This window comes from Toxotes jaculatrix, chromosome 17, assembly GCF_017976425.1.
Source record: "Toxotes jaculatrix isolate fToxJac2 chromosome 17, fToxJac2.pri, whole genome shotgun sequence".
NCBI lineage: Eukaryota > Metazoa > Chordata > Actinopteri > Toxotidae > Toxotes > Toxotes jaculatrix.
Genome location: NC_054410.1, coordinates 10711787 through 10835406, shown reverse-complemented (window position 1 = coordinate 10835406; position 123620 = coordinate 10711787). Strand labels below are relative to the sequence as shown.

The window sequence follows — 123620 nt, the reverse complement described above, 5'->3', positions numbered from 1 at the left end:
TACATTTACATAAACTATAACTATTTAAAAAATGTAACAGGATAGTAAAATATTACCAAGACAAATAAATGTATTTTGAAAAAGTGAATAAAACAAATAGTTTCACACTTCGGCTCTACAGGTGGAATTCATAATAATGTCTATTCTGAATTTATGGGACAAACAAGAAGTTTACTACTCATGCCACTAAGTACTCCTCAGGGAACATACCTCAAACAGGCAAATATTCTTCTGCAAGAAATATGTTTGAAAAAGTAAATACTTTTGCATTCAGCTCTAAAACTAATAGACAGCACGTGCCAAGACTGTAAAAGAGGTCTTCTGCAGGTTTTTGGTTGTTAGCCAAAACTCTGTCTGCAAAATTTGTGCTAGAGCTATAAAAGAGACCTTGTTTTGCCATAAAAAGTCAAATGAAGGTCCAGTTTCTGAAATCAGCATTATTTTCATGGTGGTACAGATAAAAACAACAGAAAAATGGATGGGATGACAATAGCACTGTTCATTGTTCCAAGAGGCTCATGCCAAAAACCTTATATCAAGGGATAATGATTACCAAGACCCCCAAAGTAAAAAAAAAAGCTCTTAATAAAAGGTATGTTTACTTATAATGAGTAGTTAGGTTTCCATGTCAGTTAAGTTTATGCTTATGATGTACACTCTTATAGCTCTTTTTCACCAAATGACCCCAATGCACTGCATGCTCTTATGACCTGTCACAATGTATGATTGGGTAAAAACTTTTTTAAAACTAAATGAGGAAAAAACTTCTCAAAGATTATTTTAATAAAACCCAAAGGAGAAAGAGAAAAAAAAATTGCACTCAGTGTTTGGTTGTCCTAGGAAACACACACCATAATCTTGGGTGCGACGTTGTTAAAACATCCTTTTTTCATCTCAGGAATATTGCCAAAGTCAGACCTCTTTTAGCTCAGGAAGATGCTGAAATTCTCATTCACAGTTTTATTACTAGCTGTATTGAAATTGCCCTTTTACTGGTTTACCTCAAGAAAGCTACAGCCAGTCCAGAATGCTGTGGCCAGAATCATAAGACAAAGTGGGGTAATCACTTTACCCCACTGCTTAAAACACTGCACTGGCTTCCTGTATCTTTTTGAACTGATTTCAGAGTTCTTGTTTATAAAGCTTTAAATGGCCTTATTTCTCTCTACATCAGGGATCTTCTTTCATTTTATGTTCCAGCCAGATCACTAAGGTCCTCAACAGCTTGTCTTTTAAATATTTTGTATGCGTTCTATAAAAGTACCGATGAGGCTGCCTTCTGTTTTTATGCCCTTAAACTGTGGAACATTTTGCCTCTGGATATAAGGGAAAAAGGCAAATTCAATTTGTATTTTTTTAAAGGAAACTAAAGACCTACCTTTCAAACCTGGCTTTTAATTTGGATTAATGTCACAGCCTTAGTCTTTTAATTTAACCATTGGTTGTCACATTTATTTTTATCCCTTGAGTTTATTTTCTTGTGCTTTTACTTGTTTTTAGTTGAGTTGAGTTTATTTACATCAAATTATCTTTAACTCATACTACATGTGCTATTCCATACCAGATTGATATAGTGGTAGATTTTTAGTGTTTGTTTTTTGTTATTTCTTTAATTTGACTATCTTAGATATGCATATTTACACAAACATCAGTGCTTTATGTTTGTGTATCTCTCACCATAACTGCTTTGTTGCTCGTGTTATATCTGTAGTACAAGAGCCTCGAATGACCATCAGATCCACTATTTTGTGGCTCCAGCACGAACTCTTGAAGGCCATAATTATTTCTATATTACAGATCTCTCATGCCACCATGTGGACAGAATGTCTCTGTGTGTTCTTCCACCCCCCAAGAGGATAAGTGTGTGTGCCTGTGTGCACAATGTGAAATTACATATATAGCTAAAGTGTTAGATTACATATCCCATCAAATTGATGCTTTCTTTTAAGGAAAAAAAAAAGAAATCTTTTTGAACAATGTGAGCAAAAAATCTTTGCATAGATGGAGCAAAAACGATTGACAGTGGAAGAAGAAGACAGTTGAAGAACATAAATAAAGGATCCAGACGTTTGACAACCACATTTGGCCATGATCAGCTGTGGTCCTTTTATTTTGTTTGTTTATGCTATATTGGGTTTGGGTTCCTTTAATACAGAAAACTAGTATAACTGATACTACAATAAACTGGTGAAGCACTGAATTGTTACACTGGGCTGAAGTGAGACATTTTAAAATTTGGGAGGCAAGTACACATAGCTTCTGGTTAGTTTATTGCGAAATATGCATTTTCTCTCATTTTTACCAGCAATGAGGAAAACCAGCCTTGTGATGTGACTTCCATGTGTTGCTTTGTCTCAGCCAGTTGAAATTTTTTCATCTAATGGACATCTTCAGCCAGCCTCTCAGTTCTGCTGTATTGAGTTGGGAATGAGTCACATTCTCAAATATGTCTGGACTTGATGTGGTTCATACTCATTTTCATCATCATTGTTTTCACTGCTTCAATAAATGCAGGAGACATTAGCCTCATGACGGAGAAAATTATAGACTGTCACTGGCTTGTTGGCAGCCTTCCTATGTGATGCCACACAGATCACCTTGGCTTTGAACTGTGCAGAGCCTTGCTGAGTATAGACATGACCTGCTAACCTCACTATCTCTCATCTGCTCTATCCCCTGCAGCAAAAGTGACTGAATTGACGACAGAGCCCCTGAGAATATATCGGACTAGTGTTTTATCAAGCATGACCACGACAGCATGTGCTCTACACCTGGGGCTTTACATCCCTGTGGTGCTCATCCTCATCCTGCCAGATCAATACAAGCAGAGAGCTCAGAAAACAAGCAACATCAAGAGAATAAATCTCAGGTCTGCTTCCACTAATCATGAATCTGAACATCTGGCAATGCTGCTGTACCTGCAGAACTTAAGACACACAGCAGCAAGCTTTGCTTTATAAATGCTCGAGAGGCTGTGAAGCAGGTCAGTGAGAAAGAGGAAAGCTGCACATGTCCTTGAACTAATCTTTGGTGCCTCCATTCTCAGCTGGTTTACTTTTTTTTAATTAACTGCTGTGACTTTAATGCACAACAGCTCTCCACTCAGGTCTCCTAGCAGTTATCTTAAACATCTTATAACATCTCCAATCTCTTAAACTTACTCATGTGGCTCAGATACACCATTTCACTCATCAGTAAACTCCATGATGATTTCAAGCAGTTATTTTAGACACTAGCCAAGTCTGATGTTATATAAGAAACCCAGGCAAATAAGCACAAAAAGATAAAAAAAAAAAAAAAAAAAAAGCTGTCAGATCTTGAGAGATGTGACCGTAGCTTATTTTCATCAGTTGATGTTTGAGATTATGATTTCAAGCTTAAAAGTGTATTTTTAAGTAAGAATGAAAATGCATATGTACGCAAATAATGCTGCTGGTGTGACCATTACATCTGATTGACAAGAAATTTTGTTTAAAGTAAATAGAATTATGTGTGGTGTACAGCCAAAGCAATAGCAAACCATGCAACAATCATCAGTCTTATCAACAGGAATGAAATTTCTAAGTCAATGTTATAATTTTGGGAAGTGGTACAAATGCTATGACATAAGCCAGAAAAAAAAACAGCCTTAACGTCTCTGTGATTTAACATCTCGTCTTCCACACTTGTTGAATTACAAGTCTTAGGCCAAGGATTTATCACCAGCACAACCAAGGACACAGGACATGGGTACTTAAGTAAACACACAGATGAAATACAAAATAAATTCATATTCATCCTTGACATTTCAGAGGTTGGAGGCGGACAGATGGATACTCCTTCACAGCTATTAAATATCCTTCCATTTATTCAGAACTTCTTCCATTCATCTGTCCTCCAGCTTTTAAGGTGGTGCTGCACTGAAACAATGAATTGCACTGGTAGATAGATTTATTATTGATGTTTTTTAAAATAAACTATATTATTTCTAAAGCTAAGAAGACATGGTCAGCATTTCAGTTTTCCAGTAGACTAAAGAGTTCAAAATAGCTGATCTGACACTGGGAACCAATATGCATTTTACAAAACAGTAATTGCATTAATATATGTACAGAGCCCCACATTAAACTGCACACTGATGTAAAACTGCACATGGTGATTATTTAGATTAGAATGATTTAGATATCATAGAATTATTCTTATCAATTAATTGTTTAGTTCAAAACACATCAAAAACTAAAAATCCCATCACAGCTTTCCAGAACAAGCATGTGACATCTTCAAATGTCTTTTTTTTTTTTTGACAGAGACTGGTAGTCTGATGACATTGCATTAAAAAGTGATATTTCTGTTTCATCCTGCTTAAATTTTGATGCTTTTCATAATTCAGAAACATAATTAAAACGCTTTTGGGCCAGTCCAAATGGTCCAACAGCAGTTAACCAAAATGACCAAGAAAATCCTAAACTAATGACCTTCCCTTTGCTTTGACATGACATATAACAACAACCCTCAGTTACCAAGTAACAAAGTCCCAGAGATTACATGCATAGTCAAGATGGAACAATGATGGAAGTATGTTTTGACTCTCTGTGGTTTGTTCCTATCAGTTTGTGCCATAAAGGGCTTATGAGGAAGGTAGCAAAGTGGTCAGTGAGTCAGTAAGATCGTTGATAAGGTTGGTAGGTTTCACCTAATCCACAAAGTTGCCAGGAGCACTGGTATAAAATGAGATGGACTGAAGCACAAGTCCTAAATACAAAGGCGTCCTGTGCAGAGGCACAATGAAGGGGAAACTTTCTATCAACGTGGTAATACTCTAACAATCTCTGTGTATGACTTAGTCATTGATAAGGCTTTGATTCAACAGATTTTCAACTGTTAACTCTTTTGTCTCCAGGTTACTGCTGCAACCACAATGGGCTCAGTGAAATCAGCTGTACTGTCTTTTCTTCTGTTGTCGTTTTTTCTTTACATAGCTGATTCTTACCCCAACATCGACTTATCAAACAGTACGTTTTTTTTTTTATATTTGATTTTAAATCAAATGTAAATGTAAAAAAAACAAAGACTCACAGTATTCCAGTAATTTAGCACAATCTGCCTGTAATGATCTCTTTGTGATTTTAATGTACGATCTCAACTGTTGCTGAATATTGCAAACTGCCCATGATTCATAGTTTTTGATTCCACTTGTGAAACCACTATTGTCTTTCTCTAGTGGGCTGTGAGGAATGCACACTGAGGAAGAACAGTGTTTTCTCGAGGGATCGTCCAGTCTACCAGTGCATGGGCTGCTGCTTTTCCAGAGCGTACCCGACACCTCTCAAGGCCATGAAGACAATGACAATCCCAAAGAACATCACCTCGGAGGCAACATGCTGTGTTGCAAAACACAGCTACGAGGTACAAATGCAGACAAAGAAAAAGTCATGTCAGACATACTTTGCTTTAAACTTTTTAAACATTACAGAGATAAACTGTAGACTGAAATGAGTCTTGGTCACCAAAAGCTGCACTCCATGTAACCGTGTAACTCCGTAACATCCCTGGTTTAAATCTGGTTGGTCACTCTTGTGGCATGTCATTCTCTTTTTAAAGCTACTTCAAACTTTTACTCCACCAAAATTCAGAGGAAATATTGTGTTTTTATTTCTCTGCATTAACGTGACAGCTGTAGTTAGTTTACTTTTCAAATTAAGATTTTATATTTTTAAATATCTATATGATCAGCTTCTAAAATACAGTATGTTGCTGAAGATTAAACCAGTGGTTCCCCATCTTGGCTTGTGATTCTTGTCTCTTCTGTCTTCTCAAACTCAGATGGTTTCATTTAAGTAACTGTTCATGATTCATGTTGTAGATTTTTTTCCTCTCCATTAACCATTAATTAATATAATATTTGATAATACATCAGTCATAAGGGCCAATTAACAGCAGAATGAACACTTTACTTTTGATACTTGTAGTACATTGTGCTGACAACACAGTACTTTTATGCAGGATGTTTACTTCTATGTGAGTAGAAGTACTTTCTGGTAACTTCCTCCACCACTGTAGGTCCGGACTGTAGATACTCACTACTATTTGGTTTTAATTCGGTTTGCGGTTTGTATCAATTCTGGTTTCCATTCAAAGATGTTAAGAAGTGCATAAAATGCAGATGCTTTGACCCCTGGCACTGCTAAAAACAAGCATTTGACAGTACACATCCATTTACTTGCAGCTGTCAATTGATGTGACTCTTTTAATATTCACTTCTCCCTCCTCATCTGTTCCTCTTTCAGACAGAGGTGGCCGGCATAAGGGTGAGAAACCACACAGACTGCCACTGCAGCACCTGCTATTTTCATAAGATCTGACCGATGACATCTGGAGACCTTTCTGCACCTCTTAGCTTGGCAACAAAATTCTGGACACTTCTTTTAATATGAACGAGCTCTTCTCTGTTTTAAAATGTATGTTCTTGAGTTGCTAGATAATATTTTTGTAGCTACTGTGTGTCTGTGATGTGTAATTAGCCAACAGTTTTGCATGGATAGATGTATGTGGTCAACTGTAGACTGAAAAGCAATTAAAATATGATACCCAGATGTTGCAATTTCATTTTTAAATTTAAATCCATGTATTATGCTGTGAGTGTGTGTGTTGAGAGCAGTTTTTGGAGTGTGTGAATCATTGTGAGTCGCTTTGGATAAAAGCATCTGCTAAACAAATGAAATTTAAAGAATAGTAACACAGTTAGCAACAGGAAGATGAAAATAGATGCCAAAACAGATGTGAATTAGACAGTTAATAGATTTAAAAATTTCTAAAGTATTCACAAAAAATGGAAATATGAACTTCTAAAATTTTATGAGAACCGAGCAAGGATTTTGTGTTATGATAAAAAGCTCCAGAACAGCTCCAGAAATTCACATTATTCTGAAATGAAATTCTTAGTAAAATGTCCATTTCTAGCTCATGTTTGTGATGTTCAGAGACGCAGTGAGGGGTAAACCCACTTGTTAGTTTGTGGGAATTAATTTAGCCACAATCTGAGACTAAAATTAAGCTTACAAGTCATCATTTACTGTCACACATGTTATGCAGTAACCAAACTACACGCTCTACATATTTCACAAGCATAATCCTATAGAGAAACATGCTGTTATGTGTTGCCTATTAGGTCAGGCCAAGGGTTTCTCAGCTGACTGACCTCTGTTTGTGAACATCTGCCCTGGTGAAGTGTCAGTGAGCAAGTCAGGGCTGTAGTGAAGATGGCCCCTGCACTCTGACCACCTTGGAGGGACAAGAAAGACATGTTAACATTTGTGGTTTGATAAAAAAAAAAAAAACAAAAAAAAAAAAAAAAAAAAAAACAATAGTTTGGTGCATGCTGAGGCAGTTTGTGTGACCATGCACACTGCCTGGAGGTCATAGCTTACCCTGCAGTATCTTTACATGGACTGTATAGCATGGGGTGTTCAGGGAACTTCAGAAATCAAGTTATCCTGAGATCATATGGCGAATACCTGTATCGCGTCCAGCTCGTGTGCAGAGTGTGGTTTTGAGTCACTGTAAGGTCACGGATGCTTTGTTGACATCGGAAGGGGGGTATGTGTATGTGGAGCACACCGTGTGCTCCCCCCGGCACCCCACCCCCACCCCACCCCCTGCGTGCGCGTGCGTGTGCGAGTCTGGCAGCGTAACATCTGTGCGTACGCGGTCGTGATTGTTGTGAAGATGGCGGAGGGGGAGACAGAGAAGGAATATGACACACGGAAAGCTATCGAGGAGCTCCGAGAGCGGTTCCAGGGTCTGACCACAGCTTTGAAAGAGAGTTCGCATTCTCCGCTGGAAGCCTCATTGCATTTCTGCCAGGAGTTTTGCCAGGTTAGCCCCGTTCTCCTGCTGCTCATCCCGGGCAGGCTGCAGCCCCTCTGGCTTCCTGGCCGAGGATGCGCGTCTACGTTTGCTACAACAATGTAGCTAAGGAGCTAGCTGCATAGCTAGCTGCCTGGCATTTCGAGATGGGGGAAAAAAACTGCTCCATGGTTTTCAGTTGCTCTCTCTATGATGTTTGCTTGTGGCATGTACTTATTTGCAGAGTCTAACTATCCGTTAGACGAGAAGTCACACCAGTGTGTGCGCACTGTGCATGTATTACTCGTATTTTCCAGGCCAGATAGCTAACAGCAGATGAATGTTGCTAGCTGGTATGCAGGGTCCCCCTGTCCTGTGCAGTGGTCATGCTGTGCAAAAAATGGGTAGCTACGTTAGCGAGATTTTACTGGGCGATTGCATTGATATGCACTGAATTATAAGACTGTATTCGCTGTGGGAAATATCATCCAAACGCAACAACGCTGCATATCCATGTTTGTTTAGGTTTTAGCTTGGTGTAAAAATGGGTTACTTTTGTGAAGCTGCTTTATTGTACCGAAAGATCAATGATTTTTTCAAGGTGCTAGCCCGGGCCTTTTGCACTAATTAATCCAGCTAACCACACCAGGGGAGGTGTTCATTATAGCCATGTAACAAGCACCAGAAAAGAGGAAAAAAGAAAGATGTGAAATTGATGTCAGCGTTATAGCAACCGATCTGCCTGCAGCTGGCTGAGACAGTGATTTAAAAGGGAAAGTGTGGCAGTGGTCACTGACTCCATTACACAGCCTCCTCATTAATTTGCCCTGACCACGTAAATATCATGCGAGGTCTCCATTTACCTGCGATACAGCACAGATTACTGTCATTGCGCCAAATTAGTGTGAGATTATATTTTTTGTTTCGGCTCAACATTTAGCGGCAGCGAGGAATTCATTCAGCTTTAAAGTTATTTGGGGGGAAAAAAGGGGGGGGCACGAGTCTCGGACTGGAGGCAGTAGTTGTGTGCAGTTCAGTCATGATGGAGATTTATGTCAAAGGAGGACAACAGTTGCAGGAATAACAGACATTCAGGGGTGAAATGGATCTTTAGGATTTTTGTGTGTGGAAGAAATGGAGGGACTTTTCTTTGATGCAGGTTTGGCATTACTTTGGCTGAGTGATGGAAAAAAAGGGGGTGGCCAAAAAAAAAAAGATATTTCTGCAGAAGCTCACATAACTTTGGTGCTTTGTTGTCTTAAAAGCTTTACATCTTATATCATTAATGTATAATAACATAGTAAATATTCATCATAATTTATATTTTTGGATAGTTTGTGACAGTATGGCTGTTTTTTTTCTTCATCCAAAAGTTAGCCACAGCTTTTTCAAATAAAAGATATCCACTTATCCAGAAGGCTTACACTCATCCTAAATTGCCATTTCACATTTGTCTTCCTTTGTAGTAAAGAGGAGTTAAATCCTTTTTTTTTTTTGAGTTTTGCACTGTCAGCTTGATTATGAAGCCTGCGTTTTGTCTTTTACCAATGAAGCCAGATTTTTTTTTTAACCTATTTTATTGATAAACCCTGAACTGTGGAAGAGGATAAAAAACAATTACAATTAAGCACAACAGTGATTTAAATAACTGCTATTTTCACCGTTGATTAATCTGCAGGTTAGTTTGTTTTTTTCCCAGATTCATTTATTATTTTAGTCTATCAACTGTCAGAAAACTATTTGTGAAAAATGCTGATCGCAGTTGCTCAGGGCCAAAGGTGACATCAGTTGGTTGTCTGATCCAGCCCCGTCACCCAAGAACCCAAAGAAATGCAATTTACAATTATAGAGAACAGAAAGAAACAGGAAATCCTTGTTCAGTATATGTTGATAATCCAAATTGTCAAAGCAAAATCATTTATGATTTAGACACAGTGTTTTTACAAACTTAGATTTTTGTTCTTGCATAGCAGTTTAATAATTCTAAAATGTGCAGAATCAGCATTTCCTATTGTAATGTTTAAATGTCTTTCCAGGTCCTTGTGGAACATGCCGGCCGTTGGAAAACTGATGAGGATCCACTGCCTTTGCTGGAGGTCTACACTGTGGCCATCCTCAGCTTTGCTAAGGCTGCCTCCTGTCTCTCCTCCGAATGTGAAAACGTGCCACTCCTACTTGAAAAGTTAGCGCTGTGAGTAGAAACTTTGACGTAGTTGTCACCGGAAATAAGAGTTCTTAACTCCTCTATTATTTTTCTTATTCTTTCAAACAGCACCTTTTTGTGAACTTCCCTGTAATATGTGTATGTATTAATTACATAAACATAATGCTCAGATTGTAGGTTGGAAAAAATATCTGCCACAAGCTGTAGCATTCAGTTCCGTATTTAATGTGACACAGAATGGGTTACAGGTTTTGATGTTCATGTAACATTAGACATAACATTTTGTTTGCTTTGCAGTTTCATGGGTGTAGTTTTGTGTTTGAGCAGAGACTTCCCAAAGACAGACAGTTATTTATTTAGATATTGACTTAAAGATGCACAATATCTGACAGTAAGAATAAAACAAGACACACACAAATCCCAAAGGAAATTTGGATAGAAGAAGTTTGTAAACAGTCTACAGGAACTATTCAGCTATTTGCACAATTTGCTCTGATCGATGCAAAGACCCTGAGGCTGTAAAACAAAATGTAGGTTGCATCTTGGGGAGATTCAACATATATGAGTTGAGTTGCAGAGGGATGTAAGTTAATTATCAGTTATAAATGTTGATTTTCCTCATTCTGAGCACTATTGTTGTTTTTCATATCTGCCAACATTACTAACAACAGCGACTATTTAATAACACACTCACTGCTGCTGCTGATTTATTACCCCCGGTTTTCCTGTTCCTGTCACCTCTGTTATGTTTCCAAAATTGGCACACTGACTTTACAGTGCCTCACTTTCTGAACAGTTATTCTTGTATGGTTACCCTTAATTTGTGAAGTGTGTGCACATCCTTGACCTAAATTTGGCTTTAACAAACGACTGTGTTGGATTCACAGGAGCTGTGCAGAGCTGCTGCTCTTACTGCCCCACCATGTCCCTGGTGCCTTATGGGAGGAGTTTCAGTCCTCCATGAAGGTCAGTACCCCCAGGGCTGTTAGTACACTTTTTCTGAGGCTTATCTTTGCAGTGATAAGCACTGAAATGTTGTTTGGTAATTAGAATGCATTTAGTTTATCTCAGTATTGAAGTATTAAAAGCATATGGGTTGAAATGTAAGGGTCTGTGGGTTCTCTTTACAAGAATGACTTTCTTAAAAACTACTTTGATGCTGATGTAAATTCACTTCAGTAACACTGCTGTAACAGTTATTTCAGACTCTTGACTGGGCAGCGTTTTAAGTGTGACCACCAGGATGTTTTAGTAATTTAGTTACTACATATTTATTTGTCTTCTGTTACAGTTGGCACACAGCCTTTTGCAAGAAAGTGGGAGCACACAGCTTTGCCTGCTCGCAGTTCTGGCGCAGCAGGATGGCGTCTGGTCCAACACCACACTAAGCAGCATCCTGTCCAATGAAATCCCTCAGACTGAGCAAGGTTAGTTCTCACTTGCTTAGACGTACATTGGTGTGAAGACGCTCCAGACTAACTTGCACTGTAGTAACTGCATGAACCATGAATTGTTAAGCGTGTGTATTGTTGTTTGAGCTGCTTCTCATGGAGTTTCTCACATTTTGTCTCTGTCTTCTCCTTTTTTTTTAACTATTTGTCTCTTAGTTCACGAGTATCTGGAGTTGGAAGGCCCCACGCTTCTGAACATGCGAATAAAGCACTTAATCAAAGTGGACAGTATTGATAAGGCAGCTGTCCTTGCAAAGATGTGCTCAGAGTACCCGGGATATGAAGGAAAAGGGAACTTCAAACAAATCTACTTGCTTTGTATCTGCATGACAAAAAGTCAGGACCAGCTAATGGAGGAGGTTAAGAAATGGCACACAGCAACACAGTTCCTTGCACACACAGTCATGAAATTTAACTGCTGAAAAAGCTGATCGATCAACAAAAATTAGGCTATTTATAAGTTGTAATAAGTTTGAATGTATTTTGTGAGACATGATTGTCATTACAAGGTAGTTTTAAGTTAAATGATTTGCTAAAACAACATTGACTGAAGTACATTAGAAGAAATGGACTGAAAATAGACTGTTATTTTCCCAAACTGAAGTGATAGTGAATCTCACAACAAAAACCCCCTAATCACTCAGTACTCTCAGATATTTATTAATGAAATGTCCCAATAGTGTTGTTAAATGTGGCATCTATTCATTTTCATTTATATTGACTGTTTTTGTTCCCAATAGATTGCGTCAATAGACTGCAAAGATGCTCTTGAAATGATCTGCAACTTGGAGTCAGAGGGAGATGAGAAAGGAGCTCTCTGCTTATGTTCTGCCTTTCTCAAGCGACAGCTCCTTCAAGGAGATGTTTACTGTGCCTGGTAAGTGTTTGTTTCAGATAAGTACTCATAGAAGGCTTACAAAATTACTCTTAGGAATACATTTGTCTTGGAACACATTTATTATGCAATTGACTTTTATCCAAACTGAAGCAATCTCTATGATAAACACATGTACAAAGATTTCCTGCAGTACTGGAGATGCTGACTGTGTTTTTGAAGGTCTGTGTCTCTTAAGAGCTAATACTTGAGGGGATACAGGCAAAGTCTGAATGAATTAATTAGTAATAATATAAATGACTTACAATCAAAGACTGCTTTGCATCATCAACAGTCTAGTTAAAACCAGTGTGCAGAAGTACATCTATAGACTCGTGGTTATTTTAAACCAGAGTACATGTACTTATTAATGTGAAATAGAGCTGCAACAATTAGTCGATCAACAGAGTGTTTTGATAAGTGATTAATTGTTTAGGCCTTTTTTTCAAGAAACAATACCAAACATTTGATGGTTCCAGGTTCTTAGGTGTGAGAATTTGCTGATTTTTGTAGTCTTGCATCTCAGTAAACGTTACAGTAAGGTTTTCAGGCAGTTGATCAGACAAAACATGACATGGGGAATTGGGAAGAAATTGCGATGGTAAATTTCATTGCTTTCTGTGTTTTTGTAGAACAAATAATTGCAAAATAATCTGAAGATGAATTTGTTTGTGACGTTTTCCAGGGAACTCACACTGTTCTGGAGTAAGCTACTCATGCGTTTAGAGTCATCTGCTGATGCTTTTCTTGGGCAAAGCAAAGAAATGGCTCTTCTCTGCAGAAGTGTCTGCCACATTCTGTTTCTCATCAAAGTAATCCAAAATGAGGTAAGAAAACATAGTCTACACACTTGAAGCTGACTGCAGAACAATCACTCATATATGCCTCATCTGTTAACATGTCCTCAAAATTTAATCAGATGCATTTATGTTATTTTTCCCGTAGGTTGGAGAGGTGGGGCTTCCAGTGTGTGTGGAAATGTGCATTCAAGCTCTGAAAATGACCTCCAGTGACCATAAGGACAGCAAGTCTACCATCTGCAAGACTATTTCCTGCCTCTTGCCAACAGATCTAGAGGTTAAGCGTGCATGCCAGCTGACTGAGTTCCTCCTCCAGCCTACCGTTGACTCGTATTATGCTGTGGAGTCACTATACAACGAACCCGACCAAAAGCCTGAGGAGGATGGGAGTCTACCAGTGCCCAATTCTTTACGCTGCGAGTTACTGCTGGCCTTGAAGACACAGTGGCCTTTTGATCCAGAGTTCTGGGACTGGAAAACACTGAAACGCAACTGCTTGGCACTGATGGGCGAGGAGGCAGCTATTGTGTCATCTATTGACACACTCAATGACACAGATGAACAAGAGGTGGAAAGTGCACTTGGCAAGCTCCCTGAATACAGAGACCTGGAGGATTTTCTGTTAACCACTACAAATGAACTCAATGAAATCACAGATGAAAGAGAAAAAAACAGAGAGGCTAAAAAACTTCGGGAGCAGGGTTTTGTGTCTGCTCGGTTCAGAAATTGGCGAGCCTACATGCAGTATTGTGTTTTGTGTGACAAGGAGTTCTTGGGTCACAGAATTGTTCGTCACGCTCAGAAGCATTTCAAAGATGGAGTGTATCTTTGTCCAATTTGTGCTGACAGTTTTGAAAGTAGGGAAGTTTTAGAGCCACATGTAGCATCACATGTAAAGCAATCTTGCAAAGAGAGACTAGCTGCGATGAAAGCTGCGAGGAAGGTATCCAAACCACCTCAGTCCCCTAAAAGTCCATCAAAAAATTTGAAGGTTGCTGCCAAGACAAATATGAGCCCTGTTAAAATAGAATCTCAAACTGGGGACCAATTGGCATCTCCTATTAAGGTAGAACAAACCACATCTGACCCTCAGATAAGTCAAGACTGTTTCTGTCCTGTTAAAAACTGTTCCAAGGCTTTCAAGTTTTTCCGTAACCTCATGGCTCACGTCAGATCTCACAAGGATGACGAAGAGGCCATGAGATTTTTAGAGATACAAAAACAGAAAGTGGTGTGCCAGTACTGCAGACGGCAGTTTGTTAATGTAAGACACCTTAATGATCACTTGCAGATGCACTGTGGCAGCAAACCATACATCTGCATACAGTTGGACTGCAAGGCCAACTTTAACTCTAATTCTGAGCTTCTCATGCATAGAAAAACACACCCAGAATTTAAGGCCCAGTGCATGTTCCCCAACTGTGGCAAAGTTTTCAGTGAGGCCTACTTGTTGTATGATCACGAGGCTCAGCATTACCTTACCTACACCTGCCAAACGGATAACTGTGGCAAAATATTCTACTCACAGTCTCAGTTCTTGTCTCACCAAGAGAATCATTGTACAAATGACACAGTAAACACTATACCCATCACAAATCAGAACCCTCCTGTCACTCCAAAAGTCGGACCACAGCTCAAGGACAAAGAAGACGACACGTGCTCTGCTGTGGTTTCCCTTGAAAGGATTAATACAAATGTTTTCATGAAGGACGCATCAAAGGCAAACACATCACCATGCAAATCACCAGAGGTTGCTAACGAACCTGTTCCTGTGAGAGTGAAACACTCGATTGAAAGCATGCTGAATCCAGCGTCAGATCTTGAAATGAAAGAACCAGAGAAATGCTACACTCCGCTCACAAACCCCACTGCAGCACCAGCTGTTGTGAAATTACCACCGGCGACTCCACATGTACACCATAATGTGACTGGGCAAGGTGAGATTCCTCCTGGATATCCTGTCCCCAGTGCAACAAACCCTGTGGCAAGTCAGCAGGGAGTGGGGCATAACGATAATAATAATAATGATGGACAAGGTAATGAAATTCCAAAAGTGATACCACAGATCATTTCTCCAAGTCAAATCAAGACAGAAATTCCTTGCTCTGTACAAGGATATCCTTCCAGCACGGTTGCTGTTAGTGCTGGCAGTGAAGAGAACCTGCATTGCTGCCCGTATAATGACTGTACAAGGGCATACAGTACAAACAAAAGTCTCTCTAGGCATGTGAAGAAGCAACACCCTGAAATATTCGAAGACTGGAAATTAGCAAAGAAATATAACAAAGTGGCCAAAATTACAGCAAAAAAGGCAACAAGTGGACCAGCATCACCAAATCAGTCTCAGAACCTGGGGAACAGGCCGTCAAATCAGCCAGGAGTACTATGCAACAAGCCTGGGATGCAGCAAATGGATTATCCAGTGGGATGTTCGACCTCACCTGCCCAGTGTTATCCTGGATCAATGGAGCCTGTGCCTATCACTCCAATGGTGAACCCCACACTGTACCCGTCGTGGGGAAACCCAAACAATTCCAGCGGAATGATGCAGTCAGACATGTCCCAGTCATGGTCTTCACCTCCCATGAATAACTGCTATCCAGATGCCTTCAACATGAATGACTACCCCTCCCGCAGCTATCCTCAATGGCAGGCAGACCCTTATCAAACCACAGCGTCTCTCCCATCTGATAGAGACCATTCAATGGCAGCTATACACGGTCCCGCTATGTCACAGGCTCCTTCAGATTCCAGTCTCATGTCTCAGTATGTGTCTAGTTCCCTGATGCTTGATAATGGAGGGCAAATGCATAACGGAGGGCATCAGTATGGACTTATACATGCTGAGGGCAGTGGAGACGGTGTAGATGTGAGAAAAAACAGCGCAAGTATGACAGGACAGATGGATAATGGAAACAGTATGTCAACAATTGACAGCCTCCCTGAAGGAAGTTACCACACTCCGTACGCTCACAGTGAAAACTCATGTCTTACACAAGGCTCGTCTGTTGATATTCCCATGAAATGTCTGAGCCCAGAGGCCCAAGTTGCATTAAAAGCCACAACTGAAATCATTAAAACAGAGAATATGTCAACTCCTGGCTATGACCAGATGGACAACTCTGGGGATGGCATGCTCAGTCCACATAGTGTCATCCACACAGATTTCCCTTACGATGAGGACTGTCCTAATGCTGAATGTGACACTAACCCCCCAGATGAAAAGGGTGGCGACCCCGAGACGCAGAAAGGAAAACGCAGCAGGCTGAGCAAGCGAACCAAATGGCCAGCTATCATTAAGGATGGCAAAGTAATTTGCAGGAGGTGCTTCAGAGAGTTCACTAGCACCAAATCTCTCGGAGGTCACCTATCAAAACGCTCACAGTGCAGACCTTTAGATGAAATCGACCTGACGGCTGATCTGCCGACATCATTTCTTGATTTCCTCAACGACCCGCATGTTCCTGACACTAATGGAGCAATATATAACATGTCAAATGGTGATTTCTCACAGGAATCTTGTAGCTTGACCACTTTGACTTCACCTATGGCGTTGAAACAGGAGCCCCAAAATACAAACATAATGGACTATTCTAACTCCTTCACGGTTTCCCCTGAAAACCAGCAAGAGAAGGCAGTAGAGATGGCTAATCCAGGCGTCTCTGGACCTTATCAAGAAGATCACCTGATGGAAATTTCGCATGCCTTTCAAAGGTTGGACTTGATTGAGGCTGCTCAAGAGAAAATGCGGAGTGCGCTGTCCTTAGAGCAAAATGTCAGTCATTGTGATACAGCCCCTGACAGAGAAAAAAGTAAGATCCTGAGTAAAAGTGACGACAAGCCCTCTGAAAAGGTACCTAAACCTTTTAAATGTGACCAGGATGATTGTGAGTATTCATTCATGACAAAGGAGGCTTTATTCAAACACTTGAGTAAAATGCATGATTATTCTAATGAAATGATAGAGGAATTAAAAAGAACACCATCCAAACTATCTCCATATCCTTGTCAGATTTGCCCCAAAACATTCACCAGAACGACAGGGTTGAGAATTCACTATGAAAAAGTCCATAGATTGTCAAAGGCAGAAATGCAGAAGCTAAGGATCAGCGCTCGTAACAGGCGTGCATTTAGACTAAACAAAGAGGACTCGCTTAATAGCCGCGCAAACACTGATGCCAATGCCAGTCGCACGACACGATGTGCAGTTGTAATACCTCCTATAAAACAAGAACCACTTGACATTGCAATTGCACCTCAAACAGGCAATGAAAACAATACAGAAGTTCATCAAATCACTTCACCTGGAGATGCAGTAAAAGAGGGCTTCACACCTGAGGTATCAACTGTTACAAGATTACCGTCACCTCAAAACTATTTGAATGATGGGGCGTTCGGTGAGGTGGCACAAGTTCTTGAACAAACCCCTGAGCAACCTAAAGTGACTGCCGTAAACCAGAGTCCAGATGTGAAACAGATACCTGATTTAACAGAGAAACTGAGTCCGGGCTGCAAAGCAAAGGAGCAGCGAAAATCTGATGCATCACCAAGCAAAGTAAAAGAGTCAAAGTCCAGCCTTCCTACTGCATCTGCTTCATCCTCCCCAGAGAAACCCAGCAGCTCCAAAAACACACCAACAAAGGATGAATCCCAGAGGAAAGAGAAATTTCAGAAAAGGCTGAGCCTGAAAATGTGTGATACAGACAACGCCTACAGTCCATATAGACCATATCGCTGTGTTCATGAAGGATGCACTGCTGCATTCACCATCCAGCACAATTTGATCCTCCACTACAGGGCCATGCATCAGGCAGCCCTGCCCGCCAACAAAAGTGAACCTGAAGTTGAAAAGACTTGTGTTAAAAACGGAGAGGAGAGCAGTCCGAGCATAGAAAAAGATAATGAAGTCAGGTGTCAAGTGAAAAACTGTTCACGGGTGTTCATGGGAATCACAAGGTTAGTGCAGCATTACCTCTTACTTCACAAGTTCACACGCGACAAAGCTACCACCATGATGGCCAGCATGTCCATAGGGACGTTCAACTGTGATCGGCCAGAGTGCGCTCTCCCCTTCAGCTCTGTGGAAAAGTACATCGAGCACATTAAGAATTACCACAAGGAAATCGCCATCTCTGAGAGCGGCTCAGTTGACCCAACTTTCAGGTGCGAGTATGAGGGTTGTGACCGCGTTTACACTACAAAATCAAACCTCCTCCGTCACCTGATCAAAAAGCACGATTACGTTTATGATCCCAAAACAAGTGATGGAAGAAGGTCTAAATCTGTAGGTCTTTTCCCGGGGGTTAATGGGAAAGAGAATGTAGAAAATAAATTCAAAATGAAGAAGAAAAACACTAAAAAGAAAGAAGGGAAGTCCATTGAACATTGGACTAGTTTTGGAAAGCCGACATTGAAATCCCACGAGGAGGCGTCAGCTATGTGCATCAAGAAGTCCGCACTTCAGTACCCATGTATGATCATAGGCTGTGATGCAGTGGAGCGGGCAGAAAGAAATATATTTAAGCATTACACCACTCATGGCCTCACAGAAAGATACATTGAAGACCAGAGGAGTCAGTTCATTTTCTGCAAAAAGTACTCGCGCGCCAGATACAAAGATACAAACAAATCAGAGGGTGCGTCAAGCTCATCTTCTGACGAGACGGAGCCAGAAGACAGCGAAAAGCCCAGTGACCAGAAATCAGATGAGCTAGTGGATAGAATAGGCCAAGAAGACAGCAAGCTGTCCAACGACGATAGTGCAGAATCTCAAGCTTCCACTGGGACAGAAGGAGGAACTAAAAGAGGCCGTCCCAGAAAACCTGCACATCCTACACCAGCTTGTCCAGAGAGGATGCAGACCCTTAGAAACCGTTCGACTGTTAACAGTTCAAGAGAGAACTCAAATCCTGGTACCCCTACAGCTCAAGAACAACGTGACGATGTGGTCATGGCAGGGTCTTTCAAGCCTTTGGGACTTGAGGACTCCTTCCTTAAGTTCTTGGAAACCTCAGAGTCAACCCACACTTCCAAACGGAAATTAAATGAGAAATCTAGTGCTGAACTGCCGTCCAAAAGACAACAGACTCACAAACAGAAATCTGCAATGAAAAGTAAAATAACTGATGAATTTAGAGGCTGTGAAAATCTTGTAGACTTCAGAAATCCCCTAAATCTCAAATCAGTGAGCAATGTCAAGATTGTCATGGATAAAACATTTTCAGACGGTGCTGATCTTTTGCTAAAGCAGCTACAAGACATGAGGCCCATAGTCATAATAAAAAAGTGGCTTTATAGCGGATCATAGCCCGATATTTTGCTTTCAGCTCAATCTCACTCAGGATTTGAGAAGTTATGCTGCAGAATGGTTTGTTTGTTAATGCATCAGATTTCCAACTGTTAACAGTAATGGTCACCGTTAACGATGAAATGGCCTATTTTGTACTTAATGAAAAAATGTCTCGGATGATTTTAAGTATGTATGTTAGTTATAATAACCAGGTAATCTATAGGGCATAGATTTTAGAAACATGTTTGTATTTATGCTTAGTACTGAAGATGTTTTTTTTCTTTTGCTAAATGGAGACTTTTAAAGAAAAACTATGTTTTTATATATCCCTATGGGATTTCAAGTTCTGTTTGTATTTATTTTATCCTTTTTCAACACTAGTAGACCTATCTGTAATATTTACATGTCTTCCACAAAGTGTTCAATAAAATGTTACTGGTTCTTTTTGTAAAATGTTGTCGGCAAATCTTTTTTGTGTCACAAATGTTTTTTGTTTTTTTTTTGGTATCTTGTTTACAGATTTTAGATTACAGTAGATTACATTTGTTCATCAGGATATATAAATTTAGGCACTGTCCTGCTGTAATATGATACGATTGTTTAAATGTGGATTGATGCTCTTAATTTTGTATGGAACATATATTGGAAGCAGCTTGTCAGATCCCTATTTGACCATTGCTGAATTTCAGACAAAGCATTAGGAAAAACATCACTTAAATTAGTCTTCTTGTATGCTGAGTTTCTTTACACAAAAAGTACACATTTGTAGGACATAGTTTGACAAAAAAAAAAAAAAAGAAAATCCAGTTTAAGTCAGAGTACTATCAATGTTTGCTCAGGAAACACTGGGAATCTATACAATGAAACTGCATAATAAAAATTAAGAGAGTTTAATAAAATCCTAGCAGGTCTGTGTTTTTTTTTTTATTAAACTTTTAATGATAATGTTCACTATATTAAAACTGACAGATACACTTACATTACTTTATAAGTGTATATTTCTTACTATAACTGCGTTCCAAGTATTTGGGAGCATCATCTTCACGTTTGACTTCTATGGATATGAATGTAAAACACAGCAGGGAGGCCACAGCTGGGAAACCACGACGAGGCGAGGGTGTTCAAGATCAGCAATGTTAAAAAACAAACCACTTAAAACTGAAGGGACGCATGAAGTAAAACTAACGTGATGGTACAAAATTAAAGATCGCATTCGGCATTTTTTTTTTACATGGCAACGACCGTCGGAATATTTTCTCTTGTCCTGATAACTTACATTTTTGAAAAAGTTATGAACACACCGGAATACCCCTCTGTTTGCTGAACACAACACCTTCCGTAAACGTCACATTGGCGGGAAATGACAGCTACTTTGTCCGGTTATACACACGCGTCATTTTAAATAAACGTTTTTACTGTAAACAAGACTCCAGCGCAAAAAAACACAAAAATCTGAGCGGCCCGTTTCACACAGTTAACGCTGCGATGTCTACTTCATCTGTGTCAAAGGTAAAGTAAAATTATATTTATAAGTTATGGTTCAGGTAGCGGTATCCTACACTACCATGACCACGTCAAAATTTACCGTCTTTGTTGTTGTTGTTGCCGTTAGCTGACACTGTTGCTAACTTATGGCCACCGATATTTCAGGGTTGTTTTGTTTTCAAGCCAAGTGCTAAGAAGAGAAAGACGCTCAGTTTGGGTGAGTTATGCTGCTGTTGGATAGAAAGTGTGTTTGCCAAGTTTAAAGTCGTGAACTGTCAGATGGCCTGGACATGAATTTGTTCCCCACAGAGGACCATTTCACTGACGGATGTGAAGATGCAGAAAACAGTGAAGTGCGATTCAAACTCTGTCAGGATCTATGGGACAGAATCAAAACAGACACAGAGGTAACATTTTAAATGTTTTCAATGCATCATAACAGAAATTTAAACAGTCAAGCTATGTGTGACCCTTAATAATAACTGAAAGCAGCATAAAATGATTTAAAATGCACTGCTCAACCAATTTTGAACAAAACCTCTTAGATTCATTTTTTTACTGAAGAAAGAGCTCTATATTGAGTGATATGAGATAATGGATCTTCTGGTTTAGGACGAATTAAAAATCCTCAACTGGGTTACAAATAACGTGAATTTTAACGTGATGGATCAATCTATTTGCCATTTTTCTTTTCTGTAAGGTTTTACAGGATGAACTCAACAGGAAAATCCTGGACAGTTTGCTGGACTTCACCAGGAAGTGCTCCACCACGCGTCAACACAGCGACTGGGCATCGCAGATGAGAGCCAGTGAGATTCCCACTGCAGCTCTCGTCCTTGGTATGCTTGGGATCAGACATGTGCTGACTGGTTGTCCCAGCTGACAGCCAGTTTAGAATATGATGGGAAAGAAGATATTTCCGCTCCAATTATTTTCATTAGTCTTGTGGTATGCCCTTAAGGGCCTCTTTTAAGCCGAATCTGATATAGTTTAACACAATTTTTTTCTGCCTTGCTTCTCCTGTGATGTCCTCCATTAGGTGTAAATGTCCCGGATCATGACATGACCTTCCAGAGTCTGTCTGAGCTTCTCCAGCAGTCGGTCACTCCTCATGTGGCCTCTGTCCAGGCCAAAGAGTGTGGAGGTAAGAGACTCTGAGGACTACAGTGCCTTTGATTTGGATTTAAGAGACTGTATCTTAGAGTAGTAATGGCAGAAGCTTCGGAAATGTCATGTCGTGTGCTCCCGCAAAAGCTTGAGCTTTCAAGTGTATATTTCTGCTTTATCGTTTCAGCATTGAAGCATTTGATGAAGAGGGTGCTGGAGAGGTTAATGGGTACAGTTGTGGCTGTGGATGATGATGATGAGGAGGAGGAGGATGAGCAGACCAGTACTAATCTCCACAAGAGCGTGCACTGCTCCCTCAGTACACTCTGTGACTGGTACAATAAAAAAACAAAGGTGGGACCATAAGGTGTAGCCAGCATACGTGCTTTTACATTTGCAGTTTGGTGAATAAAATAAATCGGATCACCTGAAAGTGACGAAAGCAGCGTTTTCTCTGCATTTCAGAAATCCAGCTCTGGTACTCCTGGAAAAAAGCGTAGCTCTCCAGTCAAAGATGAGCAGCAGCAGCAGCCTCCTGTTGTGATTATTTTCAAAGATTTGGAGGCTTTCAATCCAAGAGTTCTTCAAGACTTCATACTCATCTGCAGGTAGCCGAGACCTCTTGAGCTGAACAACTTAACTGTTCCCATGTTATTTTATTATTGCACCAGCGTGCACACACTTTCAGAATGACAGTGAAATGATTATAGTTTTGTTAAGGCCTGAAACAAATCCAATGCTGTAGCCACCTTACTTGTAGTGATTCCGTTTTGTGAGTCGAAACAGCATCTCTTATAACTTAACTCTGTTCCACAGTCGGTACATCGAACGTCTTCCGCTGATGTTCATCTTCGGCATCGCCACATCACCCAGCACCATCCAACACATGCTGCCTCACTCTGTGTCCTCCCTGCTGTGTATAGAGCTCTTCCAGTCTCTGTCCTGCACCCAGCACCTGGCCACAGTCATAGATAAGGTAGTTTCACACTGACACACTGTGCAGTAAAAAAAAAAAAGTTTTTAAACAGGCAAAAGCATAAGTTATATAATGAACAAATAACATAATAATCTGTACCATATAATGTAATTTTTAACAGCCCTGCAATAAATACTGCTCCCTTTTTATATATATGTGGTCAATTTAGTTGCTGTTTATTGTAAATTATTTTATCGTGTCCCCCAGAACTTACATACATTTCTCAAACAGAATTGTTCAAGTACTATTTGATATGATTTTCAATGAAAGGAATTTAATTGTATTTTTTCTTTTTGTGTCTTGTCTGTGTTTCCAGTTGATCCTGACATCTCGGTTCCCTTTTAAGCTCAACGGTAAGGTGTTCCAGGTGCTGATCAGCATCTTCCTCTACCACGATTTCTCAGTGAGAAACTTCATCAAGGGCGTTCAGGTACGGAGCAGCTTCTAAATGCTTTATGCCTCATCAGTGTGTTTTCTGGTTGTACACGTGTGTGTGAGACAGAAATATGTGTTGTGACTTTGTGCAGCTGGCTCTGCTGGAGCACTTTCACTCCCAGCCTCTCAGTGTTTTGTGCTGTAAGAAGAAGGAGGCTCTGTGTAACCTGATGCAGCTCAATCACCACGACTTGGAGAGGATCAGGCAGCTGCTGTCATTCAAGAGGTACACACACACACACACACACAATTTATTTTTCACCTGTGTGCAGTGATTCAGTCTCCACTTCTTAGAATCATCTCACACTTCTTAGAAGAGTTTTCCAAAAGTGAGAAAATGTACCATTTCATTTGCCTGCAAGCAGTGGACACACAGGTACCTTACTAATCTGGTCTTACTTGAGTGATTTTTCTTCCCAGGTATGTAGAGAAACAGGAACATCAGGAACAGGTCAATCTTTTGAAGGATGACGGTCATTTAAAGGTACGTTTCTTTGTTTTATCTCTACACCCGAGGCGCCGGTCAATAATGAATCTAACACCTCAGGTCGCTGTCTCTGTTTTTAGGAGGTGTGTCAGAGGCTGATAAAGGACCTTCGCAAATACCACAAGAACTATTACCCCGTCCTTAGGTGTCTCCACGCTCTGACCTCGTCATTACCTCGGTACCCCCTCGGAAAACAGGCAAGAACTGATCTACACTTCCTTTTATCGCTGATGTATTTACCTCAATGTGACACTCAAGTAATCTGTGTGCTACAGATAAGGGAGCTCCATTTAATATGCCTTGAGAAGAATGTGTGGGAGAATGAGGATTACCAGTCAGCCATGAAGCTTCTGAAGTAAGCCTTGATAATTAATCTGCTTGTTTACAAGTGCGATCAATAAATGAACGTCTTAAAAAATCTAAATGACAGAGTTTTAGATCCTTGCCTACTATCCTAAGATACTCCTGAAGTCTTCAACGTTTGATGTGTTGTCGTCATTGCACCTCCTGGTGGCCAGATAGATATATTATACCGTAAAATTGTTTAGTGCTTTTATTGTTTTTACCATGCAGAAGTTCGCCTGAACAAACCAGATATTAGTCCAACAACAACCCAGTCTGTGCTGCCGTACCACTCAGTTTTAAACTTCCTGTGCTTTCTTTTTTTTTCCTTTTCCAGGATGCTGGCGAAAGACGAGCTGATCACTTTGCTTCAAAGGTGTGCAGAGATTCTGCAGCCTGTCAAGTCAAAGAAGATGAAGAGCGCTCTTGCCCAGCTGGAGGAGCTGCTTGCCAAATTCAAGCAGTTGGACAGTAAGTAGTAAAAATGGGGTCGAACTTTGTTTATTAGGTTCTTTTCCATCACTTAATGTTCACTTTAGTACAGTCACTTTTAGAACTGTACACTTTTCGATAATTATTATTATATGAGTGGAATGGACAATAGAAATGTGATGCATACCTGTCCCTCCTTGCAAATTCTTGTCTTTTGTCTTGTTCTTAACAGCAGCAGCTGTTGAAACCGCCCCCAGTGTGGAGGAGACTCTCACCTCTCCTGTGAAAAATCTTCAAAAGAAAACCGATCTCTTCCAGCTACAGAAGGTAACTCACCAGTATCTTTAAGGGAACGTGTTAACTTTACTTGGTTTCTCTGAATTTATTCTCCACTCCACCGATGTTTTGAAATACTCCGATACATAAGTTGCCTATTGTGATGTATTCCAGACTCTGCTGGAGATGAATGAGTCACGGAGATCCAAGAAACTGAGCCCATTTGAGGTTCTACGAAATGAGGCCCTCGAGTTTATAGACGGCTTAGTGAAGTAAAACAGATTCCCCTCTTGTTCTATTGAAATTTTAATGAATTTAATGCTATGGAATAAAATTAATTTTAAGGAAATTCTTATACAGCCAACGTCTATGTTCCACACAGGAGTCATCTGTGTCCCCCAGAGTCTCAGACACTGTACGAAGTCTGCTGCTACAGCTCGTCTGCCACTGTGAGACGCCACCTCAACGCTACACCTCGTACCTCCATTCAAGCTGCTCTCAGCAGTCCCTACTATTATCTTCAGGTGTGTAACTATCTTGTCAACAGGAATGACACTACAACTGGCAACAAATAATAATGTGTAATGTGTTTTATGGCATTGCTGTTTTCAAGAATTTCTCTTAGAAAAGTGCGTGAGATGTGCATTGAAAAATGTAGAAAGACATTCTTTGCTCTTTGACTGTCCTTTCAGAACAACATCCTAAAGACTGAGGACGGTTCAGTGTCTAACGCTGCTCCTGATATCTGCATCGCTTACAAGCTCCACTTGGAGTGCGGCAGACTGATCAACCTCTACGACTGGCTGGAAGTGAGTTCATATACTGAATTATTTGTTTGCAGGCTCGTTACATGTAACTTGACCAGGTCAGCAAAACTCCATAATGAAAAACATGGTATTTATGTGTTTATATCGTTCTCTTTTTAAATGCTAAAGAATAACCTTTCAACTTTGCCTTTGTTTTTCCTGTAGAAGAGGCTTTATTGATTCTGACAATCAGCGTTGTCACATTATTGATCTGAAGATCAGATACTGGCCCAGGATGGACGGGACACTGACATGAATGAAAACATGTTTGTTTTCACGTTTGTTTGTTTTTAGGCCTACTCCACCGTGGTTTCTGGAGCTGAGGGTAACGATCCAGATTCTGACAATTTCGGGAAAGTTGATGAAGTCAAACAGTATCCTTCCACAACTTTATCATGCTTCCTCCATATTAATACTTGCTTTATATTTACTTCTGTGGGTGATTTCCACATAAGGCAATCTTGCAGTGTAGGTTTGCTGCTGGATTTGGAAGCAACTACACAACACACACAAGTTGCTTGACTGACAGGAGGTGTTTGTGGTGCTCATTTCCTGTAAACATTCACTTTTTGGATCTTTTAGTCCACATTTGAGAAATTTTGTTCCTCAGCTTGATCTCTAGTGCACGTTTCATCCAAGCTGTGTCAGAGCTCGAATTTCTAGGCTTCATCAAGTCCACCAAGCAGAAGACAGACCACGTGGCTCGGCTCACCTGGGGAGGCTGCTGACCAGTACACTCAAAAGGAAGCGCCTGTATGTCTGTGGAGACTGTCTCCTTTCATTGTAGCATTTATTGAGTGTGACTTGGATTTATATTTCATAATAAAATATATGTGGTTAACATCTGGTAGGTTCTGCAACATACATGCATTTCTATTCTAAGATCCAGCTCTAATAATGTCAGGCATGCACCAAAACAATTCTGAACGCTTAAAAGATTTTTTATTGGGATTTCTTTCCAATAAGTACATTGGTTTCAAAGTGATACCAGCAAAAGTCAAAATAAATAAAACACTGGTAGGGAGAAAAAAAAATTAGCCCACTTTATGCTCAATTCAAAAAGCAATGAACAGAGGACAAACTGCAAACGTATTCTCTCTGTTCACGTCCTTTCAGATTGACCAGCAAACCTTGTTTAAAACTCTACGCTGCTTTATCATATTTACATGTAACAAACAGAAACAAGTGACAAAGCCTGGAATGCTGGGAATCATTACAAAAGTGAGATAACTGTAGATACATGTACAGCAGGAGGAACATAGGCCACTGGTAGAGATAGGGTCCATTCATTTACATTAGGACCTAGTTGCTTACAACAGAGTGGTAACAACTGACAACAGCTTCATATAAACCTTTGCCCAAAGACAGAAATATGGCACAGTAAGAAAAGTTTCATTTAAACTAGCTAAACTGAATCTCTTACAATGATGAGCTTTTTTTTTCTTTCTTGAGATATCACGATAGCTTGCAGCAGGAGAAGGCCGCCTTGCGGAGATTTCTGTGCCACACTCAGGAAACATCTGGAGAAAAGGGAGATGAAATAAAATACAGAAACCAGACTTATTACTAAAACCTTCAAAGGCACTTCCTTACATACTGTACGCCCATGACACGGGAATGTGGAATTCATTTAAGATGAAATGAAAGAACTCACAGCTCGCAGGTTGCTCCCCGAATCGTCGCATTAGCTGATCATGTGTGAACTTCACAAAGGTGTCATATTGTTCTGAAATTTACAGGAAATCAAAGTCACCATTAAGTCACAACAAAATGTTAAGACAACTTCCCTTATGCGTTAAATCATCCTTTCATTTCCCCAGAGACTCATCTTTCACCAGTCACATTAATCACGCACCAAATTGGGAATCAGTCAGTCCCAATTATTTTCTAATGGGGACTGGAAGTGATTAATTCAGCAACAGTGTCTCCTGCTGAATTAATCACTTCCATATAACCGACAGAATCACAATACTGAATATTAGTGCTGAAATGATTGCTCACTTAATCAACTAGATCTTAATGTTAACAATCTTAATCCTAGCAGAGTTTCTTTGATGCATCTCATTAACATTGTTCCCAGTCACGGCAAAGTATTCTTACTCCGAGTGTACAAACCTGCCAATTTTGAGGTCATGGTCTCCTCGTATTCCTCCCGCACCTTTTCTTCCCTTTCTTTCAGCAGGCGTTCACAGATCATTCCAACTTGTCTGAGGGTGAATAGTGGCTGTTCTTTTCTAGTAGGAGAAACACCTCCAGAGGACGTTCCTGCACGAATCAACCAAAAAAAAGAAAAAAAAAGAATCATTGTGTATGTGGTATTTGTGATTACCTGAATACAAGCCACACTAATTCTTAAACAGTCACCCCTTTAGAGCTAACCTGGCATGCTGGAAACATTCATAGTAGACGATTGGGATGGGGACTCTGGAGAATAGCAGCACTCTGACTGTTGGTAGCCTCCATCTAGATGCTTCCTCTTTTGAATGCGTTTGTACTCCTGCTTGATGCTGTTGAGGATTTGTTCTAGAGGGACAAAAGAAAGCCAAAAAGACAGTATACATCAGTATAGATAGCAGTCGCCACGATGGGGGGGTGGGGGGGGGGGGGTCCACTGTTCACTTTATCATTGAAAAGCATAATTGTTTTCTGGTTTGCTACAGCGGGGCTCCACATGTTGCTAATGCCTCTCAAGTGCCTCGGTTACCACCAAGCAGGCCAACATCAGTAATATTACCTGCACTAAGTCTGGACGATGACTCCCCAAATGGCGAGGGCTCCATGCTGAGATACTTCCTAGGGGATGAGGATGAGGACGATGGGGACACGGGGATGCATCTTCGTCTTTTAGGTGAAGTAGGACTCATCAGCGGATCGAAATCCATGGTCCTCTTTAGGGTGGCTCCACACGCCATGACTTTAGTTTGTTAAAGGGAGGGGGGGGGGGGGGTGCAAAATACCGAAACAAGACAATAATGAGGCGATAACATCAGTTACTTCAGATAATTGCTAGCCACGGCTTTTCTTTAAATGGATTGCTAATTACAACGTGAATTGCTCAGTTGAGATTAGTTTCCTTTGCTGAGGAATACACGCTAAGCAGACTGCGCAGCTGAGGCTTTAAATATTTGCTAGCAAGCTAACGTTAGCTGTGCCTACTGGCCGATAATCAAAAAGAAAACAAAGCTAACGTTAGCTTTGGCTACCACTGGTCAGAGAGTACGTTCTGGTGTACGTTTAAATAAAGCTCCTTCTTACCTTTTGGAAGGGGGAGAGTTGTTCTGTCCAACTGCGTTCAACAACTCGCCTTGTTCCAAAAGTTGCTTCCCAAAAGTTGCTGTGACGATCAGCCAGCTGAGGGCCAACTGTCTGCTGTTAGATAGCGGAGCGACCTAGCGCAACTTAGCTGCTTGTTTTTGATATGAGGCTGTCGGCTTCTCCGGTTCGTGACGTCACGTGTGAAATACGCGGCAATGCATTCTGGGCTATGTAGTGAAACGACAGCTGGGCAACGAGAGCTTGGCGTCGCCGTAGTTTTACCTACATTACCAGAAAGTCGTAGTTCTCTTTTAATTTGGTTAAATCACAGTTTCATCATAGCGTCTGATGAACTACAACACAACTCTATTCATCATTTTGCTCAGTACATGGGAAATAAAACACAATGTGGGTCTCATTATCTCCACAGGAGGGCAGTGTTATACAAAAAAACCCACACGGTTAACAGTTTACTTCACTCGGCTCCCAAAAATCCTAATGGTTCACAAGATGATTTAAAGGATAAGGAAGAAATACATACGCCTGATAAATAGCCTGTATTTCTCTGCACAAAGTTATGTGCATTTTTCAATGACTCGTTTTAAACATTCTCATCTTTTAAGGCCTAAAAACAATGTAAGAACTGGTTGAACTACAAATAAGTCACATCTACATCCTGCTCATAACTCATGTCCAGAAATATATAACCTATATTGCTACTACAAAAACTTTTGCGTATTTCTTGTGCAAAACTCAGTATTTTAATCCTTTAAGGCCAAATTGCTCACAACTCACATTAACAATAAGACCATAGCTAGCGATGAGGGGTCACAAGTCGTTATTGCTTATCCTAAAAGGTTAGAAACCACAGCTACAAGCACACAAGCACATAGACACACAGTAACACATCGTGAAAGGAAATAAACACCAACACATATCTCATTTCTAGTAAATTAACTGCAGGTGCTTGTTTCATTTTTTATTGAAAAAAAAGATACCAGGTATATTGATGAAAATTATGATAAAAATAGACAAATTTAATATATTTATTGAACTCATGTCTTTTCTTGTACACACTGTTATGGAGCACAATGGCACAATGGATGCTTCACAGGAATACGGCAGTGTAGCTTCTCACAAAACAGTTTTATAAGCACATGTGTAATAAAAAGCTATGTCACATTCTCAAATCACTGCAGACTAAAGTTTTGATTTGATCAAAAGTTTCAAAGCACAATTCAACATTTTGCTTTGCAAAGTACAGTAAAAAAAAAAAAAAGAAAAAGATAAATAATTAAAGTAAAATTAAAACTGTCAACTGTCACAATATCATAGCCATACAAAACCATCAGTAGCTGATATCAAGTTGCTAATGAGATGCTAATTTGACTTACAAGCAATGTACTGTCATTCAAAACTGACATTTTGCATGAAGGTAGACACAGTTTCACCTTGCGTTACTGCCACAATATTGCTATGATATAATGTTAAAAAAAACTGAAAAGACAAAAAGAAATTCCATATATTTCTCCTTTAAAGCTCAAATCTGTAAGAAAAAAATTGCCAATTCAAACTAGAGCAAAGATGACAAAGCATGTTGTGTTTATGATGGTTGTTGCAGAAGAAAAATGCCCTAGAGCAACCAAACTGCTTGTTGGGAATACGACTATATTATTTACTGAATGAAATAAGATCAAATTGGCATGTTCAATAAGACTCGTGCACCCTACAAACCATTTCTCATTAACAGAGTAAAGACAGAAGAATTTAATATTGTGTTCATATTACAGATTTAAGCTTTAAAGCAATAAAAGTGTGTTGTTAGCTCTGTTTCTAAGACATCTTTTGGCACATTTCACAGTCACAGAGCAGTGCACTAGGAGGGTCCGGGCTATTCTACAACATCTTTACTTCACAGTTGTACCAGAGCAGAGCAGCTCGTCTTTTAAACCGCCTCCGCAGTAGAAGTCTCAGTCACTCCAGAGACAGTAACCTGGGCTACTTTTACTCGGGTGTTTCCACAGCCGGCTCCATCTTTCCCCGCCCCGCCTGCTGTGCCTCTCACGCTCCTGCTGTTCCAGTCACTCTCAGCACTGTTGTCCAGAGGCTGTGTCACTCCCCGGCACATATGGCAGATGTTGAGGAAGGCCCTGCGCAGGTCTTTGCTCCTCATGGCGTAGATCACAGGGTTCACAGTGGAGTTGAGCAGGCACAGCATGCTGCAAAAGGCAAACACAGTCTTGATGAAGTCGTTCACCTTCCCAAAGAGGTCATAAACCATGATGGCTAGCAGCGGGCCCCAGCAGATGATGAGGGCCACCAGGATCAGAACCAGGGTTTTAGCCAGGCGGAGGTCCATCCGGACCTGCTCAGGCCTGACCGTCTGAACTTTAGTGCCCTCTGCAGTGTAGACAATTACACTCCTCTGGGAGCTGCGGCTCAGCATGCGGACAGCGTGATGGTGGGACTTCCACAGGATGAACATGTAGGCGTAGATGATGAACAGGACCAAGATGCTTGTCATCCCGATCCAGAACATCAGGTACTTCTGGTCGATTAGAGGGAAGATGTCCGAGCAGACAGAGTTGAGACGCTTGCAGTTCCAGCCCAGCAGTGGCAGCAGTGAGATGACAATAGAGATTGTCCACATCATACTGAAGGCAATCACTGCTTTAGTCTTTGTGACGATGCGTTTGTATGCCATGGGCCTGTGGATGGAGATGTATCGGTCAATCGCAGTGAGAAACAGACTTCCCACAGAGGCAGTGAAGGAAGCGATGACCCCAGCCAGCTTGAAGAGGAAAATATTAGGGCTGTCCTTCCTGTGGAGGACATGGAAGTCCAGGAAGCTGTAGACAAAAATTATGCTTCCTATTAGATCAGCCACGGCCAGACTGCCTATGAAGTGGTAGGAAGGCCGAGACCGAAGCGTCTGAGAGTGCAGGATAACGCACAGCACCATGAGGTTCTCCAGGACTGTAAATGTACCCAGGGTGAGTGCCAAGATGGCGATTGCGAGCTGCTGACCAGGAGTCAGAATCATAAAACACTCCATGTTGTCCACAAAGTTTTCCGCACACTGTGCCGCTCCCCCGCTCTCCACAGAGGTGCCATTACCCAGCAGAAAGTCTGATATGTTGGTGGGGAAAATGGGAGGGAAACCAGTGTAAATGACCTCCTTGTTTCCAGGGACAAGTCCAGGGAGGGAGTTACTGATTGAGGCAGAGTGAGGTTTTTCAAAATGGAATTCATTCTTAATCAGGCTTGAGTCAATAGAGGGGTCGTCGTAGCTGGCGTCGTTGGAGCCAAGATACCGGACACCTGTTGTTAACGTGCTCATTGTGGTGCCTGAAATCCTGTGCAAAGCCAACTTCATGGCTGGTTTGTGGTTGCGAAGATGCTCAGTGGAGAGGTGTACGGTGAAACAGCATTAGAGCCATGCAAAAGGACATCTATGAAGGAAAGAAAGCACAAATTCTTTCCATAAAGGATTCGTTCAAAAATTAATAAATGCATCCTGTTAGGTTAAAATGTAAAGATATTAGAGTGCATTAAGTCTCATTAATTATTTATTTATTAGTGATTAAAATAGAGGAAAATGAATTTGTTGCTGGGAGATATTGTGGGAAACCTGTGTATCAGCCAGCTGACTCTAGAGCAGATGCATCCCAGACAATAGTGGGAAACTGAACAGTTGATGACAAACCTGTGCAGCCTCAGGGGAAATCACTGCATTAAGTATGTAGGACAGCCAGGGCTTTCTTATTAATTAAAAGAGGTCATTAAGCATTAAGCATTTTTTTTTCAATAATCATTGGATTAATTAGGCATCAAGGGAGAAACAAGACAAAGGGTGTACATATTTGTCCAATGATCCATTTTGTAATGATGATATTAATTAATAAGCAGTTAAGTTCACATGAAGGTTTTGGAATAAGATGTTCTTTTTTTGTTTGTTTTGGGGTTTTTTTGAAGACGAGGCTACCAATTAAACACGACACGACCACACTGCAAATGAAATATGTTTAAGTTTTAAAGACAAAAAAAACCAAACATCTTTCATGTTGTCTCTATAGACAAGCTTGTGTTTGGATCAAAGCTTTACGGACTATTGGGGGCTATAGTACCATTAAGAATAAAAAGAAAAATGTAATCAGAAATAAAACAAATGATGAAAGTGATTAAAAAGTAATTAAAAAACGTACCTTAATTTTCTCAGCATAAACATCTTGCTCCGATCCATGACGCAAAGAAACACAAAAAAACAATTCAACTAAACTGGGAGTAAACCAGTGTGTTGTTGTTGTTGTCTTCCCTCTTCGTGGACAGTTACAGTAACTCCAATAAAACTGGGAGCCAGCGTGAAATTACAGTTGCAGTCGTTCTTGATAATTTGCCGGGGCAATTGTGCCGTGTTGACTCCCCAGATACTGTCAATGTCAACTACAGTAAAGGAAGGCAGCCGGTTGGGCGTGTGTGCGTTCGTGGGAGCGGGCGGTTATAAGGCTGCGCGCTGTGCGCCTGCTGGTCACGTGGTCTGAGGTGTTTGAGCGCATCTCTGAGCATCGTCCACACCTATTTACACAGGAACAACAGCGCTGCTGCAGGAAATCCACGAAATCCAGCCTGTGTTCCTGTGTTTTTGTCGAGATCAGCTTTACTTCCTGATGTTTCATCAAGCCCACTGGTGTAATAATTTTGCAAAATCAACCATTTTGCATCTATTTATCTATATGCATACATATAGTTTATCCTGATAAAATATATAGATATAATAGTAATAATAGATTTATGTTTCATATGTGTTTCATAACAGCCAGCTCAGTCTTTGTGCATCAAATGCAATTAACTGACAAAGAAATATACAGTACCTTCAGGGTCAGTTAGCCCTAAGAGTAGTTGCATTTCATTTCATTTCATTTCATTTATAAAGACATGCCAGTCAGTATTTCTGTAAACTTGCTGGTGTCAGCCAGGTTAGCTTGGCTAATTATCAACTCCAGTTCTTTGATGGGATGTTCAGAAATCAGTGAAGTGACAGATAAAGAAAATAGTTTAAACTCCCTGTTAGATGTCTTATGAACAAACTACTGTAAAACCATGATAACAGAAATCAAAACAGACTTAAAGTATTTGGGATTTGGAAGGGGTAGTGCTGCGTAAAAAGTATTGTCATTACCATTAACAGGAACACAGCATTTGAAAATCCACTGCATTTAACTATGTTTTACTGCTGGGGTCTTTGGGATCCCAAACAGAAGTCATGGGTTATTTTCTGTTGTTCAAAATCCCGTTCATGAGCTAGTTTTGCAAAATTAGAAAAAAGAGATTAAACATCACTATAATAAAACAATGTAAACAGTGTTTCTGAGCAGCTGACTATGATAATCCCACAGTAAATTCAGATTATTTATATTGAATGTCACAGCAAAACAACAATCCCCTTTGGACTGTGGTGGAAATTCACCACAAGTATATTTACTAATGGTAAACATTGCACTTTTTACTGCACTACAGAAACAAACCAATCATATCATGAGGTTATAAACTATGAGGCTCTGTTGTGCATTTAACTAAACAGTGCAACTAAACGTCCATTCTGTATATCCTCCACTATTTATCTATTTATTTACTGCAGTTGGGGGTCACATGCACACACTATTAAGAGTCCTTTTCCTGTCCTGCGCAGCTGCGCAATTATTTCCACTATGCACTCCCAGCGGAGCTATCTCCCAAATTACATGTATCTTGTTGTGGAAAATACATGACATTTGGCGATGCAACATCATGGGAAAACAATGAAAGCCACTGCACACGATGCCAGTGCCTCCAGTTTTGGCAGAACAGAAGAGGCTGAAGAGTTATCCAACTAATTACTGAACACTTGTTATGCTGCGCTTGAAGCAGATTCAAGCAGCCATTGATCATTTGTGGCAGAACAGTATATCCAATATGTCCTTTTTGTGAAGCTAGTTTACACAGACAGACAGACAGTGTAAGTGAAACGTCTTATTAATGACGAGTGATTGTGGAATTCATCTGTAATTATTTCAGAAGTATGTAAAGTGACTTCTATTTCATGGTTCTTTGGTGTTTTCTTTTTGATCGGGAGAAAGTTTCATTGTGGTTTTGGCTTGAAAGCTGCATCTATCATCTCTCAAAGCAGGGGGCAGAGTGTTGCAATTCACATCCATCACAATAATTATCATCATTATTTCATTGTCATCCTCACCAAAGCACCAGTGAGAGAGGGAGAGATTTCAAAGACAAAGCTGTCTGTGATGACAAAAGGCCTCTGTCTAACCGTGACAGCAACTTGTAGAAGTTCAATTTTTCCACCAAATCCTCTTCCGCCATGTGGGACGAGCAGTAATGGGCAGCTGCTGCTGTTGTTTTACGTCCATCTGTCTTTGGTGGTGAATATTGCCAGTGATTTACAGTGATTGATTTTAGAAGAATTTTTTTGTAGGATTTCTTAAGAAGCACCGCAGTGCATCTCATTTAGTATTGATCCCTCTCCATTTACAGTCAATTGCTATATGTGTGGCTGCCTACATTATGAAATCATTACGCGCAGGCCACACAGGCTCTAGTCCTCTAAAAGAGACATTTACAAGCAATGCACTTACATGCAGAAACATGTGAATTAAAGTGCATTTTAATGGGATTTCTTTGAGCTATTGCACATCCGACAACTTATTTTGTGATGGCCAGACGGGCAGCTTCTGGTCAGACAGCCAGAAGCATTTTGGGGCTCAAAATATAGTGGTTACACACACACACAGTGTTACCAGACGAGACTCTAAAGCAGGCTGTCTGTCACTGATGTGTTTGTGTCAAGGGGTTGGAACATGGGAGAGTGTTGGGAGGGAGAGAAGGAGGGAGGGAGGGAGGGAGGGAAGGAGGGTGGGTGAGGAGGAAAAGATGCATAAATAGAGAAGGGGAGGAGGTTATGGCTGAACACTGACAGCTCTTAACCGTTTCCTAATCTGCCACTTCTATATTCTGTTCCTCCCCAGCTGGAGCCACTTCATATTGAAGCCAAGGTGGAGCCACAGAATGAAACTGAGTTCATGTCACGTCGGTTCAGCGAGGAGTAAAAGTCCAAATACAGTGTTTACTAAATTCATTCAATATTGTTGTTCATGTTTCTTCATCTCACACAGAACACAGAAAAGTCATGTGTATCATCACCCATCATCAGTCATCAGCCGTCTGCATCCTCATTATTCACTTCATCAGGAAATTATATGTATAACTGGCTTCATTAGGCAAATCAAAGGTGTTTGCTGATCTACTTTCTAAAGACCTTTAATTGAACAAACAACTCCACCCAGGAAACAACATCAGAGAAATAAACAGGGAGAAGACAAGTGCGAAAGTTTCCTGTCATGTTACTCTCCTGAGTCAGAATTTCTGCACAGATCTCCCTCGCAGGAAACAACAGCAGAAAGTATGAAAAAGTTGTGACTCGGTGCCTTCTGTGACTGAATTACTTTGCAAACGGCTGTTATCAAAACACCAAAAATACCAGTATAAAAAGACAGATGATGGGTGCTCTCAATAAAGACTAAATAAATAAAATCATTGATTTTTATTTGTGATAAATAATTTAAGCAAGCTGATTGGTTGCTATGCATGAATTTCCATTGCAGAAATGGTGGATTTTCTCGGTGCAAAACAGACAGACTAACAGCATAATGGTCAGTGGGTAGAATCCCCTTCATGCACCATTTAGCCATATAAAGACCTTTATTATCTCAGTTGAACACAGTGGTAATCACAAAGACTTAGTAGGTGGTTCAGTGAATGCTCACTTGCGGAAACACTATGCTAATCAATGCTACAGGCACAGATGAATAACTCAGGCAGCGGTGCAAAGCTTCAAATCACAGCTCAGCTGAACTGTTTCTCTCCTGGTTTTTGTGAAGAAGAGGGGCGCGGTACCTGTACAGTAGCAGCCCTGCAGCCTCAGAAGAGGTCACTGTGTGTGACACCTGCATGACTAAAGATAGACTCATGAGAGGTTCATGAAACTCCGGCACCAAAACAGCAAGAGCTCAATCTGGAATTGCCTTGCAGTGCCACTGGCTGATTCGCAGCCAGAGAATAATTCATTTGCCCTACACCCAGCTGCAGAGCTTCACAGACCGACGAGAACCCCAAATGGACCTGACTGCCATGACACCAACAGTCACTTTACCTGTAATCACATGGCCCTTCTCTGTCAGGAAGAAGAGGAGTTGTGAAATTGAATTTATTTTTAGCTGCTGACCTCTTCCTTCCCAATACTGATTTCCTGCTCAATATGTGTGGCTTTTTTTTATCTTAACTTTTATGTGCTTGTTGTTCTACAGTATCAGTGGTGGGAAAAACCTGGCTGCAATGTAACTGTAAACAAGTTCTACGTTGATGTGACAAACTTTCACTCAACTGCCTATATAATTGCAACACTGGCTTTCATTTAGAGTCATGTTTCTGGCCACTTGATGAATTTCAATATAAATGTTATATAAATGTTGTTTGTCCCCGTATGTCTGTTTTGTGTGTGTGTGTGTGTGTGTGTGTGTGTGTGTGTCAGGACAGAGCATGGGGACATCACGTTTCCCGCCAACTCACCTGCACACCTGTTGTGAATCCTGTCATCATTCCACCCACTTCCAGGATGTATTTAAGGCCGGTTCTTTAGCCCACTCATCATCAGTTCATCTGATCCTGTTCAAGGTAGAAATGTTGGCAGACCTCGTTGTGACATTACTTATTTGGGTTAAGATACATCAAGTGTTTCTGTGTGGATCGCTCACATCTGCTGTCTTTCCTGTGCCCTAGGATCTCCAATCATTTGCCTCCTTGTCTGATGAAGCTGTTTTTCTCTGGAAATGTGAATTCACAATCTGTCCGTCTGTCTCTGTCTGTTAAAATGAGGAATTTGTTGGAAACATTTAGGATAATGTAAATACAAAGCTCAACAAAATATATGACACAAGTCTAGTTGTTTTTAGACATTTCAATGTGCTGGTGTTGCCCCAATCAAAATGGAGAAACCCACAGGTTTTGACCCACCGAAATGATTGTTTAGGTAAAGTGTGAAGTTTTACAACTTAGAAAAACTTGGACCCACTAACGCACCACTGTACTTAAATAAGAATAATAGCAAATCAAAATAGATTGTAACATTTGAATAGAAATACAGTGACTTTCTGCCACTGCTGCTTGCAAAGGAATCAGAGTTTGAGTTTGTTTACTACATTGTGCTTCCACAAAAACATTTCATAACCACTGCAGTACTTATCCATTGTCATTCTGCTCACTCCATCATGTTTATTCACCCATTACCGGCAGATGCATCTAGCGAACAATCTCAGAGTGCTCTCACGTCCCAGAAGAGTTCTTTCATCAGAGACAATTTGTGTATCAGCTTTTAGCGTTATCACAAGACGAAGAGATTCCGCCACAAATGAGTTGACGTTAAAGAAGAAAAAAAAAATAAACAGTTTAAAATTGGTCGGAGATTTGTTTTCTTGTGTTTCCTGATCTGTGCAGAGAAGTATAACTTTTGTATCAAGTTCAATTCCTTGTTAAATTTCTTTCATTGCTTTCAGTGCAGTGAGAGGAATTTCAATGCTACACGGTATTAAATCAAAGCTGGGTTTGGGTAAAATATGGGGCTTTGTGCTGGTGCATTTGAAGAATTCAAGTCTAAAACACACTGTCCACACTGTCAGTCTGAATGCATTTGTGGTAAGCAGTAAAGAGCAGTTTGACTTAGTTGGTTTTACTCGATGGATGATGGCAAATGTTTTTTCATCAGCAGCGCATGAAGCATTAGCACTGGTCAGATGTGGGTTGTGTGTGAAATCATCAGCGTTAAAAGAAGAAAACCAAAATTGACTCATTAAAGAAAAAAAAAACCTCTGATGCAGATAAAAGGTTCTCTTCTCTCCTTTTAGGGTTTGTCATTTTCTCTTGATGTTTCAATTAAAGTCTCCCCACTCTGAAACATAAAAGTGTGTCTGGCAAGCAGATAAATTTAGATTCTTTTGCACAGTCAATTATGTGTAAACCCTTTAATCCAATAATCTATGAATATTTAATTCAAACACAGTTCACTGGGCAATACAGCAAAGCCACAGGAGGTTGAATAAAGTTTTAGCTTCAAGATTTCACATACACTGTATGCCAAGACCTTCAAAATAAAAGTTTACGTTCAAAGATCAACATGAGTGGCAGGTGACATTTCTACTCTCAAAGGTTTGTTAAATTACATTTCAACCTCTGTGCTGTTCTGAAATCCAGCTACTGCAGTGGTGATGAGCAGTGTGTCTTTATAAGTCACAACCAAACCAGGTTTGCATTTACATTTGAACCAGGGGGGGACATGATTTATTTGTTACTGAAAATTGTAGTTTTCCATATATATTGAATTTCATACTTGCCTGTTGACAAAAGACTTTAGGTTGTGCTGAGCATTTAATTAATTTACAAACATTTAGTTCTTTCCAAGTTAATTATTTTAAATTTACAGACCCTTACAATAAAGCATGTGTTTGCCCCCTAATTTATAGACGGATATAATTTTCGTAGCATCGGCGTGTTCTCCTGTAAACAAAAAATATTGTTTTTTGAGATCCAATTTAAAATACATCAGTGTATGAATACTAGCTCATTTGATTTACTGTGTGCTGGTTTATTGCAGTGTCACAAAGTAAAGCTGACACATTGCTGATTGAAAGATTGTTTATTGCCCACATGAAAAGGCAGTTTTTCATTTTCACACATGCGTTGCAGGGTCAAAATGTGGACATGAATCAATTCTGTCCTAAATGTGATATTTGTGCATGAGTGAAGTGTCAGCTAAGAAGCCTGAAAAATAATAGCACATAAAGACAGATTTGACTCTAATCCTTGTCAGGTAGACCTCATGTCTCCCCCTCCTAAAGCAATCACAGCCATCTGGACTGGAGAACAGATCGATGGCTTCAGAGCATAAACAACCCTGCTGCCAGGCGGCTGCCAACCATCCTGCTGAACTTGGCGAACACAGCTGATTCCTTCACTTTACACCTATAACCCCCCTACCCTCCCCGCAATCACACACACACACACACTTTTTATCACTTCACAGCTTGTGGCCTAATTGACTTCAGGCTTACACGTATGTGGATTAAACTTCGAATCATCTGTGGAAATCACTCGCTGAGACAGCACTGTATTACAAAACCAGGATCAGTATATAATATTAAAAAAAATGGTTCCTGTGTTTTGGAAATCATTGTTAACCTTCAGTTATTCACCTTTTCACTATTCACATGTACTTTTAAGATGTTATTTGACTGTGGTTCAGGCTCTGTACTTTAAAATCCCTGTTTTTCTTGTGTTTTACACCCCTTTCACCCTCTCAGCTGCATTCATTACTACATGTATTTATTTGTCATCCACCCCCTTGAGTAATAACAGCGAAGTGCTGCAGAAAAGTATTCTTTTGTGTCAAGCCAGGAACATTTAACAATCGCATTTCTGACTTACAAGCTGAGAAGACGACAAAAGCTGGACCTAGTCTCTGTCAGGAGCATCACCATGGAGACTCTGCTGCACCATAACCACTCAAGGTCACCTGGATTACACCATTGTGATTGTGTGTGCATATATTTCTGTGTTTAACTCCGCAGAGACTCTCAGAAGACACAAAAGATCCACAGTTGGTTTGATGATGGTGTGTTTGAAAAGCAGTAGATGAATGTGTGGTTTTCAGGTTCTGTTATTATTTGGACTTATCACCACATATCAGGACTGTTGTGATCCTTCAAGCCAGAGATTGGTTTTTCTTTGTTTACTGATGGTGTCTGCCAGTCGTTCCGTCATCCAAACGCCATTTCCTACCTTTCTTCATTATTCAGCAGAGCCTGGTGTACAGCCTTATGGATAAAATCATTTCACATGGTTAAGAGACCCTGGGAACCATCAGTAATGTTGATAGCAGGTTTGCTATCCATTCTCATGAATAGCCTCTATTTTTCTTGAATTATTTGTATAAAACATGTAATTGTATTTTATATCAGTGGCTCCTTCTTTGGGGGTGGGGGTCTCCAGAGCTTGAATTCTCCCTACATTTTTTTTTTTTTCTCCATGAAAGTAACAGATCGAATTAATATGCTTGCCATTGTGTGAGACTGTGTGGTTTCATTAAAGGGTTAGTACCCAAGGTCACGATGACTCACTGCTTTAAAAATTGCTCACACAGAAATTTATCCTAATATCAGAGTGTGAACTGCTTTGAAAAATGACTATAAATCAACAGCATTGGTTAGCAGTTCTCTATTTCACATTAACATTAAAGGTAACGTTAATGATGTTCTACATTTTTACTATTGTCAGTGAATCCAATGAAAAGTGCTTGTCTGTGGCTCTTGTTCCTACTGAAGATGTAAAGGTCATGAACAGTCTGTACTTTCATTTTTTAAAGCTGCTGCTGTGCATAGCGTTTTAGCATCTTTCAACTTCTCATTTTGGTTTTCCTGGCTGGCAACTTTACTGCCTTGGTTCTCTCTCACTGCTCTTATAGTGTCATTTTTACATACAGCAAGCAGAATGTTTTCAGAAAAAATTAAAAACTGTACACATCCTGCTCAGCACCACACAAAACTCAGACAAGGTGAGCAACAAGCTGGTGAACATGGTGAAGCATTTAGTGGCTGAAGAATCAGATTCATTTCTCACAAAGACCAAACCAGAGCTAAATGGAAGGTGAGCAGTGTCCTTAGATTCACCAGATGGACAAAAACGTGACTTTAAATTAACTCTTATGTTGCTTCATATCTCTCACGTATTCGTCATAACAGCCTTGTAAGGTCAACGTTGTATTTACATCGTGTTGTCAAAAAATTGACCTGAAAAAAAAAGGTTTATGATAGTTTTTGAGCAACAGTGGAGCTCTATGGCATAGAGGGCAGAGAGCTCTGTTATATCAGGCTTTCGATCCACAGATATAACTTGTTTTTTGGATCATCAGACCTATCCTTGTTTTTCCTGAAAAGAATAATATTAAATGAACTGTAGTCCTGTTGTATCTGCAGGTTCTCTAGTTTTCTTCCACCCATTGCTGGTCTAACCCTGTTCTGGGTTCACGCAGGTTCAACCCTCATCAGTCTCTCTCGATACATGGTTCATGGATGAGGTCAAAGGTCATGACCATGAGAGTCAGGAGTTTATTGTTAAGTTTTGATTGATTAATGATGTGTCACGCAACGACACCTGTTCCCACAATGAAATCAGCATATTATCTATTTTATTCCTGATCATTCCGATTTCAGAATCGTTTAATGTGAGGTGTTCTGTGCATCTCACAGTTTGCTTTGTCAAGTATGTGTGTGCGTGTGTAAGAGAGTCAGTGTTAGGTCAGTGTTAGGAGGTCTGTGGCATCAGAGATGGTTTCTTAATGACTTCTTTGATGTATGAGCTCTGGGATCTTGGGTCAGGCAGTCTAATATTGTGTTATTAAAGCTGACAGGTTTTGACCGTAATCGTTAGAAAATGGAATTCATGTGAAGGCCTAATGCACACTACAAACGTGTTAGCAGCGATTTGCTTTTCATCCCATCTTTGAGGTGTGATTGCTGTCCTAACAGCCACCTGGTTCTGGTTTAGAAAGCCAACATTAACATCACTGTTGTTTAACATGATGGCTATAATGTATTTTTCATTTTCGTAAAATATCATAATACTTTTGTTTTTCATAATTTCATACTTTCATGCAAAAAAACCCCCAAAAAACTCAGCTAGCACCAACAGTGCTTATATTTGTATCAAAATGACTTTTTATTGACTCCCAGAAAGGTTTGTTTTTTGTGGCAGTAAAATACAAACCTATATGCAGCAGCATGACCCCCAGAAGGAACACACCTATCTTCCAGTCCTAAGAAATAGCCTTAGTGGTGTTGAAAGGAGATAAACACAGGGGAGTTGGACACAGAGTGACAGGAGGTTGGATGCTGGAGTTGAATGAAAGGTAGAGTTTGAAAGCATCTTTGTTTTGTTTTGTTTGTCTATCTTTTGTTTTGTAATTTGTTTGACCTTAAAGCTGAAAGCAAACAAGAAAAAAGCCAGACAGTCTCCCTCTAAAATGCAAAAATGCAGGCAATTGTCAGAATAACAATAAAAAATAAAAAAAACACACGACACACAAGGCTGTTCATTCCACAGCACTGCACAAACAATATGATGTTTTCTATTCTACAAGCTGTGAAGCTGGTGAGCCTTAGAATGATAAGTTTGTCCTGAGGCTGGTGCTAGGGTGTAGGATCTTTAAAATCAGAAGGGCTCATCTTCTTGGGAACATGAATGTGCAGATTCTGAAATCTGATGGTGCCATCTGTGGAAAGTCAAAAACCTCCAAATCACCAAATACATCCTCTGGGGATCATGAATATCCACACAAATTTGATAGAAATCTGGCCATTAGTTTTTAAGGTAATAGCCATTAATCAAAGCTTTGATCAAGCGGAAATCTGACCTCACAGTGAGGCTAAACAAAAGATTAAAGAGTCACTAAAATAATTACAAATCATCCTCATGAACATCCTCATGACATTCATGAACATCCATGCTAGGTTTCATGTGAGTCTGATCATATTTTACTGTGAAACAAAGTGTTAGACATATTTAAAGGTGTCAGTACATACTTGAAAAGAGTGACAATAACATAAAAAATTGTAAATGATGACATGTGCATGACAATCATGTTTACTATGGGAAAACTGCCAAAAATAAAACCTCTAACAGAACAACGTCAATAAAATAAAACAGAAGAAAAGAAACACTGAGCACTTATTCCTGTGATCATGTCATGTGGAAGATAAATGAGGCAAGCCCAATATCATGACCACACATCTGTTGGTGAAAAATAGATACAAAGCCAAGGGTCCTCACTGGACTTTTTTTTTTTTAATCAAGCTATTATTATGCTATTTCTTTGGAGGGATAATCAGTGATTACCCAAAAGCAGGAAACATTTTTCACAATAGGCTCTGTATCTGAGACTGCTGCTTCCCATTTTAATCAGGCTGCGAACAGCATCCTGTGGTGAGTAACCCTGTCTTCACATCCTGTATGATGATGATTGTCTGATTGTTTAAGGCTGAGTCTATTATAGTAATCAAATGGCTGTTGTCACTACAGTAACTTATAGTTTAATATTTAATTCATATTTATTAAATTCAGTGAATCTCTTGCAATTGAAACATCATTATCAATCATATTAAATAATTGTAAAATTGACAAATTCTCTGACCAGCTATAATTACACAGCAGTTGTTTCTCTAATTCTAGCTGTGGTCAAAATCTATGTATTCAGTTTGTCACTACTTACCTGTAATTGTAAATACAGTACGTAGGAGCATCACACTAAGGTACAGTATTTATAAAATGGTTTGTAAAGTGATAAAAATCGATGCAGTGGTGTAGCATGCATGCTTACATTTGTCTGTCAGATAAATGTAATCGATTCATATTGTTTGAATAAACCACAGCTTGTGGAATAGTTAGAATAATTAGTTTCAGTTTTCAGTCGAAACACCACATCACTCAGACACATCAGGGTGTTTAATCTCCATCAAACATGAGATCATAACAAATGGAAAAATTCTTATAACAGTATTGTGACAGTATCTTCTGCAAAAATCTAATTAGACAAAAGCAATTTCATGAGTGCATATTATCTCACCTCACTTTACACAGTGTGTGTGTGTGTGTGTGTGTGTGTGTGTGTGTGTGTGTGTGTGTGTGTGTGTGTGTGTGTGTGTGTGTGTGTGTGTGTGTGTGTGTGTGTGTGTGAGTGAGTGTAATTCATGCATGCAGGGTAGAAGCGAGGTAAGTTAAGCCAAATCTAAGCTTTGTAGAGTGAAATTAATGTAATTTTTCAACTCTTTCACTCAATCAAATACAAATCACACCACTGAGCTGATCAGAGTGGCTTGATTTACTATGTGCTGAGGATGAGAGTCTCTCTCCTCTATAGGATGCTATTTTCCAGATTGTGTACAATTCCATATCTATGTTTTTGTTTCCTTCAGACAGAACCTAGCTAGCTTTTTCCACCCTACATGCTAAGCTGAGTTAAGCTACCGGGCTGCTGACAATAGCGTCATATTTCCCATGCAGAGAGTATGCTATCATCTCTTCATCTAACTCTCAGTTAGAAAGCAGATAAATGTGTTTCACAAAATGTTGAACCATTCCTTTTAAAGCCCACCATTTAATATAAAAGATTCTCCCAAAGGATCTCGTGAAAACATTAACACCCTACAAGTGTGAGAAGAGGACATGTATCAAAACTGGGTTCATTTAACCCTGCAGCAGTGCAGCCATCACATAAACGACACGGCACTGTGTCTGTTGTAGTCTATGGTTGTAGTACAATGAATCCAGTTGTGCCAGCTGGGATTAGATGTTTTTTTTTTTTTTTTTAAATGCTTAAGTATTATTAATGCACAACAGGTCACGAGAGTCTGAAAAGGAATATTAAGTATGTTCATTATTCAGGAGTAGCTATGAATCTGAGAGAGCCGTGGCAATCACATTAACCGATAAACACAGAGGACAAGGAAAACGCCTACGAGTTCCCGTGGGAGAGCTTCCAATTAACACTCAAGCCTTCTCCCTGACATGTCGGCTGTGAAGAGATGGAAAGACTGAGAGAGAGAGAGAGAGAGAGAGAGAGAGAGAGAGAGAGAGAGAGAGAGAGAGAGAGAGTGAGAGTGTTCGGGCGTGCACACAGAGAGGGAATGCATTATTTATTAGATGTGACATGTATGTACTGTGTTTGATTTGAGGTATTTAGGTACAAAATTTAGGCACCCAAGACACTGAATTTCATCTCTTATTTAAAAATACACACACACATTTTTTTTTTCACACATTAAAAACAAAACATAAAAATTGCATTTAATAAAAAAAATTTAATAAAAAAAAAAAATATATATATAAAAGCAGAAACAAGCAAATAAATAGTGAAAGATTAAAAAGAGTTTATGTACGTTATTTACTGAAAAGCTGCAAGCAACAATGTTTTAATCCCTGGTTTAAATGAGCTGACAGTTTCAGCAGACCTCCCCACAGGTAGGGAGCACAGAATCTAAAAATTGCTTCACCTTGCTTGGTTTTGATTCTGGAAACACAGAGTAAACATGTCCCAGATGACCTGAGGGGTCTGCAGCATTCTGGATGAGCTGCAGCTGTCTGGTTGAATTTTTACTGACAAGACCTGCAAGGACACCATTACAGTAGTCCAGTCTTCTGAAAATAAAAAGAATGAACAATTATTTCTGTATCTAGTTTAGACAGAAATCCTTTAATTCTCGTAATGTTTTAAAGGTGATAGTAGGCTGATAATTGTCTTAATGTAAAATATTTATAGATATATTTTTAATGGAATGGAATTTAACAGGAAAAATACAATTTTAATGAAACTAAAATAACTAAAATTCTTTTAGTGCTTTTGTACTTTTAATCTTGTTTACATGGGTGAAAGAGTTGCCCAGTGTGCAGGCTCTTCTTTATCTGCCTGTCTCTATTACAGAGCTGCTCCCCTTGTGTTTCACTTCACAAAGACTGTCAGACCCCACTGTGAGCAGGTCTGGTCTGACACAGCAGTTTCCCTTCTGCTCCCTTGAAATTTTGAGGAGACTGACATTTCTGTCTTGTTGTCACAGAAACACTGATCCCTGCTTGATCTCTGTCCTCCCTGCAGACTTTTGGCCCCTCAGTCACCCAGCATCACCATAGTCCATGTTTTATTTAAATGGTTTTCTGCTCGTGGCAATTATCAGAGCTGGAGGATCCTCTGAAGAGAAAAGAGGGAGGTGTTTCTTCCCTCCTCTGGAGCAGAAAACTGAAATTAATCCTGCCCCTCAGGAACTCGCCAAGTGAATTTAGAAGACTACAAATTAAGCTTACAGTGCAGCAAGGAGAGTATAAACCTTTAAAATGCAATACAAGTAGGTCTTATGAATCAGGCTAAGTTGTGGTCTGCAAAATGTGCCAACAATGTCTGCGCTTAACAAGGGTTTTCAACAAGTTTTCTCACTTTCAGCTACAGCCTCTTCTGACCGACTGATGTGAAGAGATGTAACCTACAACAAATTGCATGCATGTGAGGGATTAAACATTTCAGTTGTCATACCAACGCTATCTTTGTTGGTAGGAACAGATTGTATATGTTGTTATTATGAAAGACCATCCAGCAAAACAACTCAACAAGGTAACATTTTCAAAGCTGCACTTCAGCTCCACATTGCACACCCGCTGCTGATTGTGGTTCGAGGGACAACTCGTACTCCCACTGTTCGCTGCCCACAAAGGCTGATGTTATTCGGGGAGACAGCAGCCTTTTCAGCGCTGTCAAACAAAGAAAGGGCACCGCTACAGCAGGACTTCCTCTGAAGCAGCGAGGGCTGCTGTTTGGGCTTCTTGGGAGGACAGAGTGGAAAACACAACTCAACCTGAAGACAGGAGGAAGCAGAGAATAAAGAAATGTGTTCTGTTCAAACACCAACCTGGGTTTTTGTATTTCTGCGAGACATTTTCGCTTTGCAGGCGTTGCTTCAGTATTTTGTAGATGGACATGACACTGTGATATCTCTTTCCCCAAATCTTCCCTTCTATTTTGTGCTCTCTACTTCTTTTGCAGGAGCAGTAATAGCTTTCGCCACCCATACAGACTATCAAGTTCCTCTTGCATTGCAAACAAATCATTTAGTGCCTGCTGCAACCCGAGATGAGAGAATGTGTTACTATCTGTGTTCCAGAGGAATGTTCTTACCAGGGTGTTAGGGAAAAGAGCTGAAGCAGTAATATGCTGTGTAATTTCAATCAGTGACAGAAAACATCAAAATAGACATTAATTCATATCAAAATGTGGATTATACTTCTGAAGAAGCTGATTTTTAATAGAATTCACATCCATAAACCCAGATAGGGTAGAAAATAATCATGTTTTGTGGGTTTACATGCTCTAGACACCAGGATGAAGCAACGTTCAATCATAAACCATCAAGCATCACAAAAACATGAACAAATGTTGTACAGTGTAATCCCACCCCCACTCCATCCCCCTGAAGATGCAGGATGACTTGATAAACTGAGGTGTTAATGTATTCCAGCTTGGAGAACGCAGAGGCACACTGTGTGCACTGATGTGACATTAATGACAGAAACAGGACTGTCAAGTTGCACATGCACCCACACACACACACACACATATTCCTTAGGGGATATTTTCCCAGTACCAAGCCGCATGCTGTGCGATATCGAATGCTGCAGGCTGGATTTCCGGGGGATGCCTCTAAGGGTACATTTTGTTTGATAGTGATGCTGACAGGACAGAGCAAATACGACTGGCACATTGTCAGTTTCCTTCAGTCAGCTGGAACCTCATGTTTAAAATCAGGCTCGTCTGTTGGAAAGAAAATGATCTGGTAGAACTGAGGTTAATACGGAAGCCCACTTGAGCCAGGAAAACAAAAAAAAACTAAATGAAAAGCTGGGTATTCAAACATTACACCAATTATACAAATCATATCATACAGAAATTAATGGAACTAAACAGATAGAGACTATAAAAAAACCCCAACAACAACAACAAACAACCACAGTAGCATGGTGCTTCCCAGCCTGGGTTTTGGGATCTCCGCAACAGGCCGCAAGATGAATCTGAGAATCTGAAGGATCACCAAATCATTTAACCAGAAAGACACACAAAGACAGAATTATGTTTATTTTTTCAGACTTTCCTCTTGTGTTTCTTGTTTGTTTTAGAACAATACTAGCCTCTAAAAATATAGAATGCAACCAGTGATGATGGGTTGCAAGGAGATAAGGATTTGTTTTGAAGAGTTAGACTAATTTACTTCAAGGCTACAGTTCACTTCTTGTATCAGGTCAGGAAACATTTCTATGTGTCATTCTGGACAATGTATTGTGTTGTTTTATTTTTATTTTATTTTATTTTTTTTTTACTGGCAGATGTGGGCTTCCATATTGTAAGGCAGTAGAAGAGGAACAAACACATTAATATGTGGACCACGCTCTTGCGGGGGCCACAAACACACAGACACAGGCATAGTCTGTTGTTTGTTTCATCTCCCATTTCAGAGACATGCTGCCATCAGGAGCACATCCATTCATTGTAGCTGTCAAGCTTTGGCCTTCCTTTGGGGCGTCCTGCTGCTGTGACGCCTGCATGCATATATCAGAACTCATGCATCACTCCCACTCTGTAGGATGAGTAGTGGCTCAACCTAAAATGTCTACACTGGTTGAAATATTTAGTGCTAGTTTACGTATGTAGCATGTGCTCAGAGTGTCATGGGAGTGGACGGGAGGTTTTATTTGTTGCATCACTCAGAATATGCAATCACTTTTATATACCCAGCGACTGTCGGTTTTCTTTCTCCTCTGAAGCTAATGTGGTTTCATCAGGAGCACCTCTGTTTCATCTTCAGACTCTATCTGTGTGATGCACTACTGGAAATTTTCATCTTGGAATAAATGATAACAGTCTTAAACCAGATTTACACATTAAAAAAAATCTCTTCAGATTCTTGATTTTTTTTTTTTTTTAGAAGCAGAGGCCAACACGTGAGACCAAAAACGTGTAATCATGTGAAATTATGCACATGCTCACAGGGCAAATCTCTGAGTAAGACAATGGGGTGCCACATGCGTGCCTCCCCCCAATGTCACTTAATTGATACACAATGGAGAGTGTCACCATGTCAGCGTCACACCGGTGGGGCGTAAAGTAAGCTGACAGACAGGCCATGTCAGGAGGCAGTCGTGGTGTCAGCTTGCTCAGCGCTGTTCAACATGTCTCCTCCTGTGACAAGCGCCCCCAATTAACCTCCAACTCAAATACAGTCAGGAAACATGAACATGTACACCTGCTCTCTTTCTCTCACTCACTCACTCACTCACACACACACACACACAGACACACATGCTCACTGGGCGTGTGACAGCTGTGGAGCTTTGTCTTTACTCATTCAGTGCTAATTGACCTTGTTTTTCAGGCCCATATTCCAGTTCATCTTTGGTGAGGGGAGAGCATTGTTTTCTTGCTGCATGTGTACAGTCATCTGAGTAGCTACAGGCTATGAAGGAATAAATAAATAAATAAATAAATAAATAAATAAATAAATAAATAAATAAATAAAATACCCTCCAGATAATTGTCAAGGTCTTCTTTCAAAAGACTTTTTCTATTCGTTCTTCTAAATTGTTCAAGGTAAAAGATGAAAAGCTGCTGAATAATTTTCACTGCAAAAGAAGTGAATTCAGAATCGTGTGCGAAAGGAAGCCTTTCACCAAAGTATGTCACTCTGGGTCCCTCTAGTGTGGCAACAGAGGGATGAGAAAAGGATTTTAGTCCCAGTCTCCACTTACTCACACTCATTACAGCACATCACACGGAAGGGAATAACAATGAAGCAGTGTGGTTTTTATTTATGCACATCACTCACTTCCAAAAGTGTAAATTGGTGTGTATTAAGATTGTGTTTCTAGACTTTTCTTATATTATTATATGGCAATTATATGGCAATGTATAATATTATGTGGTAATTAATCTTAATTAATCCCACAATTCAAAATTCAAAGTTGCTGTGTCAAATCAAATAGCATTTAATGTTTAGATTGATGTAAACCATGTACTCACGTTATTTGTCAGTTTAATATGGGCAAGTGCATGGATGAAGTGAAATCCTGGCCAGCAGATGGCGATCCTTGTCTTGCTTCAAAGAGACTCATTTATAGCCTGGTGCTTAAAAAAATAGAGAGGTAAATATACTTTTTCCCCCTCTGTAATATTTCCACTGTATTGGAAACAGGAAGAGTGTAGTAATTTTTGTTTGTTTTACAGAAATAAATAAATAAATAAATAAAGTACTGCAGTAACAGTCTTATGGCATCTATCTGAAGCTATAGGGTGAAGAAGTAACAGAAGTAGGAGCAGGAGCACAGAAGCATTTCAATTCATTACCACTCAAGTAGAAAGTAATAAAAGCATGTTATGTTAGTTTAGTTACAAGTTGTGTAATTGTAGTTTTATTCTTCAAAATTTAGGCTAAGGCACAACTATGAAACAGAAAACCTTAATTTTTCACAGTTTAAATCAGTGTCAAAAGTGAAACAACAGCTTTCCCAGATTTTTTTTTTTTTTTTTTTTTTTTAATGTTTTTTTTGCTACCTCCTGTGACTGAGGGTATAGTTTATATGTTGGGCCATGAAAATAAACTTTCAAGAGCAAATCTAAACCACTTCCGGCGTGAAACCGGCAGTTCCGCCTCCACTTTATAATGTTTCTGAACCGTGCTGGAGAGCGGTTTTATTCTGATAATAGATGGTCTTTGTACAACAGCAGAGTCACAGGCAGAGTCAACTGAATTCATGTTTAATGTGAAACAGTAATGTACAAGCAGGGTTCAGATTCCTGTGCTTCTTGGAGTGCAGCTCAGTCTACAGACAGTTGAGCTGAGTTAAACAGACTTCACAGGCCACATGGAGACACGGCAGCAGATGAAAGACACCCTGCAGCTGTGCATAGACAGACGTAAAGACGAGCTGTGCTGTCTGAGTCGGGACATTTGGAGCCGTCCTGAACTCGCCGGCAACGAGACATATGCGCACGAAAGGCTGGTCCGCTTCTTCACTCAGGACGACCAGAGGTGGACGGTCCAAAGTCACTACAAGCTGCCGACCGCATTCCGGGCCAGCTGGGGCCCGGTCGGTGGCGGGGAGGGTGACCCGGTGCTGAACGTGGGGTTCCTGTGCGAGTACGACGCGCTGCCGGGCGTCGGGCACGCCTGCGGCCACAACCTCATAGCAGAGGCGGGAGCTGCGGCCGCTGTGGGGCTGAAAGCTGCTTTAGAAAACCGGACTGAACTACCTGTACCGGTGAAGGTAACCAAAGGGAACTGTAGGTTTATTAAAACAACAAAACAGCCACAAAGCGATGAAAGGCAACCATGAAGAGACGCAATGCAACCACAAATGTTGATTTGCAGGGTTTCCTATGTATTGGTCTTGTCTTTTACGGTCCATGGTATTGGTATTATTATTATTTTTCGTTACAACCAGTTTGGTCATGAGTGACCTTTCACCTTAGATCCAAGAACAGCTGACTTATTTGAGCAGCCAGAATGACTGACACATATGAGGTGATATATATGTCAAATGACTGAATTATACTCTTTATGCCAGATAACTGTTCTGGGAACACCTGCAGAGGAGGCCATAGGAGGAAAGATCGACCTGATCAAGGCGGGGGCCTTCTCAGACGTCGACCTCGTCTTCATGGCTCATCCAGCTCAGCAGGATGTGTCCTTCCTGCCCTGTGTCACGCTCGTTGAGTAAGTTTCTTTTTACAGCTCATATGGATTTTGCATATTGTGGCCACACTTTGAACCTCAGTGCTGACGTTACACAGGGTGTCGGTGAAGTACCACGGGAAGGCATCTCATGCTTCTGCGTACCCCTGGGAGGGAGTGAACGCCCTGGATGCTGCTGTTCTGGCCTACAACAATGTCTCTGTTCTCAGACAGCAGCTGAGGCCGGAGTGGAGAATTCACGGTGAGGAGCAGACAGAAGCCGTTACAGCATTAGTTGAGCTTGAGAGTTTATTCTTGACCTTGGAAGAAGTGGTTGACAAAACAGTCTGTTTACTTTTAATCCAACATGGATGAGAAGTCCTTGATGTGCTCAGAGGAATAATAATTTAGACAAATATGCAGTCCCATCACAACTGAACAAACTCCCTCTGCTCTGGAAGATCATGTGACATGGTCGAAAAGCTCCACAGCTCCTTGTAAATGGGCTTGTGGTGAGACTGTTTTGAAAACTGTGATAGGATTACTTTTAGCTTCATTTTGTAAAAACTGTTACTAGAGCTGCAACTATTAGTAGATTTATCTGCAACTGTTTAAATAATCAATTAACAATTTCATAAATTTTTCAAGCAAAAATGCCTTCTGTGAGAATTCTCTGTGTCACATATGACAGTAGATTTAATTTCTTAAGGTTTTGGACTGTTGCTCAGACAAAATAAGAAACTGAAGACCCATCACCATGGGCTGTCAGAAATGGTGAATGCCATTTATTCGCTGTTTTATTAACTGAGAAAATAATCTGCATATTAATCGATAATGAAAACAACTGATATTTAAAGCCCTAATTTTCACCAGTTCCTGATATAGTCATGAGTTCTGCTAAAACTACATCAAACTTAAAACACATTGCACATTTTTCTGTTTGTGCACTCACAGTTATACACTTGTTCAACGGGAATAACAACCAAGCGGTATCTGTGTCACAAAGTTTCTCCATGTACCTGTAACATACTTTCATCTACCTTTTCAAATGTAGACAGATGTTTCCTCTCCGAGGGAAATCAGAAGTAACAAACAGTTTTGACATCTAAACCTACATGAATTGTGTAATTGTTTAGAGGTGTGGATTCACTCCAGCTCATCCTCTGTCTTGCTCATTGTCTACGTTTTCTTCGCCACAGGCATCATCAAACATGGAGGGGAGAAGCCCAACGTTATCCCCGCCTACACTGAGTTAGAGTTTTATCTGCGCACGCCACTGGTTAAGGATCTTTGTGACCTGAAGGCCAGAGCGGAGGCTTGCTTCAGGGCAGCTGCTGTTGCAACTGGTTGCCAAGTAAGCTTACCTAAAAATATTGTCTACCACTTGCTTGCCTCTGGCCTGGACTACACATTATATCCCTGCTATGCAGATTAACCATGAAGCACAGACACAGCAATGAACAGTGTATGTTGATATAGTGGATAAATGCAATGTTGGAGTTGCTGTTATATAACATTGCCCTTTTTAACATATTCCTATAATTATGCTCTGAGTGCTGTGCTGCTGTTACATAATTCACCGTTATCTTCAGGCTGCTTTTCTCTCCTACGTCTGCACCTGCTTCAGGCAAGTTTAACTCGCACTGCAAAGTGCAAGGCTTCATATATAGTTAATATTTGATGGTAATATTTCACTGTGTTGTGATCTTACACCTTTGTACGAAACATGTTATGATTTAGGGTGAACCTGTGTTTCCTTTAGGTGGAGATAACGTACCCAACCCCTGCCTACTATAACATTCTGCCTAATGCCACACTGGCAAACCTGTATGAAAATAATGGAAAAGCTTTAGGGATTCAGTTTCCAGAGCAGCCAGCCAACTTCTCTGGTAGGTAAAATAAAAAATTGACAGAAACAGGCGTCTGTGAAGAGAACTGTGATCTAGTTATTTTTTTGTTTGTTTTTCACAGATTGTCTTTTTTGTTGTTCACAATCATTATCACAGTGAATTTCTAATTATCTGGCAGGTTCCACAGACTTTGGCAACGTATCATTCATAGTTCCCGGTATCCATCCTTTCTTCTACATCTGCACCGATGCGTTCAACCACACAGAGGAATACACCGAGGCAGCAGGTACGGCAGCACGTGTCCACTGGGAACAGATGCTGTTGTAAAGAAATCAAACTGCACTATGATCAGATATTTTTTCAGCCATCATCTCTTTCCAGGTCACTTAGTTTTCCTATTTAGTTTCTATTTACTCAATGCTTTATTTTCCTCCTCCACTCTTTTCCCTGTGCCAGGAGCTGAAAGGGCCCAGTTGTACACCCTGAGGACAGCCAAAACCCTGGCTATGACAGCTGTGGATGTAGTGTGCTGCCCTGATCTGCTCAGGCAAGTGAGAGAGGACTTCAGTCTGGCCAGACTGAAACAGGAGAAATGACTAGAATGCAATGATGTAGCTCTGACAGCTCCATAAACACACCAACTTTTATGATGATAATAGGACAAATAAAAAGGAATTCAAGGACAGTTAAGGGTGTCCTAGGGTGGAGGGATAAAGCTGGAAAACTGCAATTCACTGAGGAATCTAATATAACAACAGAGCCCCTGAGTATCTCAAAGACCACCTTCATCGAGTGAGAAAGAATGGAAGAAGTAACCTCTGCATATTAATATAACAAGCAGCAGCCACTGTTTTAAAAAAGAAGGTAAAGTTATGGCTTATCGGAAACAAAGAAGTAATTTTAAGTGGCTCACCACTTTTGTCTAGACAGAAACATTTGAACAGTTATTGGATGCATTAAGGTGATATTTTGTACAGACATTCATGGTCCCCAGAGGATGACGACTACTGACTTTAACAATCCCCTGGCTTTTCATCTTCCACCACCAAGTTTTTACTTATTCTGTGGAATATTTCAACACACTGGATGGATTGGCACAGCATTTTGTACAGACATTCATGATCCCCAGAGGATTTATCCTATTTGACATTTCCTCACTTTACCACCACCATAAAGTTGACAAATGTGCTTTTTAGTGAATTTTCTTGACAACTGTTGGATAAATTGTATTGGAGTTTGGTTTAAAGGCTTGAAGTTAACTTTTACTTTAGTGTCCAGTATTTTGGTTTGTGATTAAATATCTGCAAAACTAATCACATTCACATCAGTTTCAGCTGTAGTTTTGTTTGATGGTAATTAGCAAATGCTAGCATGCTAACACACTGAGATCAGTTAGCATTTAGCCCAAAACACTGCTGTGTCTAAGTATATGCTGCAAAATATTTGTCTTTTTTTTTTAGATTTTGGACTTGGAGTGATATATAATGATATAGGTAATTCTTTTTAATTTGCTGGTAGGATGATGACACCCGGTCACTGAGACTCTTGCATCTTTGCAATCTTTAAATGAAGAACTACAACACAGAAATAAGCTTAAACTTTATTACTCTATCCTTGACTTTTGCGATACGATGTCCTTCTTCTTGTAATGTCAACTAAACTAAACTAAACCCAACTAAATAACTAAATAATTAGATGGTAATTTCCGCTCTCAGGTATATGTCCCACTTGACCCAATCAGAGGTGGTATTGCTTTGAGTTCTGCCTCTGTTCTGCCTCAGTCTATTCACACACTTAGATTTCTGGGTATGTTTTCAGCAGCACACAGGTCGATTCAGTGGTCACAGATGGTTTGGAAACTCAGGTTCTGGACGTCTTTTTGATGTTTAAATCCCTTTCATGTCTTTCTGCTGCAGTGGTACTTTTGTTCAGGTTTATTGTTGGATTACAGTACAGACAGGGTGAACTGTCACCACACCCTGTGGGACTTCACTTGGATAAACGCAAAGGTTTTAAAAAAAAAAAAGAGAGAGAGAGAAAGAAACACTCTTCAACGTAATCCACACTTTTGCCTGTAAGAAAAAAATAGGTATAATGTAATACACATATCCTTTTACATCACATGTGAGCTGTTAATGGTATTACAGAACATGCAGTTTACGTGATTGGGCATAAACGCTCATCAGCAAGCAGACCTGTGCCAGAGAGGAAAGAGAAACTCTAGAGATGGTAGCAATCCCATTGTCTTAATAACTGTGAAAGCTTGTCCCCCAGCACAGTTTAAATATACTGTATAAGAGAGCAGGCAAATGGGATTTCTTTCCGGGGGTACCAAGACTCAAGAAGTCGTACTGGTGAAATGTCACTAAGTGCTTCTACTGACACAAAATTTATGGTCAAATCTTTTCTGTTTTTGTTTGTGTTTTAATTGATGTCTGCAGAAAAAAACATTCTCAGCCATGCATCTCAATCCATTTCTATTTGCACAAAATAAATTACATGGAGGAGATTTAAAATATACAGTATTGTGGTTTTGTTGTTCAGCACCTATAAGCTCTGCCCAAATAATTTTCACATTTTCAGAAAACAGAACAGTGATTAAACAATTTCTCACATATAACATCTTTCAAGAGTTAAATTTTATACCTGTGTTAGTTAATACATTTTATGAACATCTTATGAACCACCAAAAGATGTTTTTAAGATATTTTGCTTAACAAAGTATAAACTTGTTTTAATCTGAAAAAGACGATAAAACTAGCAACTAACAGGTCACAGTGAACCTCAAAGCCTCACAACACCAAACAGAGGAGATGAGCTTCAGTTGTAAAAAAAAAACAAAAAAGAAGATATTAGGACATTTAAAAAATAAAAGTCAATAATATTATCAGTATTTGGGTTTTACTAAACATATATTTTTACATTTTTGATTTTAATAGACTGCATTATTTTGCTTTTTTTCCCTAAACTTTGACAAATTACATAAATGCAATGCAGTAAATAGTTTAACATTAAAATAATAAATAACTGCATTGATACAAAGATCACAAGAAAATGTAACATATACTGAATCATAGTAGAATCATAAATAGTTCCATATTTTGCGCCTGTCCACTTTCTTTCGATGTGTTAGAAGAGACGACTGACACCACTCTCATGAGAGTGAAGCTACAGCCAGAAGCTACTTAGTTTAGCTTAGGTCAAAGACCTGGAATCAGGGAAACAGCTTCCCTGGCTCTGTTTAATGGTTACAAAACCAGCTACGAGCACTTCTACAGCTCGCTCGTTAATGTGTTATATCTCATCTCTTAATCAATACAAAAACTGAAGTGTAAAAGCAACAATTTGTCAATATAAGGGAGGTTATGTACCAGACCAGTAACAGCTGAGATACCAGGAAGCTACAGGTCCCATCAGAGAAATAGTTCAGCACTTAACCATCTGTAAAAAAGGCAGATTTTGTGCATATAGACATTTAATAACTTACTCTTGAGCTGCAGAGGTGCTGGTAGGCTGCAATCAGACAGAACCAGGCTAGCTGTTTCCCCCGATTTGCAGTCTTTGTGCTAAGCTAAGCTAACTGGTTGCTATAGATTTATATTTAAAAGAGATATAAGATAGGTATTACAGTAATCTTTTAAACTCTCCAACAGAAAGCAAGTGAGCACATTTCGCAAAATGTCATATTGTTACATTAGAGATTATTAGTTTGAGATTGATTGTCAAGTCTAGTTCCTATGCAAAGGGGGAGGAATCTCTCTTTATGCTGGCAATACCAGAAATCCATTCTCAGTTCACATCTTCAGTTTTGAACATGTGGTCGAGTCACTGAATCAATAATCGAAATGTAGCTGAGTTAAACTGCACATGTGCAGTAAATCCTCAGGCGACAACAATATCTGAACGTCCTTCCATCAACAGCACAACAGTTACATCATGAAAACACATAGATTTGGTGGATTGAAAAAACCAGCGACAATGACCGTCCTGTTTGTCAGTACCTCGGTTTTAAGGGGCTGGGTCAAGAAGGCAATGGTCACCGGTCTGTCAATGGTCTCCATGCATCATATGAGCAGTTCCTCTGTCTGAAAAGCATCAAACGCAATGTTGTCTTTCTTGCCCTTGTACAAATGAGCCGAGCTCCTGGAGTCCCATCACGCACGACTATTGCAGATGTTGCATTTCTGCATGCCGCGTTACGAGTAGATGGACCAGTAGATGATGTTAAAGAGGATGTACGCACCAGGAAAGACAACCCTTGAGTACTTGTCTATGGCGTGGGTGTCTATCCAAATGTTCACGTAGCCTCTGGACGGCTTCACCTGGCTTGTGATTTGCGGGTCGTTCAGTGCTACCTGAGCCAAGATTCGCTCCTGGCGGCCGCCATTCTCTGGCATCCCATAATTCCCTGTGGTGTTGACATCCATAGACCCATAGCCAGTGATCTGGGGGTCTATCATCATCTCTTCTGGGTTGCCGATGCCACAGGTGCACGGCAGCTAAAGAGTTAAAAGATTACACAAAATCATTTAACACTTCTTAATTTCCTGATGGATGCTACTTTGTGTAAAGTAATAAAATAAAAGGAGCATACAAATACATTAGTTTGTCAAATGTTTATCATTTTTCTGCGTACTCGGGCCTTTAAATAACTTTGGAATGAAACATTTATAGAAGGATGTTTGTGCAGGAAATGTTCCTCGGGGTACGTGGGCAATTTGGCTCCATATGCTGCAGCATTTGGCAGATGAAGAATAGCAATATAGTACACAAGAAGCTGGAGTCCAGAAATAATTTGCCATAGGCCCTCAAGCAGCTTTAAGAGAACCAATTTAGAAAATATTTATCTGTTTATTTGAAATGCACATAAAATATTTATTCATGTTTCTGCCAGTTTAGAAATATTTTATGGGTAAAATAGCTGAGTATAAAATCAGGTCAGTCTTGTCTGTGTTGTGGGGCTTTGAGGGAGCTATCAACTTTTCAACTTACTCTGGCTGTCTCCTTTACTTTTATGGTAAATATGAATCCACTGATGTATTTATAAATGGCTTTTAAACTACAGCTATTAGAAGATCAACATTTCATAAATTAACTGTGTTTTTAACTGCAGGCAATGAACAATCACGGAAAAATCACACTTACTCTCTCCCTCAGCTTCCTCTCTTTCCTCTCCTGTACGGTGGAGAGGTAGTTGACCGCAGCGTACTCTATCACCGACAGGAAGACAAAGACAAAACTGACCCAGAGGTAAATGTCCACTGCCTTGATGTAGGAGACCCGCGGCATGGAGGCATTGACCCCAGTGATGATGGTGGACATGGTCAGCACTGTGGTGATGCCTGGAGGGGAGCACACAAACAGTTTAGTCACAGCAGAGATTTAATTTACTGTATCACAAGGTGGGGTGGATAAAAACAAACACTAAATAACACACAAACAGTACGACCTTAGTATTTTTTATTTTCAGTGTGCATTAATCAGTTTCAATGCGTATTTTTTGTGTTTTATTCTCATATTTTATTGATCATTGGAGAGAAGTTCTGTAATTGCTCTCCCATTTTCACAGGAGGTTCGGGGTCACAGGAAAAATCTGAGGTGTCATGATAAGATTAATGTTAAATTAATCAGAAAGAACAAAAAATACTGCATTTTTGCTACAGCGTTTATTTTTCTGATTTTGAGCCACACCAGCAGCTTGGCAGTCCACAACTTTGCTAACTGTTGTATACATGTTAGCATTTAGCCCAAAGCACCACTGTGCCTGAGTACAGCCCCACAGAGCCACTAGCATGGCTGCAGACTCTGTCCTGCTCAGTAAATATTGTTTGTTTTGTTTTTTTGTTTTTTTTTGTTTTAAATTAAATCTTGTGTCGATTTTCCTCTTCAGCCTTTTTTAAGTATATTTTTAACTTATACTGGAAACGTTGCGATTCATGGTTGGTATCTTAACCCATAAGCTACAGGTGTTGCCCAGGTTCTGTATTGTAAAACTGTTCAAACGATGCATCCTGGGATGGGAAATCACTGATGTAATTTCTCACAGCCATACATTGCTATGTTACTATGTTACATTGCCTCCTTCCCTTTGAGAATAAGCCTATATTTCTGCAACAAAATAATCCTTTAGTAGTGCTAGGTTTCTTTGCAATGTGCACACACTGAGGGGTAGAATTTGTCCTACCTAGTGGCACTCTGGCGGGGACGGCCCTGCGATCAATCCAGAAGGACACCCATGACAGCATGACCATCAGAGTAGCAGGGAAGTATGTTTGCAAAAGGAAGAAGAAGATGTGGCGCCGCAGGGTGAAGTGGATGTACAAACGATTGTACCAGCCTGGAAAGGAGAAATGCCACCATTACACACACATTGTCACATGTTAGCTGCTGATACACAGTACAAACACTTGAAGCAGAGGTTTCTAGCTATTCTGGCAGAGAAAGATAGGACACAAAATCCTTTTTATGCTTCAGGTTGCTCCTGTGAGCTGCAGAGTGGCATGTGGTTTGGAGAAGTCTGCAGGGCTTTCACAGTGGCTTTCCAGCAGTGCACAAGTGGTTGGTAGTAGTTTGATTCATTTCATTTCACAGTGAGGATTAAATATTAGTACATTCTTCTTGGTGTGACATTCAAGGGACACTGGTTTCCATGTGAGGAAAACTCAGTCCTTTAGTTGGAAAAGGCTTATAAAGTAAATGAAATCCGCAGAAGTTGTAATTCAATTGTGATCTAGTTTGTAACATGTGTGGCGTACACATTTGGTGCATTTGCATAATCAGTTTAGTGTAGTGTATGTATTAGAAGTGCCAGTGTTGTGGATTACAGTACCTGTGCTGCTGTAGAAAGCCAGCTTGGTGGTGGTGTGAAATTTCTGGATGAGGAACTGGGACAGAGATATTCTGTCGTCAGTGTTCAGGGATTCGTTTCCTTTCTTCCAGTACAACATCAGGTCATCATCTGTGTATGCATCTGGTGGGAAAATACGCAAAAGTAAGAACATCTGTAATGAACTAAATCAGGACAGACTTAGTACAAACAAATGATGTAGACATGAACAAAATGTGTGACAAAAAAGATAAAACATGACAAGACCACCAGTCCAAAACACCACCAGCAGTCCCTTGAGATAGCAGTATTCATTGCACGCTATGATTTTGTGGTTCTTGGAGCCGCACCAGGAGTGAAGCTGAGGGGTTGGTGCAAGAGGAAAGGATCATTAAAATTAAAGCTATCTATTCTCTTTGAAGCATGAATGTGCTCAAAATCTTTCATGCTATGATATATCTTGGATTTAATGAGATATCCAGTGAGAAAACTCAACATTTTAGCCTGAGGAGCACACAAGAGGAACGCTCATTTTCAGATGCTTTGTCATTCATCACCTATTAACCATAAATAAACAAAATGTTATCAAGATATATATGTTTTTCTAGCCTAAGTGTTGAAGGGATGGATGGATGCATCGGTATGCTCAAATGGAGAAAAAAAAAGAGGTGTCTTCCTGACATAATTGTCCATATTGTGATAAATCCACTCACAGCTCTCAATCTCCAATGAGCAGGTTTGGGTGTCCAGAGGGAAGCGGCTGAGGTCCATGTTGCACATGGCAGTGACAGTGACTCTACAGGGAAAACAGCAGTGGACACAAACAAAAACACTGTAATTCATCTTCTAAAGAAATAGCAAGGATAGATTGCTCTTGTTATCCCCAATTCTTAATCCCCCAATTCTTAATCAAAAGACCTAATGCCATGCCTCTTTGTGAATATAATTTACATTCCTGATTAAATTATGGTTTAAAAAGGTTTAAAAAATTAAAGTAAAAATTCTAGTAAACCGGCACATGTAAAAGCAAGTATTTTGGCATTCTCACCTGATTAACTCAGTGCTGTCAGATTTGTCTGCTAACACTGATTACAATTTTCAAACCGTTCCACAAAATACTGGTGGACCTTTCACCTGCTATGAAATTCATCAAAGCAAATCAGTGGTGACCTTTAGCTCCTCTGATGTCTGCTATGTGATCTTTTCATGTGGCGTGTTATTGTTTCTTTATTTTTTTAGCACAGTGGAAGCGCTGACTTTTTTCTAAGTCTCTGTTGGCAAAAGATTTTTTATTGTGATGTTTCACATTATTTTTACAGAGGAGGAAAATGACCAACAACTTAGACTTAAATGTCCTTTTTTATTCAAACCGTTTTTACCTGAGGCTGTAGAGGACGTTGCCATCAGGATAAACCCTCAGCATGACATTATCGGTGGTGGTGTCATGGATGAAAGAGCGCTTGGAGTGGACAAAGAACATGTCAGGGACCCAAATTTTCTTCACCAGGCGACTGTCAAAAGTCATGCTTTGGTTGTTGGTGCTCGGGAACGCCAGTCGCTCGTCCTTCCAGTAGTGACGTAGGTACAGTGTCATAGTAAAGTCCTACAGGAGGGAAAAACACTGGAGTGTTAAAGAGTGGTGGAGAAAGTATCAGTACAGCAATGTAAAAATACTCCATTGAGGAAAGGTCCTGCATTCAAAATCCCACTTTGGTAAAAGTACAGAATTGAATGGAGAACATTTTACTCTGCTAAATATTTAGCAGAGTAAAATGTTCTGTACTGCAATAGTATTATTATCTTTTCATATGTATATATATGTAATAACCATTGCTGTCAAATCAGTGTAGTGGGGTAGAAGCAGATTGTGGTAGTACTTATGTACAGTACTTTAATATACATTGTTTTATCATGTAACCTGTAATACACGATTTTAAAGAGTAAACCAAAAGGCTGTTTCATACTGACCATGTCCACTTCAGAAATGGTATCCAGACTTTCAACCTGAACATCTACTCCAACCGGAATTGGAGGACCTGAAATGAAATGGACTGGTGTCAGCAAATGCAGGAATGTTATTTTTCCTCATAGAAGCTGGTTGAACATGCTTTTCTGCTTCATTATGAATGTGGCAGTGGGTAAAAAAAAAAAAAAAAGTCAGCATGACCATTGCAGAGTTTCAACCTTTTTGTTTTGGAAATCACGTTTCCAAAAACAACCATGAATCACTCGAATGTAGAGCAGCCGCTTGCGCCACGACTGCGTCGGTCTGGCTGGGATTCTACTTTTGACCTATTTCAGCCTCTCTACTCTGCATCATCATCATCCTCCAATGGTACACGAATACAATTAGGTCACAATGAGGGATCAAAGTTGATACAGCTGTGGATGAAGCACAGCTCTCTTTTCCACGTCCAGCTGAGACGCACTTGATGGTCAAAACTAGATGCAGCAAACGGATTCTGCAAAGGGTCACTTGGTGTGTTTTCAGCAGCAGATTGTCGTGTGATTAAAAGCACTCGTGGTCTGAGAAAAACAACACGTGTCTCTCTTCTCTGCATGAAAGTGAAAACTCTCCAATTTTTTTAAATTTGTTAAATACAGTCCTCTTGTATGTAGTTATTTGCCTCAAAAGACAAATGAAAAGATAAAGATTGCTAAAAAGATTAAAAATATATATTCCATTATGATCTTCAAAAGCCTCTGTGTCTTTATCTCAGCGTAATCCTACAAATTTGATGTCAAAAAGCTGACATCAAATCCCTCTAATATACAGCGACGCAAAAGACGTGTATTAACACTCTTGTGATGTACAGAACTGAGCTGCAATTGGAAACTCCAGCACAGCTTGCATGGACGGTGTCATTAAGGCTTCCAAGAGCTTAATGCTCATAGGACAGTTTGGCCCAAGCCAATGACCACTGCACAGATCTTATCCTGCTGCCCTTGATGACTGACCATGCAGCCTCTGATGCCGTTATTTGTCCAGCATATCTGAGCTGCAGTTTGTTAGTTAGTGAAAGTGAACACTCGCATTTTAAACACTTAAATCATGATTTTCTGACCTCCAAATGCTGGTCTCATGGTGAAATCATGGTCATCTATTCTCAGGAGCTGCTCAGATTTTGTCATGGGAGATTTTGTCATGTCTGGACTTCGTTTGTAAATCGGGCTGTAAAACACAAAATAAAGACAATGAGCCTTAAAATTCATACGTACATCACTTTAAGATTTTTATGACGTACCTTCCAGATTTGTGACCTCCACCCCCGTCCATTCTGGTCTCTCTTCTCAACCTGTTAATTAAGAGCAGTAACAAATAAATAAATAAATGAATAAGAACATCTGTCACTTATGGCAACAGCAGAACATTAAAAACAAGTGGAGGTTTAACTTTCATCTGTTTTAGGCCTCCAATGCATTCTTTTAGAGGAAAAAAGAATTCAAAGTTGAGATGTTTTTTCATTTCTCTGTGCTGTTGATAATAACTACACAAACTGTGTTTGCCTGTTATGTGTTATGTTTAGTAGTATTTGCTGGTTGCAGAAATATGTCACCTTAGGCTCATCTAATAGACTAAACAATCAATTAATTGAAAAAAAATGAACTGATTAATAATGAAAATAATCATTATTTGTAGCTTTAATTCTGAATAAATAATGATGCACATGACATTTTAAAGCTTACATCCACATGGATTTAGAGAAGCAAGGATAACTTTGCCATTTTTGTTTTGTTGCTTCTCTCTTCCAGAGATGCAACACATCCAGTTACATCACACACATTTTATCCACAAAGGGCAAAAGAGCATTTGCTCATCACATCCAATTTAGAGGAAGCCAGCGCTTCTCTGGTGTCACTTTTCAAGAGCCTGCCTTTGTATTCTTGTCTTTAGGGCACCATTTTCAGGTCACGAGCAGAGACAGAGTGAGAGACAGAGAGAGAGAGAGAGAGAGAGAGAGAAAAAGATGAATTCCAAAAACCCTAAAATGGATTAATAGAGTAGAGCGTGCTGTGACAGACAGGGCCAAATCCCTGTGACAACCACAGACATGCATTAAGGAAATACCACAGAGGAAGTGAGAGAGACAGAGAGATGAAGAGGCTGCACAAAAACAGAAAAACACAACATCAAAAATGAAACAGTAAGAAAGAGGTTTGTCTGGGTGCTAACTGCAGTGTTGTGATGGGCAATGGGTGCTACTCGTCTGCATCCGTCCAGCAGCTGGTTCCTAATCCTCTTGGCAGAAATTCCTCCCCAATCCCCTTTCTGCCTGCCTACGCCACACAGCAGGCTGCCTGTCTGCACACTGCTCTGCACCGTGTGGCCCGTCTCCTGCAGCAGCCGGGCTGTGTGCATGCATCGCTGCAGGGGATGCATCACGGTTAATGGGCCAGATTTCTGCAGAGGTCATTCTGGACACATTAATGTGTGCTGCCTAATGTATACTACAGAAAAACTGAAGTCAAGAGGCTCACTGGTTGTACTGTGGACAGGATCTTCTTTTTACCACAAAAATCAGTGAAATCTAGAAAACAGTATCTACACACAGAATGTAGTCTTTCTGCTTTCCATGGTGCATTAGTAGTGATTACTCTGAAATTAATATCAAAACAGAATAGCCTATGTAAATATGGGATTTAAAAGTAACGTGAATTTCCACTTGTGTCAAAAGCAGATGGAAGTTACTGCTACTCTGCTAAGCTAGGCTAATTAGTTTCTTTTAGCGCTAGTTTAGCGGTTTTTATTCTCCGTGGCAGGATTTAGCTGCTGCCTTATGGATAATTAAAAAGATGTTAATTATGTTAGTGTTACATTTCAATCACAGGAAATGAAGGGGGGCTTTAGTCAAGGTTAGCCATGGCTAGCTCACCAGCTAGCTTGACTTATCTCTCTTGCTTTAGCTGTGTAGTCGATTGTTTGATTTTCATGTTTTGTGGTACCTGCACCTGTTTTCTTTTAAATAAAAAAAAAGTATATGGTAAAATAAATGTCAAGAAGTCTTTTAGTATCTTCATCTTAAGTATGTTGCTAGCTGATTACCACATTTAGGCTTTGTATGGAAGAGCCTTGTTTAAGTAACACTTTTTATGCTTTAGGTGTTTATGAAGAAGTATCAAAAAAAGCAAAAGTAAGAGGGAAATACGGGAAAACGAGCCGGATGATTTGTACTTATCATTAATATAAGTTGTTTTTCTGTCCAAAGAATCGTCCAACATCCACTCCAAATTGTCTTTTAAACCTCATGAGGTTTTTCTCCTGAGATGTTTTCTTGTGTGGGACTCCCATCTCCGCTCGTCCCCCTCACGGCAGCGAGTGCAAAAAAATTTAAAGTAATATAGTGAAAACTCTCCCAGCCCACGCTAGCAGCATCCAGCCGCTTTTGCAATTTCACACTCGAGGGAGGAGGAGGAGTGGAGTGATGAGAAACAGCGTGAAGACGAGTTTGACTTCCACATTAAGCACATGAAATTTTACCCCTCCTGCTCGAAGAAAAATCAGAGATTTACATTCAATTTGTATTCACAGTCTGTGTGTGTCAGCAAAGAGAAGACTGATCGGAGAGGACTTTTAACTGGTTGGACGGAAGAAAAAGTGAAGCACAGATTTGATAACAAGATGTCACTGGCATTTAGAGATTGCAGAACAGCTCTGAGCCACTTGTGCTGAACTGTCTTTTGCAGATTTTCCACAGATGATTATGATTGTGTTCCTCTTATACTTAATGATCATCTTAATCACCTCAGGGCTGAGATGATCACTTTAAATGATTGTAATTTCATGGAGGATTGTTTAGATTTAAAAAGGCAGCTTCAACCCTGCACTGTTTAACACACGTCCCTAAAATGAGATCAGACTTACCCTGTCACGCATCCTGACAGTTTGTCAAGATGTATACAAGCAGCTGTAGGTATGTTATGTCAAACACATTTATTTAACTCAAATGGATGAGAATCTTAATGGTGAGCAGGCTGCATTTTGACATCGCCTCTGATCTATAAATAACAGCAATTATAGCATGAACAGTGATACTGTATCTAAAGGCAGGGGGATTATGATTTGACAGGGTTTGTTGAATATATTAAGTGGATGCAACTCATTCAAAACTGATAGCATTATGAGGCGTACTGTGCTGTACTTTGCCTGGGAAAATGTTATCATCTTCACCAGAGATTAATGTAAAGGCAGTTTCTCACTTGGGGGCTGCAGGCTACAGTAAAATTCTATGCAGATATTTCTACCAGAGAATAGTGTTTTTGTAGATATAGATGCTGGAAAAGAGAATTTTTCTGAGTCAAGTGTTGCTTTTGGCAGGTATTCAAAGCTATCTAAAGGTGGACTTTGGAGCTGAAACAGTTTGACATGAATAATCAGCAACTCTTTTGATTATAGGTTGATAATCTAAGCCCCTTTTCAAGTAAAAATGCTTAACAAAATGTTTTAGCTTCTCAAATTTGGATGGTGCAATTATTTTATGTCATCTAATGTGATTTTAAATTATTATAATATATTATTTTGTGATTTTGGACTGTTGGACTGTTGTGTTTGGAATGTTGGATAAAACATGCAATTTAACAATTTGGACTATAAGAAGGTGGGATGGGAATTTTTCATAATTTCTTGACATTTAATAGACCAATTAACTGATTAATTGAGAAAATGATCATCAGATTCAGTAATGATTAAAATAATAGACATCAGTTGCAGCCCTAATGTGTTATTCCTCTGCCCTCAGATCTGACATTACACTTGACAGGTGCCATCTGAAGGTGTTAAATTTAATCTGGACTGCTGGGCAAATTATGATTGGTATATTCCCAAATTAAAATTAATTATAACAATGTTGCTCTGTGTTAACGCTCATTTTAAACACCTGACATCACATACTGAAGTGTTGCCACAATTTCTAAACAAAAGATAAATCACATATAGCGTTTTTATATTTAGCTATGTGGCCTAAAGACTAAGTTGCTTTTTGCTTGTTTTGTAGTGTAAAAGTCTTTTTTTCTTTCACCACTTGAAAGTCAAGCTGCACCTCCACATACTGCTCCATGCACTAAACAGCTGTGACAAAACTAATATGCTTATTACAGCTGAAACAGTCAATTCATCATTTAACCAATCAACAGAAAAGTAATCTGCAAATATTTTGTTAATCACTAATCAAAAATGGAAAGAAAATCCATTAGTTCCAGCTTTATTGTGAATGTATGAGTATTTATTTGTCTTGTCATGATAGTAAACTGAATATATCTGGGTTTTGGACTATTGGCTGGACAAAACAAGGCACTTCTAGATGTCACCATTGGCTTTGGGAACTTGTGATGGGCATTTTTTCACTTTTTGCTGACATTTTATAAACTTTTCTTCAACTAACGTGCACCAAATTTAACCAAATTCTTGAAATATTGATCACTCTTGCTTATTAGTGTGAAGCTGTCAGCATTTTAATTCATCAAAAATGACTGAGATGCTGATTGCTTGTTTTGTGGCGTGAATGCCGCTTTTCTTCCATAACAGGTTTGTCCGATTGCCCCCCCATATACTACGGTTGCACTCAACAGCAGTCCTAAAACTTTTTATATCCAAATAAACAAAGAAATTCAATCTTTTCTATTTAAATCACCTCTAATGTCCAAGCCTGTTCACTCTATAAGAACTCAGGATGCTTTAATGATTCCCAGCTCTAGTTCAGTCCCGATTAAAACATCTAATCCAATGGATGCATTAACAATGCAGCAATTAGCCTAAATAATCACCTGAAAATGGCATTGACTACAACTGCTGCCTTTGGGGAAAACAGTCATTAACTGGCCTACAGCAGTTGTGGGGCAAAAGAACACAGCATTCACCAGTAGTACATAAATAGATGTGGGGATTTAGGTCTCCCTCTCTCTCTCTCTCTCTCTCTCTCTCTGCTCTCCAATCTGCTGTCTGAATAACTGTTTTCAGAGGGGGAGCAGCACAGGTGACACAGGAAACACTGGACAACATCATGTAAACCTAAAAAATGAAAATCTCTAACTTAAACATTTAAATATGTTTGCAGATTTTGTAATTAAAAGCTTCTTTAAAACTGTCACACATCCTGTTGAGAACGTACAAACATGCAATCCGGTGTTTGCCTCTGATACATTTCTGACTCCTGACATTGACATTACCTGCTTTGTTTGTAGGTCTCCAGCTTGTGACCCCTCGACTGGGCCATCTTCCCAGCTGCACCCACGAGCCAGACACAGAAGAGCACAAGAACAGCATCCACCTGCATGGTTCACATTCCCCAGAGGACAGACCTCTCCTGTCAGTCAGAATCTACTCCCCTCCAGGGTTTGGAGCACTCTACCTTCCTGAGACATTCCCTTCTCCAGTTCCAGAGCCGATAAGAGGGGAGAAAAACAGCAACGGCGGCAGCAGCTATGCTTGGCTATTCTACGGCCTGAGTGGAAAACATCCTACGGTGCTTAATCTCCACAGTGGGAAAAGCAATTTTGACTAAACCCATAAATCCTTGAGCGTCAGATGGTACAGATTTGATCCCTCCAGCAGCGGATGTGCCTGCCTCTCTGTGCGCTGCTGTGCTCAGATATCCTGCACTCTGATGTGCTCTACTCCACTTTGCACCGCCCAGAAACACCAATTCTCACAATGATGCAGCGTGCTCATTTGTAAGGTCAACGGTTTAGGATGCAGACTCACAGAGGCTGACAGGAAGCTCTGTGTCTGATGCGAAAGTCTTCTCGGCTCCTTCTGATGCTGCAGTCTTGTATCTGGCATGTCAAAAATGTTTTGACACTCAGCCAAAAATATACAAAGCTGCATGTCTGCTCACTGGTGTTTGCAGGATTTCTGTTTTGCAGGAAATTGATTCCTTAATGTAATGTTTTTGTTATTTTCTTACTGCCTGCTGTGGTGTTTTTCACTGTTTCTTCTCAGGAGACCCAGATTTGGGAATATTCTTGGATGCTCCTGCAGAAATAAGGCCAGCAGAGTTTTAGTTTTTTAACAAGTTGCTAGTAAAGAAACTAACTTTTTAATCTTTGCAATGTCTTTTCATTAGTGATTCTGTCTCTAATTTTTCAGATGACGGATAAAAAAATAAAACACTGCAAAACACTGCATTTGGTCACAACTGTAAACACACAACACCAGTTTGACCTTAACATTCTCATCAGTCTCTTTGAAAAAACTCACAAATAATGGGTGTGTTTTTAATTTAGCAACACACCACAAGCTGCACTACTATTTGTCTGTCAAGGTGTGCCATCAATTTGTATAAGATAATAAAAACAAATGTCCCAACACTGATGTCACCATCATCCAAACCACGTGCCCCTCCTCTTTTTTTTTTTTTTTTTTTTGAAAGCTGAACAGTTGGATTATAAGATCATGAATTTGGGTTAGCTCCATGGACGTCAATCTGAAAATTGGTGTAAGTAATGTGAGGCATTGTTTGTGTTTGAGATTTGTGGATCCTTCTCTACAGCAGTCCTGCTCACCGGCCACGGTCACCAACATAGGTCACAGAATATCAGGTGAATGTCCTCTTTCTTATTATAATTACAATGATTTCTACACACATTTTAGTTATTGCACTGAGCTCTGCAGTGAGTAGCCTGAGTGATACTGGATTTTTACTGTTTTACTCCACAGTAAAATTTGAAAAGAGGAGAAACAGCTGCACTGGCCTCTCACAGGTGAAGTCATATCACTCTACTGTGATGTGGCATCACAGCTCTACAGTGAGTGGAAATATGACAACAATCTATTGGCCAATTTTTTTTTTTTTTTTACATAAACACATGATGTGAAAAGCCTGCACACTGACCTCTGCAGGAAAAAAAGTTGCATAATTTTGACTTGCTAAATTTATGCTAATGATAAATTACATATGTTTTCATTCCTCCTATATATTGGTTTTGAAGTTCTGGTGCCTGTGCATGACATTTCATACAAAAAGAACAAATTCTAATAATAATCATAATAATAATAATAATAATAAGAAGAAGAAGAAGAAGAAGAAGAAGAAGAAGAATAGACTTTATTGTTGTTACACAGTCATGTGCAATAAAATTAGGGTGCTCTGACCAATAGTGAGACTACATTAACAAGGTAAAAGAAATTACAAAATAAGTTTACAGTATAAAAATTCTTTTTATTTCTTTGGCAGGAATGGGCTCCTGCCAAAGAAACTCCCAGTATTTTTAAAATGCCTATAAAAACACAAACAAATTATTTGTCTTAGTACAGCAAAAATTCAGTTTTCCTCAGCACTGGCTCAACGTGACTCAGGATTCAGACCTGACTCTTATCTCTTGTACCCTTTTACCTGACTGGTTGCGCCACAGGCAGTGAAATGCGTCCCTGTGCACTAGTTACTGTATGCAACTTTTTCTATGTTGTTTCAATAGCAAAACGTTAACATGCTTTCATACATTTGAACCTGAGCTTTTCAGTATTGGAGCTGAGTGCATGAACGATCGGTAGATGATAGACTACAACACAAAGACTCTGGCGCCTTCTGTGTCCCTGCAGTTGATCCCATTTTTTCTATAAGGAACATCGACAAGTAATACGACAATGTCGCTAGCCAATGAACGTTCGCTATGTTCAAATTGTACTTTGTTCCCTAAACTTAGTCTGTCAGGCACACAGGCACACTCTGTTCTCAGGCTATATTCTGTCCACAGAAATGTCAATTAAGTGTTGGGTTAAAGCAGATGATCGGGGCTAAGGGCAAGATTGGACACACGACCTTTTAATCCCAGTCATCAAAGCGGAAATTGCGCCTGAGACGCTGAGTTCAGGGCAAAAAAAAAAATTGTCGTCAAGTGCTGTGAAGTCATTGGCTCACAGTAATGGCGGGGCTTTGTAAAGAGTGATGGCTGAAGCGGCAGTACGTGTAAGAAGTAGATTTGTTTTTATGAGACACGATCGACGCACCGAGGACGTTAATGGACAAATAAAGACGCGTATCGGTGGAAATGAAGTGAAAGGGGGTTTAACTGCGTTGACTTTATAGCTTGTCCGTTAGCACTCTTCCAGTCGCGCTAGCTAAAGAGAAGCGCGGTGCGTTTACTTCGTTTACTACCGGCATCAGAGCTGAAATCAAGAATGAGCTCTTCACGGGAGATAAAACGTAAGTATTGCTTTGCTTTCACCCGTGTTTGCAAGTTGTCAAGCGTTTTCTTTGTTGTCGGTCAAATGTTTAACGCGTGATTGCTCTGCAGAGCTACAGAAGGCAAAGACCAAAGCCCAGAACTGTAGCAACCTACGAGAGGAGGCAAACATATGCAACCAGCTGGGAGAGCTGCTGTCCAGAAGTGGTAAGTAGTTTACAATCATAACTAGGACAAGGGTTGATAATGCTGGTCCCATTCATTACATCTTGTGCCAGTTGACAGTGTTAAGTTTATTGATGAAAGGAAAAATATGGCAAGTTTTTGTATAGGTAGCTTATTTATTTTATGTGCTGTTATAGAAATCCAGATGTGTACAAGGACACAGATCAGATTTTCTCAGATTTTTCTCAGACAGGTTGGATGAAATGCACTTATGCTCAAATCATATACAGAATATATGCAGAATATACATTATAAGTTTATTTCTGAAGTATATAACCCTAAATGGAGTTGATGTAAGTGGACATAACTCCTTACATGCAGACTTGGCTGTCAGACTTGGTCTCTTTGGCATTTTTTGTGCGTGTTACATGGACATGCTCTTGCTGTTTCGTGACATTCATATAATATCCTGTCTAATGTTTTCCAGACACTGACTTCTGCATTTCTATTTTTGATTGGTTCTTTTTGTGTGTTTGTTCTGTCTGATCTTTCTGTGTCTCAGGTGATTATGAAGCCGCCATTAGGGAGCACCAGCAGGAGTTGGCGCTCTCTGAGGTGCTGAATGATGTGATTGGACGAGCTGTGGCCCATCGTAAGATAGGAGAGTGCTATGCAGAGATGGGAAAGATTGAGGCTGCTTTGAAAGTGAGTAGAGTGGTTGAATTCAAAATGCTTGAAAAAATTCTTCAAAGATGTGCTTTGCCTTTTCTATAGTGACACAGATTTTGAGAACAACATTACAGTCCCACAAGGCTGATTATAAAGCACGTAAGGGGTTATATATGTATTTGTCTTCATCAGCACCAGCAGTGTCACCTGGACTTGGCTCGCTCTGTTAGAGATCATGCGGAGGAACAAAGGGCGCTGGCTACTATTGGTCGAACCTACCTCTTCCGTTATGAATCGGACCAGTCGAGGAAGAGTTTGGAGCAAGCAGAGGATGCTTTCAGGAAAAGCCTGGCCATTGTGGATGATCGTCTGGATGGTGTGTACTGTTCCTCAGGGATTTGTAGAGAATATAGATATGTAGCTTTTGATAACTTGTTTGTCATGACATTTTTCATTTTTCTTAACTCCAGGGACAGTGCCAGAGCGAGAGATTAGTGAGATGAAGGCTCGCCTGTTCCTCAATCTTGGTCTGGTCTGTGATCATCTTGGGGAGCCCAAGCTCTGCAGCGAGTTTATCCGACGAAGTGTCTTTATTGCTGAGTACGAAAAACCTAAACTATACTTTATCTTTAATGTAAAAAGTCAGGTGGGAAGATGGCAAATTGTCAGGAATGGTCCATTTTTCCTTGGCAGGGGACACAGAGGAAATGCACTTTATAAAAAGCTTACTATAAAGTGTTGTTAATGGTTCTGTCTTCCTCTGTTATTACCCTGTAAAGGAAGAGCCAGCTGCTGGAGGATCTCTATCGTGCAAACTTTAACTTGGGCAACATCTGCTTTCGCAACGGTCAGCACTCTAATGCTGTGCGCTGCCTCGAACAAGCTAAAGAATGTGCCAGAAAGATTAAAGACAAGTTCAGTGAGAGTGAGTGCTTTCACTGTATCGGCAAGGTACGAACTCAACCAGCTCTCCTATTTTATTTTTTTTATTTTATTTTTTTGTCACTGTGACTCAACAGTTTGTTATTAGTGTGTTTGTGTCATGATGATATTTATCCACAGGTGCAGCTGTCCCTGGGTGATTTTGTTGCAGCTAGACGATCTCTGAAGAAAGCTCTCTTGCTTGGTTCCCAGCAGCCCCTGGACAGGCAGGCAGTGAAGAAAGTTTTCAAATATGGTGACAGAGCAAGTTTTGATTCAACCGGTCTTGTTGATGATATGTTTAATGTTTTCCTTTTCAAAATACTTGATTTGTTCTTTTTTCCAGCTGACAAGGGCTGTAAATTAGAGGAAGAGCTGGGGGATGATCAGGGCAAAAGACTCAGCCCCCATCAGGCTGTGGAGCTGGCAGAACAGCTGGGGGACCTGTACTGTAAAGTTGGCTGCTACAACAAAGCTCTGGATGCCTATCAATCTCAGGTGAGAAACATAAAAAGATTTACACAGAGCATGCTCAGATCCCAGGTGTTTTAACTTTTAACACAAAGTATTCACTGTATTTTAACTTCTCTTATGTCTGTCTTCTTGCACCTCTACAGTAGATTGTCAGAGCATTGAATTAAATAAAGCTGTGTTGTCATTCTGGCATAGCTTAAGGGCGCTGAGGCACTGGGAAAGGCTTCCCGGGAGCTGGCTGTCATCCACGTGTCCCTGGCTGCTACCTACACAGACCTGAGACAGTACAGCAAAGCAGTGGAACACTACAGACAGGAGCTGGCTTTACGACAGGGCAGCTCCTCTGAGGTAAACATGACAAACCTGCATCTTCATCCAACATTATTATTCTACTTTTAAATGGTCAGTCCGCAAGGCCGTGGTGAATAGGTAATAGGATAAAATAAATGTGCTACCCATAGATCAACTCCCTGATTGACTGACTTGTTTCTTTAATTTGGAAAACAAATCACAAAGCATGAGTTACCTAGAAAACACTTTACTCATGTTACAATAACAGAAAATATAGTAACTGCTATATTTAGTCAATCTTTCATTCATACCTGTGAATATAACTTCTCACCTGAATCTGTCTCTATCAGGAATGTAGCACTTGGTTGAATATTGCAACAGCTCAGGAGGAGAGCGGCTGTGCCTTCCAGGATGTAGACAGCAGCTTCAGTGCAGCTTTACGCTGCGCTGAGAAGTCTGGGCAGGCCAGATTACAGGTGAGGTGATACGAGAAGCTGAACGTTTTGAAAAAAAAAAGGGAATTCATTGGTTGAAAAAAGTTTTCCTAGATGCTTTATTTATCTGGAAACCCCCAGGTACAGGCATACTGTACATTTATTTTTAAAGAATAAACAGAAGGAGACTCTTTCCCTCCTTCAGAAACGTGTGTTGAGGCTCTGGTTGGCGTCCCAGCGGCGGAGCAGCACATCAGATGCTGATGACACTGAGGCGAGGCTGCAGGAGCTGTGTACTGCAGAGGGCTGGAGTCCAGATGGGAGTGATGGTGAGGAGGATGAAGAGGAGGAGATGGACAACAGTGAACCTCTGGATGACAGTGACGTTGTCCTCTCAGATTCAGGTAGACTGTGCACAGTGGACTTTCCAGCTCTGAGTTGGCCTGTGTCATCTGTAGACCTTTGGATTAAGTTATATTATGTTTATCTCTTCATTTGGTCTCTAGATGATGATTTGGAGGGTTATGACAAGATGGTGTCAGGAAGGAGGAAGGCAGGAAGGGTGAGTCAGTTGTCGGTTGTAACTTTGCACAAGTAGTCACCTCAACTTAAACTCCTTTCTTACATCTTGACTGTTTTACCCTCTGATCTGTCTCCTTTCTTTAGTGGAACAAGAGGAATGAAAAGGGTGAGACGTCTCTGCACAGAGCATGTATAGATGGAAACCTGAAGCAGGTCCAGTATCTGGTAGAACAGGTGAGGAAAACAAGATTTATATTTTTTGCTTAAAAATTGCCTTTTATTGTTTTTTTTTTTCATTGGACGTGAAATTGATGAAACCAAAATTCTTGGACTAGGAGCTAAATGTCTGCTATACAAAAAACTTGCCTCTGCTCAGCTTTAAATTGTCAGGAGTGACATTCATGAAAGGTGAAAGATTAAAAAACAAAGTCTACAAACAGGAAGTGTAACATCAGGAAATGTGGATTGTATGACTATTAATGTTTTCTTGCTTGTCTGTATGTCAGGGTCACCCAGTGAACCCCAGAGACTACTGTGGTTGGACTCCCCTGCATGAGGCCTGCAACCATGGTCACTATGGTAAATGATTTAGGATTAACTATATTCAACCAAGTTTTTTTTTTTTTTTTTTGGAAATGGGGAAAAAAGACTTCTTTCATCCTCTATCGTCCTTTGTCTTTCAATCTCTCATGCAGATATAGTAGTGGTGCTGCTGGAGCGCGGCGCTAACATCAATGACCCTGGTGGCCCCCTATGTCAAGGAGTGACTCCTCTTCATGATGCCCTCGCTTGCGGCAATTTTAAAGTTGCAAGGCTCTTGGTGGAACGAGGGGCATCCGTCACGCTACGCAACTCCAAGGTGTGTGTGTGGTTACATGTTTGCTAACAGAATCATCATCTATAACCCCATACTGATAATATTACAGGTGGAGGTGGGCAGTAAAAATCATCCCAGTGGGATGACGACCCCAGTCATGCCAGTGGCATTTTAACCACTGGTATATTTCAGCAGCATCTGTAATAGAAAATGATGGTGCAGGAAAGACCATGTCCATGTCTCTCCAGACTGGACTTCAATTACAGACTTGAAAACCTCTTGGCTTTGAAAAGCTTTTATGAAAACACAAATACCAAGATAGAAGATAAAATACACTGGGTAAGATATAGAATAAATATATGTAACTTCTGGCACACCAGAAAGTCTAAGTGACAGGTGCGTAGGATCAAAAACTCCCGACTTGAAAGGAAACCCCAAAAAATACCCCACACTGTCCATCACTTGGTTCATCAGGCAAAATTTAAACATGACTACATCACATCCTCACCAACATTTTGATATCACTGATAAATTATACAATATTTAGCTTGTTGGATCTGTGTGATAAAATAGGTCATCTATATTTTCCATGCATAATATCTCCAGAAATTGGATGCGGGAGTTGTATGTGTTGTTCTACTTTCCTCCCATCTCAACTCGTACCGGGAAGTTTGCTGAAAATTGGGGTTGTTATTACTGAGGAAGGGCTGAGAACTCATAGACTTACACTACGTGATCGGGGTGGAATTGAAGTCACTGACCAGTGCTGGTAAAATAGAAATCACTCCACCTCCCCAGAGAAATAAATCCTGTCCCACATTGCACTTATGTGTGACTCTATTTCACGCTTTCACTGTCCTCGGTCAGGGTGAGACGGCCCTGGACGCCCTGCGTCAGTGGCAGAGGATGTACAGCAAAGAGCTGGACCGGGACACCAAACAGGAATGTGCCGTTACAGAGAGACTTCTGAGAAAGGCACTAGCAGGGGGAGGTGAGGCTTTTACATCGTCTTACCGTGTTAGCCTCAGCTTGCCTTTTGAATATGCTCTCAAACACTTGTTTTTACCCACTTATCTCCGTCTAACACAGTGCCCGCTGCTCCGGCCCCAGCCAAGCCTTTTGATGCTCTGCAGGACAGCCAGCTATTTGATGCCGAGAACTCAGAGCCGCTGTCGTCCTCTGGAGGGGGCTGTTCTGCCAGCCAAGACTGGCCTCGAAACAGCAGAACCTCAGAGGTGAAGGCGGTACCTGCCAGCCCCAAACGGCGGCAGAGCAATTGTTCAACACAGCGGCGTAGAGCCAGAGGAACAGAGGATGCTGTTCTGTATGGGGTAATGTCTGATGAATGCTTTGGATTCACTGACATTATATAAAATGGTTTCTTTAGATCTACAGTCACAGTACATGATTTGTATGTATATGTATTCTTTAGGATACCAGCAGCTGCTCAGAAGACGGCGACTCTGACTCCTCCATCAGTCCTCTCCGTCCTGTCCGTCCTAGACACAGTTTCCAAGCAGCCCCGAGTCAAAAGGAAGTTCCACCAAACAGAGAAACCAGCTCAATCCCTAATTCGGGTCGAGAAAGTATCAGAGAGGCCCCAGCGCCGTCTGTCTTTGCACGAGAGGAGTACCACAGCGCCATTCGAGGCCTGGGCAGCGCCAAATCTCTTCTCCATGGTCTGTCACAGCCCCAGTTCTCCAGCACACCTGCTGCATCATCCAGCAACAAATCAGCTCTGGTTCCTGAGGACCAGTATCTGGCTGATGACTGGTTGGAAGATGATTTGGGGGAATTTCAGCCGAAAAAGAAGAGGAGGCTTCAAGCAGAGCAGAACGAGATGAAAGGGGACAACGCTGCCTCGTTCTCGGCTGCAAGAAGTCAAAACAGGCACTTAAACTCTGACACGACCTGCAGAGGTAATGAATTCTTTTTCATATTTATTACATTTTATTTCACTCCACTTGTCTTTGCTTATTGCACCTCCATTATTCTTCTCTCAGGCACTGCAGTTCCCTCATCCTCCAGCAGGAGTCTCTCTCAGAAAAAGAACGGCTCTCTTAGGCCTCACCAGGTCAAAATGACTCAGATGCCTGGGATGGTGAGGTTGGGCAGACGAGAGGTCAACCGGTCACACAGCCCCACCGTCACAGATGAGGACGACATGAGACCTGAGACGCCTCCACCACCTCCACAAATACACAAGCAGGTCCGAGGAGAGTTACTGTATTCTCCCATTTATACTGATGAGTTTAGAAAAAGGCACATGGCACATTTCAGTCAAAGTCAAAATTCCGAGATTTCACCGTACTTACTCAGGACATTGTTGACTGTAGCTAGATAACTATTCATGTTTCAGCATAACTCAGGTCCATAACTGGAACATCATTTGTCTGTCTTCAAATCTGTGTCTTAATCTTGATTTAATTCCTAATTTCATGGTTTTGGTTAGTTGTAAATATTATATACAGCTTATTAGGAACAACTGGTTAAAACACTTGATTGTGAACACATACTTTTTGCTTATATGTATGTTTTTATGTTTGGTTTTGTTTTTCTAATTGTTCAGTTTGTATGTTTCAGCCTCCAGCTCAGACATTGGCTGCTCCCATACCCACACCACTGCCTCCACCAATCAGAATGAGGGTCAGAGTTCAGGAAGATGTTTTCCTCATCCCAGTTCCACAAAGGTGATGATTGCCATTATCTGTTATTTTCTACAAAAATATTCTGCCATCAGATTCTTAGCTTTGTGTTTTTAAGATATTGTTACAGCAGTAGAATTAGAGATTTAGATTTTTTTTTTCAAATTGGGGATTTGACATTTTACTTTATTATTTATTACTAGTGTTTTTGCATGTTTTTATCCATATACCCACATCTGTTCCACTGTTTTTCAGTGAGGCGGACTCCTGCACTGTGTTGTGGCTGTGTGAGCAGGCAGCTCAGCGTTACTACCAGAAATGTGGCCTCCTTCCTCGTCTCTCACTGCAGAAAGAAGGCGCTCTTCTCTCCCCGCAGGACCTGCTGCTGGCTGTCCTTCACACCAATGAAGAGGTGAGGCCAGTTTGAGAACAGACACTAAGAAAAAGTGTTTTGCATGAAGGGTGTTTTACTTGTTTTCATCAGGACAGAAATGTAATGTTGTTGTGTGTTGTAGGTTTTGGCTGAGGTGTGTTCCTGGGATCTCCCTCCGCTCCCTGAGCGTTACAAAAAGGCCTGTCACAGCCTGGCAGTGGGTGAGCAACACGTGCAAATACACACAAACACAGAAAACACATGTTGATAAACCGTTAGGAAGCTAGGTGTCTCTTTTTCTTTTATCTCCCCGCAGATGAGAACAAGCGTGTCACCCGGCTCTGTGAGGTGCAGGATGGGAGCTCCTCTGTGTCGGTGTGTGGCCTCAGTTTGGCTCCATCTTCCCTCAACCCGCTGCTTCGCGCCCTAAAACTTCAGGCCAGCCTCACTGAGCTGCGTGTTTCCGGCAACCGTCTCCACAACGACCTTCTCCCCGAGCTGATTGCCACAACCATCACCATGCCTCGGCTTCGGCTGCTGGACATTTCTGCCAATCGCATTACAGGGGAAGGGCTGAAGAAAGCAGTAAATGCTGTAACGGGACAGAGCCATCCTGCGTTTCCGGTAAAGACCTCTGCTGGATGAGTCTGTTCCTCCCCAGTAACTTGGGTAAAAATTTGTTATAGTGCCCATATCTGGCACTGTTTGAATTGAGATTATAATGAAAATTGACACTAAATTTAAATTAAGTACATTTATATTATAGAATCTTTAAAGGATAAATAAACCCTAAATCACAATAAAATATATTCTCTCACTCGTAGTCATGCAGATACTTGCAGAGAGTTTTATTTGCAACGATTTTGCTTCTGAAACTTCTGCCACCACCAAAATTACAAACCAGAGGAAACTTTGTGGTGCTCAAAATCAAAAACGCTTAACTGAAACATGTCTGTAAAAGTGCGATCCAAAATGACCAATTGTTTTTAAGTTCATACTGCCGTTGAGTTTTTCAGATGTCGTTTTTCAGTGCTCTGAGTGCCACAAACCACATTCTAGACTTTTTCTGCTGCGTTGTCGGCAATAGGAAATAGACATCTCACAATCTCAAAAGATAACACCCCCTCCCCTTTTTTTCTGCTCTGGTGTCAGAAACCACATGCATCCACATGCATGCTGACATCTGATCATGACAGTTTTATACAACATTATTTTCATGGCTTATTCTTGTGTTGTGTTCCTCTTGTAGTGCCTGGAGGAGCTGGACCTCAGCATGAACCCTCTCGGTGATGGTGTGTCAGAGTCCCTGTCCTGTCTGCTGTCCTGCTGCCCTCTGTTAGCCAAGCTGTCTCTGCAGGCCTGCGGCCTCACTGCTCGTTTCCTACAGCAGCATCGTCTGCTGCTTGCTGGCGCTCTGACAGGTAACAGTCCAAAATGTAGAGTCACATCCTTCCTTGGAGGATACGAGAAAGTGTCATATAATGGGGTGGATGAAGTTGTGTTCGTTTTAGGGTTTTGATGTAGAGTTTGCAGTAGCTTCCTCTGTTAATCTAATCCTTGTATTTTCAGTAAAGCCCTGCTGAGAGGTTTAATCGACAACAAGTGCCATGTTGTCTTAGGCTAAATATGGAGAAAAAGGAGAGGGAGCACAAATAATAATTATTTTCTTTATAATGTTGTATTATTCATGTACAAGCTGAATATTTAAGATTCAATTCAGTCTGTTTTAGCTTGAAAAAAAAAAAAAGTTTTTTGGGTGTGTTTAAAATGAGTTAATTTAATAGATTACTATCCTTTTATCTTTAAGGCATGGGCCACTTGAAATCAGTGTGTCTATCCCACAATGCACTGGGCTCCACTGGCTTTGAGCTGGTGTTGAAGACTCTGCCCCTCCACTGCCTTACGCACCTGGACCTGTCTGCCGTCCGCAGGGGTCCTTCAGATTTCCAGGCACTTGAGCTCCTCACCAAAGTCCTGTCACAGGTACACACACATAAATCATGTACTGTGACGTACAAATGTAATTAGTGTATTAATTGATTGAGGGGTTTATGTGGAACTGGGACTGTGGTGCAGTACAGACAAATGAAGGCGTCTCTCTTCAATCGTAGGATGACTGCTCACTGACCCACCTGAGTCTGGCAGCAAACGGGTTGACGGACAGCAGTGTGGCCACCTTGGCCAGGTGTGTGTGTCTTTGCTGGAGCATTTTTCAGTGAAAAGTTGCATGGTTTTATCTGTTGTCATGTATTCACCTCTGTCGCTGTCTGGTTCTCTGAGTAATGTGTTCTTTTTTTTGTTCCTGCCAGGTGCCTGCCGTCATGTCTTTCTCTGGTGAGTTTAAACTTGTCAGGAAACCCGTCTATCACCTCAGCAGGACTTCACAGCATTCTGAATTCTGTCAGAGACGCTTCTCGACCTTTGACCCTTCTAAACCTTGAAGGTATGTGTATGATGTGTATGATTAAATGTACAGAGACCAAAGATACAGAGCTGCGGTTGAAGATGAATGAGGTGGGAAATGAAATTATTTCTTTTCGATTTTCTTCCACACCATGATGTGTGACAGATTTACCATAGATTTGATTAGATCTGAAGATCGAGCTTTAATGGAATACATTTTGATCATGACATACTTTATATGAATTACAACTTATTTATAAAATGAATCAGATACACATTGTTCAAACTGACATGAGGTGATGTACAGTATAAATGCACATTTTATTTTTGTATATTATGTCTCCAGGGATATTATGTATTTACATATTGTTCATATTTAAATGAGGTCATAATGTTTGGCTTGTATTGATTCATATTTCTAAATAACTGGTTCATGTAAATGGCCGAACATAAATATAAAAATGTATTTATTTACTACCTTTCTTAGCATATTACTGCCACCAAGTGTCCATCAAACGCAATTCTATTGCAGCTTTGCACTTGCACATGAGATATAAACAAAACAGGGATGAGCTCATAAAAACTTTTCTTCATAGTGTATTATTTTATAGATGTTATGAAATACTTATTGTAAGGGTGGGCAAAAATATAACGAAGCAGGGTTTGGATTCAAAACCTTTATTTTGAGAGAAAGAACAATGGGGAATATCAGGTTTACACTTTGAATTACTGCTTGCTGCTTCACCCTCAGGTTGTCAGGTGTCAGGCCCCTGGGACAGTGCAGATCTGGGTGGTTTGCCGGAGCTGGTCAAGGATCTCCGTCTTTGCTCTCAGGGACTCAACAAGCTGGACAGGCAGGTTTTAAAGCAGAGCTGGGACAACGGTGAGTCACATGGACACTTCATTGACCGAAACGCCAAGTGCCTGCTCTCTGCTGCAGCCTCCTCGTAAAAAGGGAAATAAGAAATCTGCTTTATGGCAGTTGTGAAATCAGTAGTTAACTTTTGTTTTATTAATTCATAAACATGCAGCTTTTATTATGAGGGTGCTAGTCTTTTTTGGGGGGTTTGGGGGGGGCTATATACTTCAATCTTCAAAAGGATGGGACTTAAATATAGTCAGTGACACACCACACCATCTTTGGACACTCTGTAAATAGCTCATATGTTTCATGTGTTTTGTATGCCTTATTTATGTGTACCTGTCAAAGTCTTGTGTTGTGTCTTGTTATGTTAAGCAGTGTTGTGATGCACCTTTGTCCTCAACACCCTGAATTATTGATTTGATTTAAAAAAAAAAAAAAAAAACAATTAAAGTGACTCAAAATGCTTTTGTCTTCCAGTGGCCTGTTTTTAATCCGTGATGAAAAATGTTATAGTTCAAATAAATTCAGAACAGCTTAACTTTCTTTACTCATCTCTGTAAGTCTGTATCGAACATAGTGTGATAAAACTTCACACACATCAGGGGAGAGTGCGTCAGCTTGTGGTTGCTGCAGCTTTACCACTGAACATTGTGAAAGATGTGGGTGAAATGCTTCCTCCCACAAAGCCTCTGAGTTTTGTAGGGTCGTCAGTGAGATTGAAGTCTAAAGTGTGCCAATGTTAAAATTCAACCATTTACTTTGATTGAAATTTAACTCTCCATACTTTTTATTTTCATGTTTGAAAGTGCAGAATAACTGAAACTGAACTGAAACCCACCAATCTGATAAAGTGTTATATTCCTTTATATGCCCAGTGCTTAGTACAAATTAATGTGGGCTTGTTTTTCAGACACTTGCTTTAACAACAAATTAAGTTGTTGTGTTAAGTTGTCAACAAATCCTGTCATTATGACATTAAGATGGGTACCAAGCTATCAGTCCTGCTGATGGTGTGAATCTTTAAAAATGGTAATAATATCTGTTTTATTAAACATTATTCAAACAAAGGTAAATTGTTTTGTGTTGGGATCAGCTGAGGATTTGATGTGGTAGTGACTAGTGCAGTGCAGCAGATGCGACTGTCACATTTGTGAGTGTTTAGTAAGAAACCAGAGCATGGGACAAAGTGAAAGTTGGACTTGATGATGGCTCTACACAAAAAGGTCATAGTATTCATCATCAGGGGAACATTAATAACTGCACAACATTTCTTGGCAATGTCAGCTTGGATAGAAATATACACTATCACCAGACTTATCTTGTAATGTCCCCAGGACCTTTTAAACCAAGGTTTTTATAGTTTACTTACATGGCTGCAGTCTTGCATTCACTCTGTTATTAAATATCAGCTGATTCAGGTTTTGGTATTTGGATAATTTGACAAAATTCCCTTGCTTATCACTGAAGACTGAGTGAAGAAGTTACATTAGGCATGCTTTCCCTGTGTTTATCCCTGTGAGACCTGAACTATGAAAGAATGGTCAGAAAATTCTAATTTTTCAAATATGAACTCTTTATTTGTCCCTTTGACAAAATGTAAAAAAAAAAAATTAAAAAAAAAAAATTCTAAGTATATTTTTTGTTTGTATCACACATGTCAAAACATTTAGAAAAGTGAGGAGTGTCTACCAGGAGTCAGTATACGAGCATAAGAGTTCATCTAAAAGGGTTAAATGCAAAGTTTATGCTTGATGGTGATGCAATGAGTCCCAGAAATGTGGGTATCATATATGATACGTACGGGCTCACAGGGTTATTTGCTCAGTTTGTGAAAAATGTATTTACTCCTTAGTCTTTTCAATCAGGTCCAGGAATATAAGGAACAACTGAACAGGGTTTGAAGTCACCACCTGTGTACTGTGTGCTGCAGCAAGCTATTTTCACACCCATGAGAGGAAGGTGCCTTTGCAGTTGCTATACTGTCGTCTGCAAAATTCAAATTCAAGTGACAAAATTAACAAATGTTTCCAAGGACTTGCCACGAACACCCACTGGTAATTCATTTGTGTGACATAGTTTAGCAAGAGCCCTGTTCTGTCAGTTTTGTGGTCACATTATTAGTATTGACGTGCTAATATGCATGTGACTGGTCAGACTGGATGACTTTATTTATACATCATACCACACCCCACTCCCCTCTTTGATTCAATGCTCTTATGACATTTTCATGTAAATTTATAAACGTTTCAGAGCCCAACATTGGCCCCTGTGAATTTTCCCAAACCATAGAGGTGATTGTAACTATTTAAAGTGAAAATGGCACTGAAAAGGCATTTTGATGCCTTAACATACAGTGCAGTGCAATTCAAAAATGTCATTCATTGTACATAGTCCAACAAATAATACTTAGAAAGTTTGAAATGCGAACGTTTATTGAAATCAATTGTTTATAGATGCAGAAGTGGAGATAAACATTACAAGCACTGCAAACTAAATAACACTACAAGACAAAGTGCCACACAAAGTAAATGCAATAACAAAAAGAAAGCTAAAAAGAGATCTTTGGTTATGTCATTTTAATTGCTCCATGTGCAGCCAGTCGCACACTTGAATGAATTACTTGCAGGCTGATTTTTCACTCTTGCATACTACATCAGAGAACTCCATTAATGTCAACTCGTGAATCTTCGTCTCTTGGATAAATGAGCAGGTCCAACAGCTCCTTTGGCCTAAAAAGAGCACATCAGAAACACAGATAAAGAGAAAAATAATAATCAGTGGTGGGAGGAGTAACAAAATTTGTACAACATTTAGTCAAGTAGAAATAACACACTATAAAAACACCCTATTACAAGTAAAATGTAGACTAGAGGTCTGACATGGCATAAAATGGAAATACTCCAGTAAAGTACAAGCAGAAAAGACAATTTATCCCTTAAGAGTAATGGTTAGAGTTGCAACAATAAACATCGTAGAAGGTCTTTCTGAAGATGCACTAGTTCAAACTGAGCATTCAGAGCAGTTGAACAATGTAATGAAAAGCTGGTAACTCACTTGCAGGCTCCGGTGTTCACACAGATCGTCCTCACATCGTCAGTGGTTGTGAGCTCCTCGATTAACACTCCGAGGTGTGACTTCACAAATTTATGGCACAGTTTTTTTAAGAGGCCCATTTCTTCGCAGATGATATTCAACTTTGATTTCAAGTTCTGTAAGAGTAAAAATTATTATTATTGCTCCAGGATGGTCCGGATCATGCTGTTCAAGCTAGGAGACACTTTATTTTACCTCTGAGGTGGTGTTTGTTCCAATGATTCGCTTCACTTTTCCTAAAGCCCACTTGCATGCCCAGCACAAACCTGGAAGCTGCAAATGAAAGTGACTCATGATTTTAATATGGAGCAAAGGAATGAGTCATGAAAATAATGCCTTGGGGTGGGACAAATGTTAAATAAAAAAGCAACTAATAGCATTAGTAATAATATTAGTCTACAGAGACACAGCAAATAGGAATGACGAGGACACTTTGTTGTTTTTGCCATCTAATATTTTAGGATGAACAAAGACTATCTAAGTGCAATATTACCTTGCCGGCCTCCACTGAGACATCCACATCCACTTGCTCCTGATCATCAATGGTAATCTCAAAGGTTCTCCCATGGACTGTCCAGACTGTTAAGGGACAAAAATAAATGTTTAAGTACAGTTTCTAAAAAAAAAAAAGACAATGTTATCCCATCGAAAACACAGAAAATGGTGAACAGATCAGGACACCTGAGCATGTCACCAGGATGCACATAAGGAGGACTGAAGACGTTGCCATTGTTGACAGTGATCTCTGATCTCTCTGACCTTGTGTGAGCATGTATGAGTGTGACTTGCGAAAACCCACCTTATATGCATGACAAAGGGTAAAGGAAACAGCAACAGCAAAAAAAAAATTCAAACCACAATCAATTGCTGGTTTCCTTAATGTCACTTACTCGTTTTTTCCAGTCAGAGCACTTAGTCAGATGGGGAGTGTTGTGGCCACATATCACGTATACCTGTGCAAAAAAACATAAGATAGATTTGATAATGTGAAGATGCCTGAGGGCCAGTGGTCCCTCTTGACATTTTCTGAACTATGAATGTCACATATAAATGCACTGTTCTATAACTGTTTTATTTTCAGTGACACAGCAATTGTCATTTTTTCAAATGGCAACGTAACCCAAATGTAAGCCACTCAGGCATGAACAAATCTTAAAAATAAATAAATGAAATGATCTTTCAGTCAGATGACATAAAGAACAAGCTGTCTGGAATACTTAAAACTACCATGAAGCTGATATTTACCTCAGGTTCATTTTCAGTGTGACTTATTATAAGTAATGCAATGTTGTCTGTTAACATTTAAGTTTAAAACGTGTGAAACTTCCTCTGGTCTTTCACACAAATTTATTCAGAAAGTGATGTGTCACATCTCCAGGTAAATAACACCAAAACTCTGGTTTTGGCATTTCAGTGTTAATAGTGACCGATGTTGCAAAAGCTTACACATTAGATCTTTCTGAAAGAAGTTCATTACTGACACTAATGACAAGGCTGACCTCAAGCAGTTCTTGTTCATGTTCATGGGAGGGGTCTGCTCACACAAATATGTGGAGCCGAATAAGCTCAGCATTTTCTTTGCAAATGACCACGTTTCTGGAAAGCTGCTTTTAAAACTTAACATGTTACTTTCATTGGTGATGTTTTCATTTTACTCACAGTCAAATGAACCGCTGCTGTGAGGCCAGAACAGCCAGGAGTAGCTTCACCTCTTCAGCACGGTCACTTCCTGTTAGCTTGTGATGTGCACTAGCATGTTTTGTCTGATAGTGTCTCTTTACAATGGATTCCTTATAGATGGGAAGAGTTTTTTGACAAATTAGGCAAACGCAACTGTTTCAATTGTTAGCGAAAAAATATTGCAATCCCCAACTATCCTATCCAAATGAGCTCTTGGCTAACAGTTAGTTAAAAGCTGTTAATGTTTAGCAGGTATAATGTTTACCACGTTCACCATCTTAGTTTAGCGTGTTAGCATACTAACGTTTGCCCACTATTGGCACTAAACACAAAGTACAGCTGAGGTTTATGGGAATGTTTTTAGTTTTGCAGGATTTTTTAGAAGCCCAATGGTGTAGACGCAAATCACATAACTACAGGGCCCAAAAACAAAACCAAAGTATCAAAAAAACCTGTTAATAAGGATAGAGGGAGAGTTAAGGGATCACCAAGATCAAGCCAAAATTTCAAGGCAATCAACCCAACACATTTTACTCAACATGGACATAATCAATGCACTGTTAAAACCGGAGGCAAAATGGATTTATGGTTCAAGTTTTATGAAGCCCTCCAAATTTTTTTGGGACCGTGTATGATTGGTCAAGCCTCTAGCTTGATGGTTGCAGTTCAGGTGTTTTTTATTTAGTTAAATTTATATGTGTAATTTATATATGTGTTTATTTGTGAAAATATACAATAATGTGTACTTGAAACTTATAGATTATTTGATTTTATTTTGTTTGCTGCTCTGCTTCCTCAGTTTTTCACTGAATTGTTTGGACATTGTCTTCAGTGTTTCTAACTGACATGACTAATAAGGGTCATCAGCATCACCTGCGCTGGTCACACTGGGTAGATAAAAATACCTGAGCTGTAATATGGTTTGTTCACACTGAATAAATAAAAGTCTAATAAAAGTCTGTCTTTGTTCTCAGCCATGCAGTTTAATCAGTCAGCTCTGAGATGAGGAATTACATCACTAGACATGAAAATGTATTTTTATTGCAAAGGCAAAAATAAAATGCACACAGAGATATTACTTAGAGCAAACAGCTGAAACTTTATGAGTACATTTGTGTATTATCTATGGACAGGTGGATCCGTGCAGAGTTTCAGTTTCACACATATTGATCTGGGAGACTCATGATTAGCTATGCCATCAATCAATTTATTTTTGAACCAACCGATGATGGTTTTGCAGGCCCACCTGATGATCGTGATGCCCACTCCATTGCAGGCGTTGTTCAGCAGCTGCTCGATTTTTTTCTTTAAAAAAACCCAAACAAAAAACACATACACAAGTAAAATGTTAAAAAAAAAAAAAAAAGTAGGGCTTAAAGTGGAAACCACCTTCATTCATTAATGGAGATACTGGCATCATTTGACATAGATATAGATATAGATATTGATAACAACATACAAATATCTCCAAATCATAAGAACAAACATTCATAGAACAATACATCTACATATATGATGGTGGCCATACAGGTTGTTTTGCATGTAAAAATTTTTCAGACTGTCCTACTGCCATAAAAATAAAGATGGATCAAGCTACCAATTCTCATCCACTACACCCAACATTGCAAATGTGCACATTAAATGCTATCTATAATTTATTAATTCTAAAATCTCTCAAAGAAAAAATAAACTTTTTTTTTCTCCAGTAAAACTTTCTAAAACTTTCCTTCAGGTAATTGGTGGGTGGGGCCATCCTCTTAGGATAACTGAGAGCACCTGGGCCCAATGAGCCAAGCCACTATAAAAGCTGTCACCTTAGACCTGTCAGAGGGATTTTTCCTGTGCGCTTTGTTTGGGTCTGCTGCTTTTTTACACACCCACTCACATGCACCACTGACTGAACTGACATCCATGTTTTATATCTTTCTGCAGCTGAGTTCCTTTTTGTTGAATTCATTTGCTCATTTCAAGTGCATTTTTTTGGTGGTATCCCCTTTTATTTTCCACAGCCCTTTGTGCTGTTCATGACGTGGGATCCTTTATCATGGGTCAGCTGTGCAATGAACTGTGCACAGCTCAAACCAAAAACAGTACTTTTGAAATTATCTAGTATTTTCCAAAAAGTAAAAACTTCCTCCAAGTGCTATAGCCTCCAAATGTCCTCCCACAGGGGGACATTTTTTGGCTATTGCAAACTCAAGGGGAACTTTTGAGTCTGTTCATCTATTAAGTTTAAGTTTATTACTTTATCCATCCCTCAAGCTGGGGAAATTTACCATCACCACCCTCAGACTTTAAAGCATAAGTTATAAACAAAGACAAAAATTAAAGGCATAGGAAGTCTGCAGAAATTGAGCGAAATGAACCTAGACTATTAAATACTTAACTATATAGATTCATAATTTGAATTTGTTTATGGAGCCTCTGCCAGACTCTGAATATATGATGTTATACAATTCTGTAGTATATTTTTTATGTCATTACCTTTGACTTTTCGTTGCCTATTATCTTCTCTACTTGGGACACAGCAAACACACAGCCTGTACAGATAAGCTCCATTTCCAGAATCTGATATGGGAAAAAAAAAGATGAGTCAAAGTGTGTTTACACCTCTCTAAATAAAACAAGAGGGCTGATGTTTTAACTTGAAATTCATCAGATTGTTTCACTGTGCCTCACCTCTTCTTCACCGTTTTCTGCTCTTTCCCCCTCATAATGTTCTAAATGTGAGGGAAAATCTTTCTTCTTTTCTTTCTGGTCCGCAGACTTATACGACTCAACAACAGCTGAAAAACAAATTTGAAATGATAAAGAAAGTTGCGTTACTAGAAAGAAATTACTAGAAAAACAGAAGAAATTGTAGTTAGTTTCTTACTTGCAGAGAGCAGGAGGAGAGCTATGCTGATGGCAGGACTCATGGTTGCTGTTGCTGATTTGTTTTCAGCTTCTCTTTCTGCGGCTTTTTAATTACATGGTTTCTGATATTTGTCTCTCAAACACATGCATCAGCACCTTACTCGCCACAAGAGTCAAACACAGCAGGTTTTTTTTTCTTTTTTTGTTTGGTTGTTTTTTTTTTGTAGTGCAGTTTAAACAGGACATGTTTTGTTTTATACCAAAACAAACCAGATAAATGCCAGAGAGGGGAAAAAAGTAAGGAGGTGTCCTTCTATGAGATCAGATGTACTTGATGCTAAAGCTGGAATTTTTAAGGAGATGGGAGAAAGCTCAGCAAAACAATATGTATTAATATTAATATTAATCTTGGGCCAAATTAAATACTTTGGGGGAAAAAATTGCATTGTTCTACTTTTGTAAGGAAAACTCTTGTGGCAGGTTTTTTGACTAATCCACATAAATAAGTTACAAATTGCTGAAACTACACTATAAGTTTTGATCATTTTCGAGGTACTTTTTTCCATTATTTGAACAGCAGTTTGACAGGAAATGAGAAAAAGAGGAGGGATGACATGTAGCAAAGGACCACACTGGCTTCAATCATAATGACTCAAATCACCTGTGCTCTTCCTTTGTGGAGTTCTGTTCATGTGCTGCTGGGAAGCTCAACTAAAAGTAAGAAAACGACAGCACCCCAAATCAAGCGGGTAGCGCCTTCATTTTGCCGGTTCACAGGAACTTTTTCACCAACATAGTAACACGCACAACACAAGCAGTTTATCCTGCATAGGTTTGCAGTTTCTGTGTTGGTTTTCACGGGTTCAGTTTCTAAGAAGAAAAATAGACCACCGGTAACTGTTACTTAGCTTTCCCCTTCCTGCTTCACACTTTTTAAAAACATGTTCAGCTCTTACAATTAATGTGTACACTCTTTTGCACATGCACAATGGGCAGTAGTCTGAAAACAAAAAAAAAAAAAAACAACAACTTACTGCATATATTAGGGAGGCATTTACCTTACCTTTTCTACCAGGCACATTTGTTGGTATACTAATCAGAGGTTGCAAGACTCGTATGTCTAACATGTCAGATTACCTTTGTGAAACAGGAAGTAAAAGACATGCCTACATGACTGCATTTCACTATGGTTTTTATGAGCATACATGTGTAAAGTATGCCTCAGTTTTGGATGAACGTAGCTGATGGATTGTTCACTTTAATAGTTTAAAAGACCACCATTCCCATTCAAAATGTGTCTTTAAAGAAATGTTTAAAATCAGGGGATCTGCTAATGAGGTACTGACCTGAAACTGCATTACAACATTGACATGTTATCATCTTATGAAATTTCTCTGTTGAAGTTCTTAGCAAACAGTTGCTCATCTACACATCCAGCAGATACAGAGCAGCATTAACATTCATCAGGAGCTGTGTTGCTGTTTACATGTTGAACATAAGTCTGATATTCACTGGGAAGAGCTGCCTGCTGCGGCCATAAACAAGAGAGCAGTGAGAGTGACTGTTTAGTACAGTTGTGGGCTGGACAACAGTGAAAGACAACAGGTGTCTTCGGTCTCACATGCTTCTTTTCCCCAGTTTAAACACTGTTTATATTTTCATGTGTTTGACCTTTGATAGTTCAAGGTCTGTTTCACTGGGCTGTTAAAGAATCAACTCATCAGAAACCAGATGTTGCTATTACACTGATGAACAGACAGGGGGCGCTTGAGTCCAGGGTGTGAGACCTGCAGACTTCCTGCAGTTATGGCCTGGTGTGTATCATTACACAGAAACATTACAAGAAAAAGGGGAGACATGGAAATAGCAAAGTGTCTGTGATTGTCTCAGCTTCTATAGTAACAATTTAAACATGCGAGCAGCTGCTTAATGGAGCTGCAGAAAAACCTCAGAATCTGCAGCGAGACAGTCTCTCTCATTGTGGACTGCAGGCTGTGCAGATTGTGTGGTCAGATGGCAAGGTAGAGCAAAAAAGTGTAAATCATGAAAGCTTGCTGAGCTGTGAGATGGGTGGAGGAGAAAATGGGATGGATCAATTGAAAGTGTCCTGGAAACAACAAACGTTTTCCTTTTTTTTTCTATATCCATAACAGAGAGCAGTCCAATTCTTAATTTAACATTCACAAATTGCTGTTGTTCCCACTTGCATTTCACCAGTCTGACTCTTTCAATCATGTATTTTTGATTTTAGCTTACACATTAAACGACATAGTCCAAAACTCAGCAGAACTACAATACCAACTTTGTTTTTATTATTCTGAGCAGTATAAAAAAAAAAGTATTCCTATGTTTGTAGGAATAAAATGTTATATAAGATCAGACTGTGAATAATGTATGATCAAACCTCTCAGTAAAAACCTTCAGTATATAAACAGGAATAAAACTGGAAAGTCTGATGTATGTAACTGCTACCGAAGTGGAGATTTCTGGCTCAGGGTGTGAGGCAAAACTCATTTTAAGAAACAGCCTTTAAAGATATGTTTTGAAAGTCCATATATTTTTTTTTTTATCAGAAACCAATGTTTACAGAATTGCAGACAATACAAAGGAAATTACCATGTTTGGATCCGATAACACTATGCAGGACAAAGAGACAGCATAAGCTGCTAATAGCATAGCACACCTGAGTTTCCAACAGAACAGTCAGTGGTCGAGTTGCATTGTGGGTAACTTTGGTCTTTAACACTTACTTGGTGTTAAGATAAGATTTTACACGTAAAATAATCAAGTCTCACCCCGAAACTGTATGATGCAGTATTTTTGGGGGCTCACTTGAGCAAATGATGATCTTATTATCGATGGCTAATTGAACGGCTGTTACAGGTTCTTTCAGGGGGAAAATGCTGAAGAGTAGGAACATAAGACAACACAAAAATCATCTAATATATGTTCAGTTATTGTGATAAAGAAGGAATTTTAATCTCGTACGTACATTATGTACAATATAGCAGTCTTGGACATTCAATAAAGGCAGGTTTCAGTGCAGAACAACCTTTAAGAGATATACTATATCTACTATGATGCAACACCTTGCCAGAAATGCATACCACAAGAGAGTGATCACATTTAAAGTTAACACGCTAACTGGAAATGCATCATGTTTTGGTGTCTTACAGGCTTTCACAAGTCATTCCCATCAGATCACAAAAGCTTTGATCATCAAATCATTAAAAAAAAAAAAAAAAACAGCAGAAATCATTGATGAAAACAACAAAAAAGAGAGAAGAGTAAATCAATTATTAAATCAATGGACAAAAAAAAATCTCTTTAAGACAAGCCTGACTAGATACGTGACGTGCGGCTTGGAGAAAATGCAAACTGTTTAATTTGGTAAATAACACGTTTTGTGTTGACTGAAAACGATTTTTATAGTTTGATTCTTATGATGATAAAAATGTAGATTACAATCATTTTTGTGGGTTGAGGAAGACCAGAGAGAATTACTGGAGTCTCTGATTGTGTCAAACTCCTCTGAAAATACTCCCCCACATCTCTTTGTTGCACTTAATGTGCTTAGCTACTTCTCACCTGTTAGAGGAGAAACCTTTTTTTTCAGGACTGTAACTGTATGCTAGAGGGGGATGTAAGACTTTAAAGAAAATTAGAGATCCTATTTTCTCTCTATTACATTGTTTTTGCATCAAGTTTTGTCAGAGCCTAGTGTTGACTACTGTGTATTAAAAGCTAATGTTTTGCTTGGAACATAATCTAAAAGCATGAGAAACTGAAGTATTTCTAGGAGGAATGCAACTGTATGTACTGAAACCTTGGAAAATAATAATTGTAGTAAGTGTTTCTTTCCTTTTCTCAGGCTTGAACAGCCAGACCACTTCAAGAAAATAAACAGCTTGTAGCAGAATAAAACAAAGGGGGAAAACACACACAAATGAAATCAAATCCAGTGATACAGTGATGTCCTGTCTTCGTGCAAACCACAAACTGTTATCTCAGCGTTTCTTTCTCTCTCTGTCTTTGTTCTGAGAGGGAGTGAGGAAGGTACAGAGACTCTGACCTGCAACAAAGTGGAGTCCTCAGTGACAAAACCAGCATCACTTTTTAAGTTCAAACTCCAGTTTCTTCCCGAGGGTAAACCCCCTCACTGGTGTCGTAGGTTCAGTTTCCTCCTCCTCTGACCTCCAGGCGGCTGATCCTACCCTCCCTCTCTCTCTCTCTCTTGCTCTCTTTGTTTCTCTGAGTGTTCTCTCAGATGATTTCCAGGACGTCGCAGGGCACAAAGCCTCTCTTCTTTCCACTCGCCACTCTGATGAAGCCGCTGCGCTCACCCTCGCTGCTCACACAGATCTGGAAGCAGAAAAGAAGTTTCACTTTAGTGATAAACGAAAAAAATTAGCAACAGAGAGTGCAGTTGACAAAATCAAACAGCGGCAGGTTAATATTTTAATAACTATAATGTGAACTCTAACTTAGTCCCAATGTTTTTTCATGTGTGATTTCTTGAACAGGGTCTTAATATGGAGCAGACTCTTTATAAAAGACCTTTACACAGTATATGTTTGATATGGACAACTCTTAATTTCACTCCCTGGCTGCCATAATAGACCAGAACACACTGCATTTTCATGCTCGCTCTAAGTACTCTACAGCATCTTCCCAGGGGTTTGTGTGACTGGAAAAGAAAGGCAGCGGGTCATGGACTCGTCCTGCGTTCAGTGGTTTCATCTCCACTGGGGGTTGCTCACTTTAAATCTCCTCTGAGTCCCAACATGCCCTGGAAAGCATTGTGGGAAAAAAGGGAACCTGATCTAAGTACAGTTGTTGTGCCAAAATGCTAATTTAATGGCAACTCCTGAGAAGGATCCTGTGTCAAGACAACTCCAGTCGAGCTTTTCAGTGAATAAGTGTTTGTGAGGGAAGAGTCGCTGGAGGTAAGAGGTGACGTGGGAACTGCAGGAGGGTAATAAGAGGGCTGCTGTATAATGTGACTCTGATGTGCTCTAATGGGTGTGATCATGAATTAGACACAGGTGTAATGTGGAAATTTTAATATCTGTGATAAAGGTCCCCAGCCCATGATGCTGACGATGTTCACTGGCTCAAACCCAGCCCACGTTTGATCTAAATGATTTCTTCTTGTGTTTTGTCTTTGCTGCTCCAGGGGCAGGAAATGTACTCAAACAACAATCATATCGCCACTGAGAAATCTTTACACCTCTGAATTGTCACTATCAGAAACTGAGGAAAACAGCTTTTAGCTTAATTTCCAGGCTGTTTTAACTTCATCTACAAAGTTTTGAAAAGGTTTTGTTCACCAAGGGGTTGTAGAGTTTTCTTGTCCTTTAGAATAAGCATTTCTTTTGAGAACAGCCACTGCATGTACAGTTTGAAAATGTCAAAAAAATAATAATAATAATAACCGTGGCAGGCAGTATTGCACTAAAAAGTCTTCGAATGTTAAAAATATCAGGTGCTGTCCCAAAATGGACCTCTAGGAAAACAAGACCATACCTGACCTGCATAAATTTATTTTCAAAAAGAGAGACTCAGCCCGAAAGAGGAGGATAGTCAGACCCTAATCCAGACAGACCTGAGGATAATTAGACCCCATCCAAGAAAACTGTACTGAACACGTTTTAAAAATGAAGATAATCATCATTCACTCATAATCTTCATCATCATCATTATCATTACCTGTCCCTCCTTCAGGGTGATCTGGCCTTGTTCCTTACAGCCGATGAACGTCCTGTTACACCTGAACACTTGGTCCCCGCCTCGCACCTGATGAGCAAAGGCTGCTGGGAAGAAACCGATCCTGTCCTCAATTACTCCCTGGGAAAGAAAAATTAATTAATCAAACATTAAAACAGCTGACGCATGGAGGGGCTGCAAAGGACATAAGAGGATTACAGACCCTGTGTTTTCATAAATAATTAGATAAAAGCCTTGGAAAAAAAAAAACAACAACAACAGAGGTTCAGTTGGTTACAGTCCATTACACCTGAAGTTTTATTTTATATCTGATACATGGAATAAAAGAAGTTATGGTGTATATGTTTTGACATAGAGCACATATACATTGTGTGCAGGTGTTACATGAGGTGCAAATGACTGCCTCTTGACTTGTTAAAGTATCCACCGTTCAACAACCACACAGGCCAGATGTCTCTGTTTATCTACAGGCTGTAGAGAACAACAACAGCATTAAAATGCGTGATGAGTTTCTTCATGGTCTGGTGGCGGCAGGCTGCCTCTGTACAGTCACGTTTTGGCCCTTTTGTCTCCCTTATTTATCTGTCATGCATTTGTGTCCTGAGGCAGCCTGTTTCCTCCCTCCTATAATTTACAGCTGGATGTCCTATAATTCATCAGTCCATTTTTTATTGGAGCTCATTTTTGGGGCTTTGTGGAAAACACACATTATGTGTAAGGTTGACAACAACAAACATGCAAAAATTATCTTTGAATTAGTCATTTTGGGGGGTTATTTAAACTTGTTTAAAAATAAATTTAGATGAGCCATGTCAATTGTCAGGAAAGTAATATGCTGGTTTTGTACTCACCTTCCACCAGTCATCATTAGAGTCATCTGCCAAAAAGATCCTGTCTCCTGCTCTGCAGTGGAAAAGTAAAACAAACTCAGATTCAGCCAAAAAGGTTCTTCTCATATCTTCATGGCCACATTCATCAGGGGCCCTGAGGCAAATATGAGCTGGAAAACCCAGATAAAAAGTTATCTGGAGAGTTAGCATTAACTAGCTCACTACAGCAGCTTAAATTTACTAGAGCCGGTCATTTCAGTCATTACAGCTGAGATGCCCGCTTACATGTACTGCAAATTCAAATCAAAGACATTTGTCATCTTTTCTTTGTTTTAAATGACATGATGCGATACACCGTAAGCCTGTTTGCAGTAAGCAGTTCTTATTTATCCAGTAAATGCATGAATCATTCTATCCCATCACTGCATGTGCCATAATTACTAGCATCTGTTCAAAGCTGTCGGCTTCAAAATCAAAAGAACCAGCACAGACAAGCCAAATGTTGGTTTACGTAATTTCCCTTTTTCTTCCTCTTGTGGTTCAGTTACAACATTAGCTGTCCTTTCCTTGGTAATAATGACCATGACTCAGAAAACACTGTTTACTGTAGGTGAGAAACAGCGCAACACCCAACGCTGTAAAATCTTGAAAGGTGATGAAAACAAAGTAGATGCATGTTGATTTAATTAGAACAACAGGAAATGAACCGGATGAGGTTTTCCTTTCAAATATTGTGTGTTAAAATCAAGTTAATCATGAAAAAGTGAGCCATGAAACTGAGAGAAGGGGCTGGTAAAATCTTCATCCATTAAACAATAAAAACAAGAAGAGAGTGTACTTAATCTGTATTTTTAAAATGCATCTCTCACCATCATTACAGTCACCACATAGTCGAAAGTAATCATGTAATCAGAGCATGTGGTGGCAACTGCAACTAATCACAAAACTGGTTTCCTCACTTAAAATGAAAATGAAAATTGAACCTTTTGATTAAAGATTCCATTTTCCTCCCATTTGTGCTTTATGTGTTAGTGTCTGGAGCACTGATTACTGTCTGCAGCAAGACCCTGAGGAGAAAAACACTGATGTAGGCTTTTATAAAAGAAGAAACGAGAAACACGGCTTGGTACAGCTTTGTGCTGTAGAGCAGGTGGACAGGTGTCCTAGAGGAGAACTCAATGAATTTCAAATAAGGTCGAGTGAAGTTTTTTCCTGAGCAAAGAGGAAGGGGAAGGTCCATGAGTGTGTGGGCTTGTTTTACTACATTTGTGGTGTCTTTGTGGGGACCAAAATGCTGGACCCCATAAGTTTAAATTATTGTATGAGGGTTAAGACTTGGCTTTAGGGTCAGGGTTAGAATTAGATTTAGGTTAGGGTAAGGTTTAGGCATTCAGTTGTGATGGTTAAGAGTAGGGTAAGGGGCAAGGGAGAGCATTACGACAGTGACAGGTCTCTACAAATGCAATAAGACAAGGATGTGTGTGTGTGTCTAGAGGAAATGGAGGGACAGAACAAGTGCACTCTCATGTCCTTAAATCCTCTGACAGTACTGTAAGAACCAGGAACAAATGGGTACTTAGGCCAGAAGGACTGTTCATGATGAATTCTTTCCTTTTTGAGTTTCACAAGGTATTTGAGATAATGAGACGAGTTAGACAGTATAGAGCAATGTCTATTTTCAACGACTGCTCCATCATATGAGTACAAAAATCATGTCTGCAGGCTATATGACAAGAAAAAAAATGAATTATTTTACAAAATTATAATTACTTTAATTTGGAAATCATAAATTGGAGCCTGTAAGCAAGCTATTTTGTCCCTGTGACTTAAATTCAATCATGCTGCAGCTGTGGCCACAGCTCAATCAGTGTCACATCAGGTGGTTTTAATTGGCTATCAAAGCCAACACACCTGCTGACATCATAAAATAGCGCCATATTTACCCACAGTAATGAACATTTACTTTCTTCATTTTTCTGTGTTAGTGAATTATATTTGTACCAAAGTATTGGTACAAAAATTATTCTATACTTTTTTTTTCTTTTTACGCAATTCTCATGATGCAGTGTTTAACTTTTGATAGATATATAAAAATAAAATAGCCACTTTAAGTAAAAATTTAAATGTAGAACTTTTACTTACAAGAGAATATTTTTTCCACCACTGAGACTAAATTTACTACTCACCATTGAGTAAGCTATTGACCGTTTATTACACAGGGAATAGTGAGTGAATGAACAAGGGAATAAAAACGTATCTACTTCTATGCTGGCATGAAAAATTGAAATCATGTCATAATTTTAACCAAAATAAAACCAGTTATTGTGAGCTTTAAATAACCACATGTACCATCTCAGGCACTGATAGACTGTCAATGCCTCATGGCAGCTATAAATGGACTTCTTGAAGGCTGTTCTTCTCTCTCAGGACAAATTCACAAAGTCATGAGATTGACTGATATTAAGAGACCATCATGGTGAGCACACAGGTACCATTAATGAGGCCACTCTAGAGAAATGAATCTTTGAAGATCACTGCCTAAAAAGAAGGCACTAATTAGTTCCTTTTGTAAATCTATTTTTGTATATTTTAATCCGTGCTACTCTGAATTGCAGGGATGCTCTGATTGCATAAGATAAAACAGGAAACACACAGAAAGACTAGAAGAGACAAATGAACTTCGCTGGCACAAAAAAGCAGATGAAAACTGATGAGGAGCAGACAGCTCTACAACAGCAGATGCTGACACATGTCAAATAGGAAATTAAATGCCTTATGTACATGCATATAGTGTGTGTGTTTTGGATTGTATTGGATTGGATTTTGTAGAGTTACTGTAATATTTAGGAGCTGGAGTTGAAAGCAGTTGCTTTGTTATAAAGGTGAAACAAGCAGTGTAACCTCTTGTGTTTTCGATCTTGTCTAGCAAAAGGTAACCTTTGGGGACCTATGTGTGTGTGTACAAATGACTCAACGCTGAATTCAATCTTCAAGGCTTAATTCTAATTTCACAGTGCAGTTGAATCGTGCTCAGAGAAGAATTAAGGTTGCAATTTTTACTTTGTTTTCTCTTTTTATTCAGGATATTCTGAACAGCAATACTGGATCAAAAGAAATCATTGTTAGGCATATCTCAGTCAATCAGTCAACAATGCTTCATCTACGGTCCATGGACAGCTGCTGTGTTGAGTAATGGCAGTGGATGGTGTTTATTAGAGTGACGTGTGTGCACATGTGTGTAAACTGACCTCATCTCCAGGTCGTGGCTCTCTTGGGGAGTGAAACTGTACAAGGCCACATAGGTGTTGAGCTTGAGGATGTCTTTTGGTAGCTGGCTCTGCTCCAACTAGGCAACAAAGAACAAACAGAAACACATGACTGCACAGGTTTGCTTTTTGAGAAGTCACAGGAAAAATGGAAAAGGTGTCAAGTAACTGAACAAGGCTCAGACACCATTTTCTGCCCCTTTTCTTGCAGTTGTATCTTAGAATAGACTCTTTAGCCATTCACATAAGCAGGAGGAGCCTTTGTTTACAGTACACTGATAGACCGCGGAGCTGCTTAAGTTGTTCTACAATCTGTTCCTTTTAATCCAGAGTCAACAAGAGTGGGAGAGGAAGGATCAGGTTTTCACAAATGCTCAGGAAGTTAAAACAGGACATGGTTGTGGGTGGAGAGGAAGTTCTCACAGAGGTGTTAGTACAATTAGCAGGGAGATATGCCGCCATTCTGCCGCTCTTCACACCTGCTCAGAAAACTGGTGGGTGCATCTTCCTGTTTCATCACCAATACCTTAAGTCTGAATCCTGCCTGCTAAGTCCCTGAAATGATAACTTGTCCTGCTTTTGCATGGTGCCAGGAGGGAAATGGTGCTAAAAGATATGAGGATGTCTTCTTAAGATACACTAATGGCTATTTTTGCAAGATAGCAGGAGAATTTGACTTCTTCGTGGCACTGTATAGTAATGAAGAGAAGTGCCTTGGGTCTTCTGTGGCTCCCTGAGCGTCACCCACGTGGACTGGCAATGTGGCTGATGGATGAGTTGAGTTAACTGCAGCCACGAGGCAAACTGCCTGTGTGGCCTCTGGGTGAAAACAGCAAGATCAAGCAGTGGCAATCCATTACAGCTAAGAGCTAACTAAGCGCTGGCCTTGAGAGGGTCTTGATGCTATGGAAGCCTGGAACAGTGGCTGAGGGGCTGGGTAGGCCAAGATAACAGCCTCCTTTGTTACTGAGTTATCAAGAAATAGAGCAGTATTTGAAGTGACAGACAATGCAGTGAGGGACAAAAATGGTAAAAGAAGAACATGGATGAGCAGTGTTCCTTTAACCCTGCAGTTACAGTTTTTTTGACCTCTCAGGGTAAAACATCTGGTAAACAACTCTGACAGTTTATCACATTGTTATGAAGATGTTTTCTAACAGTTGCCTGTGTGCACATTAACCACATGCATTATTAGCATTCATTTGGAGTTGTGTTTCAAACAAATGAGAGTCTGACAGTCATTCTCCTTTTAACTCTGTTTTTGTTCTGTACCAGCTACTGGTTGATGGTTGGTTTATTCCATCATTAATATAAAAAAAAAACCTAAATGAACAAACAGAAATAGCGCCACCTACATACAATCAAAATCACTTTCCAAACAGAGAAATCAAGCAAAAAGAAGTGACAATAGGAACCAGACTATTTTACTGCCAATTGATCTTGGGGAGTTTAACACTAAACCTGAAAAGTGTGAACAGATGGCGATCCTGTGTGTGACTGCGTGTGTTCCCATTTGTGCATGTGAGCCTCTCATCTCAAACTGGAGGCCCCTTCTCTGCTGAAGTTTTCAAGCGTTTTTCTCTGCTCATTACCCTGCCGAGCCTCCATCTGTCTGTCCGCCAGCCTGAGCTAATGGACCTGTCCACCGACAGACAAACGGCCCGCTGCCAGCTGTGCTCGGTCCAGCCTGATAACACCACACAAAGCGCGGCTGGGCTGCTAGACTGTATTGCATAGGAGAGATGTCCGTGTGTGTGTGCGCGCACATGTGTATGTTTTTTTGCCTTGTATGGTTATTTGTTCATTTTTGTGTTTGTCCAAGTATCTGTGGTTCTTTTTCCACTGTTGACAAAGGAGATAAACATGTTAAACTATAAAAGTAAACAGGACAGACGACTGCACGCAGAAAATATGTACGAAGAACATTGATACTGAAAACACCTCTCCACAAATCCCACCATGGAAGTTGAAAAGGTAGAAAAGGAGAAGAAGAAATAAAAAGGACAGTTTTGAAATCTGCCCATGAAATATTCATTGTCACTCTGCAGGGGGTGATAAGATATTCGCAGAGGTTTAACCTTTTTCTTCGTCTGTCATGAATTTTGCAGCGTCAGCGCTACATCTACACAGTAGAGAATAAATACAGCAGCACACATCCCAGAGCTGCAGATCCAAACATTAAGGTCAAGGCTTCGTCGTATCAGCACAGGGCAGTGGTCGTGTCAGCTCGGGTATGATTTGTTACAGCAGGAAGAGAAGTTTTCCCTCAAAGTCCTGGGAAATTCAGCAATGACTATAGAGGCAAGGAGCCAAATGCAGCATGCTTAATGGACGCAGAATGGACTGGCTGGGTATCAGTTCTCATACTAACCGCGCAGAGTTCAGAAGTTGGTCAGTGAACAAAATCGGTTCTCAGGGGTTTTCAGACCACGACAGCATTGCAGTAAGACTCTGGGCTGCAGAACAGCAAGCACTGTGAAAACTGAATGAAAAGTTGAATACTGCAGTTGCTGACTTGTGAAATTGCTGAGAAAACTTTTAAGCGTGCCATTCCTTCAAAACAGCATATTCAGTATTGCTGTATATACTACTATATATTGCAATATATATTGTATATATTTGCTTTTTTCATCCTTTTGTAATCACCTGTATATCATTTACTAAAAGGCTTTGCTCATTTACAAAAGTGGCAGCAAATCGTCTCTGCAGATGAAAAATGTTTATCTCGCATTGCGTTTGATGATTGTATTTTAACCTAAATTGAAGGATCACATGGTTTTATGTGGGACAAAAAGATTGTGCAACCCTTTTTACAACTGCTGGAATAACTGGCAACTGTTAAAAAAAACAAGGCTGCTGTTGAAGATAAATGGCAGTTGGTTTTTGTTTCAGGAAGTTAGTGTTTGACAATTAAAATACACTGAGATTAGATTTTTGTCAAACGGGAACTTTTGATAGAATGAATCCCATCACAGTATTTGTAATTTCCTCCAAATACAAGATGCTTGAATGTCACCAGAGAAAGGGAGGAAAGCAAAGCAAACTCTAAAGCACTCAGATTTCCTCTGAATCCAGTTTAATCTAATTTGGCAACATTACTAAAATGAACATGTATATTACAAGAACATTCATGCACATGCAGCTATCAGCATTAGATATGTAAATGTCAACAACATCAACAGCTTGATGGATTAGTTTCTTACCTGCAAATTGTCAGGTTTTCTCTCTGGCTCATGGTAATGCTCCGTCCCGTTCTCAATGACTGTGAACACTGAGAAAACAAACATTAAATTTTAAAAACCATTTCAATAAACAAGCAATTTTTATTGGATGCCATGCTGAACACAAGAAACATACTGATATATTTGCTTCTGGCAAAAGCCATGCCAGGAAAAGGGCCAAAATGTTAAATTTTGTCCCATGTGTGACATCAGTGGAAAGCTCATGTGGTCATTACTGTGTCTGCAACCACCCCTTATAGGGGCAACAAGTCAAAGTCGTCACCAAAAGTACGATGACTCAACTTCTGGGATTCATAAATATCGCTAACACATTTCTGGATAGTTTCTCATTGCCCATAGTCATCTTTTTTTCTACTAACCCAAACACCACCAAGGAACTGGAACAGGTTCATGGCCGACGCATAGCACAGGCTAACAAGATGAGCTGAATGTGTTAATTTCATTTTTTGTTGGGTCAGGTGCCATCCTCTGAAGGGAACAATTCAGCAGCAGTGTAGCTATGCTTCATATAGCATTTTCCAGTACCAAGGACTAGCTTATTGCACTCCACCACCCCCTTGCCTTCACTGCTCAGAGTGAATACTTCGGCTTGTAAAGGGTCAGCGCCTTGCTTTTCACCACAGAGAGTATTATGCAGCAGAAAAACCCCAGCACCACTAAATCGAGGTAAACACAATTCGGATTGAAAAAAAGAAAAAAAAAAGAAGAGAGGCCCAATTATTTCTTTAAGCTTTTTTCTACAGGATATTCTATACCTGGGTCAGAGTGAGCAAACACTGCCAAAAGAGAGAGTTCATCTCAGAGAACAACCTTATTTGATGGTTCATAGGAGGAGAATTTGATGTTCCAACCTTCTCAGACTCTCTTGTGGGATGAGCAATGGAAATGATTTCTTTTTCCCTGTGTCACTACATGGCTTTGATCCAGATGCACACAGTGTACCACAACGGATACTCACCATCATCACTGTGTTTTCTTGACAGCTCCTGCCTACTGCTGTGAGCCACCACTTCCTCAGGAACCTTATCCAAGTCACTGGTCTGCAGAAATTAGATACATTAAATAAAAGACATTGATAAATCTGTCAGTAATCTTCTCAGTTGATTAATTGTTCAGCCTATAAATGTCAAGAAAAAAAAAAAAAAACGGAGAATGTCCGCCCCAGTCTTCCAAAGTCCAACCAACAATCACAAATGCAAACCATCATTTACCATCATATGAAAACAGGGAAAAGCCACAAATCTTCATATTTCAGATGATGGAACCAGAGAATTTTGGCATGTTTTTGTATGAAAAAAGTTGATTCAGACTAATCTTTGGTATTCTAATGAAGAGAGACAGATAGGAAAAGCTATATACATAGAGTGAGACAGACAGATAGATGGAGAGAGACAGAGACAACTGGAGACAGATCAAAATAGATAGTGATCATTGTGTAGATAAAAACAGATAAAAATACATGGAGATAAAGAAGGACTGATCAATAGGTAGATGGATAAATAGACAATGAGATAGATGGATAGATAGACTTAATTCAGTTTCTGAGTACATAACTAGCTAAAACACATCCAAACCAGCTGTTCTGGAGAAATCTGTTGTGTAGCAAACATACCGTTTCTAAGTCTACATTTGGAAACTATTAGCATAACCCCTGTTGAGATCACATTGTCTCTGACACACACACACGCACACACCCATTCACTAACAGCTGCACAGGATAGGATGGCCCAAACCCAACAGCTTTCAGATGTCATCGTACGGAGGCTCGTATCCAGACTGCTTATACAGTTCAGCTTACATTAGAAGTGATAAGCTATGAAAAACAGATTTGCTAGTGCATTAAACACACATGGAGAGGAGGCTGGAAAGGACTGCAGCTCTACAATCAGTCCAGTCCATCTTCAGAGCTGTAACATGAGAGTTTGCACCGACAACTCCCATCATTACTCCCTGGACCAGAATGCCTTTATTGGTAGTGTTTACAGCCCTGCAGTGGTAGTATCTATTTAAACCATCAGCTACAGTATGTCTTTTGCACTAGGACAAAATACAACAACCACAAAACCTGAAATGAACTGGGATAATCTACTAGTGTCTAGTGTAGCTTAATGAGGAGAATAAACTAAGAGATGGAGTAATACAAACAACTTTCTATGAACAAAATTAGATTTTTATTTGAATTCTAAGTACAGAATTATAAGTCAACAGGGCAAAAACAAACACTACCTGAAGTGATAAATTGGTTTTCTTACCGAGTTTCTGTGTGGAGACTCAGAGCCGCTGGCTCTCTTGGCCTTTTGTGCAAGAGACGTCCCAAACCTCAAAGCCTCGTACACAGGGTCCACCTTATTGCCACAGGCTTTAGAAAAGAATAATATAAGGCATAATGAATGCTGATGATAAACAAATGCTACGATTCTGTGAAAGCCAAGTGGTGATTTACAATACTATAAAACCAGGTAGGTAAATCTTATAAAACAGCTCAAGTGGAAAATTGGTTCTGGAAGTTTTTACTTTCGAGCAGCCCATCCCACACAGAATTGAACTTACTATGAAGATGTAAGCCACTCACCGATGGGCATAACTTCTTTGATACAGCCATACTGTTCTTGGATCAGTAATGGGGAGCTGTAGTACCGCCGAAAGCCTTTTGGCTGAGGAGAGACAGACAAAGGAGGGAAAATGAGAGAGGCTACAGACATTACAGACCAATCAATATGTAGCGAAGCAACCTGACACTGAAATACTGCTCATAACTATTTAATCAGACATTTCTGAATACGACTGATATTGCAAAGATAAAGTTAAGCCATTCTGGACGCTGGGCATTACAGCAAACTCAAGCATATTTCATCACACAAAGAGAGCAGGCTAGGCAGTGTCAGATAAATACCTAATATATGAACAAAATGTGCACAGACTGGGAGTCAGTTTTGTTGCATGTTTTAAGTGAACAGCTCCCTTCATGATGGACTGATCAATAGTATGAATGAATAATAAAAAAAATTCAATTAACGCTGAATCACAACGGTAATTTAACGACACAACATTATAATGAAAACTCATTTAAGCATGAATCTTTATCCTTTAGTTTTGTTTTTATATTACTTATCTGTTATAAGACATTTCTAAACCATTATAAGTAAATATCCAAATACATATTGGTGAATGAATAAATCATAATGCATTTCTGGAAAGAAAATACAGTTTTTAAGAATATATAAAAGAGAAGATACATTTACAGAATTATGAACCTTTAGAAACCAATTTTGGTAACAGTCTGTGTGTAATAAACATGATTAATGCATTATCTAGTATATCAATATTATACTGAACACCATTGTCCTAATTGGAGATGTGAACTGTACAACCCTGAAGCTGGTTACCAGAACACAAACCCAGCAGCTAGTTATGCTAATTGTCATCTACAGTGTGTGTGTCCATGGGGATAGGTGGAGATCTCATTGACAGAAACACTGAGGCACTGTTTCATGCTTGTAAGTGTCTGAACAATTAGATCTAAATATTACAAAAAGATCAGTGACCGGGAAACATGTGCACATGTCGTGCAAAGTATTATGCAGCCTGTTTGGCCTACATGAAGTGTCAGGAACAGACAAAGACTACAGTTATTATAGGTTCAGAGTTAAAGAACAAGAGGGAAGAGTGAGGGTGGAGTGGAGTACAGATGCTGACAGGGCCGTCTGACTCAGTCCACACTCAATTCTGCACTACCCCACGGCAGAGGCACAACATTAGTTCCACTCAATTTAAATTGAATTTCAGCACATTATTATTTGAATGAAAAAAAAATTAATGATTACAGTTTTAAATCATGCATAACCATTGTAAATGAATAAATGATTAGTTATACGCAGAGTTGAAATCCCAATATGCAGGAATAGAAAATGTGACTCTTGACTGTGGTCAAGGTGGTCCACCGCCGTGCACCTGACTAGAAAAACTGATCTTGAAAAGTCACCCTTAATTTATCTGCCTGTCATGTCCTCCTCCCATCTCACAAGGTCTTGAAACATTTATCATTTCTATATCCATTACCTGTCTTCATCCTATCCAATCAATACTTTCTCATCAGTTTTGAATCCGTCTTAAGTAGAGAAGAACGACAGAAGATTGAAATTCTCCACATTCCTTTAAGACATTATCTTGTCTGAAGCACACTGGGTAATGATTCATGTATAGATTTACAGTATTTTGAATTTTCTCTATATTTTTGATTTCTGGAAGACATCTCAAATAACCATTCACATACTATACACTCATTTACTTCTAAGATACAAAGATTTTTGTATGATATATCATACATGAGATTAATGTTCCTTGATCACAGCAGACCGTTATTTAATGTATTTGTGCATCAGTACTGGAGACCTACATCTCTCAGGACAGCCTTTTTTCTGTTTGTTTACGTTTCATGTATTCAAGTTGCGGGTGGTGAAATCTGCATCGCTAATCAGTCCTGATTCATTTCTCATTTGACACCTCTCATGATGAGATGGCTATAAAAAGCAGCCCTCGAGCTCTTCAGGCCCATCTCAAGAACTGAGATGTCAGACTTTCAGGGTCAAACTCATCAAGGGAAAGGTTAAAAGGGCACACTTGTTGGGAGCCCATCTGGTTCATTTGGCTGACTTTATTTACTACACTGACATTGTGACAGCAGTGAGTACAGATATAGTTTGGTTTTAGTGAAATCTGATAAAAAGTCATGAAAGCCTTTCTTATGTGTCTTTAATTCACAAGTAAATAAATAACAGCAGGTACTTTAAGGCATATTTCCCTTGAAGTACTGCCGGACCTCCCTATTCTGATTTCACAGAAAGTAGGAAACTCATCCAAAGCCTGTGAATACTGGGTAAGAACATGCATATGATTACAATGAGAGTCAGGTCTGACTTTACAAACCGTAGCGCTCAAGGCTGCATTCCTGTAAGTTTGAGCACCAAGGAAACAGGGAGAGATAGAGTAACAGATCTGGATGATGTTTTGGAGGAACTGTACTTTTTCAGTGTTATGCAGGACACCTGCTTTTGTTTGTGTGAGAGTGATAAGAATTGCTCATCAAAACCTGATAAGTGAATCATTTTATTTATCATCAACGTTCTGAATCAATTGAACTTTTGAATTGTGTCATTGCAGCAGATCCAGTGCAATTATGTAGCTCAAGCAGTAGCTCAAGAGTTTCAAGCCGTGACTCACACATTAACTGACACGTATTGACTGTAAATCATGCTTAGTCCAAACTGGCAGGTTTCCCAGAAATTTCAGGTGGACTGGAGCTGACAAGACTGAATCTAAACAAAAACCGTGTGTGTCAAGGGAGGCCGAAAAAAGTTATCTAGTGAGTGGTCAGCTTTTGTTAACTAAAGAGACAAAAAGATATTTTACCCGCAAACTGTATACAGAGCCAAAAAAGAGAAAAAAATGTGAGTTTGATTCTATGTAAGTAACAAAATCTTTCCTAAGTGTAACTATTAGTCTTTTCAGGTAAAACTGGTCAGAACTGTACTAGAGCTGTATCTTCAACACTAATGTGCTACAGCTGGTTGTTGCTGAAACTAATAATTATAAATTTAGGTTCTCTCTTAGAGCGCAGCCCTGCTATCCGAAGTACGGATTACAAGTGAAGTAATGTTGTGTAACCAAATAGCTGAACAAAGGCCTAAATGTTAAATACCACTGATTTTTCAGCTGCATCTCTGTATCAGTAAGTTCAGAAACTTACTGAGGAAGTTAAGATGCACTGAAGATTCAGAGCATGAGGTAACTTGATTTTTTTGCTACAGGGTTCTCTAGCCAAGAGAAACAAGCATGGCTACAGAAGTGTCCAAGTTTAGAGTAAGTCGAATTTAGAGCTGTACTCCACTGGGGAAACTTCCCTTTTTATGCTTGACCTCTCAACCTCATTTTCCACTCCTGAGAGCCGATCATATCTTCAAGCCTCATCCCTCAGGCATCTAAAAGACGTCACGACGGGAAAGGAGAAATACTGCCTGTACTGTTCGTATCACTTCCATATTATTTCTATGAAACATAAGTTTGGTCCAGACCACCAGTTTTCTGGACTGCCATGGAAGTGAAAGCGATGAATGTTACCTGGATCTGGGTTTCACTAGTGTGACCGATCCCTCCCCAGTAAAAACACTCAATTATCATCACCAAATAATGGGGCTAGACACCCAGAGAGTGTGGTGCTGGGGAAGAAATGATATACATTAACAATAACAATTTTTAAGTTGAGGGGTTTCTACTGTGGTTTTGGAAAAGGTTCATAAGCCTAAAAGGTTCCTTAACTTTTAAAGGTTCAGTGTGCTTCACGTGTCACCCACCCACATCTAAGGGCAAAGTGCAAGCACAACTGTCTTGAACCAAAGAAACTGCAACGAAACTGCAGGCTGTTACTTCTCAGGATCTCATTACCTCTGCTGATAAAATAAAAGCTGTCATTTAATCATTTATAAATGAGTGATGAGTGATGATTAATCTAAATAGTTTTGCACCCTGTAACTCTACAAAAGACAACAGCAACGACATCAGACTGTGAAATGCCAAACACATAATATGATGTGTGCTACATGTGACATCTTCAATAGTGGTTATATCAGGATCATATTGATCCTGACTTAATGGTTTATGCTGATGGCAGCACGGCAGAACTTGACGAAGGTGAAGAGGAAGGTCAGCATTTTTGTAAAAGATGTGCTGTATTACTATTATCTAACACGAAGAGCAACAGAGTGATGATATAACGACCATGAGGATGATGACGAGGATGGATGGTGGTCACAGATGTACCAGCACACTCACACATAGAGTGTGATTTTCTGAATAAGCACATTCCGGTGGGAAATGGTCAGACAGCCAACTATAATAGGTCTGTTTTGGTTGTTCATAATGACATCAGTAAGTATATTCCTGAAGCTCAGAGTCTCTCAAACTGTTAACAGCAAAGTGGAGAGTGTGCCGTCTATATCATGTCTTGATGTCTTGTGTCTTTCTGTGTCATGCATCTTACCAGTTTGCCCATGCAGCGCTGCTGTCCCACTCCATTCTCACATTTGTGGTGGAGGCTCATCTTGCAGGCTTTGCAGCGCAGGCCGTGCTTTGCTGTATTTCCCGCCAGGAACACCACATGTTTGGCTGTGGTACCTAACACATAAAAACAGACACAGAAAGGGACAACAGGTTCAAATCTATGATGTCAGGAGCTGGACTCTAATGGTTTTCCTAACTAACACCAAATTACACACAAAAAAAGCGGAGGACATAAAAATTTTTTGTTCTGAAAACCATTTCATTCATTTATTCATTGTCTATAAACACTTATTCCCACCCAGAGTTTCTGGAGCCTTTCCCAGTGCATGCAGGGAAAGGCTGTGAAATGACACGTGGAGTGTTTTAACAGGGACAAAATTTAACAAATGCAACACATGATGTGAACTTCTGCAAAACCATCTTAACCAGACTGACTGTAACTGCTCAGTCTCCACCACGTGAAACCATTTCAGACTGCTGCCTGAGAGCAGCTCAACCTTACTTATTAATACGTGACTCACCGTTGCTGGAATTAATGAAGATTAATTTGACTTATTTGTGAACCGAAGTTACGCAACATCGAAATTGCACGTATTTAGCGTGTGTGTGCATGAGTAACAAATGAATAATTACTGAGAAAGACAGAGATGAGAGCTCCACAGAAAGGTACTGTAGATAATGGAACAAAAAAATGAGAATGTTAGTCTTGTTTTTGGTGGAGACGTGATACTGTAAAGAGAAAGGTGTTGGCGGAGAGTTAAGGTCACATGGCAACAGTGATCTATAATGAAGATCACTGAGCTGAAGAGATGAATAGGCAGGTATGCATGAACATGTGGTAAGAAGGTAATAAAGGCATTTTGGGGAGTTTAAGTGGTGTAAAATCCAGCTTTCACTGGTTACACTATAGATTCAATTAAGAACGCGTGTACTTAAAAATTAAGCTGGTAGTCATTAGACTGAAGAGGCAAATAGCTCAACCTCATATTTCAGACTACTTAACCTTTAAAAGATTTAAAAGATACTGCTGTCTAGATCTTGCCACATCGTATTCCTACTCCGTGCAGAACAAAAAATCCTGAAAACTGGGCTAACTCCCCAGTCTCTGCTCCACTGAGACTGTGTATGCCTCTAGGGAGCGACAGGGCCAGAACTTCAGCGCCAAATGTAAACTCTGTACATATTCTGCATTCAAATAATACTAAGTTTGACGGAGCAAAAGTTAAACTTAGTAGTTGAGCTAATCAGCAGCCGTTACTGGACAGTGGAAGCTTGTAGCATAAGGCCCAGTATATGAAAATGTGAATTTATATTCTTTTGATTTCAAGTGGAGAATCACTCAAATGATCAATGCTGGCAGAATCCTCACAGAAGATGAAAGCAGAGAGGGATTCCTGAGAAAACAAATTATCTGTAAACCATTATGTGTTATACATAGCATGACAAAGACCACCACTTACAGCCAGCTGTGGTGTATCATTTGACAGCTGTTCCACATTAACAAGAGAGGACAGTGTTATCAAGCCCGAGTGCTGTTATTAGTTGTAGTCTGGCAGCGATGAGCCTTGGGCTCTTTATTGATTAATCAATGATCACGTGCCCTGCTCTGGCACACACACTCTCCATGTGTGCATGTGAAAATATGGACATGCAAAGGAATCATCAATAGACTTCAGTGGGCGTCCAGAGCACAAAGGAGGATATAAGATCATTTGACTAAAACAAGTGTCATCACAGAACGATTGTCTAGTTTTGTACAGTATTAAGTGCATTGTAACTGGGCATTGTGGCAGCATTTCAGTCCAGGTTATCCTCAAAATGCAACATATTCAGTTTGATAAGCAGGGTGAACAGGGTCAGTGAGCAAAGGTAATACTGTGCTGCATAAATGAAACCAAGCAGAACACCTGATCCCCAAACAAGGCAGCAAACACAAGACACTGTGTACTTAGAATACAAAGCCTCTCATGTGTAGTTTACTGAGGCAGCACAGGAAAACAAAAATCTCTGCTCTTCTCTTCACGTGCTGTAACGTGAACTGGTGTCACGGCTATCTGGGACTGGACAGCAGTGAAACTCAGTAATGGGTGGAAAACTGGATATGCATTCCCCATTTTAAAGCTCATGTGTTGCTTGGCTGGGCCGCACTGACACAAAGCTGGCGGAGCTAGTTATACTGAGACGGAAACCCAGAGAAATGTGATCCCGGCCCTGAATCCTCACCGGTCAGCCACAGATCACCAACAACAGCAACAGAAGCAGAGGCAACGAGCACAACCTGCACCGATTTTTAGGTTGCTCTAAATCAGGTCAACTGAGTTTCATTCTCCTTCAGGTCAGCAAACAATTTGCCTACGGTACCTTTAAGACACCCTGACTGGAGTCCTTGTCTATCTCTGTGGATGCACAGGAGCAGGAAGCAAGTGGAGCTCTTGTCAAGCTGTTGTTGATTGTTTTAAGCTGACTCACTCCAACATGTGAGAATAATGAGACGCCTCCATGTTAACTCGAATCAGCTAAGAAGTGAACAAACCACTGTGTTTCAGCAGGATGACAGAAGAAGATCATACTGTCGTCCTCCTTTGGTAATAGCTAAGTGATGACGTTAGCATGTGTGTGTGTGTTTAGGTGCTTTTTTTCCTCCAGGCTCAGGGAAGAGCCCGGGGCCTAGAGCCATTACAGCTGTGGGGAAAGTGAGTGACAGTGCTGCATTCTTTGGCATTCACTCTTTCTTGGCCCCTGCTGCCTTTAAAGCCTATTATTCATTTACAATACAGTAAAAGGACAAGACTCCTGCCAGATTTTCCATACCTTCTTCATCTTGCCTTTTATTTTCTTCTCACAGTCTTTCTTACTCCATTTTCTAGTCTTCCTCCCTACAGTATCTCTCTCGCGCTCTTTACAATAGCCATACATTGATCCATTAAGCTACTGATCTTACCACACGCCTCCTGATTTCCTGTGCAAATAGCCATCATTGTGACAATATCTCCTCCACCTCTTCTTTCTCTTAAGCTCCTCTAAACCACTGACCTGGGCAGCTCTCTTTGGTTTTTGCAGACTTTAAATAGTTTCTCCCACTGCCATTTGATTTCCCCCTGCCATTTCCTGATCTGGGAAATCAAGGAAATAAGGCTTAGAATGATGAATGCCTTGCTTAAGCTGATTTTTTATGCATCCATCTCTGATCAGGGGTCTTCTGAAATCAAATGTTGAGGGCACCAATGTCACATTAACTGTTATCGGAAATTAAATTCATTTGCAGCAATAAGCAGTCAGTCTGCAAAGATATCTGATCCGAAATTTTCCACCAAAAACTGAAATTGAAATTTTGCCTCTTTCACAGAAATTCATTCAAAAAGTCAGTCAAACAAAACCACAATTCTCAAGCTCATGGTGGCAAGAGAAGAAAAGTCAGATGGTTACTAAGGTGATCAATGTCCAATCACCAAAGTCTGTAATGTTCATCTTCTGGGAACCATGAATGATTGTATGAAATTTTGTGCCAATTCATCAAATACTTTTTGAGATATTTCAGTCCGATGGGCAGATATCAACCCCACAGGGCTAAAAATAGCAAACTGTAGTTTGAGCCAACGCTGAAACTTGAATATGTCAGTACATCTCCAAAAATCTTCCCTTTCCTTAAACTTTTCTTGCAATGGCTTTTTTTTTTTTTTATGTGACATTTCTCCTGCTGGCACTCATGCAGCTTGACATTTTGCAGTGCATTTTGTAACAATGTACTGATGTGTGAGACATTTTCAGGACATGTCAGCTATCAGTTGTTACACTAAAATGGATAAATGCTGGCCTAGTGGAAGTGCAAGGCCGTCACAACACGCAGTGGCATCCTGTTCAGCAACTGAACACAGTGTATGAGCTGTTCTCTTATATAGAGTACAAGGGTTTTACAAAACAGATGAACGTCTACAGAAAAACAGTAATATGTTTATTGCTTTATTAAATATTTACTAATGTAGTTTACTCTGCCTTCATCTAATAAAATTAACGAATGACTCAGAGCACTATAATATAATTCAGCCTTTTTTATTATGGATGGTCACATTAAATTTGCACAGGCTTTTATATAATAAAGGACTCTTGTGTTGGAAGAATGTGGCTCTTTAATATTTCCAGTCTGCTTTTTGTAATATCAATATATTGGTATTCATCTGTTGAGCAGTTGTTAGTGTAGGGAGGTTCATCTGTATATGCAGACCTTTATTTTATTTATTTTTTGTTAAAAAAAAGAGTGAAACTGATTTTAAGATTGAACCAAGAGCTGAAATTAGCGTACATCTCATTTAATCCATTTAAAAATCACCATACCCTTTCTATATCCATTTATATATTAAATTGTATAACTGTATGCAACTAAGGCAACTCACGGATTTATAAACAAAACCAAAACCTGCTACCTGAGGCCCGAGAAATGCGAAAAAACAAATCAGCAAATGAAATTCTTAAAACACCCGTTTTGTATTTAAGCAATCCACAGGAATGTACGAATGTGGATTTAGTTTGCTGTGCACCAATAGTCATTTGATTACAAGTATTTTCCTCTTCCCAGAACCTTCTCCACCTTTATAAATCTTATGAAACACTAGTGAATAATTAGTGCACCAGAAACCAGTAAAAATTTCTTCTGAATGGCCATTAAGATTTAATAATCTCAGTGTGATTGTACAGTTTGAGTCCCATCCACCACCACTATCTCTCGCTCTCCCTCCTGTGTGCTGCTCTTTGACTCTGGGACACTGAGTCAGACTTTGATAGCACTATTGCAGCTCATTATATACGCACACACACACATACACACACAAAAACACCCTCCACCCTCTCTCTGTCTCTGCTGCTGAACACACTGTGTTCTCATTAAAGCAGGACAAATGAAGACGAGGGCAGCATCTTTTTTTCATGAGCAGACCAGAGGGCACGGCACCTATCACAGGGCCAGGCAGACCTGACATCACACTTTCATTACCAACAGACCACCAGTGGGCCATTCAAAGATTTGGCCATTGGACAAGCTTCACTGGCCACGCCACATAAAACGTACGAAAATTTGTTTAATGGTGGAATTAATTTCAGTTTTACTTTAGTCGCCTTGTGTTCGAAGCCCGTCTGGATTTTTGATGAGAATGAAAACAGATTTGTTGTATCGCAAACATTATCATGCCAGAAATGGTACGAATTCTGTTTTATGCTTGTCACGGTAGAAAGCCATCTTCATAGTGACACAGTAATTCTGTATTACACAGTCACAGGTGGGGAGATCAAAAGATCAAAACATTAAGGGCCACTCCGAATTCAATCTATTAAAGTGGGAAAGACACAGATGCCTATGGTAACATGTTTGTCTTGGTGCTCAAGACTGTAAACGTCTAAGTGTACAAGTTAAGCCAACTAACATCAAACCTACATTAACTGTTTTTTGTTTTAGTAATTTGGGGGCAGCGGAAAGCAGCTGTAAACACAAATTTTACATAACCTCTTCATATAGCATTGCTTATTTACACATCCTGAAGTAATGGAGCAACATTTGCTTTCATTTTGAGTTGTTTGTGTCCAACTGATGAATGTATGCCTAGTTTTCATTGTTCTTTTAGCTCTGTTTTGATCAGCTCCTGAGGGAGTGTTCACCAGCTAGTCGCTAATAGTGTCCGTCTGCCGTTTGGTGCAGGCAGGTGGTGCACAGTGGGTCCATCAGAGCTTTTTGTCTGAAAACAGCCGCATGCTGTGGCTGGAGAAAAGAAAAAGAAAAAAGCACTGATGAGAGCGGTGAGAGTGAACCACAACAGTAAAGTCACGGGCTGTAAAACCAAAACAATGAGCTGAAAGATGCTATAAAGCTTCACAGAGCTGAGAGGAAGTGCAGTCCGGTGAAAGCTCTCTGTGGGCTCATTACCATGTGTGAGCCATTTTCACATTACACAATGTCATCTGATACATTTTTAATGAAAAAATATATTGTTTACAGCAGCTTCAGTTGATTGGTTTGATGACATGCAAGGGCCCAACCGTGCTCGTTCGCATGCACAGTTCTGAACCCATCCTTACTTCCACCAGTCTGACGTCTTTTATCTGCTACCAAACATGATATCTGGGGCTTGTTGAGCAGATGGTGTGGACAGCCTTTGTCATTACTATGCTGCAGAGGCCCTGGGATATAAAGATTTAGTAGTCCCCCAGTACTGATGGTTAACAAGGGGGGTGGGGGCAGCCAGAGAAACTGGAACATCTGGTGAGGGGAGAACAGGTAGAGGAGCTGGCATGGCTGATGTTGACACCTCAGTCCCATCCTCACAGGCGGAGGGACAGGGCACAGTGTGTGAATAAGGAGGACAGAGATACTTTGGTCACATGTCAGCAGGTCAAGTTGTATACTCAGTGCCTAATTGTGTGTGTGTGTTACAGTATACATGGTGTGTGTGTGTGTGTGTTTCACTGCTTTGCAAACTGTTCTGACTGTATAACAATGTTGTATTTAGAATACAAAAACAAAGGTGATCACTTTAGAAAACAATAACCTCTTATTTCCATACTATATGTGCACATTATTATTTCCCTCTAATTTTAACTCTGATGACAATTTCTCTTAGCGCTTCACCATGACATCATGGTCTTAAAAGACAACCTGATAAAGGTCTCATTATGAAAAGGTTATTTTAAATGCTGTGACTGCACAGTTCATTAAATGATGTGCTGCAGCATTTTTTTTTTTTTTTGCTTTCTCCTGTGATATTGCCACTCTGCTTTGTTTGATATTCTGACCACACTAATGAAGGAGGGGAGGCGCGGTAACCATACCTACGATCATGTGGTTGCAGACGTCACAGAACGTGGGCTTCTTGAAGATGTGCTCCATGAAGCAGTGTCCCGCAGAGTCTACCTGCAGCGGGTTGCGTGACTGGGAGCGCGATGTGGGCGGAGGAGCGCAGGGGATGGCCGGAGGGACCGGAGGGATGGGGAGGTTGGTGGTGTGCGGCGGGGCCATCCCGATGTTGCAGAGATGGCCCGTGCTGCTGCTCACGTCAGAGAGCAGCTCCGTCTTGTTGTCACTGCTGGTTCGGAAGAAGTTGTCGGCGCTCTTGCTGCGGATGCTCTTGGTCTTGAAGGACAAGGAGCGTTTGAGTTTCTGCAGCTGAAAAGAGAGAAAAGGAGTTGAGGAAAACTGGAGCGAGGGAGAGAAAAAGACAGAGATTGTATGAGGAGAGAGAATGACAGAGGGGAGAGAAAAGTGGGACATAAAGTAATTCAGTTCCTGTAATAACCTATATAAATTACCACATTACAAAGTCTCTAAAACCTTCAAGCAAGTGTCTCATTGTCTGATGGCGGATAGAGAGACCATCACTAGGGGCAACTTATCACTGCTTAGTGGAAAGCCTTCGAGGTTCCCAACCTGGAGGGTAATGTGATTTCCAGGTTGGGCCGACACATTATATCAACGCTATTCCTCACACGCTGCGCCGTCGTTTCTGACCGCAGCCTCTATCAATCTCATTGGCCTCGTCTTTTACAGTAATGCTCCACAGTGACAGCTCCTCATTTAACCTCTCAGTGTGTGTGGTTCCTCCCCTGTGAAACCCACTTAATTCTGGGCTCACACACATAATAAAAAATCTCTAAGCTACTGTAATGTGATTTTATGCTTTTGGTTTCTGGCTGGTATGTGGCTGCAGATGTCTGATTGAAGAAATAGGTGATGGGTAGGGAAGGACTCGTATTGATGAGTGATACACTAGCACACAGTACAGGGCTGAATGTTCAACTGTGAACAGGTAAACACCTGTGGGGACTGACTGACTCTGCTGGCTGCTCAAGGTTAATCCGTCCTCTTCGAAGTTTGCTTGTTTCAAAGTAGTAGCTACATACACACACACGCACACACACACAGTTTAAATCAACTGACTCTTAAACGAGATATTCTTATGGAGACTTAGACTATCATACTATAAGGTGAATAAACATGCACATGTTTGCTGTTGGTATTTTGGCAAACATGCCTGAGCAAATTATTTATAGAGCTTATCACTGCAGCTTTGGCATGGTGAGGATCAATCAGTTCTACGGGTCACTCTGGAAACAATCAATTTGGACCCTTTCTCTACCATTACCACCCATACACACACACACACACACACACACACACACACACACAAACAAACATGAGCATACAGCACACATACATTTTCCTTCACTCGTGTGACTTTTACATACCCTGAAAATAAAATCTGTGGTAAAACACAAGGATAATACTAACACAGCTGGTTCTAGATAGATTTACAATTTTTTTCTGTAAATGATTAGTGTGTTGTACTTATCTACCAATGCTGTGGTAGTAAAGGACACTACTGTGAGGTGGTTTTTATGTTTAAATAAAAAAAAAACAGTCTTAATAGATAAACATATTGCAAAATGAGCAAAGTGAGGGAATGTGTGCATGCATCAGGGAGCTCATGCTGTGCTTGCTGGTGCCAAATCCATAAGAGCTGTGGTCTATCAGAAAGCTGGGGGAGGGTTAATGGGGGGGTAGGGTAATGCAAAACAAACAAAAAAAAAAAAAGCCTGCATAAGACCACATATCAAATCATTGTAAGTAAATAAACTTGCTGATGCAGCCTCGGAACAAAGAGTGCCCTCTAGGAATATGGGTGATGATGGATTTAACCTTGTGTGGCATTGACTTAACTAAGTGATCTATTAAAATCGGTAAAAGCTGTAAAATGAAACAACTTTTATCTTCATGTACATGCAGGTATGCTGTAACGATGGACTAGAATCAGCAGTACACTACAGTTTGCACAAGAGTGTAGGCTCACCTTGAGCTTGTGATGTTCAGGCCTCACAGTATTCTTAAAGGAGGAATAAAAACACAAACACAGCTTTACTTAATAGTAGTAAACTTGATCAGCCCACTAAGAAACTCATTCTACTTATCCTCGCAATAAGAATGATTGAACACTTTCTTAAATGACTTTTTTGTCTTTCTGAGGTGTTCTACGCTCGATCGCCCACAACATTGGAAGTGAGTGTGGCTGTTTGGCAGAAGCTTTAAAAAATGATGTGAAAAGTCAGCCAGGAGTCTCTTGAAGTACCCCAGTGACCACACATGCCAAAGTAAGAGCTCACATGCTTGAGCCTTAAAAAACATAATGCAACAGAGGAGCTCATCTGCGTCACCTGATAAACCTGACCGAGTACTGTTTATACAAATGCAAAATCCTCCTCTTCACAAACAATCATTCATAATCTGTTAAAAGACAGAAAGTGTGAGTCTCATCTGTCCTTTGTGAAAGCTTTGGGGACAGGACAGCTACTGTGGCTATCCACTAGCAATGACAACAGTCCAATATTGTACAGCTAATTGTACTAGTCTGTGCAACATGTGACCCACATAGATGGCAAAAGGCCTGAGGCAGCTGTGGGTCCCTACCGCACAGCCTACTTTCCTACAACAGCCACAAGTAGAATGTACAAACCCATATGCCACTTATTTGTTAATATATACATAATATTAACACTGTATTCCTTTACCACTACAGCACAGCACTGGTGTTTTTCAGGCTAATCAAGAACTTTTCCATCCTCAGTCTTCTTAGATCAATTCATCTAAATATCATAATCTCAATTAGGTGATAGTACAAAGATTATAGACTCTTATCTAAAGACAGAAAACACTTTTGTTAAAGATATAAGGAGTATGTGTGGTGCTAAATAATGAGCTTTACTGATCTCATCTTTATCAAAAGATTGTTTTGATTGTAAGATGTCTTACATGTTACAGTATCATGATGTTATTGCAATGGTATTCCTACACCCTAAGGGTGTTAAGTTGTATTAAAATGAGTCTGTAAACTCTCTTTATGGCACTTTACAGGTTTGTCTGTTTGTTTTTGTGTGTGTTTTCTGCCTTACTTGTACTGCTAACGATATTTTATTTTTTTAAGTCTGTCCGAGTAATAGGCATGGTATCATCTTTAAATGTAGCCAAGGTCAGTTTGTTGGAGCTGTTTCAAAAGCTGAACAGACCGACAGAGTTTAAATGTATTTTGGAGCTGATCCCTGTTGAGTAGATTTTACTGTCATGTTAACAGAAGTTTGTTTACCCTGCTTTATTAATAAGAGTTGACTTGATGGACAGCGCGAGCTCACAGTATGTCCACCTATCCGGGATGAGGGTAAATAAGAAATAACAGGGCAGTCCTACCTTGGTTTCCTGCTGGCTGGCGTTCGCCGTCGGGGATTTTGGTGTCTCATTCTGCTCCCGTTCGTCCTCTTTGCCCCCACTTTCGTCCTGAATCATGTTGGCCGGCGGGATCATCCTCTTTATTTGTGATCTCTGAAAAACTGTTGGTCTGTGGAGTTTGTTTTCTCCCACCAGCTGTTTACATCGTTTCCATTCTTCAGTAGTCACCGTGACCCGAGTGTAAGAGGAGAAGTCATCCAGATTCGCTGCTGCTGTTGCTGCTGCTGCGAGGAAGAGGGGAAGATCCGAGTCTCACCCGCCGACAGAAAAGATAATAAAAACGTCTTGAAGAAACTGTGAAAGATGTGTTTTCCAAATCAGAAGTGGAAAGTGTGTTCAACACAGCTCGAAAGTGTCCTGCTCGGCTAAAGGAGGCTTGCTCGTTGATCGTGTCGTTGTGCGTAATCCTGCCAAGACATCTCCAAGTCCACGCTGTGCGCTGTGCGCCTCACACTGCCAATACACTGATGGGTGGAGAGCTAAGAGAGAGAGACCGAGGGAGGGAAGGACGGGGAAGGAGGAGAAATGTGACTCAAAGACTCTGTCCTGACAAAATTCACATAGAGAACTCCCATATGGTCCAACTGAATCAACACTTTTTTCAAATGAAATAAAAAAAATAAAATAAAGCTGACTGGGCTGGGCACACGGTTTCAGATGTTTCTTTCTAGAGCAAATCCACTTATTTAAACACTTTTCTGGAACTAGGTCTTTTACTTCGTACTTTACCTTCTGTAGGCTTATTATGACTGAGAAAATCCAAAGTATATCACTTCACTGTGTCCATTCAAGTGAGGTTTGAAGAGTAAGTACAATTTAAGAGTAGAAAGAAGCTGTTGGGACCAGTATAACTGAAAGAAAAAAATCAACTTACTAATCACTTACTTACTTGACTACAGTACACCACACTAAAATATACCTGAACAATCTGTTGCTAAAGGTAATTAAATTATTGTTTTGTTTTGTTTTGTCAGTATTTATTGATTAAGACAGGCAGAATCTCCCAAAATGTCAAGCTTTTATTCATTTGATAATTAAGTCAATCATCAAATGAATTAAGCCAAGAAAACAATGACACAGTCATATATGTATATATATATAAACACATCCATATGCCATCGTTTAGGAAATAAACAACATTACGACACTTAATCTTTTGCAGTAAAATATGAGGCATCTCATCTCTCCACCTCAGATGGGATAGGTGTAGTAGTGATACATCACGCTGCCTCCCTCCAGGCTCCCCTGTGATGTGATGTCCTTGAAGTTATATTGCGGGACGAAGGAGGCAGGCGCCAGACTGCAGCCTCCTCACTCAGACAGGAATGCAACACAGACCTGAAGAGTGAGTCTACATGTCCAGCTCAGTTTTCTGAGGGATCCCCTTTACTAAAAACTCAGCTACATCCCCTGAAATTAGATAAATGTGTCAAAGAAGGGCTCAAAATAACAGAAAACACCAAGAATAATCACTTTTTTTTTGACAGGCCAGCTGTCCTTTTGTCAGACTCTAGTTTACAAAAAAAAACGTACATATGTTATTCTGACTCTCCTCAGACACTTTTGAAAAACAAGCTCCTAACAATTTGCAGCATCATCAAAAGGTGCATCAGCTGAATGACAAGCATTCAGGGACCGAGGATGCATCTAGTGTTAAAAAGCCACATCAGAGAAAGTACTGCAGGATGACTGAGGTACACAGACATACGAGGTACATACAGTATGGTGTGGTAAATCTCAGACTTAAGAAATAATGTCACTAGATGTTGGTTGAAAGCTCTGGAAAAAGCTAGAATGTAGAGCTTGGACTGAGATTGTTGCTACTTATTTATTTGTTATTAAACATCTGTTTCCAAGATCTGGAGTGAACTGTCATGCTCACCTGTCGACATGTTGGTCTAAATTATTTCAGCCAGTTGAAACAAGCTTTCAAACTTGACACCGGGGGCGTGTTAAATTTTCTTAGCACACTTAGACTGGTGTTAAACTGAACCTCCAGCTCACTGGTGACCATAAATGAGCTGAGGTTATACGCTCTCATGCGATAGCCCACCACCTGCAGAGTGCACAAGACAATCCCCCGAGTTAGTCAGAGAGCCAGGCAACCAGAGCATGAGTCAAGGTTGTATTTGTGCATGTATGCCCATGTGGTGTGTGTGTATGTGTGTGGTTAGTGTGAATCATGTCAGCAGAAAAAGCCAAATGCATGACCAGTTGTGCCAGGAAGCAAGAGGAGAGAGTGTGAAAGAGACACAGAGAGAGAACATTATAATTTCCTCTCTCAGCTGCTGGACCATCGCAGTGGAAGGAGGGCGTGAAAAGATGAGAGAGGAAGACGAAGCGATGGAGGAGGATAGGACAGAGGAGTGGAGCGAGAGGGGTTAATTATTCCAAATGAAAGGTTTCATCAAGGCAATGTGAAAAGCCGGGTCTCGCAATTTCATGCCTCACAGTCGCTAATTGTTTTTAAGCATTTCTTTCTTTTTTTCTTTCTTTATCTCCTACAATTACTATTCCTACTTACATGCATGTGCCTTCATCTTTAATAAAATTAATAAGACTATTAAAGAAGCCAAAGTGACATTCCCCATTAATCTAACCTTGAGCCTACTTGCCACCAGATGAGACTGCCAGTGAAAAAATATTTAAGTTGTTTAGCAGATTATATCTTAAAGAACATTTCTTGCAGGCTTATGTATCTATAGACTTAATAAATGTCACGCTATACAGATACAAAATGAAATCACAATGCCTGTGTCTTACAATAAAGCTTTGCTTGATCACACTCAGATTTACATGTGTGTCGCAGACTTGTTGATAAGGGTGTGTAATTTGAAATGTGTGCGTGTGTCCGTGTGTGTGAATAATGCTCTGGAGTAACT

The 123620-nt window shown here is 40.0% G+C and overlaps 11 protein-coding genes across 14 annotated transcripts; 5 read left to right on the top strand and 6 right to left on the bottom strand.

The window, feature by feature from the left end:
- The first annotated feature begins 4752 nt into the window (after positions 1-4752).
- cga (glycoprotein hormones, alpha polypeptide) lies at positions 4753-6494 on the top strand. Its single transcript, XM_041060657.1, has 4 exons — positions 4753-4790; positions 4880-4991; positions 5201-5385; positions 6267-6494. The coding sequence occupies exons 1-4, from the start codon at positions 4764-4766 to the stop codon at positions 6339-6341; spliced, it is 399 nt and encodes a 132-aa protein (XP_040916591.1). The 5' UTR covers positions 4753-4763; the 3' UTR covers positions 6342-6494.
- A 1208-nt stretch (positions 6495-7702) lies between these two features.
- Positions 7703-19837, top strand: znf292a (zinc finger protein 292a). Its single transcript, XM_041060830.1, has 8 exons — positions 7703-7854; positions 9861-10015; positions 10876-10954; positions 11280-11415; positions 11596-11798; positions 12180-12316; positions 12999-13140; positions 13259-19837. Exons 1-8 carry the CDS (start codon positions 7705-7707, stop codon positions 19418-19420), a joined length of 7164 nt encoding a protein of 2387 aa, XP_040916764.1. The 5' UTR covers positions 7703-7704; the 3' UTR covers positions 19421-19837.
- A 938-nt stretch (positions 19838-20775) lies between these two features.
- On the top strand, positions 20776-26589 carry orc3 (origin recognition complex, subunit 3). The gene is made up of 20 exons (XM_041060836.1): positions 20776-20911; positions 21053-21104; positions 21197-21294; positions 21588-21726; positions 21927-22031; positions 22182-22348; positions 22460-22602; positions 22811-22970; positions 23287-23400; positions 23498-23631; positions 23826-23889; positions 23973-24089; positions 24168-24247; positions 24572-24705; positions 24899-24993; positions 25117-25214; positions 25325-25466; positions 25635-25751; positions 26043-26122; positions 26371-26589. Exons 1-20 carry the CDS (start codon positions 20888-20890, stop codon positions 26474-26476), a joined length of 2169 nt encoding a protein of 722 aa, XP_040916770.1. The 5' UTR covers positions 20776-20887; the 3' UTR covers positions 26477-26589.
- Positions 26590-26673: 84 nt separating this feature from the next.
- Positions 26674-29165, bottom strand: LOC121197719 (akirin-2-like). Its single transcript, XM_041061443.1, has 6 exons — positions 29004-29165; positions 28483-28662; positions 28128-28271; positions 27864-28013; positions 27403-27474; positions 26674-27268 (listed from the first exon to the last, which is right to left on the bottom strand). The coding sequence occupies exons 2-6, from the start codon at positions 28658-28660 to the stop codon at positions 27258-27260; spliced, it is 555 nt and encodes a 184-aa protein (XP_040917377.1). The 5' UTR covers positions 28661-28662; positions 29004-29165; the 3' UTR covers positions 26674-27257.
- Positions 29166-30948: 1783 nt separating this feature from the next.
- Positions 30949-32379, bottom strand: LOC121197466 (cannabinoid receptor type 1B-like). The gene has a single exon (XM_041061080.1). The coding sequence runs from the start codon at positions 32377-32379 to the stop codon at positions 30949-30951; it is 1431 nt and encodes a 476-aa protein (XP_040917014.1).
- Positions 32380-51384: 19005 nt separating this feature from the next.
- Positions 51385-56673, top strand: LOC121197295 (peptidase M20 domain-containing protein 2-like). The gene is made up of 7 exons (XM_041060844.1): positions 51385-51953; positions 52254-52402; positions 52480-52622; positions 53560-53714; positions 54123-54249; positions 54389-54496; positions 54667-56673. Exons 1-7 carry the CDS (start codon positions 51552-51554, stop codon positions 54804-54806), a joined length of 1224 nt encoding a protein of 407 aa, XP_040916778.1. The 5' UTR covers positions 51385-51551; the 3' UTR covers positions 54807-56673.
- A 1733-nt stretch (positions 56674-58406) lies between these two features.
- LOC121197233 (gamma-aminobutyric acid receptor subunit rho-1-like) lies at positions 58407-69306 on the bottom strand. Its single transcript, XM_041060720.1, has 9 exons — positions 69200-69306; positions 64102-64208; positions 63005-63072; positions 62416-62639; positions 61750-61832; positions 61040-61180; positions 60395-60547; positions 59356-59552; positions 58407-58709 (listed from the first exon to the last, which is right to left on the bottom strand). Exons 1-9 carry the CDS (start codon positions 69304-69306, stop codon positions 58407-58409), a joined length of 1383 nt encoding a protein of 460 aa, XP_040916654.1.
- Positions 69307-71902: 2596 nt separating this feature from the next.
- On the top strand, positions 71903-83460 carry tonsl (tonsoku-like, DNA repair protein). Its single transcript, XM_041061444.1, has 28 exons — positions 71903-72174; positions 72266-72361; positions 72882-73024; positions 73181-73364; positions 73459-73588; positions 73768-73939; positions 74051-74165; positions 74256-74407; positions 74579-74731; positions 75025-75150; positions 75314-75512; positions 75615-75670; positions 75775-75864; positions 76137-76209; positions 76326-76489; positions 77315-77438; positions 77537-77778; positions 77880-78366; positions 78451-78656; positions 79031-79137; positions 79348-79504; positions 79608-79686; positions 79782-80089; positions 80715-80886; positions 81273-81448; positions 81577-81650; positions 81775-81908; positions 82620-83460. The coding sequence occupies exons 1-28, from the start codon at positions 72150-72152 to the stop codon at positions 82817-82819; spliced, it is 4344 nt and encodes a 1447-aa protein (XP_040917378.1). The 5' UTR covers positions 71903-72149; the 3' UTR covers positions 82820-83460.
- Positions 83461-85147: 1687 nt separating this feature from the next.
- nkl.4 (NK-lysin tandem duplicate 4) lies at positions 85148-86615 on the bottom strand. The gene is made up of 5 exons (XM_041061445.1): positions 86508-86615; positions 86320-86405; positions 86022-86099; positions 85788-85942; positions 85148-85462 (listed from the first exon to the last, which is right to left on the bottom strand). Exons 1-5 carry the CDS (start codon positions 86596-86598, stop codon positions 85387-85389), a joined length of 486 nt encoding a protein of 161 aa, XP_040917379.1. The 5' UTR covers positions 86599-86615; the 3' UTR covers positions 85148-85386.
- A 1916-nt stretch (positions 86616-88531) lies between these two features.
- On the bottom strand, positions 88532-90534 carry LOC121197344. The gene is made up of 4 exons (XM_041060910.1): positions 90382-90534; positions 90186-90292; positions 89991-90074; positions 88532-88811 (listed from the first exon to the last, which is right to left on the bottom strand). Exons 1-4 carry the CDS (start codon positions 90422-90424, stop codon positions 88626-88628), a joined length of 420 nt encoding a protein of 139 aa, XP_040916844.1. The 5' UTR covers positions 90425-90534; the 3' UTR covers positions 88532-88625.
- Positions 90535-92954: 2420 nt separating this feature from the next.
- Positions 92955-121173, bottom strand: stac (SH3 and cysteine rich domain). 4 transcript variants are annotated; one of them, XM_041061457.1, is made up of 12 exons: positions 120700-121173; positions 119312-119344; positions 117297-117660; positions 110464-110597; positions 106000-106081; positions 105680-105786; positions 104386-104467; positions 103389-103456; positions 100168-100265; positions 96941-96992; positions 96072-96209; positions 92955-94724 (listed from the first exon to the last, which is right to left on the bottom strand). In XM_041061457.1, the coding sequence occupies exons 1-12, from the start codon at positions 120811-120813 to the stop codon at positions 94626-94628; spliced, it is 1371 nt and encodes a 456-aa protein (XP_040917391.1). In that variant the 5' UTR covers positions 120814-121173; the 3' UTR covers positions 92955-94625. The 4 variants fall into 4 exon arrangements, with proteins under 4 accessions (XP_040917391.1, XP_040917392.1, XP_040917393.1 ...); XM_041061458.1 differs by having other exon boundaries at positions 117297-117630; XM_041061459.1 differs by lacking the exon at positions 119312-119344.
- Between the last annotated feature and the right edge of the window lie 2447 nt (positions 121174-123620).

Excerpts from the sequence above, each read along its gene's own strand:
- cga (XM_041060657.1), top strand. The coding sequence starts at position 4,764 with ATGAAGGGGAAACTTTCTATCAACGTG. Across the intron at positions 4,791-4,879 it reads GGAAACTTTCTATCAACGTG|GTTACTGCTGCAACCACAAT; the intron begins GTAATACTCTAA and ends TTTTGTCTCCAG. Across the intron at positions 4,992-5,200 it reads CAACATCGACTTATCAAACA|TGGGCTGTGAGGAATGCACA; the intron begins GTACGTTTTTTT and ends GTCTTTCTCTAG.
- znf292a (XM_041060830.1), top strand. The coding sequence starts at position 7,705 with ATGGCGGAGGGGGAGACAGAGAAGGAATATGACACACGGAAAGCTATC. Across the intron at positions 10,955-11,279 it reads AGTTTCAGTCCTCCATGAAG|TTGGCACACAGCCTTTTGCA; the intron begins GTCAGTACCCCC and ends CTTCTGTTACAG. Across the intron at positions 11,799-12,179 it reads AGGACCAGCTAATGGAGGAG|ATTGCGTCAATAGACTGCAA; the intron begins GTTAAGAAATGG and ends TGTTCCCAATAG.
- orc3 (XM_041060836.1), top strand. The coding sequence starts at position 20,888 with ATGTCTACTTCATCTGTGTCAAAG. Across the intron at positions 22,032-22,181 it reads CCAGGCCAAAGAGTGTGGAG|CATTGAAGCATTTGATGAAG; the intron begins GTAAGAGACTCT and ends TTATCGTTTCAG. Across the intron at positions 24,706-24,898 it reads CAAATTCAAGCAGTTGGACA|CAGCAGCTGTTGAAACCGCC; the intron begins GTAAGTAGTAAA and ends TGTTCTTAACAG.
- LOC121197719 (XM_041061443.1), bottom strand. The coding sequence starts at position 28,660 with ATGGCGTGTGGAGCCACCCTAAAGAGGACCATGGATTTCGATCCGCTG. Across the intron at positions 28,272-28,482 it reads ATCGTCCAGACTTAGTGCAG|AACAAATCCTCAACAGCATC; the intron begins GTAATATTACTG and ends TTGTCCCTCTAG. Across the intron at positions 27,475-27,863 it reads CATGACCTCAAAATTGGCAG|AACAATATGACACCTTTGTG; the intron begins GTTTGTACACTC and ends TGTAAATTTCAG.
- LOC121197466 (XM_041061080.1), bottom strand. The coding sequence starts at position 32,379 with ATGAAGTTGGCTTTGCACAGGATTTCAGGCACCACAATGAGCACGTTA.
- LOC121197295 (XM_041060844.1), top strand. The coding sequence starts at position 51,552 with ATGGAGACACGGCAGCAGATGAAAGACACCCTGCAGCTGTGCATAGAC. Across the intron at positions 53,715-54,122 it reads CTGTTGCAACTGGTTGCCAA|GTGGAGATAACGTACCCAAC; the intron begins GTAAGCTTACCT and ends TGTTTCCTTTAG. Across the intron at positions 54,497-54,666 it reads GGAATACACCGAGGCAGCAG|GAGCTGAAAGGGCCCAGTTG; the intron begins GTACGGCAGCAC and ends TCCCTGTGCCAG.
- LOC121197233 (XM_041060720.1), bottom strand. The coding sequence starts at position 69,306 with ATGCAGGTGGATGCTGTTCTTGTGCTCTTCTGTGTCTGGCTCGTGGGT. Across the intron at positions 63,073-64,101 it reads CATGAGACCAGCATTTGGAG|GTCCTCCAATTCCGGTTGGA; the intron begins GTCAGAAAATCA and ends ATTTCATTTCAG. Across the intron at positions 61,181-61,749 it reads CTCATTGGAGATTGAGAGCT|ATGCATACACAGATGATGAC; the intron begins GTGAGTGGATTT and ends TTTTCCCACCAG.
- tonsl (XM_041061444.1), top strand. The coding sequence starts at position 72,150 with ATGAGCTCTTCACGGGAGATAAAAC. Across the intron at positions 74,732-75,024 it reads GACAGGGCAGCTCCTCTGAG|GAATGTAGCACTTGGTTGAA; the intron begins GTAAACATGACA and ends TGTCTCTATCAG. Across the intron at positions 79,505-79,607 it reads TCCTTCACACCAATGAAGAG|GTTTTGGCTGAGGTGTGTTC; the intron begins GTGAGGCCAGTT and ends TGTGTGTTGTAG.
- nkl.4 (XM_041061445.1), bottom strand. The coding sequence starts at position 86,598 with ATGCTCACACAAGGTCAGAGAGATCAGAGATCACTGTCAACAATGGCA. Across the intron at positions 86,406-86,507 it reads CATCCTGGTGACATGCTCAG|TCTGGACAGTCCATGGGAGA; the intron begins GTGTCCTGATCT and ends GTCCCTTAACAG. Across the intron at positions 85,463-85,787 it reads GTGAACACCGGAGCCTGCAA|GCCAAAGGAGCTGTTGGACC; the intron begins GTGAGTTACCAG and ends TGCTCTTTTTAG.
- LOC121197344 (XM_041060910.1), bottom strand. The coding sequence starts at position 90,424 with ATGAGTCCTGCCATCAGCATAGCTCTCCTCCTGCTCTCTGCAA. Across the intron at positions 90,075-90,185 it reads CAGAAAACGGTGAAGAAGAG|ATTCTGGAAATGGAGCTTAT; the intron begins GTGAGGCACAGT and ends TTCCCATATCAG. Across the intron at positions 88,812-89,990 it reads TAGGCAACGAAAAGTCAAAG|AAAAAAATCGAGCAGCTGCT; the intron begins GTAATGACATAA and ends GTTTTTTTAAAG.
- stac (XM_041061457.1), bottom strand. The coding sequence starts at position 120,813 with ATGATCCCGCCGGCCAACATGATTCAGGACGAAAGTGGGGGCAAAGAG. Across the intron at positions 106,082-110,463 it reads AGCGCTGCATGGGCAAACTG|CCAAAAGGCTTTCGGCGGTA; the intron begins GTAAGATGCATG and ends GTCTCTCCTCAG. Across the intron at positions 96,210-96,940 it reads CTAATGATGACTGGTGGAAG|GGAGTAATTGAGGACAGGAT; the intron begins GTGAGTACAAAA and ends TTTCTTTCCCAG.